The sequence below is a fragment of the Tinamus guttatus genome, unplaced genomic scaffold, assembly GCF_059628265.1.
Source record: "Tinamus guttatus ecotype Peru unplaced genomic scaffold, ASM5962826v1 Tinamus_guttatus_pri_ptg000209l, whole genome shotgun sequence".
Classification (NCBI taxonomy): domain Eukaryota; kingdom Metazoa; phylum Chordata; class Aves; order Tinamiformes; family Tinamidae; genus Tinamus; species Tinamus guttatus.
Window position 1 is genome coordinate 1,434,830 of NW_028288743.1, and position 106,257 is coordinate 1,541,086.

The 106,257-nt window shown below is 38.3% G+C and overlaps 2 protein-coding genes across 2 annotated transcripts; both read right to left on the reverse strand.

The window, feature by feature from the left end:
• Window positions 1-12,135: 12,135 nt before the first annotated feature.
• Window positions 12,136-42,172, reverse strand: LOC104580264 (macrophage mannose receptor 1). Its single transcript, XM_088524340.1, has 30 exons — window positions 42,112-42,172; window positions 40,015-40,413; window positions 38,454-38,627; window positions 37,416-37,580; window positions 36,963-37,079; window positions 35,993-36,136; window positions 34,399-34,581; window positions 34,041-34,195; window positions 33,101-33,214; window positions 32,350-32,465; window positions 31,422-31,570; window positions 30,794-30,993; window positions 30,605-30,726; window positions 30,030-30,117; window positions 29,167-29,311; window positions 28,667-28,702; window positions 28,405-28,574; window positions 27,525-27,592; window positions 25,680-25,780; window positions 24,639-24,781; window positions 23,101-23,215; window positions 21,716-21,864; window positions 20,115-20,217; window positions 19,045-19,277; window positions 17,377-17,542; window positions 16,639-16,791; window positions 15,824-15,940; window positions 14,278-14,445; window positions 12,975-13,016; window positions 12,136-12,554 (listed from the first exon to the last, which is right to left on the reverse strand). The coding sequence occupies exons 1-30, from the start codon at window positions 42,170-42,172 to the stop codon at window positions 12,310-12,312; spliced, it is 4,341 nt and encodes a 1,446-aa protein (XP_088380466.1). The 3' UTR covers window positions 12,136-12,309.
• A 5,852-nt stretch (window positions 42,173-48,024) lies between these two features.
• On the reverse strand, window positions 48,025-105,222 carry LOC104580256 (macrophage mannose receptor 1). Its single transcript, XM_010227726.2, has 30 exons — window positions 105,162-105,222; window positions 102,036-102,437; window positions 100,493-100,666; window positions 95,858-96,022; window positions 93,752-93,865; window positions 91,639-91,785; window positions 87,647-87,829; window positions 84,291-84,448; window positions 78,823-78,936; window positions 76,851-76,966; window positions 75,562-75,710; window positions 74,594-74,793; window positions 74,019-74,143; window positions 71,269-71,356; window positions 68,223-68,367; window positions 67,235-67,276; window positions 66,953-67,116; window positions 65,895-65,962; window positions 64,444-64,544; window positions 63,813-63,955; window positions 63,296-63,410; window positions 61,046-61,215; window positions 59,143-59,245; window positions 58,035-58,264; window positions 56,812-56,977; window positions 55,664-55,816; window positions 52,955-53,071; window positions 50,884-51,051; window positions 48,710-48,766; window positions 48,025-48,363 (listed from the first exon to the last, which is right to left on the reverse strand). The coding sequence occupies exons 1-30, from the start codon at window positions 105,220-105,222 to the stop codon at window positions 48,113-48,115; spliced, it is 4,389 nt and encodes a 1,462-aa protein (XP_010226028.2). The 3' UTR covers window positions 48,025-48,112.
• Between the last annotated feature and the right edge of the window lie 1,035 nt (window positions 105,223-106,257).

Here is a 106,257-nt window from a genome sequence, read left to right on the forward strand (position 1 = left end):
GTCTACAAAAATAATCTGAATAGTTCTGATGGGATGAGTAATTTGCTCCATATGTTCTGGCCTGTATCATGTTAGGAGAACACAATGAAATTAGTAATAAAAATCAACCATATTGTTTTGGTATCTAGAATGTGTTAAAAGTACAAAAAAGACATGACATCTATAAATATACTAAAACAAAAAGGAAAACACATCCCAAAGAAAGTATAGCTTCATAATTTAATGGGAAATGATTAATGAGAATGAATAAGGTAAAGAAGACATAAACATACTAGGTTTTTATTACTTTAATCTTCACTAAAAATATGAATTGTGACAGAAGGTTAACAATGTTAATTACGCTGAGAAAGAACAGAAACTGGAACAAGGAAAGAATAGATACTGTAATTAAATCAGCTTTGCCTTATGTGCTTATATTCATCATGGAGGACTGAAAAAAAAAATCATGTATTAGCTCTAAATCATTTACAATAATCTCCAAAAATGATGCAAGGTGTATGAAGTCTTAGAATACTAGAGAAGGGAGGTACGTGTATCTAAATCAGATTTAACAACAAATTAAGTATATATTAAGAGAGAAAATGAATATTGGCCTAACATTGATAAGAAGATTATGAGAAATATGCTTGATGTGGTAGGTTTGTAAATTGTCTTCTTAGCTAATGGGCTTATTTTGTTAGCAGTCACCAGGGAGCTATCAGATTTAGCATACATTTTATGCTTGCACAGCAAGAATAAGCTTAAACAACAAAGAAACTCTTTACTGCACAGTTCAAGAATATGTTTTACTAAAGTAAGAATTTTTACAGTTTTTTATCCTTCTTATAACTCTTAGGTTTGGCATTTAAACAGCAAAAATTAATGAATTCATCTAGGGGAGAGTGGAGGAAACATGTTTCACAGCAAAAAGTTCCTTTATCTCACAGAATTACCTAATTTATATATTGCCTTTGAAGCAGTGTAAGGTGGCATAACCCATAATATGCCTTGAGTAACATATTTTATTGACTGAGCGCACATTTGCAGCACATTCAGCAGTGACAGGAGCCTCACCTCTTTAAGCATCCAGCAGTGCCAGTGAAGCTTGATTTCAGAAATAATACGGACAGTAAGGACACCAGAGGCTGGAACATCGTTGTCCGTTGCCTAACCCTGCTCCAAGTTAATATATCAAAGTGTAGCATTGTAAATTCATTATTCCAATTATAAAAAACATATGTGGTCTTCTGTGCCCGAGGCCCCACCGTTATCTTCGCTGTGCAAACTAAACCACTCTTTACTATTTACACCTCTTAGGAATCTAACTTATTCATATAACAATCAGCTTTCAATAGAGGGAGAAGATTTTTCAAGTACCAATAATATCAAACTATTTATTTTTCTCCTTTAAAGGGATACCATAATTCTGGAAACATGCAGAAGCAGATGCTGGTGGAATCTATTCCAAAAGAGGGCAGTCTGGAGCAGGACATGATAACAAAACTGCAAAGGTTAAAAATGGCGCTAAGTGGAAGTTCATCAATTATTTACATATCCAGAGGGACAGGACAAGAAATATGGGAAGATAAACAATGGAATCATTTTAGCAATGGAGAGCTGGGTTAGATAACAGGAAAAAAAAAAAAAAACCTTCATAGCAGAATTAAGTATTTGGACAGATTATTTAGTGAGAGAGTTTTTTAAAAAAGCAAAATAGGAAAGCAGTTGTGAGAAATCAATAATTTTTCTCTCTTGATCAGTGGACAGTCTTCAGTTTCCAGCTCACTTTCCTATCACTGCTTACAGATGTTCTGTCCCCTAGAGAGCACACATCATCACAGCTACTCTCTTTGCCACAATTTATAACAAATACTTTGACTTAAAAGTATTTGACTGCACCTTGCTTTGAGTCTTTCTGCAATATTCCCACCTTCCCATTCCTGTCCCCTACTCAGTATGGCTTGCTTTAACTGAAGGAGCATAAGCTCAATTGAAAATGCAAGTCAATTCAGAGAAAAATAAAACTCAACCACCCATTGTGACACGTGAGAGAAAAAGTGAGACTCCTCTCAAGGAGAGGAGACATTCTAGGCTGGGTTCACTGGCAGCCCAAGTCAGCCTACCCGGTGCCTCCAATGGCCTCTGCACCTAGCTGTGCCATCCTGTCCATCCTCTAGGATCCTCAAATTGGCCTGCTTCCATACTAAGCTGTTTCCATGCACTAAACCATCAGAAATGGTCCTTTCTTTATCTTAACGTGTCACCTTGGCTCATAACAAGATGGGGAAGTCAGGGCTGAAAATCTCTGGTAGGATCTATAGGTTGACCCCACAACATCAGTCACATGCTCACAAGGAGAGGTGAGACTTAGTCAAGCTTTTCTTGGAGAGACAAAGCAACCAATTGCTTGAAAACTTCCCATATTTTCTGCCATTGTATTGTGTTAAAATGAAAGTAACATGCTAGACTTAGGGAGTAAACTGTGTCTCTAAGGTGATCACCATCCTGACCAAAGTCCGAGAGAGCAGGAGGAGCTCAGGAGGTCCTAGTGCCATCCCCATAGATGCTGCATCCCGGAACATGCTGCATCTGAGAAGGCTGCGCATGCCATGATTGCAGCCATCATTGGTTCAGGTGACCTGCAAGCATTTGAACCTCGTTATTCTGGCTGGTGTGCAAGATATATGTGATACATGCTCCCAGACTGCTGGGTTAGATACTCTCATCAGCCTTTTTTACTACTCCATAACTGTTCTCATTACCAGAACCTCAGAATCATTCAGAATCATTGCAATTAATCTGCCTACACCTTTGAACTAGTGTTTAAGTATATGGTTTCTGTAAGGGGAAAAAAAGAAAAAAACAGCTTTTCTTCCTGGATATCAGCGTATATTTGTAAAAATAACTGGAAAAAAGTCCTATTCTTTATAGTATCTCTATGATAAGTCATTGTTTTCTTCCTTTGCTTTATCAGTATTTCCTTCCTTATAAAACATATACAACTCTTTCTGGAAAGAAGTGCTTCAGAATATTTACCATGGAGTAATACTTCAATATTCGATACGTTTCTAATCCTTTTCCTTAGGCTAACAATCTTCAATATCTAAGTGCAGCATCTGAATTGAATATTTAAGAGAGACTTACTGAAATGGGAATGTTGGCAGAGAAGATACATTTAAGGTTTTCCTTTTTCCATTCCCCATGGATTAGTGGGCTTCAGAATGTTGTTTTAAACATGGGTAACAAGGATATGTGACACTTCTGAAAAAGCCTTAATGTTAGCTCCACACAACTGGAATGATGCTATGCAGACCAGCAGGCTGAGCAACACCAGGTTGTGATGATGATGAGAAGGATGAAGCCAGCTGGGTCATGTCCTGACCTTTCTGTCAGTCTTCTATGGGGATGAGAGATTTGTAGCTACTGAATTTTCTTTACACTGACCTACGTGGATGATGGTGAAGTTCTGCCCCTACTCGCACAGCTGCCAATTACAATTGCATTAAACTTATTTTTTGAAAAAGGAAGGAAATTTCATAATCAACAGCACAGAGGAAGATGGAGATTGCAATCATTCACAAGGGCAGTTATCAAAGAATCTTTTAACTACAGCACTGTAATAAAGATCTGTGCAGCTGAGTTTTTCTGAGTAGTTGCACACAAGAATTCCTACAGAGCAAAAGAACCTCTTTGAGTTGCCCTAAGGATTGCTTTTAATCTCAGATAGTGTCCATATTTCTTTCTTATGAAGGTCATCTAAGTGTATTGCAGCCCTTGTGGGCACAGTCTGAGCATTGCAGTTTCACTCTAATGCAGTTTAATCTTCTTTTATTTCTTTTATGGGAGTGGGCTTTGTAACTCTATCAGAGAAGGAGTTGGTTTCCCTACAATTCAGTCACCAGTTCAATATTTCTTCTTCTCAGGTCCACCTACCCCTGAAGCTTCTGCCTTTCTTTGCCTGGGCATTCCCTGGGCATGCAGCTTGGGTCATCCCCATTTGTGCAAAATTGCCTGTTTTGCAGGGATAGGCATCTAAATTTTGCCTAAAGTAATTAACATTTAGGCAGACAAGCATCAGAGCTCCACTAAAGACCCTTAAATGAGCTACTGAGGTGATGGTTACTGTTGGAGTTTATGACCTGCTTGTGGGACAAGCTTTGCTGTTTATCTGGTACAGTGCTGGTTTAATGCAAACCACATGTGCTGCAAGGAGTTGGAGCCAGGTGCCAGGTCTGCTTTATGCCACTCGCAGGCAAGGAGCACTCAAACCAGCTGCCCTCTTCTTCTCTTTCTGTCTCACATACACCCTGTTGCACAGACGTGAAAAGCAGAGAGTGTCCTACCCAAGACAAGCCGGGCACAGCATTTAGGAAACTCTTGAAAAAAGGTGTAGATTCAACTCCTTTTATCCCTGCTTGGTCCTTACAAATACCTCAATCGTTGCAAACAAGACAGGCAGAAAATCTGCAAGCACTGCTGGCATTACCCTTAGAAAATGCCTTAGAAAATCAGCAGACCAGATCCTAGACCTCGGAAGACATCTAATGTTTTGCATAGTGCTTTCTAAAGAAGGAGGCACTTAGCAAAAAGGGATGGAGATGTTCTCGAGAGCTTCAGCAGATCTTAAAATGGCAGGAAAAGGAGAAGCATCCAGGTATATCATCAGCTCTCTGAGTCTATCCTAGACACTCACCCTTCTTCACAATCTGTATGAGGAATGCTACAACACACTGCTTATGTTAAAACTTTCCCTAGTATCTAAAACTTCGAGAAAGAGTGCTTAATCTGGACATTTAAGATAGAGAGACTGGATTTCACCTGCTGATGTTAGTAGCTTGGGCAATTAATTATTGTAGGAAAAAAAAAAAAACACTAGATAACTTTGCCCTAGTAAGCAAAACATAGCAATTTCTTCACTAAAACACAGATTGAGAAAGAGGAAGCCTAAGAACTTGCAAAGCTGAGTCTTGCCATTCCTATCTCTGTGACTAAAGAACGTTAGGAGGAAGAGGAAGTGAAAAATAAAGTGAAAAATAGAGTGAAAAATAATTAAGAATGTAGGAACGAACTGTACATAGAAACATCCGTTTGACTGCTAACCGTGAAATGAGCTGATGGTCTCCAGCCAGATTTCAACAGGCAAAACCAGATGCTCTGTGGTGAGTAAGAAAACTCAATGCACAAATTTTCAACATATTCATATACAGGGAAAGCCAAACGGCAGTGTTTCTATTCCACGTTCTACCCTGTTGCAACATATCAGGTCCTCTTCCCTCGAAGCAAATCACACATCCCATTTACACACTTATGCAGAAGTAGGGTATTCTAGGGTCTAACCGATGGCTATAAAAATAGTTTCCACTCCTTGGACAGAAAGCCTTGTTTTACAATACATAGCATTTAAAACTGCTTGAATTAAGAAATGAGAGAAAAAAAAAAAAAAAACACTCTGTGAAAACCTGGTAAGCCTTGGTCAAAACTTCCGACTCAAGTCACAGCCAGTCTTCAGCTACAAGGCTGGATCCTCCGCAGCAGATGTCATAATTTCTTCAGTTAATGCCTACGAGTTTGGCTCATGCCTACATTTGTAGTAATCTTTTTTTTTTTTTTTTTTTTTTTGATAGCAACACAGTCTATCAAACTTAAGTCTGTTCAGAAAACCTTGACTCCAGAATACATTCTCTTTGTTATTTTACATGGGGCAGTGTCACTGCATTCATAAACATAATTCTTCATATCAAAGTGTATGCATGCATTGGTTAAAGTACGTTTTTCCATTTCAGCAATCTTTTATCAGCTTCTTCACTAAGAGCCATATAAACAACTGAAGATGAGCAAATATTTACAAGATGAGTTCCTACACCACAAACACTGATTACTAAATTTCTGCACAACATTCTAAAATGCAATAGTGTGGATTAAAGATCAAAACTGAATATGTTATTTGGGTTACATGACAATCCCATACAGTATCTTCATCTGTTATACACACTTTTTTATATTAAAAAAAAAAGAAACAACTTAAGTTTATTAGTCCTAATACTTTAATACTTAGGAAGCTTGCTGGAGCACTTTGAGAGACTTAAAATATTCCATGAACTGATAAAAAGACAACGGTTCAATCTGGAACAAATACACTGAGTGCAATGTACGACCTAGCTGTTATTAAGTCTCTATGCATTTTTTTTCTTATTGCACAAAGCAGTCACTTCACTTTTGCTGTACACTGAATGTCAGTGGAACATTCACTGTATAGTTGCTAGAGTACTGTAAAATTCAAACCCAAGTTAATGGTGAAGTAATTTCTATATACAGATAAATATATCATCTCTGGCATAGGAAATGCTTGAGCTGCAAGTGATAGGAGGAACATCTAAGGAGCTGCTGCTTGACATTGGGCACCTTCTTTTGGACAGTATCAGAGACAGGATGCTGGGCTAGATGGATCTTTATCTCACCAAGTACAGCTGCTCTTAAACTGTGGTGCAACCTAAATTTACTGGCTTAATTCAAGTAGACAACTCTGTCCATACTTTTGTAAAGACCAGTTAGGCCTCTACGCTGCCAGCGTGGGGAGGAATGGCTCACAGATGACAGGCCCAACATGTGCTTTCCACCAGCCATCGCTATGTTCCTTGCCAATTCAGGACACTGTGCAGAAGAAATTCTGCACATTTTCAAAGGTCTGAATATAATTTAGGCATCTACTTTGGAGAATGAGATGCTTCTGTGCATTCTTTCAAGCGAATTTAAAATGAAACAAATGACATAACTGGTTTTGGCAATAACAGGATTCTACACCTATGCTTCAACTGTATAAAAATGTGCTGCATTAAGGTTAATTTCACTGTATGTTGTTTTCTAAAAAACAAAAATCTCCCAACTTCTCCAATTACTTATTAAATAAGTGCTTTAAAGAACGTTGGAAGGTACCAAGGAACTGTAAAAGCATGCAACAAGCAATGGAAAGTATTCAATTAACGGAGAAAATTCACAGAATATGCTCGACTCTTGTGATTCTTTAGCTGAATACAAATAACTTTCATACAACGGCCCTGGATTTCCTCCCTTTTTATCTCATTCCTAGTTTCCTCATTCTTTTACATTTCATTCTTTATTTTGTGTCACTGAGTTTTTATATCACTAAATTTCTCATCTTAATAAAGTAATTATAATGTAGCCATGTTTTAGTGGCAAAATGATTTCCCCGTCATTTTCAATACAACTCAAGATGAATAATTTCACTGTTACGTGCTCTAGATGTAGCTGCTTTGACAAATAGTCAGGAAATGAGATGGTTTCTTTTATTCCAGATACTTGTTATCTTTGCAATGTGTGAAGGTTGCACGTTCTTGTTTTCCCATTTCCTGCTAAAAAGATCATTGCAAGCAAACACATTTTAGTCTGAACAGTCCCTAAACTTTTATTGTTTTCAGATGCTTTACTAGGCCAGAGTACACAGCAAATAGTGCTTTTAATAGAATTTGTTTTTAGATAGCAACCTAAGAACCACCACTACCACCAGCCCCAAAAAGTACTAACACCAAGAGATAATGCTGCTGTTCCCAGCATCTGGTAATAAAGAGCAATTTTCATACAGTATAAGGTACAAGAGCTGCACCCCAGGTGCATCCCAGGGGATGAGAGACTCTAATTAATCCTTATTATTATTATTACACCCTCCTCTTCATAGCTGATTCCCTGTCATTTCCTCCGCTGATTCATTTCCTCCCTCTTTTATATTTCCCATTTTTCTTACTTTTTCCTTACTTAGCAGACCCCAAGCTGGCCAAATCCAGCAATTGGAATTATCTTCCCATTTTCCTCAAGCTGAGAACATCCCACAAGACCAAAAGTGTTTTCATTTTCTGACAGGCCATTTTCTCAGAACAAAAACAAAGACACATTTGTGCTACGCAGAAAACTTGAATCTGTTGAGAAAAGCTAGATTAAAAGCCACGGTTAAAAGCAAATCTCTTCACTTTCCATGCCTGTAGTTTCTCGTATTGCTTCAGTGGCTTCTTGGATTACAAAACCCCCCGTACATACAGTTTCAGAATATTTCCCTGTTAGAAACCTCCTCCTTCCCATCACCCTGGAGGCTTCTCCAGGAGTTCATTTCCTGTTCTTTTTTAGGAATACCGCAAGTCTTCCCTTAAATTGCAGATTCCTTCCCATTCTCTTTGCTCCTCCTCAACGCTTCACCCCAAACCTGTGCAGTCTCATTGCTCTTAATGAAGAAGCCATCTCCTCTAGAAGGTGCTCTCTAGAAGACGCTGTCCAGTGCAGGACATTTGGAGTCACGGCAAGGTGAAGAGCTAGACTGGCTCCTTCCCAGAGGCCACAGCCCCAGCAAAGGCCAGAGAGGTCCCACATAAATCAGGAATGAGCATGCAGATGTTCTGTGCTCTCGGCCACCTCCCCTTTCACACACACTTTCCTGAGGTTGAATATGCTGCTGGGCTTCTGGGGCTCCAGTGTCCTTTACCTGGTTTGTTGTCCTGTCTCTGCCAGGTGGCACTTCTGATCTATGCAACACACAACAGGAGCAATCGCATGCCATTTAAAAGATATCTAAGGAAGGCCAGTGAATTGCACCCTTGCATGTGTATTCCTAACTTTTGCCTGTTAAGGAGAATTATGTCAACTAGTTCTAAATGTAGCTGAGGCAAATTTCATCTATCCATGTAAATCAACAGTCTGGACAAGAATGAAATATTGACAATAATGCTTGTACTGTGTGTGTTCCCCTGAGATGAGAGATACTTTTGTTGCCAGAAGAATGGCAAAACATATTCTTAAAATGCTTTAGCTATCATTATTTATCAGAGGGTATATAAAAGGTTGGGCTCTGCATAATGTCACAGAAAGGAGAAAGCTGGCTATGTTAAATAAGGACACAGCTGAGAAGAGAAAAAATGAACCAGAACTTCTCTTGCCCAGTGACATCAGGACAACTTTATGCTTACAGAGCAGTTCAAACTTTTCCTATTGACACCAGAAAATCTGGCTTCTGTTCCTGACATTCTGGCTTCATGTCAGAAAATCTGACATGCTGGAAAGCTGCCACAGTGAATTCTTCCACAGTAGAACTTCCCTAAGGCAAGTTACTGCTTTATATTCGGTAAGAAAGTTCAAGTTAAAAACTTACTGTTCTTTCTGCCATGTGACAATTGTAGCTTACAGGTATAAAGCAGTGAAAATTTGAGAAAAGTCTGGGCATTCTCAAATACTGCCCTAATATAGAGAAAGAAAATGTAAGGATCTGAGAAAGTAGGTCTCCACATCCTATATATACAGAGAGGAATTTTACAAAGGCTGTTATGTTGCACCTAAAGTCCAAATCCAGAATCTATATGAAAACTGGACAGAAAATTGTGCTGTCATCCCTACTGTATTGCAGCCTAAGTGCAAAATTGCCTCCCTGCTGCTAAAAGCTTGTTTTTGACACTGAAGTTCCCCTTTATCTGTTTCTTGCTATGTGCTCTAACATTTCAGTGTGGCAAATCATGGCAGTCCAGCATTTGTATCATACCTTAAGTATAGTCAGTGCCCTTAAAGTAGGCAGTCCTGTACTGCCTTGTCTGAGGAGCGCTCTTGGAGCAGGTCTATTAGTTACGGTCCAGTATGAAGTACAACAACAGCCACCCTTTCCCTTTAGAAAGGCAGCTTCAAGGCACGCTGTGGTGCCATTCAGTGGTGAGGACACTTGCCTTGCTGCAGACTCCCATGGCTTAGAAGCAAGCTGCATTTTCTTATCTTACTACAGTGAGCATTTTGATTGAACCAAAGAAAATACACATCATACCCCTGGATCAAAAGGCTGTGAGTAAAAAAAGGCAGAGTTAACACTAAAAATAATTTTTACCAGGTGCAGAAAAGTTCTGGAATACCTAGGGCTTAATTCAATAAGGATTAAGTACAACACATTACACTTGTGAGGGCAACATCCCCTGCAGAAGTGAAAAGTAGAGGCAGATGCCTAGGCACATAATTCTTCAGGAAGAAATGTTTAATCAAAAGCATAACATCAAACAAAAACTTTACAAAGAAAAGTATCTAGGCAGGATGCACAAACCAAGTTTGTTGCAAATTCTCTTTTCACGTACAGGATATCAAGGTGGGAAGGAAATGTAAATCACAAGTATTGCTAATAACAATTTTTCTTTTTTTTTTAATCCCACTAAGCTGTTTTTACTGATAGAATCAAGCTCTTTTAACTAATAGCAGATAACTACTCACAACACATATTCTCGTTTTTCACTCACACAGTTTGCTCTTACACATTCATCCATAGTTACCTGGTTGGAGCAATGTTTGGGAGTGAATCCTAACTATACACTCAGGTACAGAGGGTTGGACTGATGCTCCAGTGGCTCCAAGGAGGCTCCTAGTCTGGAAGGTCCCTCAGAGGGTTATAGTCTTCATTGGATATAATCCATCACTGTTTGGATGTGATCTGTATTTTACAACCCACTATACATGTTTGTGTGCATTAGTATCTTTATACAACCCCAGCAAAATTCTGGCGTCCCGAGTTTATTAGCTCTCACAGCTAATAAACAGCTACAAGAATACCAGTCTACAAAACTTAAGAGTCATTACAGGCTTTCACAAATTAACATCTCATTTTATATGCTTCCTCTTTTTGATGTATTGTTTTCTGGTAACAATTTCTCCAGCCTAACCTCTAGAACCTATTGAACCAGTCCAGAGAAACTCAGGCAAAAGACGCTTTTACAAAATCACACTTGTGGATTAATCTACAAATTCATCTTTTTGTGTGTTCACTGTTATTAGGATTTTGGGGCCATAAATTAATGGCCTAAAATGGTATGGAATGCTTCAGTGATATCGGAGATTTCAAGAATAAGTTTTATGTAGTTTTATCAGCTATGAATTAAGTATAATTCATTCTGCTTGATCCTAACTTTGGCAAAATCCTCTGAGGTCCCTATTCTATTATCTAAATGGTAAAAGATTTTTATTCACAATACATTCAAACTTTATATTATACCCAATCTTTCACTGCTTATTTTCCCTATTTAGCAGAAGAAAAGTAATTAACATTTCCCTTCCTATCAGCCATATGCAGAGGAGGGAAATGTGTTAATTCAGATGCAACAGAAACTTTACAGAAGATCTAAAATAAAATTAAATAATATTTCAAGGTGAAAAACTGAATATTGTGGGGTTTTTTTATATATATTACAGTTCTATGTTGTAGAATTAAAAAAAAAAAAAAACTATGAGAACATATGCTCCCTGGATTTTGGAGCTTTCTGACCTGAATTTATACAACAGTAATCCAAATTAGTCAGTGATAATGTGTCAATTAAGAGATCATGGAGCCAAGGATAGTTTGTTCATCTGCAAGAACAGCCTCCTAAAAGCATAAGAAAGGTGCAACGTGCAAGAAAATAAGTATGCAAGGCAGTAGGCCAACCTGGCCACTCAGGGAACTTCTGAGTGAGCTCAAAGTTAAACAGAAGCGAGGGCTGCATTGGTGAGGGCATAGATAGCAGGTCAAGGTTATTATTGCCCTCTACATAGCACTCTTGAGGCCACATTCAGAATATTCGGTCCCATTTTGTCCAGGTAACGAGAGATTGACAAACTGGAGTGAGTTTAGCCATAGGCCACTCCAAGAGGAGTAGGAGCTCCAGTGTACAGGTACAGAATATAGGAGGAAAGGCTGAGAAAAACGGGAGAATTACTTGCTAATGGGACATTTTACTGTTATCTTCAGCTAGATAAAGAAGAATTACAGAGAAGACAGAGCCAATGGGATATAAAAAGAAAAAAAAACACCAAAAATATGGCTAAGCACTGGGAATGGTTGCTCATAGAGGTTGACTGGCTGAGGCCTTGATCAGACTGCTCCTGCTTTAAGCTGGGGCTGGGCCAGACGAGCTCCAGAGCATCCATCCAACCGGTGCAACTCTGACAGTTTGTCCAAGAGTTCAGAGCGTAACATTTTCAGGATTCATATACACAGGGATGTGCTTTTTGAGGCAAACTTATGAGTTTCTTCTCACAGTTAACTGTACTGGGCACATTCTCCTTATGGTGATGCAGGTGCCATGTGGAGGTGGGAATTGTCTAAATGTTTCTTACGCAGAACAGCTCCAGGTTTAAGAATACACTCAGCAGTCCTTCCAAGTACTACTTTTTCTGAGCAGATTCAGAGCTTGCAAGTCCTGCTAGCAGATAGGACAAGAAGCACCCTGTGCAAAACAGACTAGAATTTCCATAGGAGAAAACCACTTTGCCCTAAGAATTCTTGTATTCCGGTGCTTTCATTTCTTTCAAAATAAGTCATTTTGCTCATTAAACCACTGCCTGTTCATTTTCTTCAATGTTGGCCACGAGACAGTTTGACTCATTAGTTCCAGGATCAGCTGTACCACAGTATATGGCATTGTCAAAACCGGCAGGGATTGTTTGCTGCACATGTCTTTTTTTATAGAAAATATAGACTATAAGGCCAGTTCCTGTTAGAATAAGAAAAATCAGTATAAAAACCATCCCACCAAATCCATGCACAGATGCTGGAGTAGTTTCACCTTTCGATGCTGTGAAAATTAAAAAGGAAAAAAGTTACCACAAATGACCAAAGAGTGCAACTCTATACATTAAAATTTTAAAATTAAAATACATTAGAATTTAAAAAAGTTTTTTAGCAAACTAACTGGTTTGACTCCAAAATACTGAACAATGATAACTAAAATTAAGATTAGTGTGATGGATGATGCAAAATTGGGCTTGGTCTCTTAAATGTTTCTTTTAAAAGGACTATTATATTCACTGCAGTTCATTCAGAAAGCAACAGAAATATCTTAAATTAGCAGAACAACCAGTTTGAGTGAGGAGTTCTTCATTCAAAGAAATTTAAAATAAGAGCTTGAGTTAAATTTAACTGAAACTTATCTGAAGAAATTTTTAATAATAAATAATCAATATGTATATAATGTGCTTATAAAAAGCAAACCTACCTCTATGGATTGATGAATGATGAGTAGGTTCAACAGTAGTAACTTTAAAATAAAAAATACATATATTATATAGGGAAAAACATATGAAAATAATACTTTTCCTTATAGTTTAAGCTAGATCACTCAAATATTCTTGCTAAAATATTTCTTTAAAAATATTTTGACTCATTATTTGAGCAATCTCTTTTTGGCAGGGTAAGAAAGACAGACATGGAAAGTTTTCATACTTCCATGGTATCTGGACTTCACATTGAGAAATTCAAATCTTTATAGTTGTAAAAGTGAAAAGCACTTTTGTACTTGAAAGCACTTAAGTGGTATTTTTAGGCAACTTTCTTTTTCTCCCTCCATTTCTAAGGAAGTTTAATCTAGTTAGCTGCTCACAGGACTGGCCGGACAGCCATACAGAGCACTTGGATGACTCATTTGCCAATCTTACAACATCTGGAGATCCAGTAGCAGGAGTTTTAACTGTTTCCACATTCCAACTCATACAGTTGTGCGGTGGATCTGTTTGCCCAGGGCAGATGTTAAAAATCTCAAGGTGTGGGCTGATCTGAGGACTCCATGTGGGCAAAGTGACTCACTGTAGCTATGAGTGTGCAGAGTTACCTACTTCCCATCTTACACAGCACTGCTGTGCACACAAGGTGCACTTTACCCTAGTGTGTAACACATTTGGATATCTCATGGATCAACACCCCAAAAATACAAGGCCACACACATTAAAAATCAAACATACTATGCTGTTTGATAGCCCTTGCCAGTCTCCCTGTGGTTTTGTCACCAAGATAAACAAATTTGGCCCATCCTCATATTCTGCTTTCTGCTTGGCCATCCCACACACTTGAGGCACATGACACTCCTCCTGATCCCACCAGTAGCACCTGCATTCCTTTCCTGAATCTGAGTAACTTTCCACTGCTCCCTTTAGGTTCAGCTATGAGGAGTATGCCTTTCCGTCTTCTCAGCACTGGTTCGGTTATCTACTCATCATCTACTGCCGCTAGCAGCCTAACCGTAATGGCTCTTAGGTTTCCCTTGTATCCTCATCATGTGATATGTTCTCCCCTGCCCCAGGGATACAGGCCAGTGCCAAGAAATACATGTTTTTGTGCTGAGAAGAGCAAACAGTGACCCTCAGCTCTTCTCCAACATTATTTCTCATTGTCCTTAGGAAGAGATACTCTTTGACTTTCATGCAAGTAAGGAACATGTGCATAAGCCTTAATACACTGCATAAGCACTGGTTGTATTACTCATTATTTCTGAAGTATCCAAGCGCACAAAATGCTGAACTTACTCTTGGGGATTTTGCAAACAAAATTCTGATCAGCAGAGCAGTAATAGCTCCTCCAGGCTCCACTTGTGACATCCATGTCAACACAACGTTCACTAAAATGTGATGTAGGTTCTCCTTTCTCCCAGTTGACAAATTCTACTGTGCTTCTGTCAGTCCATGTCCACTCCCCTAAAACCAAAATTATTAACTACTGGGTGGATGAAGTGCAAAATTATTTCTTGTCTACAAAGCACTACTACATCTGGGCATGGAACTTATTATTTGATTAGATTAGCACATTAGCATAACATTTCTCTTTAACTGTCAGAGATGTTCAGATAGGAGTCAAATACAAGTTCTCATAAGCAGTAAACAGACATAACTCTATTACCCTACACAGTTACGGCTGTCAATGCAGCATGAAGAAAATGACCTGATAGCTTGAGTACTTTTAATCAAAGACAGCATCCAGCCCTCACCAGTGCCTGCACACCTTGGGAACGAGCAGAGTGCCAGTGCAAGGCATGCACTACGCCTATTCTGTTCAAGGATCCAGACCACTCAGGGAATTTTCTTTTTATATGGGTCTAAGATTTGTGAATAGCTCTTTTATTAGAACTAAATCAATTAATTATCAATTGACTTGGTCAGACCTCTTAAATAATAAGCACCTGCTCTTTTCATAAACAGGCCCATAAAGTGGGAATAACTACAGTTTCATTTCCTTTATGGTGTACTTTAATGGCAACATCTCATGATATAATTTGTACTTGATACAAGTGTGCTCTGAAAGGTGTGTTCTGCACCTGCATGTTCTTGTTGCCTGTGTTTGCACTGACACACATGTGGCAATGCAGTGGCTCAACCAAGGGACCAAATCCTTTATTTTGAACAGTTAATTTTTCAGCTAGAGCAGCTCTAACTGGCCTATCATGCAGCAAGATGCCTGGCACTGCTGGCAGCAAGAGTCAAGGAAAATGGGCAGCCAGGGCCAGGACCACAGCAGCCCATTTGAGACTTGCTCTGTAGCTGGACTTTCAAAGATTGCCAGGAAAAACATCCTTTAGAATTATTATGATACAGAAAACAATTATATTTGTTTCACCAGTATTTTTCACTGGAAGTTTTGAACCACAACTACTAGTTAAAAGCTGACATAATTTGGATGAAATATTCCACCAATAAATGAAAATCATAGAAAATTTATGGCAAAAAAAAGAAAAAAATAGATTAAAAATTTTGCTAGGCTCTTCATATAAGTTGTTATTTTTCTATGTTGCTTTGAATTGAATTTCCGCTTAAGGCTGCCTGAGTTTTCTTAAGAAGGCTAATACCAGCTAAATATCAAACAACTGGCATAAGAATGTGGCAGAAAACAATTAATCGGCAATTTTAGTTAAAAGGTGAAGCTGTTTTGTTCTACTCTCTTTAAAGATAAAAAAAATGTAGTCCTCTTGATGGCTTACGTTTTTACGTATTTTCACAGAAAAATCTATTATTTAACAGTTGATTTCCCTCTGTTTACTCCTGAGTATTTTCAGCTCAATATGCAATGTGAAATAATTACCATCAATATTTTTGAACATTCCTATCCAAAACTTTCTCACGCCACTTGCAATTGCAGACAAGTAAAATAAGAGGAAGTTCATTTCTTCTGCATCTTCTATGGAAACCAGAGAAGCACCTAAAATATAAATTAATTATCATATGTAAACATATTTCAGAAAGATTTTCCTTCAATCTTTTCCTAACTATAAATTATTTACCTCATTTGAGAACTATGCCATGCTTTGTGATGATCAACTTTATCATATTATTAAAAAGTTTGAAAATAAATGTAAATTAGTTGTAGATTATAGTTAATATACACACACACATCCATATATTATCTCTTTGTTAAAAAAAAAAACTTATTTCAGTACCAAATTCACAGGATTTGATTGATCAGAAGATTCAGCATGTATTTATATATTTCTGTTTTGTATGACCTGACTTCAACCTGATAAAGACTGCACCAAATTGAGACAAAGAATACAGACCCTCTATAAACAGGGCTAAGAATTTCTGCTGAGGAAGGAAAGACAAAAAGCAGAAGGGCCATCAGCGTGACGGGATAAAGTGACCAGGAAAAGCAAGGCAATGGTGGAATGAGTGGAATGAGTGGAGAGAGCAGGAGCTTGAGAGAGGCAAGCAGGGGCTTTCAGGCCACCTAAAGTGTTAATGGGAAATCCATGAAGAATGAATCCCTTGGCCTGCCTATCTCCAACTTTCTTAAGTTTTTACTAGAAATGATGGGAAGACAGAAAGATAACAGAGATTTAGATTGCAACTGTCTCTTTTTTTTTTTTTTTGAACAATCTCTTAATAAAAACTGTCACTCACCCATCTGAATACATTCCATGGAAGCACTAGACCAGCTTTCTTCAGAAGTGGTGTGAACATAGTAGCAATGACCACGGAAAGGAAGCCAAGCCCTACCACGCTTTGGTTCAGGACATCTCCCAGGAAGCTGTGGTGGTTCACTAGGGACTATCTCTGTTAGGAAGGAACACAGATTTCAGTGGTGTCTTAAAAGAAGCACGTGCCAATAGTAGCCCCTACCAATACGACAGTAGAAAGAACATCCTATAGACAAAGGTAATGCTGAAACATTAAATTAATGATGGAAAACTAATGATAAGCAACCTGGTTGAGTTTGAATCTCCAATCTACTAAAGGAGATTTACAGCAGCTTAACTGCAACTGTCTTCAGCCAGGTTATTTTGACTTTAAAACTGTGAAATAGAATGAGGCAGTATACATGTAAGATCTTAATAACAGCACCACACAGTGATGTATTCCTAAGATGTTAGTCATCCATTGTTGAAATACGCTTGTGATCCACTGCATGTAACATGAAATGTTGCAGTTAACTTTATGACATGCCTGTGAAACGAAATGTAATCTACCAAACTTTGGAAATCAGTCAGGCAAGACAGAGTGGATATGGCAATTCTTCCTGAACAAAAGCAGTGGTTTATCACAAGACAATCTTTATATGTGTGGAATAGCAACACTGAAATAAAGTCATGAATAAAAATTCCAACCTCTCTAATGACACTTATTCCATTCACAACCTACCATCAGACTGTTTACAGAAGGAGAAAAATGTTTCATTGCAAGATGCTGTCTTCCAGAAACCATCCAAGTCTAAATAGACGCAGGCTGCGTTCTTATTTGGTTCCCCACTTGCCCAGTTATGATACCTGCTTCTTCTTCTATCTGACCAAATGTAATGGCCATGACTCTAAAAACAAATGATAAATAAAGTTTATTTCATATACAAGAACTGAATTAAGAGAAGGAAATGAGAGAATCACAGCTTCCTGTACAACATTCACTAGTCCTCTGTCACGAATACCCTTTCTATCTTTACACAGCAGATGAGGGTGTAGTTCTATGGATGTTCAGTCAGTACACAACCAGTTTATTAAATTCACATAATCAATCTTTTCAGTAAATGGGGAGAAGGCCTTATGGTAAAAATATGGACCTGGAATTGAAGATTTTATGATACACATGCATAAAGGGGTCAAACAAAGATGGCAGAGAAACAAATGCTGGTATTCCTTTTTGCAGGTCTCCTCTATGCATTTAGAAAGCAAAAAAAAAAAAAAAAAAGCAGAAGTTCCACTAGATAGAAATATTGACATAGCTCTCATTAGGGCTAGAGCCTTTAGCCAACAGCACTTGGGATAGGTTTCTAACCCTTGTAAGGTCCGATCTCTTACATAAGACAGAAAGGCTGAGCATACATAATTTTTCAGTGTATTTCACCGTGATTTGCAGAGGATTACCAACAGCAAACACAGACGCAGCTAGCTCCTCTCACTCTGTCCTGTGCAACTTGACTCCATGTTCTTCCAACCTTTGAATGTAGGCTCCCATTTAGTTCTTTGTACCAGTGTAACCATCCTTTTTCCTTTGAAATCCTTTACCAGGTTTCTTCCTAGCTTCCTATCTAATCCAGGTTTCCTTGTACCTCCTCTCACTAAAGCTCCTGTTCCTATCTCCTCAGCATCTGTGCCCTCTCTCATGCCCACTTCCCACCAAGCTCCAGTGCTAGCTCTGCTTTTTCTTTCCTCTCACATGGATTTGCACATACATCCAACCGCATCATCATTTTTCATGTCCTTTTCATATGCCTTTTATATATGCTTCTCCATGTGCCCATTTAAGACACTCTTCACTGTGAGGCTGTCTATAAATTTTAGCTCTGAAACCAGTCTAAGTTATTCCTATTTCCAGATCCTGCCTCTATGCTGCACCTTGCCACTTTCTCGGTTGTCCCAGTTCAAGTCCTTGTAAAAAGGAAATAGAAACAATATGAATAAAAATAACCTCAAGAAGAAGCAGCTATTTCTGTAGCCTGGTTTTCACTGCGTACTCAGAAATAACTGTACAAGCACATGAGTGTGCGGCAAACCATGGTGTAGGAACTGAAAACTTCTTAGCCACTTTTACCACTGAAGCCACTTATTTACTGCAGCTACATCGTTTGAAATAGGGGCTGTGGGCGTTCTTATACTATGGCTGTATGTTTAGAAGTTTAAAACCTCTTAAGTCAAGGGAAATTAGGTACCTCAGCAAGACTTTGATGCCTGCAGCTCATTCACAGATCTGATTCATAGTGCTCGCACAAACAGTGCCCTTAGTACTGGATCCTGTTAATCTCTGACCAACAAATCAGGAAGATCTATTCTGATCTAGAGTACAGGAATGACTAGCACAAGTATTTGATGATCTTACTGCGTTGCTGTTAAGACCAATCCACACAGGCTCCCCATGGCGTAACATTTGTAACCACAGGTAAGAATCAACATAAGGATCCAAAATGCTGGCAAGTTCTGCATATTGGTCTCTGCAGTACTTTCGTGCTGCTGCCCAGCTCATTTTGTAGTTGATGATCTCGTAGCGGTCATCACCATAATTATTAAAGCCAAAGACTGGAACTGTGGGTTGGGAATTGTGCAATTTAGGGTCTGCAACAAAGAAGAAAAGACAAATGCTTTGTACTGTATAGACATTGTCACTGAAAGAGGATCTACAGTGCCAGTCAAGTAACTGAGAGTCTGCAACAAATTAAGTCAGAGCTATTGCTGCACTAGTGAAAGCCATGGTTCCATATTCTGTAGCAACATTTTCTGATCTTTGACAGAATGGTCTTTGATAACATTTTACTATAAATATCTATAGTACCTCCAGAAACATGCGTATAGGAGAGAGACATTCCAAAGAATAATGTAACCGTGTAGGGTATTAAAGGGAACAGTCTCCCACTCTTCTTCCATGATATATTAGCACTGGTTGAACTATTAACAAAATATGGGGTAAGATAAGTAACAGAGGGTAAAACTGGCATGCTGTGAACAAGGTGAGGGATATACAACTACGGCTGAAGAAATTGTCTGAGTAAGACTGTCCTGGAAATCAAACAGGGCAGTTTTCCAAAGCAGAAGTTGCAACACTTTTAAGCATAACAGTAAAATTTCTGTTTTGAAGAATTTGTCTGACTAAAAACAAAATGCTTTACTGATATATCTGTTTACTTCCTAACCATCAAAATAGTACAATACATGGTGATCTATTTTGTTTTTTAATTTACTGGTCTGGTGCTTAAAATAGGAATGGTTAAGAGCTTTTTTTCCAGAAAGTAAAGCACATGTTCATCTTATTAAAATGTTCCCTAGTGCATATGATACTATCAAATTAATTTCACTAAAAATAGGGGTGAATATGAGAAAGTCACTTTTAATACCAGTGTGACATAACCACAATAAATCATCAGCTGTACTAGCACTAGGCGAAAAAGAACTCACCAGTATCTTTCTGGCATATATAGCTTTTACTTGTTTGACATTCTTCATCTTTCCATTTCCCTGCCTGTTCCATAGGGTTCTTAATCACAAAGACACAGTCATCCTAGAAGAAAAATTAGATTAACAAAATAGAATAATAAGCAATGTTCCTTTTCCTGCCTGATAGACAGACTCACCTATCACACACAGACACACATAAATGAGTAATTATGAGAATTATCATACAAGCAACAATCACAGGCAGTACTATGACTATAACCATTTACAACCCAACCGTAGAAGAGCTTGTACTGCACAGACGGAGCTGCAAAGTACAGCACAGAACAAGCATCTGGCACCACGTGCCTGCAAGGCTGTATAGATGTGTGTGCTAGGTCTGGCCCACAGCACATTGCAGCTCACGTTCTGCTTTTTTGGAGGTCATGCGGAACCATTGCTCAGCCCTGAAGACTGCCCACACACCTGAACTCCTCTTCCTGTCCTAGTCTAGTACCAGGAACCGAAGTGGCCGCCACAGTTAAGCTGCACAGAGGTAGGGACCAGAAATGACATGTCCTCTCACCTCACCCCTTTCATAACCATTTCCACATTTCTTTGGGTCCTTTACCCTCATGCTTTGCCTTCCCCAGCATAAGAAGCTGCTGCTGAGCTGGTTATGGCTGGTGCCAGCAGTTCTGCCTCCCTTATATCAATATAACCCAGTTACATCTCCAAACTACCCAGGTCTTGACTGTAAGTGAAGGAGATTCTGCATGAGCTCCTCATATTAGAAATGGGGCACAGGCTCCTACAGAAAGCATGTTTGAGGAGGGGAATCCTGGGAGATTCCCAAAACCGGGTCTAACTTAGAGGGCAGTTGAGTTTGGACCTTACAAAATTATTTCCTGTTTCAGAAGGATGAAAGGCATTTTCTAAACAGGAACAACATTTAAAAACAACTTAATTTATTATTCAGTTTCAAGCTGTGAATATATGGCCCTTCAACACAATTCTCAAGCATTGGTTAACAGCACATCTGTTTACCTATGTTCTACATTAGCCATTTAAAAACTATAGAATAACATACAATATTGTTTGACAGTTAAATATAACCTGGCATAATGGTGATAAAAATTACAAAGCATGCAGAACATATATTTCAAAAGGAAGATTTGATGGTATAGAGGGAAAAGATAAAAATAAGAAAGGAGAATCCAGATTCTCCTTCTTCTTATGCTACATAGCAATTATATTAACTTAATAAGCTCAGAGACAAGAAATAAAAATAGACACAGTTTTAGGAATATTTTAATCAATTCTAGATAACATCCACTGTGTCCCAAAATCATACTGTTACTGTTATTTCAGTGTATTGATTAGTCACAGTAAAGTGAAGGAAATTGCTCAGTAGACGAGCTTTGCACAACCATCGGTCACACTGGATTCAGCTGACAAAATACAGGATTTGTAAAAGAAAAAAATGCTTCTTGAAGATCTACAACATGGTTATTGCACTTTCAAAAGCAATAAGATCAATAAAAAAATCATAAAGGAAACCTTATATAAATTACAGTTGTAGCTACATGCATTTTAATTCATCTACCCAAGCTATGATGTTTTACCTTACTAAAATAACTTCGGGAGCCTTTTGCCCAGTTTGTGTAGTAAACTGGGCTTCCGTCAGTCCATAAGTACGTGTGCTCCCGGTTTATGTCATTCAGTCCAATCCAAGCATCAGTTGCAGCATCTTTTAAAAGGGACATGAGGAAAGCTAAAGGGAAAAAGAAAAAATAGACAAAGATGAAAACAGAATACATCAATCCCCAAACACCACAGATTCTAAGGTAGCTGGAACAAGGACTATACATTTTATTTTGATCTGGTTTTTTGTTTGTTTTGTTTTGTTTTTAATAAGGTGTTAATCTTACAAATAAAAAGAATACATATTCCTCAGATGTTAAAATAAAAAGATAAATAAAAATTTAAACGTGGGCAAATTTTAAACCTAGATTTTTAACATAAAATGGTTCTCTAGATCTTTTTATGGAATTTATGTGCATATCTTCTAAATATCATCTAAGGAAGCCCATTAAATGGTTTTGATGATGTTGTATACACAAATTATTCAGTACACTGTGTATACTGTGACTTGGCACACAGAAAATGAGTTACTCAAACTGTGTATTCCATTTTCTTCTTTAGTAACGTCCTTGCTAACCAGAATTAATAACTTGATTTCTAAAGAGTCATAACAAAAATAAGACTATGTAAGAACTACGTGCATATGCTGAGATCTCAGCTTGCTGGAAGGCCAAATACTGTTCTTTGCTCCTTCCTAGACTAATTTTCCAGCAAAAGAGTCTCTTTCCTCTGCTGCGGGAAAAAAAGCAGAAAGCTTAAGCTCTGATAAAACAAGTCAGACGATGGTCCACAGAGCTCTCAGGAGTCCTCAGCATTACACTTCCTAAGAAAGCATGAGGCCTCGCTAAAAAAATGTAACACGATGCATAGTAAGACCAGCAGGCTCAGGTCTATCAGGGCAAGGTAAAAAGGGGAAAGTTGGGACTCCAGCATTAGGACCATCTGCTGCCTGAGGTGATGTCTTCCACTGATACCCACAGCACTTGAATCAGCAACTAGCTGTAATTCATTATGCTTACTGCATTATTCTACAATAATTCATTCCCTTTGTGTGTTATTTTATTTGTGCATTCAAACTTCAAATACAGTATAGGGGTATTTATCACAGGATAAGCTCCTACTACAAAATCTTAATATCTGAACAATAACAATTTATGTCAGTCCTAATATTAGCCCCAAACTACGATTTTACAAGTTAACCAGGACACTAGTATCTTTGTAAATATTTTTTTCAAACTTAAAATTTGCTCATTCAGCATAACTTGATTTTACCATTAGATATACTACAGAAGGGTTTTTTTTTTTAACCTGTTTCACAGGAATGACATGAAGCCTCATCTAGTAGGAAAACATATGTACGTTATACCTTGTGTTTCCTTTTTTGATATAGTAGCCAGGTTTCCTTTGAAATTTATACAATTGTTCCGGGCAGCGTGCCATGTCAGCGTATCATTTTCATTAAGGCCAAATAGTCTGAAACACTGAAGAACAGAAGTGTATCAAAACTGTAATTAGAGAGCTTTTCTGGTGATAACTATTCTGTTTGTAACAATCGAGATAAACTAGAAATTTTAATCAAAAAGGGAGATGTGTTGCTCTAACAATCTTTCTGGTTTCAAAATGTATTTATGGGAGAAAAAATATAGCCTAGGAAACTAGTATAAACCCACACTTTTCACATACACTTAAAAGTCGGAACATGTCAGTCTAACGACTTCAGTGGAAATTAATCTAACGTGGTGGTTCCTCAGCATTTCTGCGTGAGAGGTGTCCAAGACCCCAGGAAAAAAAGAAAAAAAAATAGATGCAACAAGGATAAGACATGTTATTGCAGCTAAACCTACTGGCTTCCAGTTGCCCTGCTTGTGATACCACGACTACTTTCCATAGAATAATCACAGAACGAGAATGATTCTCACACTAGCAAGCAAACAATGAATTTACCATTGAAGCAACATACAACCAGGAATGTGCTGATTTAAATATAAAACAAAAAAGTTAGTTGAACAACCTGGAGAAAATAAGGTTAATGAAGGAAAGGTCTCTCCATGACAGTGAGAACTGGGGACTAAATAAACAGAGAAGAGTCAAGGAAGAGAGAGACATTTTAGCTTTAGAGAGAGCCGTACAAGGGAATAAACTCTGAGTATGTGCCTCTTTTCCCCATGATTGAGAAAGAAGAGAAGAAAGAGAAGATAGCAGCCAGGCACCTACAACAGAAGAGCTCTGACAAACTGAAATCATATAAACTTAGCCAAAAGAAAGCAATATGGAGCTAGATGAAGTACATAAGGATGATCATTATTGCTAGCTGTAATGCACATTTTTCTTTTACAACTTTATTGATTAAAAACATGTTTTTTTAAATATATATACTGAAATTACTTTTGAGAAGACTAAGAGTGATCTTATAAAGTGTAGCAATGCTTATAACTGGATTACTTTAAAACTTTAGCAAGGGTGATATAAAGCAACTAATAAGTATGCTCATTGAAGGTGCCTCAGTAATTTAAGAGACAGCAGCAACCATGGGATGAAGAAGTGTCCAAGGGACCTGTGACAGCCAGATAAATGAGCATAGTAGCAGAAAATATCCTACAGCTATGGAGTTGTGCTCCCACACAAGGAAAGCTACTTGACCATTTTGGGCAACAACAAAAATAGAATAAATATAAAATGAAGCTTGTCTCATGTATGGCTCAAAACCTTTCCTATAACATCTTTGGTCCCAATAGAGGTTAATATTTCAATTTCAGAGTGGTTTATATTTAGATTCTTTAATATATCCAGTCAGAACATATTTCATGATAATCCAAATCCCTGGTACAACTGTGAAAAACTGAACCAGTGTGTTTTTTATTCTATCGTTTTTAAAATCTAATATACTGCCCTTTAATACTGCACCTTGTTATTAAACTGGACCCAGTTTTCTGGACAGCCACCCTCTGGTGGTGGTGAAGTGGGAACAACGGGTGGCCGAACAGTGGCATTGAGCCTTTCACAGATGAACTTCTCAACACTGCCACAGTTGAGATCATTCCATGCACCTGAAGGGAAATTAGGATAAAAAGGAAAACAAAAATCAAACAGATTAGGATGTTCTTTTGTATTAAAAAAGTAATATAGGAAGTAGAAATGATTGCAGTATTTGTATTTGAGAGGAAAAAAAGGCATTCACCTCCTTATTGTAGGTATATTCTAGGTAGGTATCTGTAGCAGAGATAATCACACCTGACGTTCAGTGGAGATCTTGTCATTATAGTTCAATGAAATTACAGATATAATTCTTCTTGACTTAAAGTAGATATCTAAAACAGGACATAGCATCTACTCTGCAAAGATGTCTATGTCCTTCCATTAAGAGAGCATGGAAGATTATCTCAGCTATAGATGTTTAAGCTACAAATGATTAAAAGGAGGACAGGCAAATTGCATCGAAGGAGAGTAAGTGCTTGGTGAGAATCAGCATAATGATCCTTCCCACCTATCCATAGTAAAAAATATTTGCGCTATTTTTATTTTTTTTTCATTAAATTACTGTATAGGATTGCATAGTAATAATCACAACCATGTCCAAACCCTGTATTGTTAGGAATGGAACAGATGTTTTAGAGACATAGTGATAAAATGGACAAAGGTTAAAGCAGAAAATAATATTGACTCTATCTGCAGATGGTTTGATGCTTAACTTATTTATTCATGCTGAAAATTTTTGAAATTTTTTTAGGAATCAAACTGCAGATGTAGTCCATCAGGTTAATTACACAGAGTTGATTTTTTTTAAAAGGTCATAAATGAAAGAACACAGCATGATTTATCACCTAAGTTTTTTAAATCCTCTATTACTCATCACTTTGCTCGGTATTACAACCTATCCAGAAGTGAACATACAGCCTCCCAAGCCCATATCATACCATGTAGATAGCATGTTGTTACAGCACCTACCTGTTCGGGTATACATGACCACACAGTTTTCATCATCATTTGCAAAATTGGGTTCATTTGGTGCCCAAGCAACATAGTTCACAGGGCTTCCATCCATCCATCTGAAAGAAATCATGTTGTGAAATAAAAGCTGTCAGTAAACAAGTTAATATTTCTTTTTAAAGGACACATTAGAAATTTTGGTTTAAATACAATTTTAAATATCCTTGCTAAAAAAGACATTTTGTTCTCTAATAAAAGAAAAGCAAGACCACCCATTTGCAATTAATAAAAAATATCATTATGACAACTGCTTCGTTTGTTGACCTGGACCAGATCTACACTAACCACTTCAGTGCTCCAAACTTTCTTGGTCCCTAAACATTGATAACTTTTTTCTTTAAAAACAAAACAAAACAAACAAAAACAGCTTGCACAATACTGTATCCTGGAGCACAGCAACAGAAACAGGGGCTTAGCTTAGTAATTTTCTAGAGCTACAAACAATAGTATAAGACCTTTTAAGGTAGGCAAGGTCCTTGAACCACATGCTGGGGATCTCTAGGAGACATTTTGTTTAAACAAAGATTGGATTGTGTAACTGATGCTTTCGGTTCTGCAACAATTACTTCTTATACTTCCTACTTGAATGACAAAAAAAAATAGCCAAGAATAAAGCAGAAAAAAAAGTGTGGGGGGGCATGGTCTCAGTGTACTGGAGTGGAGGATAACCAGGTAGGGGCTTTCAGACCATTTCAGCTCAATGAGGTTTTGAGTTTTGGAGAGTAAGCAACTGTATGTTCTTCTGTATGTATTTCTACAAATAAAATACAAATAAGGAATACAATAGATAGTGCCTAACTGTTTCTACTTGCAAATCTTCTTATGGAACAAAATAGGAAAAAACGCTCTGTATAAGACTGGGAATAATACAAATAGTGGCCATCATCCAGCAGAGAGAAAGGAGAAATTAAGGAGGGAGCAGAGAAAACCAGACAACAAAATTGTTTTTCTGAGCATTGAATGTGGTGTAGGAAGCAGTAGTTCCAGGAGAGGCAGCTCTCCCTTCTCTGTGGCTTGCAGCCAGGACAGACAGAAGAGGACAGGAGAAAGAGAGACAGAGAAGCTGAGATGCATCTGACCAAGCAGGAAATCTCAGGAGGCAGCACTAAAGAGAGAAAAGCAACAGCATCCACAGCAGAAGCAAGGGAAGTGTATCTGTAACTCACCTCAGGCTCAATGAATATTTGGGATGTTCCTAGGGCACTTTTTACTTTTGAATATACTTATAAATGAGCAATGACTCCACATAGCCTGAAGCTGTCTTGTCCGGGATTCTGACATTGTATAATCTGGAAATTATCTTCCAGGGAAGGGCTATGAGTTCTCCCACGCTTATATTTAATTTCCAAAAAAACACTGAGATGCCCCAGTGCAGGTTTGGGAGGTTGTTCTTTTTTGCTTTGTTTTTTGATCATTTGAATACTCTATAATGTTTGCAAGTAAGCTGATGCTACCATCTGGAAAAACCCTAGAGATTTTTCCTCCTTTTCCTCCTATTTTTTTCCTTCATCTGCCACGGAAAAGTGGACAACACTGCAATGAGTGTGAGCAAGCATCTCAGCCACACCAGCGCAAGAGCAGGGCCCAGCACCAAAGAGAAGGGAAAACAGAGAGTGCAAGTGGGAGGAGTGTTACGCTAAGGATCACAGCTACAAAGCTTTATGCCAAGATACAGCAATCGACCAGTTTGGTCAGTTATTAAACTTCAGTGGTCTCTCATTGAAGCCATATAGAAAATTCACAGTTCATATATGATATCTGACAAACCTGTTTTGTTTGTTTGTTTGCTTGTTCTTTACTTACCTGAATGTTTTATCAAGGCTCACACTTAAGCCAATATAAAAGCTATTACCCAAGTCTTTATAGAAGCACTAAAATACAAAGAAAAAAAAAGTAAGTAAACAGTTTTCAAATAAAATAAGGAAGGTCTCAAAACCACTTTAGTTTCAGTTAGTTACACAATTACACAATTTGCATAGTATGTAATGTGCAGGGAGTTGCTGAGATTATGTGCCTGATCTGCACAAATGCAAAACTTTTACCTGATTCCTAGTATATAAGTAAAAAGAAAATTAGAATGGAGGGAAAGGTTATGCTCAGAAAATAAAAACATTTCTTAGGCAGGCTACAAAATAAAGCAACTAAGAGTTTTGGGAAACTGTAGTGAGAATTTCTGAAGACCTACTAGTAAATGTTGGGTTTTAGCACTTACTCATGTGCACAGTAAGAATTCATATTTGTTCTAAATACCAGTTTATGAACACAAAAACTTTTTCTGAAGAATTGTAATATCATCAGGCTATTCACTTCCTATTAGAAAATATTCTGACTTAAACATTTTACTGAAAATTTGAACAGCTTTTTATAAAGGTGGGGAAAAGCTTTTCTTGAATTTTATAAAAAGAATGAGGTGGAAAAAGTACAAAAATATACTGTAATTTGCATCTTAGTAGGAAAGGGGCTTTGAGCGTTGCACACAGGGTGTTCTTGCAACAAAGTTCAGAATTTTTCTACACATGGCAATTAATCAAAATAATAATTCTGGTAAAGTTTTTAAGTAGATAAGCCCATTAAGGGTAGCTTTGATTTTTTTTCAGTGATAGGGAACACTTTCTAAGATATCAGGAGACAGTTGATAAAGGTGCCTGCAAAGAATTATGCTTTTCTGACGTATTTTTCTTACATATTTCCAGAGAAAGTTTTTTTCACTTTCGCTCTCAATGACAGCAAGATCACCACCATTCTTCTTGCAAAAATCCCTTGCTTTTTCCATAGGCATTGCTTCTGTATTAAAGTAGTATTCCTTGTGATGATACAATATCCAATTATCTTCACTAACATCATATTCATAAACTGGAAGGTAAAACATTAAGCAGAGTATCTGTAATAGAAATCAGCATCATTATGTGATAATTTCTTGCTGGTATAGAAAGAAAAACACTTACCGAATTTGAAAGTAGGTTCTGGTTTCAATGTTGTTCCTGCAATATAAATCAATATCCAGCTATATTATGTGTCTCTCAGACATCTTCTCTCAATTAAATATACTTTTATAAATACACTTTTAACTCCCAAGAATAAAATGAACTATAGGAAGAATTCAGTAAGTTTATTTTTTATTACAGATTTTTTCAGAATATATTAAAACATGTTTTACACTCAGCAAAATGCCACATTATAACCAGTCACAAGTCAATCTATAGAAACAATGAATAATTTCAGACTACTTGATTTCACATTTTCATCATGCACCACAGATTCTAAACTTACATACATATCTCATGGACAAAATTCATATTTTTGATTGCTTTTATTTATATTGAAAATTATCAAGTGCTTCAGAGTGTTTGAAGCTGGTTTTCATACATGCAAATGGTATGACTTGACCTGAAAAGGATGTTCATATGTATCTCTAAAAGATTTTTAAGGAAGAATGTCATCTTACCTTTCTTTACTTGACAAACGTAGTCATTCATATGTTCACAAAATAAATCATTCCAATTCATACTAGTGTAGCCATTAAACACTCCACATTTTTCATTTCCATCATAATTGTTTGGTTCTCCACCTGCCCATTTTTCAAAATTTACCTACAGTGGAAACAAAACTGTGTTATTATTTTTCATTTAAATCAAAACTATCTGTTTAAGTCAGAACTGTCTGCTCTGTCAAAGGAGAAGACATTTCACTTGTTTTCAAGGTCAGTTTTGCATTTTGGTGCCAGACCTCCTAAGGAGAAAAACATAACCCTTGCACAGAGTAATGATTCTTCTATGTATTTGTAAGTCATGCTGCTATGAAGTTGTGTCCCTCCCTGTTATCAAGAGAGTTAAGTTGTCCTGTGAAGCTTTGAGGAGAAGTATCCAAGCACTATAGTCTGACCACTGGGTTGACTGCTTTAATGTTTCAACTTGAGACAATCCATATGCGCTGCTGTACTGACCTAGGCCTTGCAGACCTCAATGTACTTAAGAGGGTGGGGGAACAGAGTTTAGCTTGGTTATTCTAAGAGTTTATTCTTTCTAATTTCTAGAAAGAAATTATTTCTAAGAGTTACTGACATATGAGAACATAGATTAGTGTGAGCTAAGTTTGCTTAAGACAGACAAGTATTTAATCAACTTTGATGATATTGCATATACTCAAAATCTCATACTGTGATCTATAATTATGAATAAATGAAAAATAAAAACTAAATCCTAGAGTGAGATTGAGAATTAAAGTCATTTGTGGCTGGTACAGGACAGGTCATGCAACAAGATGTAAATGGAGAATTAGACAAACAGCTGAATCGGGAAATGTACTCACTGGTGAACCATCACTCCATATGAATCCTCTGTCAGAATCCAGGGCATTTAAACCCATCCAGTAAGATGAGTAATGATGTTTTCTGTCTCTGAATGATTACACACAAATATGGACAATCAGGTACAGTGGAAAATAGAGAAGAAGACCATATATCATTACATTGTCAGTATTTTGGCATTTCAGGTATCACTTAATTGAGTCATAGAAAATCAGAAAGCAGTGAAAAAGAGTTCATGGGGAGCATCACAAGGATCATGATACCACAAATATTGAACTGAATGAAATATATCTTAAGTCCTCGGTCCTGCCAGGTATTTTAGGGCTGAAACTGCTTTCAGAGACCTGCCAGTCTCATAGCCTTGAGCTAAACATATGTATAAGTAAGTGTGTCAGTAGGTCAGGCTTTCTTTAATAATAATCCTGTTATTTAGAAAGGAAAAGAACTTTTTACAACAGAAAGTAATCCTATAATCAAGAGCATCTCATCCACTGATCAACTACAGGTAAGCTAAAAATTAATGTTTATCTCTTTGAATTAAACTCCTATATCTAAACAATGTTTTGCTGATACTCACAATCTAGATATTAGATTCTGTTCTTCTTCACTGTGGATACTGGCCAGATCTCCACCAATGGCTCTGCAAAAATCTCTTGCACCAAACCATGTTTGCATTTTCTCCCTTCCCCCCTGGAAAAACTACAAAAAGTGGACAGTTAATGCCTGTGTCAGATATTACAGAAATTACAGAAAGTTAAATACCTACTTTGAAGCACGTGCTGCTGTGAGGAACTGAGTGCCACTCCTCTGGGCATGAGGGAAGAGGAGTTGTTGTTGGAGGAGGAGGAGGGGTCACTCCCTGAACCAGTTGCTTGCAGAGAAACATGTTTTTCAACTCGCAGTTCAAAATATTCCATAATCCAGCTGAAGTTCCTGTTGTCATGGCCACACAGCCTGACTCCCTTCCTTCATGAAACATAAAATTTACAAACCTAATTCATAAAGATCTGCATCTTCTCAAAGCATTTTCTATTTTAAAGTTACTTAACCCATCTCTGTATGGATACCAGTAGCTCATACTTATTTCATATCACATTCTTTTACTGCATTCCTCTAATACTACACTATGAATCAAATGACCAATATGACCAAAATGTCAAATGAGGAAATAACAAAGAGAAAATAATACCAACAGACACGCTCCATCCCAGGTGGCCAGTTGGGACCTAGGGATGGCCTGTTCCACCATCCCCTTTCATTTAGTACAGAGGGATGTACTTTCATTTCTACAGCTTTATGACAGACGAGTTTTAAAATGGCACCTTTGTGTTGAAAACCTAACTTCTGGGCTCCCCAGTCTAGCAATTCTTCAGTCCTATTTCCACAGTGTGTACCTGGCATTCCTGAGTTCCAGTTAGTGAATGTAACAGCTTCACCACTGGCCCATTGGAAGGTCCCTTGCTCTTCCACATCTGAGAGAGCAATCCAGAAATACTTTGCTGGATTAAATCCAATAATAGAAGTCAAAAATGCTTGTTCATATCTGTGAAGAATAAGTTCCAGAATTATCTTTAACTAAAATTTTATGCTAATTTGTTCATTTCTTCAATCAATTTGTAGTACCAAATTTGGAAAAGTTGAAGTGATTTCTTAATATGTGAAAATAAAAGCATAGATAGAAATAAGAGCAATTATCTTACCCTTAAAATTCTATTAATTGTGTAAATTTTGTTTATGTTATACATTTATGATCTAAATTATGTTTATAATTCAGAGGGATTCTGTACTCTACAATGAACAGCCAATGAACAAGCCAGAGAGTAATAAGATTAATGCATTTGTATTATTTACTTTATTAACATAAATGATTCAGCGTTTTGCTGCAGGGTTGTGGTAAGATCTAGATATTTTAATCTTGTTATTCTGGGAAAAATTCTACTTTTATTCCAAAAAGGGTAAGTTTTCAGATCTCTCTGTGTAAAAAAAAGAGCTAGAAAGCTCAACACCAGAAGAAATGAATAGTTCCACATTCATTTGTTTATTTTTAGTTCAATGCGTTTTAAAACAATCTGGCAATTCTGGGCTGCAGAGGAGGTTGACTCCATTATTTAATTTCTGGGGTCAGCAAAAGTGTAGACAAGTAATAGCATAGTGTTAAGTTAGCATTGATGACAAAGCCCCTGCTTCAGTCCTATCATGTATATTCTTGCAACAGGAGCAGGGGCACATTAGACATTATTAGTAACTGCAGACAGGGAAGTGGTGACTTTTGGTCCCACCATCCTAGTTGCACCTATGAGAGGAAGAATTATGTTTCCACACCTGTCTTGCACAGTAGCCAGATAACCTTTGTTTGCTTCACAGGTTTGCTTTGCTTCTGAAAATGTTGCTGGCATCTGTCCCATGGAATAACAGTAAAAACCATGCTTTGTCCAGCCCTGTCAAGGTAAACAGCAGAAATGCACGGGAGGTTTTGAAAAATGCACAATGCTATGCACTTCTAAAAGCTACTTTAATGCTACATCCCAAGTTAAAATTAATGTGAGAACAAAAAATGAAGAGAATAATCAAATTGCCATAACTCTATTTTTTTCTCCTTGATAAAGGACTCACAAGACCAAAAATTCCTTGTCTTCCTGAGTGATGGGCCTTGGTTATTATTTGGAGCCGGAATACATGTTCATGAGCACTTATACTTTGTGTAAAGCCTGGTTCGCTTTTGCCTGTGTAACTCTAGTGGCACTATTATTTTTCTCCTACTTGTTGCAACAGGCTGTATTACAAACAAACTGCAAAATAATTTGTGCAAATATTCCTGGCCTTTTGTAGTAGACAGACTGAACTGAGAAAGGTAATGGGCAACCAGCTTCCTGTTGGAATACAGCACAAAAAATAATGACATACTCTGCAGAGAGTAGTTTTTATGGGATCTGAACTGAGGTGACCAGCTATTAATGAAAAGAGTGTCAATACATAAGTATTAGCTCTTTTTTAGGACTGCAATTTAAATATCATGAGAGTTAAAGGAAGATGTGACAACGTGAATAAATCACTGCTTTTCTTTTACACTTACTTTCTGGCAGCCTGGGTAAGTAACCTCAGCTTCCTCTGTTTCTTCTGCCAAAGGCTTCCTTTTACAGATGTAACCAAGCTTCCTTTCACACACACTGTCAGCCCAGAAGCCATCCTGAGCATGGCAAGGAGAGAGCACAAAGAGAAGTCTGAAAAAATTCCAGATAACAAGCTGAACATTTACCAACCCCTGAGAGAACCAGGCCTCTGCATTTGGCTGAGGTCATTTCAGCTCTCTTCCTTGCCTTGCTACTTTCTCCAGTGCCCCTGAATAGGGAATGCAATACAGTGGGGTGAACATTTCCTGAGAGATCTTGGAATTAGTGTAGCATGCAGTAAGAGTTCAGGGGCTGTTGAGAAGAGTAAAGAAATGCTCTGCTGCTTTCTTTCTCACTACGTTAGTGTTATAATATTCCCATACCCCAATGACACTAGAAAGGAAACTTTGGATAAATTAAACATAAAATATGAAGCATATAAGCCTTTCTCCATAGTATTCCAATATGTCATTTTAAGATGAGCACAAAATAAGGTAGATTTTTTTGTACTTTATTTTTTGTGCCTCCAGCAACATCAGCTTCCAGATTGACTGTGCTAAACATATGTTAGGTGGTTTAGGGGAAATATATGAACATCCTTGCACTAAGAATCATATTATGCAACTAGAATCAGCCATGTTGTATACGAGTTACTTCAATCAGTTTCAGATGGGGGATTTGTTACAATTACTGCAGAGCAGACTGAGTCTGCATTGCTTCTTGTGCTCTTCTTGTATCTAGTCTCCAGGCTCACTCCACACTAAGATATTCTGAATCAAACCAAATTCTTAGAAAAATAAAAATAGAGGCTAGAATCTTTCCTTCATTTTGTTTCACTGACTTTTTCCTTTTGAGGGGCCTGATGGACAATAGAAAGCACAGAAGAATCTGAGAAATTTCTACCTCTCCCTTCATAACGATGCAGTCTGCCTCATCACGTGTGTGAGTTGGCTGCCCTTGATGCCACTTGGTGTAGGTCACTGGTGACCCATCACTCCACTCAAAATACATTTGAACCCTGAAATCGTTTAGACCAATCCACAGTTCATCGTCAGCCTCTGGGAACACAAGCATAATTATGGTTATGTGGTTATGTCTTAAAAGGGAACAGTCACATCTCACATCCATGGGAGATTGAGTGAGCAAGAAAGCTCATTCCAATCACATTTTTAAAAATATACTTAAGTTACAATTAAGTTACAATTAAATCTATCACATTGGCATTGTATCAAGTGAAAGAACGACCATCAGGAATACTCACTGTACCCAAGCTGAGACAGTGTAAAACTGTACTCCTCAATATTATGAATACTCGTCAGCTCTCCACCTTCTTTTCTACAGGAAGACTGTGCTGCTTTCCATATTTTTGGTGTTCTGTAAATTATATAGCAATGACCTGCATAGGCCACCCATTCTCTGGGACATTTAATAGTCTTTATGTCACCTAAAAAGAGTCATATCGAAAAATTAATGAGCAATCCTGCTCAGTGCTTTCTTATAATCAAAAAGAAAATGACTGGTATCGACAAATACTTGAAATATTGGAGCACATACTAGCAGAGAAGAAAAATAACGTGTATTATGAAGAATATTTTCCTGTTAGCAAATATTGACACATTTATTTTTTTCACTACTCCCTACCCAAGAACTCTTTTGCTGAAGGAAATAAATACAAAGTAATTTGGCATGCAACCTAGCAGGGCCCTACTCTGTGCTCAATCGTTTTCAGAAAGAGGGACAGCCATGTTTTCCAGAATGGGGCCTCTATTTCTACCAGGAACTTTATCTCTGAATTTTGAAGATTTTCTATGTTTTTCTATGGAAATAGCAATTGTTGATAACCATCTGGTACTCCTGCACAGCCCAGAGCATAAATCCAGAGAGCCTCAACACATTCATTTTGTATCAGAAGTATAAAAATACCAGCTGTATGGAAATGCAGGACACCCCCTTCCTTAGCTATCGCTTGGTATGGATGTAGTACAGTCAGCCATATAACACTTTGCTGAATGCTCATATGGTCTACACCTGCAATAGCAAACTGAAGAGTGCAGGAGGTGTGCCTGGGCATTGGCATGCAATCGTCTAAGTTGTTCAGTCATTATCATGCTCCCTAGACGTAGTTCTGACCTTTGTAAACTTGCATACCAATAGAAAATGTCTAGCCATGGTTTGGAGGTTAATATGAGCCAGAAAACACTCCAAGTAATCTGTTCTGGATATAGCCACACTGAGGGTAAGAGTACAAGGATTCTTGCTAAGGTGTGTCATTCATCCTTGGAGTCAGGGAACGACCTTATTTATTAGTATAGATGCAGCTGATGGAGACAGTGTGGAGTTGACAGCATGCTGGGAATTCCCATGTTAACTAACTGCAAAACATTTTCTTAATGAAGACAAGAGCTGGGTATGCCTCAGGTCCAAGGGGAACACAAATGGGAAAAGGTGCCCATACTCTGGAACTGTCATTCCAGAAAAGAGCAGACAGGGCCAGGGAGGGTATGTGGAGTATGAACTCTGCATCGCAGCTGTTTGCGCAAGTCTAGAATGTTTTGCAGATCACAGAATATTCATCAGTATTTAATGATCTAGATCATGTGACTAAACAAATAATTCTCCCTTCTTCAGTGCCCTGGAATCTTCAAAATGACCCTTTGTTGAACAATAGGCGTCATCTTTAAAATTAACAAGATAATTAAAGTCTTCTGAGTGTTGACTATGCTCAGCAAGAGTAACACTTCTGACAACATGCAAGACAGAAGGCTACATGCAGTGTCATTTCAAATATGCAATAATGGCATCTGCCCATTATTTCTCACTCAGTGTCCAACCAGTCTTACTTTTGACCAACTTACTTGAGGCCATGGTGGAGGAATCTAAAGAGGAGTTTCTCTTTTGGCAGATATATCCCAGCTTCTGATTACACTCGTGGTTTTCCCATTTGCCATTTCTACCTTGGAAAGTCCCACATATATTTCCAGATTCTGTAGAGGGATTTCCTTTAGGAAAAAAAGCACAAAATAATCTTTAATATCATTATTTTTAATGTCACAACAGGGAATTATGCACAAGTCTCCTGCGCCCACCAAGCCATTATCACGTTATTCTTCAGAATGAGAATCCCTAAGAGTGGTGATAAGGGAAAATCCTGTATCATTTCCCCTTCTACTCCCATGTACTTCTTGAGGACAAATTCAGTGCATTTTGACTACCGCAACATACAGAAAAACCCTCATAAAAGATGAATTAAGGCACACAACTCATATGTGCTGGTAGAACTGCAAGCAACTAAACCTCCTTTACTGAGACATTGAAACTGAGATGTGTATGTAATTCCGTGGGAATGCTTGTACTTTGCATTTTCCCAGTAGTCACAATAGCTAGATGGTAATTTAGATGCTGAGAAAATAGCCGAGACTTATCAAGATGTCAAAATTCATCGGGTAAATGTCTTAGATAAATAATAACTGAGGAGAAAAATTGAAAATGTATTTTGTGTGATGTTTCTCTTTAGAACATATCACATTGTTTTAGAGTTTTTTCTTTGAATTGAACAATATGCCTGATGAGAAAACTGGATGGAAAAATCAAACACTAAAGAAGGTGCAGATGCATATATTTAAATGTTTTCTTGAATTATTTGCTGTTTATAGGAAATCCAGAATTAATGATAATCCATCTCTGGGGCAATCTGTATTACTGTAATATCCCAGTTTTCTCTGCTGTCCTAGGACCTAGGACTACTCCATGAAACTGAAGAAGATAATAGAAATTTGAACAACAGAAGCCCACATACTGATCATGATTTCAGAAAAGTACACTTACCTGGAGCCCAGTTCAGATATCTGAAAGGATTACCCCCCGTCCATTGCCAGCCACTGTCAAGAGCACCAAAAAGACCAGTCCAGAGCTTAGCATTAACACCCAGGTCACTAGTAAGTCCTAAGTGTTCAAAAGAAATGCACAGACAAGTTATTAAATGCATCTGTTTCTGCTGTCACTGAAATTACTCAAGAAAACCTGAAGTGAAATTTCAAAATGTGGAAAAGTTCCAAGTCTTATAATACATATCTATTTTATATGGATTTGTTTTTTTCTGCTATTTTAACACGTTTTGTGAGAAAGTGTCAAGCTTTTTAAGGATGCCACTAAGACCTATTCTCACAAAATATTTAACCTTTTAAATATTTATCAGTAGCCATGTGAAATATTCTTTAGTTGGACTTATATTTTAGCGACATGCATAATTTTTGTTTTGTTTTGTTCCGTTTACTTTACCTAATAAAAACATTTCTTCGTGAAGGTCTGTGACACTTAGTAATTCTGCATTCTGCTGCTGGCAGCTTTTCCTTGCTTGGTGCCATGTCAAAAGTGACTGTGAGTTTATCTGATAGTAGGTTTCTGTCAAAGGGTTTTTTTTCCAAACATCATTGTGGGTGGTGTCTGTAAAATATGGTGACAGCAGTTTGACAAGGTAACTATACTTGCATGGAAACGTGGAAAACAAAATCCTCAATGCAGATTAAAATTATGTATCTGTATGATTTTCTAAGCTTTCACATACATTTTGACATGTTTGTACTCTCTTTGTTCAATATTATTAATAATCTAAGGAACTATTTTTCCTTACAAACCTGGTTATTCCACATTCACTCTGTTCCAGGTCTTTTAATTTACATAACTAACTCATCTACTTCTTCCACACTTCAGTTCCCTTTAACCCACTCACTGACATACTCTATCCGTACATACACAATTCCCTATTTCCCATATAGAAATTTTCAGTCTATACACTTGCTACCTTACCTCAGGCTACCTTACCTCGGGCTCTCCTCCTATATTCTCCACCCTCTCTCTCAAGGCTGTGTCCTGTGTCCTGCCGTTCATGCCATCTCTCCCATTTTCTGCTCCATGCTATGATACATTGCTGTCTCCTGGCTCTCTCTTATCCTGTGCACTTCTTTCTGCACTTCTTTTGCCCTACTTTTCTGCCTCCTTACTCTTAAGGGTTTTCTCTTCTTTCTATAAGTTCCCATATTATCTTATGCGATGGTGATGGTGACGGCTTTTCCTGTGCTCCCATATCTACAGGTCTCTGCCCGAAGTACTGCAGGAGTACTTCTCATTTCAGTTGCAAAGAGGAGTGAAAGCCAACAGCTTTTACCTCATTTCTGCATTACATAGGTCACTAGTGAACTAGACTAACCTGAATATAGCTTGTTTTCCAATACTACTTCCACATCCTGAACAGATTTTGACAACAGGGATGAAACTTTTAGTTAATGCTTTTCCTTATTTTTTTAATGAATGAATTACCTTTTAATGGACAATTTCCAAAAAGTTTGTCTCTATCAAAATCTGAAGTTGTTGCACACCAGAGAGACCCTGCATCATTACTCAGAGGTATGCACTGAGCATGCCATTCACCGTTGGCCTTGAATGGGAATACACACGGTGCACCAAAGGCATTTCCTCCTAGAGTAAACATATCTAAGGACAGAAATGAAGAGCAACAGCAGTCAGTTGATATCAAATGTTGATCACAGTGTCTGCATATAGATAGCACTTCCTAGAGGTCCCTAGCTCTCTAGCTACATAGTGCTGTTTAGCTGAGTTATGCAAGAGCTTATATAGAGAAAACATATAATTACCTAATTACTATGAAGTCTTCCAAGGCTGTTGCACCAGATATGACTAGGACAAGATATTCAGAATAAAGGTCCAGAATTAAACAATCTTCATTTGGCCGTCTGTCCAATTTGTTTTGCTATAATGCTGTCTGAAGCAGTGTTCCAGATGTGTTCGTGTCTCAGATTCTCCCACTGAATACAAAAATCTATCTTTGGATGATATTTGGGATTTTTTTTTTCTTGGGTGTTTGAGGAAGCTTGGAATGTATTTGCTAATCTTTATGAGCAGTTACATTTTAAATTCAGAAGTGGCTCTGCTAGGAAGTGACTCTCCCATCCCTAGGCAGTGTAATTTGTTATCTAAAGCAAATTATGACAAACTTAATTCTAGCTAGAACTGTTGTAGGGCAGGCCTACGTTTCATCCCTTGTTATATAACTTCCCACCCTGCCAGAGCCACTGCAGAAAGAAGATTAAATGCTTAAGCCTAGATGCCAAGTCTGCATAACCTAAGAAGGACAGTAATGCAAGAAAAGAGAGATCTGACTCTCTAGTGCTCCTCTATCAGCATGCTAGAACTTACTACTGCACTCTAAACCATTAAAGCACTATTTTCAATTATTATCAGAGAGCAGTTAAGCACATATTTACATTTATGTTTTTTAGGTGTAACTTCAGCCTTGATCTGCGTAGATGTGAATATCCATCTCATTTCTAATACTAAATTGATTCTTGAAATAATTTCAACTTTTAAGTTAATCACAAAAACTATATATATATATATATATTTTTTAACAGATAATCCAGGCTTAACCAAAATTTGTGCCTGGAAAACAGAGGAAGAAGAAACACTGTTTCCTTTTAGAAACAATGCATTGCCAAAGCAAGTCAGTCAACAATAAAAATTAAATATATCAGAATTCCCCTCTCCTTCCACAAATGGATCAGATGACAGATTTTGCAGGAGTTAGTTATACATCTCCTGGTGTTACCAATAGAATTCCTATCACCCAATCAGATTATAACACAGACTTCTGCCTTTTTACACTTCTATTTGACAAAACTACTCTACACGAAGCACAATTTTATTAAGTCATATTTGCTTTGAATTTCTACTCTCCTCTTTTTGGTCAGCTCAGAGGTCACTGTGAAAAACGGGCTGCTGGATGGCAAGCAGTTAATAGAATGCTTTAAAAATAGAGGCGCTAAATTACTTGGAAAGGTAGAGATTAAATTTCACAACTCACCTTCATAGTGCTGAGAACACACATTGTCTGTGGTTCCATAGATTTTCCACTTACTCCCATTGCTTGATCCCTTCTCCAGTCTGATTTTCTTTCCCTTTCCTTTGCTATAGTTGAAAAATAAATCATTGCCTTGGGTTGCAAGCGTGTCATTTCTGCATTCCCACCACTGAAGTTCATCTGTCGTGTTACAGACTTGCAAAGTGATGATAGCGTCATCGTCCCTGGAGAGCACCCCCAGGCACAGCTTCAGCCCCACGCTCAGCAGCTGGGTGGCAGAGACCCACTTGAACTTCTGGAACTCATTGTGCTCCTCACATGTGGTAGTTATGATTGACACAGTGTTTTGAACTTGGGCACAGAGCTTGCTATCTTCATCATATATTGAAAATATTCGACTCTCTACAAAATAAAACGAAAATTCAAATATTTGAGGAGAGATCAAATAGGAGATAGGTTGGTTACTATTACTAGATATCTGACAGTTTGCTACATCAAAAAGTGAATAGTTAGTCCATAAAGAAAGAAATCAAGGAATATTTATCATTATTATTATAAATATTCATTAAAATGTTATTGAGGTGTATACGCACAAACTAAAAATATAGCTAATTCAAAGGAAAATGTTCTTCAGACATCTCCTTAAAACATACTATTCTCAAAATGTCATTCAGAAATGATCTATGCTAAACTTCATGAGTTCCTCAAATTTCCACTATCACACAGTACGTTAAACAGCCTTTAACTTTGTATGCAAAAGTCCTTTGGCTTTTGAGCTATTAAAAAAATATTTTACAAGCTCAAAATGTAATCACTGTTATACTTGACCAAAAGCACATTGTGTTTTTCAGCTCTTCGGATAAATTCATCATTTTTCATTTTTAATTAAGTAGTTTGGAAGTTTTTGGAAACCTTGAACAAACTGTTAGCAGAGTTCAACTTGTGATTTGCTTAGGAGGGAAACCACAACTTCCAGGACCATCAGTTCAGTTTTGAGCAGTTAAGCTCACTAAGAATCCTAAGTGCCATTTATAGCAACACTTTTAAATAGAAATGAGCACAACAGATTTAAGAATGTTTCTTATGACCAACTTCAAAAAAGGAGGACTACATTACCAACTTCAGCCTGTTCTAAACCTTGACCGTTTCTGTAGATGGCCTTGCATTTCTTAGTTCCCCCTCTAAATGACAGTAATATCTTACAGCTTGCTTTCACATCCCATTAAATTGCATGGCTGCCAAAGTTTCTTGCCAGGAGCAAGCAATACAGTTAAAAGTGGCTTCATAACCCATTGGATTATAGAGGGTGTTAGGAGCGTTAGAACATCCTTGGTGTTATCATTTATGAAAGGCTGTAGAGTCACCATACAAGCTGATAGCATCCCCTGAGCACAGCTCTCCCGTTGTAACAGTGCTTCACAAGGTTGACAGACGATCAGTTAGAGCAAGCCTGGTCTTGCCCAGAAATTAATAAGTGTAGAAGAAATTCTTCTGCAATGGATTAGATCAGCACTGTCGGTGAGCTCCTAGTGCTGGACTGCCACCTGTTACCTAGCTAGGAGTTTCCTGAGGGAAAGAGTTGCAGACACGGTAGCATTTCTTTCCTCTCAGCAGTAGGAGCATCTGAAATCTAGTAGAGAGCAACTTCTAATGTCCTTCATCTTCAGCCTTCAGCTTGGAAAATGATTATAACATGCAACTATCAGTATGCCATAGTCTGTATGTGCTGTCTAAGAAATTCAATGCAGCACATGAGCCAGTGCTTCTGTGCATGATAAGAGGACATCTTGTACATCTGAGTTATTTTGACTTCCAGTGGTGTAGTTTTAGACCACCTTTTGTTCACATTCAGCTAGTTTGTTTTCAAGAATCAACATTATATCTGTTTGCACACTTCTTGCACTCATATCCTCCTGTGGAAAAGTAGCTTTGAGGATTAAAGACATGCCAGACCTATACGGGTATGACCAGTTTAAGAGCTGAATGAAACTGTTTCAATTTACATGCCACTAACAGATCAAGACTCCCACCAAAAAGAACAGGAAGGCACAAGAAAGAGCACTTGCACATCTCCATACTCACAGGGGGACAAAGACTTACCAGACATCTGAAGACATGTAGTAAGAGGAAAGAGAAAAATCAGAAGCAGGTAGACAGCCATTATCAAATATTTTGTTCTCTTCTCTCTTTCACATCAAATTGATGCAGAAGACTAATTTGTGCTGTGCAGGAAAAACATTCTGTACTGAATCACTTTAGCAAATCCTTGTTGGTTTTTAAGGCTTGAAAGATACAAGGAAGTTCTGGGTTGTAAATAAGGAACTGTATCTTGTCACATGAGCAATTTTGAAATAATATTTAAATGAATAAGCTTTGCTTCCTAAGCTGATTCCTCCACTGTATTTTTTATCTTGCTTGGAAATACTAGGTCCTTGGATCACATTTCAGTGTGTGTTTCTGGAAAAGTACCTGATGATTCGGGATCATTACCTTCATGAAGAAGCTGACATTAATGTTTCTCTACTGGAAATAAAGGAAAGAGTGAAAAGAAATGGAGTCTTGCATGCCAATAAATAAGAAAAAGGGCAGAGTTCAATGCAGTACTGTGAAATACTGGCTGAGACAAAAAAAAAACAAATCAAGTAGCTCTGACCTTGGAATTAGAAAGACTTAAAATGCCTCACCTCTGCCATTCCACAGAGAAGATAAAAGCTGTAGAAAAAGGACACGTCTTCTTAAGGAGGCACCTGTCCCTTTTTTGGATCAATTCATGGCTATATGCAAGAGCTAAGTATTCAAACTGAAAGCAGCAATTGACAAAACCCTGCAAAGAAGTTACACAGTTCTGTGACAAACTCTAATGGGAAAACAGAGGGATTTTCAATTATTGCTATGGTGTAAAACAAGACTGATAAGCATTGGTGCCTACATTTATAATCTCTGTTCTATGCAAGCTGGCATGCCTTAAAGTGCACAATTTTTAGCCATCCTGAGAAAGTTCTGATGCTTATTTTGACAAAACTCTTACCTTTATCATATGCACAAAAATCAGAAAGATGGAGAGGGTGGGGGTGATAAGAGGCACTCCTATGGTAGGTTTTTCTATTCTTGAGTATTGTCCAATGAAAGGCCTTTGAAAAATCTCAGTTTCTACAGACTACGGAGAGGTAGGTTTGGGCTAATTTTCCCAATATGATGTTTGCTGTGAGCATTCTTTAAGGTTCTTTAGGAGCTAGAGAAGCCAAAAAAGACTTTCCCTCCAAAGTGCTGTTGTTGTAGGCAACAGGAACTCTGGACACCCACATAAACATCAGGGATCCCACCTCTACTACTTCTCTGACTCAAATGCAGATGGATAACACACTGGGTATGAAAAGGTACACAGGAACTACAGTAGAATTACAGCAGTAGAAGGGAAAAAAAAAATTAAGCCAAGCAGGTGGAGCTGCACCAAAAACTAGAAAAGGGGAAAGAGAAGGAGGCTAGGAAGAACTCTGAGAGATGAGGAAAATGGGAGAAAAGCTAGAGCTGTCTTGACAAGGAAAAAAATGGACAATTACGAGCGTATTGTCATGCACATGCAAAGATGACTGCATCCAGTCTGGTATTCACGAACATGGGAATGTTTGACTGTGCAACTTCCAATTTTCACTAACACAATTCTAGTAAAAATTGTGTAAAGTTAGCCATCTTTTTGTGGGGATAGTCCTTCAGATGTGAGGATGGACAAAATACTTTTATTTATTAACTAGTCAGGAGAAACATTATGTCTGATGCTTCTGCTAGGCAGACAGGGTACACAATGTCCCAGCATCTTGAAGCTACAGGGAAGGAACAAATACAATTAAAACAGGCAAAAATAAACTAGTCCTGTTCTGAAGAAAGCCTGCTGTTTGGTGAAGGATTGCTAGCAATGACCTGCTGAGAGAGACTGAAAAGACCAAACCATTCTATGGGCAACTCCACCTTAGTGTTTGTATGTTTGTTTGAACAGATCCTATCACACAGCAAAAAATGGGAAAGGAAACCTAACGGCTTCAGGGATGTCCTCTAATGTCTTCCACACAGCAAGGCACAGGCTACAAGTCCAGAAGTGGTGGGGAAGAAAGGCTGCAGGGTCTAATGCTGATTCAGCGTTGTTCCCTTGCCAATCTCTGCTTCTCGGGCAGGAAATTATGCTCGCAGCGTTCCGATTCACCACCTTTTCCCTGAAGTCTGCACTCTTCTGGAGAAAAGGGGAAATGAAAATTCAGCTCAATTTTATCAAGAAACCAAGCAATGCTTCTTGATTAACACATAAATTTTCACATGCTGTAGCCCATCGTCATCGTGGCATTCTTCAGTTGCTCACAGAAACAAATGGGTGGTTCCAATCCAGGTTGTAGTAGATGCTTCCTTACAGAAGTTAAACAGTGCATTTTTACAAAGCACTGATATTAAGTCCAGAAAGGAATATTATTGACCCTGATATAACTTGACACAAAATTTCAACCCAGAATCCCCATATATACTACAACCACAAACTTGCCAAGTGAACATGAAAATCTTTTCAGAAGACTGGAAAACTGCATAAGAATAGTCCTGGCTAAGTAAACAAAGTGAGCAAACTATCTTTTTATTCCTCCAAAGAGGCTCCAAACATATTGAAACAGGCAGGCTGCACTTTCATATTGTGTTTTCATACTACGCCATCATTTTTTTTTTCTTCTTTTCTGCCAAGATGAAATACAAGAAATCCTGGCAAAATCAGTGGATTATGGATATGTATTGGAGTGGTCAGCCCAGGCCCTCCATTTCATCTTATTCATCAAGAATTATTTTTGTTTTTACAGCAAGAAAATTTCAAAAAAGCAAGATCGAAATTTGTTTGTGAATGTTTATTTATACAACAAACAGGCTTAAATTTTCCGTAAGTGGTGACGTCTCCTGAGGAAACAGAACAGGAGACCATGAGAGCAACGTGATCATTCTATCATAACTGACTGATCCGAGCAGGAATAATAGCTGGTAGGAAAAAACAGCTGAAAGAATTGGTGATCAAAATACATTAAGTAACAAATTACATGGCATGCATATAAATTAGTGTCAATATTCAGTCAAACGCAGCAACAAGGATAATTTGCTCATCCCAACCTTAGAAACATTTTTTTAATGTAGCAATTACTTCTCAGGAACTTTATAGATTAACAGCCGGAAAACTGGACATAATACCAGATCACCAAGTGATGCTAGGTAAAACCATTCCATTTCCCTTCCCTTAGAACTCTGCCCAGGGAAGATGGTAATAACATTAGGCTATATAAAGAAAAGAGTAGTTTTGGAAAAACTTTATCACCCATTTTTTAAGACATGCTAAGTTTTCTTACAAGTTTGACCAAAGGAATAACGTCAGAAACTTGGGACTCTTGTGTTCAAGTGCCTAATGAATGAGTGTCCTTCACTGCAAGATACTAGATAAAATAAAATGAAATAAAATAAGAAATAAAGAAGAAATCCCTTATGTTCATTTTCCTCATATATAATTCAACATTAATTAGATATTGGCTATGGTGTGCTAGTTTCTCTACCTTCCATTTGACAACTGTCAATTAGAGTCCATTCTACTGCTTAAGGATTAGAATCTTAAGCTTACTAAACAGAAATTTACTGATTTCTTCTGCCGTAAATGCCACTGGTTCCATGTTTATTTTTTTAATGAGAAACTTGCTTCAATTCCATTGCACTGCAATTGCAATGGAATTGCAATTAAGCTGCATGATTTGCTATACTGAGCATAGTAAATCATGCAGGTTTAATTTCCTCTCCTGAGACTTCTTCATAACTTTATTTACACTCTTCCTAAAAATATTAGACAAAGGATTGAAATTCATCCTTAGACTAAGAACAGAGCTTCAGAATTGGAACCTTCTCTGTTTTTCCTGTATCCATTTGGCTAGAAGAGCAGAAGAGGCACAATATTTCACAGAGGCAGCTGCACCTTCTAAAAGCCATTGATGATACGGAATTTGTAGTTCTCTTCAACTCACAGACAATGCTGGATTTTATACAGTGCAAAACGAATAAATGAGTTCAGCACCATTTAAGGTGTGAGCTGGGCTCTCCTGCTGACCCGCATTAGCTGAGGTGGTGTACTGCTGAGTTTGCCAAAGCACCAAATCTCCCCCTGCATTCTTTATTTTCTTTCCAATAATACTGTGTGTATAAACATGTGTTGAAGTCTGGAAGTGTGCAGAGCCATAAAGCTCTGCAGGGCCTCCAGGCAGAAGTGAATTTCTTTTGGGCAGAAACTGCACCTAACTGCTTATTTGTGGTCTGCACACCCGGCAGCGATGGCAGCGAGGCTGGGATTCCACTCAGGGTCTCTGGACACCGCTCTGATCCCTTTCACCTTCTGGTCAGCACCACTTCCCATAGAACACTTTCTCCATGCATTTTAAAACAGTGATGGCATCATCTTTAACATCATTTTCAGACTCAGTCAGGAGTTTTTTGATCTGTGCTTCCTGTCGCTCTCATTTTTCAGGCCTTCTTCACTTCATGAATCTTGACATTGTGTGGAAAAGATTTTTTTTCTAAGAACTCTGCAGCCTCTTCGTAATAGAAGATGGAAGTAGCAGCAAAAGGTATCAGCATATGCATTTTCTTCTGCTTGTGAATCTGAGTCTACATAAAAATTAAATGATTCCTATACTTCAATGGATATAAGCCATGTGAGGAGGAGCAGGAACACAGTCAAGGACTGGGAAAAAGGGATTAAAGACAGAAGAGGAAAGGGTATTCAGAAAAAAAATTTCTCTTACATAATAGAATGAATAACTCGGACTGTTTTTTAGTAGTTTTGCATTTGTGTAGTCTTTTCTACGTGAAAATGTTTTAAGTCATTAAAGTTAAAAGGATTATACAACCATATTCCATCTTGAACTGTGGTGAAGCAATAGACTGACAATATTTTCTTGTATCTGTCCATGCATTACCTGCTTAGTGAGAGAAAATACCAGCTAAGTGGTTTAGCAACAAACTAGTTACTGTTTATTTCACAGAACAAAATCTGGAACTACAAAGCAAACCTCACTCACCTTTATGTGAGAAATTGAACATTTTGCAAGATTTACAAAAACAAGGATTATAAAGTCTGCATTTGGAAATTTAAGATTTCCAGAAATTGTAACCAACCTAGCCATTTTAGAAAGCAAAATCAACATTAACTGATGCAACTGATGAAGACTTCTTTTCAACTTTCAGGACACATCCCACAAGCTCTGTTACGTATGGAGAGGGTACAGGTGAGCAGTTACATGGGATCACTCAGAGTCATCCAGCGCTCCCGTAAACTTCCAGGGTGTGTGGGTAATATTCCTCCCCCTCCTCAGTCACTGTTGTCCTGACACAGAAGGTTTTGTCTTGCCCTTCTCTGTAGCACTTCCCCCAGACAAGCCCACCTGTGATCAACAAGAATACCAGCAGGGGGGAAAACAACTACACTTTTCCATTCCAGAGTCTTCAAATTTTACCTAATTAATTCTGGAATAGAAATGCAACAAGAACTGAATACTTACTTTTCCATGTGTGTGAAAATATGGGAACTGAAATTAAACAGTAAAAGGATTTATTTTTTCCCCATGGTTCAAAGAGTCTTGTCATCTAGCAACCACAACATGCCTATAGCTAAAAATGACGAGTTGAAAGCTGGTAGAATTACACGTTTGCCAAATAGCTGCAGATTCTTTGCATTATCATGGTTTGAAATAAATCTGGGGCAGAAACATCAAATCTGGAAGCATTTCTCCTTGTAAGATCTATCTTACATTATATTTCCTATTTGGTATACCTTTGTATTGTTTCATTTCATAATTAGTCAGTATTATCTCTTTTCTTATCTCCTCTTCAGATTGTAAGATCTGAAATCTTACATCGTATAGAATGATTATGAAATGAAGTAACTGTGTAATACAATACAAATGCTGAAAAGTGGCTACTACTGTACTTGCACATGAGAAAATAGCTTTGGCTTAATTGTAGTTGCATAATTTTATTAAAACAAGGCACAGTTTATTACATTACATTTTACATTACATATTACACCAAATGTTGTTTTCTTACATTAGAGTGTTGCATGTTCATTCTGTTCTATGTTGGCCACAAGATCCTTTGTGTCACTAATTCCAGGAACCGCATCACTATTAAAATACAAATTGTTCTCAAAGCTGTCATTTGTTGACAAGCGATTCTTTCTTCTTTTATAGAAAAGGTAGCCTGCAAGGCTGGTTCCTACTAGGATGAGAATCACAACAATAACTACAACTCCTGTTTTACTGTGGTTTAGAGCTGAAGCCTTCTCGTCCTTTGTCATTGCTGAAAACAAAGAAACCAAGACAATGATACATACAGGAGGTAATTTCTTTAGAAAGTACTGTTTTTTAAGTAAACATGTTCCATTTGCTTCAAATAATGAGTGACAAAGGTAGTAACATAAAATTAATTGGTTTTAAAAGTTCACATCACAAAACTTCCTAAAACATCTGTATTTGAATTCTGAATGAAGTGCATTATATTCTCCTAGAAAACAATATGCTTGTAGGAATTAGATGTGGTATTCAGGTATATGAAAGATTTTAAATACATAATACCCAATATGATGAATTGTTTTTATGATCTTACATGGAATTATTTTCATCTATTTGAAAGAAAATATTCTTACCCTTTGTAGGCAATTCAGCTGCTGGTGGCGTTTCAGCTGCTGGCAGCGTTTCAGCTGCTGGCGTTCAAACACATTGCAAAAGAATTATGTTATTATTATATTCTTGTTATCTATATATTACAATAATAATACTTTGGGTCACAAGAAAAAATATATTCACCACTATAAACCACTAAATACTGAAAATACATTTTAGTCCATGCAAAGCTATATACACCTATCAAATGGCAAAGCACAATGGTTCTTAAACTAGTAGATATATACATATGCTAGCAAGCACAGAAAAACAAGAGAAAGAATCATTGATGAGCTCCATGGTGATAGACCCCGCTGCAGTGTAAAGCCAAAAGAAAGTCTTCAGAGCATCTGGCAGGACAGAGATCATCAAACATAATCCTGACTATAAATACAAGTTCTTGTAACACCTGGTGTTCTATAGAATCTATATAATCACAATCTAATCTAATAGAATGTAGTGTAAATACATTTGATTTACTAAGAGGTCTTAATAGTCCTCCCTACAGAGACAATCAAATCCAGTCTTGAGTGCTGTAGTGGAGATCCTTCCAAACTAAAACTTTTGCAGGTCATTTAAAATGTAAAATCTGGGCCATGAAATCAGGCTTGCCGGGGCTATGATTTAAGATGAAAATCCACATTTTGCTGTGTGGATGAAAATTGGTCAATTCTAAATTCTGAATGAATGAATCATCTTTCATTTTGATGAAGAAAATGAAATATTTTTGCCACCTCCCCCAACTTACACTGCCTGACTCCATTAATGACCCAATTATCCTTGCTTCTGTCACTCGTGGTAGTTTTACATTTAAGAGACAAATATTATTCTATTTCTAGCTCTTCATATTAAAATGAAACACACTTATTTGGATGTTTCCAAAAGCTTTTATCAAGATAAGTATACCTTAATACTGTTGACAATAAAAAGCAGCTTGTTTGCATTACATTAATACATAAGTTCCTGAGAAATAGAGAAACCGAGAAACTGAGCTTTCAGGGTTTATAAAACTTCTGAAGTGCCTGCTAGAGAAATTCCACGTTCGCTAATAATGCTACTTTATATCCAAAAGCATCCTGTAAAAACAATCTCACTAATGTAAAAAAGCAATAGAAGTAAATAATTTATATTATGCAAATTCTGAAAACAGTCTTCTGAGTGCATTGCTTAATTTGATGGGAAAATTTTAGAACACAGAGACATTTTTCTTGTTTGTTATAAAATGTGTTGATTGCTAGGACTTGGTATAGCACTGATCATATACTCACATACAGTTATTTTTTGCTAAAAGATGACTAAATTCTAAGCACACCTATATGTTAGACAAGTGCCATATTTACATAAACTGTTCCTGAAAACTGAGAGTGAGAGGCCTTGACCATGGTATTCCTAGTCAGTGTTTGTAGCACAATCAGCAATCACCTATTGAATTGTTGAACAATTCTTTTGAGTACCTTCATTTATGAAAAATAAAACAGGTTATTTATGTAATAGACCTGCTAAGAATTCCAAATCACTAAGATAAAACTTCTATGAACGAAGACTTCACTCTTGTGTTGAGTTTTGCAGCCTCTTCAGAAAGGAACTTAACAGTGCAACTAAAGAGGATGGCCATTGATTGCAACACTTACACATATCTATGACTATTTTCCATAGAAAATGGAAAATAAATGCCATTTTCATTTGTCAATTATAACATAAAAGCACAGAGAAGCAGACTCTGAATTTTGTTAGTTTTATCTGACAGTTCTGCAATATTTTCTGTAAAATGTACAGTCATCATTACAAGAATCTGAGTGAGTCAGAACAATTTTGCACTGGGAGCAGATTTCCTGAAAGGATAGCAGAATTTCTCCCAGTTGCACTCTTCCTGAGGAAGTAGGCACAATTCAGCTATTATGTACACTAGGTGCAGTCAGGGATATGTTCAAAACAGTTCTGAGGGACATCCATTCCTCCAGCACTGTTCTGAACTACTACTTTCTGACAGAGTAATTCTCCCTTTTTGTTAGCATATGAACATGCATTACTTCCCATTTATAAAACCACAAAATACCCATCTCAAATGCACTGCGTACATTCACTATCTGTTAATAGTAAGCATATAAGAAGCACTCTCCATACATGAAATAAATTGCTAAATGCAGCACTTACTTACTTTTGGGTTTTTTACAAACATAGCCTTTATAGGAACTGCAATAAATATTATTCCAGTACCCAGAGTTTGCATACATCTCAACACAGTGCTCATTTTCTTGAGGTGAAGGTTCTCCTGCATTCCAGTTGACAAAATTCACTGCAGTGTTGTCTAGCCACAACCATTCTCCTAATTGGAAAAAATATTTAATATGGTAAAACAAGACAGTTTTCATTTCCCTGTTGGCAGTTACACTGCATTTATGGCCTTCCCAAGAAATTTGCTTGAGGCTACTTTTGAGGTTATTAGGCTACCTGGACTTTTGGTCTGACATTATAGCTCACCCTAAGGTTTTATGCCAATGATATAACATCGTTTTTTGGAAAACGGCAGGTCAATCTGACTTGTTAAATTACTAAGGAGAGAGAGTTTAAAGAAGTATCATCCATAAAACTTTTTCCATTAGTGTGATATCAAATCTTTAGTAATAAAAATGATTGATGTCAACAGATAATTTATGTTCAACGGAATGCTCATGAAGTAATTTATAATGGGGAGAGGTTGATATTACTCTTTTAAAATCCCCCTTAAGTCTTTCTAATTCCATTTATTTTTCAGATTCTGCTCCTTCCTACTGATCTTACATAGTTGATGTTTAATATCTGAAGCTCTGCTTCAAAAATCTTGTGATCACTGTTGTTTAGCTATGCAGTGATATTCTGTCGTTTTCTTCCTGTTCCTTTTTCTCCTCTCCATTCTTTTAATAGTGTTATTTGTTTGGAATAAATGTACCCCTTGTAAAGTTTTACTTAGACAAGAAAATTCTTCGAATCAGCATGAAAGTTGTCTTGTTTTCCTACAAGGTGCCTCATATTTTAACTTGTTTATTTTTTAATACCTGTTACCATTTGTGTCAGTGCACAACATTTTGATACCATTTTTCAAAAGTTATGCTGACATCATGATAATCATTACCTAGCAATACAATGGCATCTACTCGTTAAGTCAGCTTCATGATTTAAGTTGATGATAACATTAAGTCATGATAGCTGCTGATCACTATAAAAAGTATTGTTCTTCCCCTGCTCCAGAACTAATTTTAGAAACCATTTCATGTGCCAATTAACCACATGAGTAAACCTCAGCTTTTCTTGATATGTATTATGTTTATAAATCATTAATCTATTTGATTCTTTTTTCCTATACTGAACAGCTTTCCTTTTCTTTCTTTTTCTTTTCATAAGATTCAAGTAAAATAATCAAATATTTGTGTTCTCCTCAACAGGATTTGCCTTAGCAGCAGTTGAGGAGGCAGTGATAGGATAAAATCTCCAAAAACTCCAGGAAATTGATCTATGTCTCCTGAACAGTTCTGCAGCCCTTCCTATGACCTTGTAGACTGGAGTTTTTAGTCTAAGCAGCACAAACCCAAAGTAGTCATTATGTCTATTAAGACAGAAATAACTATTTAAGTGAATGTTGATTTTATTAATGAATAAACAATAATCAAAGTGAGGTGTAATTAAACACACCTATTGCCTGTTCTCTCTTTCTTTTCCTTTCTCATAATGAGGCAGAAAACAGAAAAAGCCATGATGCATTATACCAATTCCATGAACTCCATTTTCCAAATCAGTTTGTTCAGAGGGACAGTTAAAGATAGGTCATTCAGGATGACAAGTCCAAAGATTAGATGTAATTTTAATCACATTAATTTCCAGTGTAAGAATTAGAGCATCACAGTGAAAAGTATATAAACACAGTGGCCTTTCCAGATCTGCGAAGAACCATTTGATTCTGCCTCTTCCCAACTACCAATCCGATTCAGTCTATATTCTGCTATATATGCCCCCTGTGCCTTACTGCATCCTGAATCCCTTTTCTTGTTTCAAGATGAACTTGCTGAGCTTGCTCTTTCTTTTATGTATTGCCAGTTATTGCTTGATTACTGCTAAATTACAGCTTCCGTCATAATGAGACTGAATTATCTTCCCTAATTTCACTTTTAGGTGTTACCAAGCACCACATAAAAAACATCCCTCTCAAATTCTTCCCCCAAAAAATGATGATTTACAAAAGGTAGAGAATTTACCATCTACATTTCTGTACATTCCTGTCCAAAAAGTTGATACTTTCCTTTCAAGTGGTTCCATGGTGTATGCCAGGAAGTTGGCTTCAGCTGAGTCTTCAACTGACACCAAAGAGGCCCCTGAAAAATATATGGAAAAGCAAATGTCTTAGAGACGCAAGTTTCACAATAAACACACAAAACAAAAACTCTGCATAATTTCTTATGAAGTGCTCTTGCATTGTCGTTGATATATTTCTCAGCATTTCCATCACAGTGCATGAGCATTTTGTTTCCTTGTCCTCTAGAAAATTGCAACACAACTGAACGATGACTCAAGGCAAAATACAAGTGAATATGTGATCTGGTATAAAATTCTACTTAATGTGTTATTAATAAAAAAACAAACAAAAACAACTACAAGTTTTTGATAAAGGGTGCTAAGTATCCGTACAATAATGATTAATTTTTTTCCTGAGTCTTTTTAAACTTGCCCATGGCATTGTCTTTGCTGACTTTCTGGGGTACAGCCACTTTAACCGGGTTTACTTTTAAACGTTTTCTTTGCAGTCAACAGCATGAACCACAGTACCTAAATCCTTGCTTTGAACCACCTTCTAAAAGAATCTGTTTCTCCCCTGGTAACAGAGGAATTGCAGCTCCACTCAGAGAAAAATGGAAAAAAAAGATTTTAGTGAAGCCAGAGTTTTTACTGTGAGGTGACAATATTCTCACTGTTCTTCCCTGCCTTCTGTGTATATCATCTTGGTCATCTGTTGCCCAGTGCACACGTCATCCACCTGCAACTTTCGCGCATGCTGCTGTAATGATTCATTCCAGCAAGGTCAAGAAGTTGTGGCACAGGGCCTGTAATGTTCCAGCGGAGCAAATAAGACTTGTATGGAGTGTTATTAAACATTTGATAAAGTGCATCTTCTGTTCTCTTTCAGTGGGAGGTTGGAATCCAGTCAACACATATGCAGTAATAGCTATGTGTAGCATTTCACTGTTTTTCATTAGGCTGTTGGAAGGTGTTTTGCCTCAGGTAGGGAAGACAGAAAAAAAAAAAATGTTAATGCTAAATTCTAGGACGGTTCAGAACTCCACTATGTGTGAGATATAGTCAGAAAATGCCTAACTACAGAGTGCAAGTAGGGACAGCAGAATCAACAGAGCATGGAATGTTCCTCTTTTTTTGCAGTACTCTTTGTTTTCCGAATTGTTCCTCTTTTGCTGAATGGTGTCAGATGTTTGGTTTGCATCAAAGATAAAGAGCAACAGTGAAGGGGAAGTTAGTGCTGTGAAGTTTGTGTATAATTCCCTGCAATTTTATTGCACATAATGCCAATCTTTTAACACACAGGCTGAAACAAATGGTCAGCCTCTTTATTCAGGAATCTTAGACTAACATGCACAAAAAAGCATTTCTGATGTAACTGCAGATTCCTACACAAAGATGTAGGGCAGCTGGGGAGTAAGCGGAGCCACTTGCTATCATGGGCAACATCATTACTCAATTCTTCTATTTATTTGCCGCTCTTTTCTTGAGGCTGTTCCAGAAACTGAGCCCTCTGAAGACATACAAAGTGTTAATTTCTTGCATAAGCTTGTTAAAAATCATAAACATAACATTTAAAGCAGAGAACAAATTTTCCTGATATTTGCGCAGTTGCCAAGATCTTTTTGAGTGCACAGAAATAAGAACAAACATTGCAGCTTCCAAAGTCAAAGCATATATCATGCCAACAAAAAACTCAGAAGTCCATGGGATTGGGTCACACTGTGACAACTCTCACAGCCTTAAACACAGAGCAAGAGAGTTGTATTTCTGAACCATTTCTGTATTTAAAAATAATCAGGAATCTCTATCCAAATGTTATGCAGATCTTAACGTGTAGAATACAGAATTAAAGAATATATAACAAAACCTGAATGTTCCCTCAGATATAAGATAAAAGCTCTCCAAAAGCTGCCAATGTACCAGCTAGTGGGAACCCAAGGATGAACCTGAATGCAGGCAGAATGGGTGGGATTCATTTTGCCCAGCTCTAGGCAACAATACATAACATGGGTTCTATAGTCAGTGGAGATACATGAGCTATTCACCTGACCAAATATCAGGGTATTTCTAATGAAAATGAATCACCAGTCATGTCCACTGACAGCATGAACGATGTCTCTGTGCTCTCTAGCGGGAACTTAAATACCTATGTTGCATGTGGCCACCAAAACTGTAGATACAAAGTTTGGCAAGATGAACCTTACTTTATATGTCCAGAAAAATAAGCTGCAAGAATGAAAACAGCCCTCATTACTAATATATTATCCATCCTAGACAGCTATAACTTCTTCATTTCGATGACATAAAATTGGAATAACCCAGAAGCAAATCAGATCAGATGATAATGGAATACCATTAAAACTACTGTGCATGAGGTTGGCTACTTCCTATCAGAGTGGAAACACAAATATTCCACTTCTGTCATCTCCATTCCAGATCAAATAGCTCTCCGAATGCCTGGTCACACACCAATGAAAGAGTTAGTGTTTGCCATTGGAGCTATTTTCTCTCCCTCTCCTCTGAAATTAAGACAGCATTTGGATGCAACTGTCCTATGGAACACCCCCTGGACCACCCTTGGAATCATGAAAATACATAGCACATGTTTAATTTTTCACAGATAGAAAAAAGCAAGTCAGGAAATGTGATTTTTGGTTAAGGAGGATACTCACCTAGTCGGAGACATTCTAAAGATGCTTGGGCCCAGTTTCTTGTAGATGAAGATTCAATGTAGTAGCAATGACCTCGAAAAGGGATCCAAGACTTGTGATCTTCTGATTCAGGGCACTTTCCTGGAAGCTGTGGGGGCTCAGTGGGTGCTTGAACTGGTTTTAGAAAACAGAAAGGGCACAGTTTAAATACACAATTCCTTACACTTTCTTTTAGCATGAACAGGTTGCTTTCACTGAACATTGGAAAACTCGCTTGAAATAAGTCTTAAACAAAATTTAATCTTGATAATCTGCACAGTTTATCATAACACAATAATGGAAAAAAAGTCGGAAACCAGTGAAAAAAAATACTGCAGCAGAGCCTCACGCTCAAGAAATCTAATTCAGTAAAGAACCTAAGCCTTGTTTTCTTTAAATACACTACTAACTTCAAAGTTACTCTTCTCACAAGTGCATATTCACAGCTGAGTGCTGTAATGAGTGCTGTAATGAGTGCTTTTACTGAATTAGAGCCTTAACTTGCCCATATGGGTTGTAACTTAATATCATTGAATGTACAAAGGAATATCTGACAATACTGACAGGAGTTTTAGACAAAAACAGGAGAATATATGGCCTGAAGGGGTATTTTTAGACATTCATATACTATCTGTATTTTACTGGATAGTTAAAATAAGAAAACCTTGAAAGTCGTTCTCAGGAAACACTCTTTGTAACCCCTTATGGCATGGTCACTCAACTTTTCTCCTTTCAGCACCATACCTAGAGTGACCATTACCTAATCATTCATTACCTTTGATTTTTGCAGCGTTTTAAATTGCCTGCTTAATCAAGATCACAATAAAATAACATTTACTCACTGTTACAGTAGGAATCTGAATAATGTAAGTCTGAGCTTGACAAAATGTATATAACACAGTTATTGCAAAGTGATAGGTATTCATAGTCACAAGAGCATTGTTAATATGTGAGCTCTCATTTTAAAGTACGTATTAAAATGCAGTAAAGCATTTTAAATCCAAATAAATTTATCTATTTAGTTATTGAGATAAAAAGCAGCACTTAAGTATATAGCAGCACATCACTCAGTACAATGAATTATAAAAGGAAAATCAATATAATTGCAACAGTTAGATTCAAGTTCTTACCATCAGGTTTTTTGCAAACAGAGAAGTAACTTTCGTTACAGAATCCTGTTTTCCAGGCTCCACCAACATCCAGATAGACACAACCTATTTTCTGCTTTGGTTCCCCCTCAGCCCACTTAGTGTACTTCATTCTCCAGTTATCAATCCACTCGTAGCGCCCGTTGGTCTAAGCACAGAACAAACAGGAATGATTAAATCCTGAACATTAACCATTGTTTTGTGAGTCAAATGTCCATCTCTCTAGCAGCATATGCCAGAAGTTTTCGTTAAGAAATCAATAAAAAATGCAAATGGACCACATTAAATTTATGTTGTGACCAGCAGTTGTTCACTGAAAAATACACCAACAAATACTTTTCAGTGAAAGTAAATGCAAAGTAGCATTGAATACATTTTGGACTTGACAAAACTGCTAAACTCGTAAATAAAAAAAATCATTAAACAGAGTGTGTTAGGAGTGAATATCCAATGCTTAATTTTTGTACTATCTAATTTTCTTCAAGCTTCAAGAAGTACAGCTTTTTTTTTTTTTTTTTTTAAACTTAAAGTGAATTTAAGACCGGATATCATCCCACCAAAGTTTATGAACAAAATGGATTTGGTTAGGTTTGGTTAGGTTAGTTAGGTTTGAGGATTTTTTTTTTCTTTTTTTGGAAGATATACTTTACATTCATTCATTTGTATTTCTTTTGTGTGCTTAGCCCTATTAAGAGAATGGAGGGTAAGTACCTGCATCAAGAATAAAGACTGGTATATTTTAATATATGGCAAGTATCTAAATATCAGAGAGCGGAGAGAAGGGAAACAAATGAAGTAAACAAACTAATTGCTTGGCTAACTATCCTCAGAACATTCCAGCAGTCATTCCAACAGCACTCTATTCTATTTCTGAAAATCAGGAATCATTACACCCCCTGTTTAGAATAAATGAATTGTACATCTTTAGACATAAGTATTTTTTCCCGAAGCAAACACTGCCTACATAAAGAGACATTTCAAAATGCCAGCCTAAAATGTCGTTTGGAAGTTCACAGACTAAGAAAACAAAGAATAAGGGGTAAAACATACAATTTAATCAGAGTAATGGAAAAGTATACACCCCTACCTGTAACAACTGACAGTATATATGAACACTTAGAACCAAGATGTAAAGTAATTAGCCAAAAATAAGAAGATAAGACTTTGTCCATAAGTAAAATTTTCACCTGGTTTGATGTTCTTACCTCATTACTGTTAAGACCAATCCACATTGGTACCCCATGCTTTAATATATTTAGCCACAGGAACGAATGACTGTAGGGGTCCAAGATGCTGGAAAGGTCAAATTGTTCACGTCTGCAGTTTTTGCGTGCATCCTCCCATTTCATTTTGGTATGTACGAAAAAATAACTACTGTTACCATAACGGATAATGCTGGGTGGGAGTGTACTTGTAGAAGGGAGAACCTGAGAGTCTATAAAATAAAGTAATAAGAAAAGTTGTTTTATCTTGTTTGTTACATCAGTCCCTTTTGAATAACTATATCACACAACCTATCCATTTTCTCCAACTCATATTCCCTGACTTTTGACCAGAATAGGTTAGATATGTTATTCAAGACAGCATCAGAAGCAGAAATCAATTACAGAGCTGGTGAAAGGAAAAGAGCTGCTTAAAGAGCCTTTAACAAGGCAAAAAAGCACATTCTGCACAGTCCTCCAGGCTATTATTACTGAAAATGAAGATGGATTAGAGTAAGTCTCAATTTTTTTAATGTAACACTTTTCCACTAAAACAAATGTTTGGCATAGGCCATGTTGTTTTCAAGTATTTTTATGGTCAAATTTATTTCTCAAACACAGAGAAAAGGCCTCTTTAGTAGACCGGCCTTAAAAGTCAGTTTGATACTTAATTGCAGGTTTTCACTGATTTAAAATTTTGCTTTGTAGGTGAGTTAGCTCAAGTTCAGTGCACATGAGCTACATTAGGCTCCCAATAGCCTATTTGGGAATATTTTTGAACACTAATGTGTTCAGAAAATGATTAGAAAAAAAAAAAAAGACTAGATAAAATGACATAGCCAAGTCAATACCAGGGCATGACTAAAGGCACAAACACAATTTTCTGTTCAAGAAGTTAGTAACATGGCAGTTATGGGGAAAAGTCAGATATGGATAATCTCTCTAGCTGGACTTTCAGTTTGACACATATGACCCTTGGGTTTCTGCCTGAAAAATAATTTGTGGATATATCTTTATTGGAAATGAAATGAGTCTGAAATCCAGAACTTAACAGACAGGCAAAAACCTTAAAATATTAGGTTTGATTGTGTTTTAATTACAAGACAAATACCTGCGTTAATTTGGCATATATAACCTCTGTTGTTATCACAACTCTCATCAGCCCACTGCCCTGCTTCTCTAATAGGATTGTTTCTCATGACAACACAATCAGCCTAGGAAGAAAAAGTCATAAGATCAGGTACACATAACAAGAAAAAAATAAATAAGAAACTCTATCTATCACCCTTTTACAACTTCAGGCACAAGTAATAGTGGAGTTTCACCCTATTATCCTCATAAGATTTAGTAGCTCCAGTTTTACGATGTTGAGGTTCAAACTTCTCAATCTTTAATCAGAATAACAGAGAAATGCTGGAATCCCATTTCCAGGCATACGGAATGCAGAGAAGAAAACCTATGGGCACTTTAAAGAAAAGCAAAGGTACTATTGCAGAAAACACTGATTAACTTTGCCCTAGAAAAATAATCTCATGCTGCAGCGTGACAACCAATGGACAACACAAAAATGTGACATCTCACTCTCCTTTTCAAATTTATTTTTGAAAGCTTTAACATTATACACAGTAAAATTTGATCTGCTCCTTCCCAAAAGCAGCCACTGATCTGCAGGTGCTAACCTTATAATGAAGTTTCAATCTCTCTCAGATGGGCACATTGTATAGAACCTATGTGAGCACACATTAAACAAACATTGGCTAATGCAAAATGCTGTATGTCTACTTTTTTTTTTTTTTTTTTGCGCAACAAAACAGCCTGATTTATCCTATTCTGTTAACATTATTTTGGCTGTCCAGGATGACATGCACAGAGGATCATTTCATTTGGCAGTGAAATGCATTAAGATTTAAATCTTTCTGACTGAACAGTTGCACAACATTCTGCATTTACCCTAACAATTTTTGTTGAGGTTAAGTATACTTTAAATCTGAAATTTATAAATCAGAGGCATTTTAAATTTTCACAGAAGGCTTTATAGAAATCTTCCTACTTTTCATAAAGAGGGAAATACATACATATGTATATATAGGTTCCTCCCAAAAGTAACATTTTAAGCATGCTATTTCTGATTAACTTCAGATTTTTTCTCTCAGTAAAAGTCAAGAAGGTCAATTATGTTACTGTCAAAAAGAGGAAAAACACCATTGTACAGAAAAAAAAAGTGTTTTTCTTTCAGAGGAAATTGTATTCAGGGCAAACACAGTGAGTTCTATAATACGTTGTGGTTCCACAGTACAGCACCACCTAAGTATGTGCCATTAGAGATCGGTTTGTATGACAAATAGAGGAAGTGGTTTTTTGGTGATAGTCTCTTTTTTTTTTCCAGAAAAACTGAATGGCTGTTTTTTTTTTTTTTTTTAATAGAAGCAACATGTTTGTTCCCCAAATGTGACTTAAAACATATCCATGTTCTTGCATATAAAATATGGCTGTTTGAGGGTACTGCTTGTCTGCAGGTGCTTCTTGTAAGCTACTGGCCAACTGAGAAACTGTCTTAATTCAGGGACAACTGTGGACACAGGAATAGGAAGATGTGGTGATTCAGTGCCTGTCTGCAGCAAATGCTCTAACATAGGAGTCTCATAGGTGTCTTCTTTACCAGAGCTATGAGAGAAGGCAGGAGGAACACAGATGCAGTGCAGCCTTCATGTACACAGAGATCTGATGTATGAACCCAGTATTTTGTGAGCATGCTCCAGATACTGTAACTACGTGGTGGAACGACTTCCTGTGGCTGAAAGCTCTTAGCTCTACTTGGATTCATACTTGAAATGCATAAAAAGGTTTCTAATTAACAATTTTCTCAGTGCAATATGTCACCCCAGTCAAAGCTGTTGTTAAATTCTTAAGATCTGAAAGCAGTACATCCAGTAATACCATGTCTCAAGTTCTAGCAAATGCTTAAGTGCATTCTAAATGCAAACTGTAGGGAACATTGTGTGGTTTTTATTCACCTGGCCATCATATGGGTACATATTCATGTGTCCTGATGGGAAGCCATTGGCCCAGTTTGTAAAGTGAACTCCTTTTCCGTCTGTCCAAAGGAATCTCAGTTCATGATTTATATCATTTAATCCAATCCATGTATCAGTCATAAAATCCTTCATATGAAAGGTGAGAAAAGCTAGAGTAAAAAAAAAAAAAAGAGAGAGAGAGAAAAGAAAAATAGTTTTAGTGAAAGACAACTGAACCCAAGTGTCTGCCCTCACAGAGCCTGCTCATAAGCCTGGTCTCAGATGAATGATATATTTCTCTGAAGGACCAAACACTTCACTGTTGACAACATAAGGAGAGACACTGAAGTTATTTATGTCTCTGTAACTAAAGGCAAGATGAAAAGGAGGTGAGTTTTGAGTTTAATGAACACTGAACTAGATATATAACCTCCTTTGTTCAAAATACTTCAGCTAAACATCTAACTTGATACCTGAATGAATTCCAAAAGCATGAGAAGAATACAATCTCACAAAGCAATTTTTTGAATCCTAGCCTGACAAATTACTCATAAGTATCCAGCTGAGTCATTGGCATAAATTTTTGGTAATCTCACCAGACTGGTTACTTTACAGAAAACAGAGCACCAAACAGTTCTTGTACAGAATTATAAGAGTGTTTTCTCCTTCCCTGGAATACCAAGGAGTGGGCACTTGCCTACACTCCCCCAGCAGGGAGCAGAATGCAGAAGAGACATGTTTAAAATGATGCTCTGCAGAACTATTCATCGCAAGTAAATCAATTACCAGTTTTGCACAGTAAAGGAAGGTGTGTGTCTTAGCTCACGAGTAGATTAGGTCAGCTGGCAAACAACAACCCACAGTATACCAAGCACTGTGATAAAATGAACATATTATTACTGATACCATCTTCTACAGTAATAGCTGTGATTTTACCCTTCTTCTCTACAAGGGACAGCTGTTTTTTTCCATCTGCTCTATCACCTGCTCACTTTGCTTTGGTGGTAACTAGCAACAAAACCTGCAGAGTTTTTTGTCAAACGTTATCATTGTTCTTCCAGAAACTTCTACAAGAATTCAAGCCTTTCCTTAAATATCTACATTGCCAGTAATAACAATAGTTTTGTGCTATAGTCCTACACCCATTTCTCTCTCTCATATATATATATATATGTATATGTATATATATATATCTTACCTGAAATTCAAATTCAAACCCTGTGTATGAACCACCTGAAATCAGTGTTGTATAAATAATGTTGGACAAGAATTTAACTATGTTTGAAAAGTGAATGTTTGATTCTTCACCTCCTCACATGCAGAAAACATAGGTAGTGCAAAGTTCATGTTAGCAATCTGAATTTAAAGTAGCTAATTATTGGAGTGCAACACTAATTTGTTCCATTATGGTTGATTTTTGTCTATGCTCTTTGAGTTCACAAAACAGTACACGTTGTGCAGCATCTGTTTCTCAACAACATAGTATAAAACTGCATTTCTAAAAAAAAAAATGGTGTTATTAAGATCCACTAAAATCTTCCCCAAATTTTAATTTGAACATATGACATATTTATTCAAGCACAGGGTAATTTCTGTCTGCCTATCTACCCCACTCAGGGATCATTACAACAAGCTCAACTAGTGAAGGAAACCTCTACATGCTGAATTATAGGTAGGGGTATGAGCCATGAAACCTCTGTCCCAAGCTGCCCAGGCATAGAAAGTTCTGACCCCAAAGTTACTGCGCTTGACTGAGGTAATACAGAAAGCCACGCAGTGAGTTAATGCCACCTAGTGAAACTACATCATTTAAATATACCTTGCTGTGTCCAGCTGGCATCATTTGTAGGCAGAAAAAGCTCTACTCTGATTAACAAGAGAATACACATGTACATACAATTTACATACACACACACATATATATATATTTGTATATATAAATGTAGGTATATGTGCATGACACCTACACACATACATACACGTGTGTGTATATGTATGCATACATATACAAATGTGTATATATACATATATAAATATACACACATCCATATAAGTCTAACCCTACATTAGTTAGTTTGGCAGTTTCAGGTGCTGACTTCATTAGAAATTTCTAAATATTTTATGTTTGGGAACCAAAATCAGATGTGCAGTCATTATTAAAACGATATCCTTATTCATGCAAACATAAGTTGTTCTGTTAAGATTAAATATTGCTACAAAACTGAGTTGCTACAGAACCATACATAGTACCTTGCACTTGTTCATTAGGGATAGTAGCCAAGTTTCCTCCTAAATTCAGGCAAGCTGTTCGTGCAGCATGCCAAGTGACACGTTCATCTTCTGTAGATCCAAATATTTTGTAACACTGAAACAAGAAAAATTTCCCCAAATATCATCTTTATTCCAATATCTCTTACAGATCAGAAGGCATTGCTTTAAGTAAAGCAGAGTGGAGACAGCACAGTAAAACAGTGCATTTATCGGGGGGGGGGGGGGAATTCAGCTTGTAAGTTCTTTTGTGCTCATTCATTTTCCACGCAAAATTAAAGTCCTCAAGAAAATGTTTTCTTCAGCAAGACACATGCTACCTTTGATGTGAAATTTCTAAAAAATATGCAAAACCTGACTTTTTGTAGATAGTCAACTAACATTAGACAAACATTCAGTTAAAATGCATCAAGATCAATACCCCAATACTTCCCAAACTCCATCTAACCCTCCAGGAAATGCAACAAGCATGCCATACTCTATGTATTTGTTATGGTACCTTATTCTGAAAGGAAAGCCAAGCTGAATGACATCCTCTTGGAGGTGAAAATGTTGTTGGAGGAACAGTTGAGTTAACAGAACTGTTGTGTCTTTCGCATATGTAAGGATTCGGGTAACCGCAGTTTATATCATTCCAAAATCCTGAATGCAAGATAAATGGGCACCCATATGACACTATATCCAGTGCTGATTTCCATGTAGCCAACTTCTGTTGTTGTTACACAATGAACAAGTGAATATCAAATCCTCGGTATCTCTTAGCTTATGGATAATTTTATATTAGCAACTATGATAACTCTGGCACTTTATACCTAGTATAGAATACTAAAAGCAGTGTACTATTTAAATGAGGTATTAGAAATTTAATTTTTATAGTAGCATATTATACCAATTTTAATAACAAATACAGGAGAGTTGTATAGCAGTCACAAGGCCTCCACCAGACCTTCTGCATGCTACATTTAAGATAAACACCAAACTATGAAGTCTTATATATTATGTTATTCTTCTACAAGTCTGTAAAAGAATAAAAAAAAAGAAAAAGGTGGAGAGAGGTGCCTCTCAGAAAAAAATAGTTGTGACACAAACACACAAATAAGAAAATTTAGAAACAAACCTATGAAACTCACCTAAATTCTTATACATGACCACACAGTTCTCATCATTATTTGCAAAGTTGGGTTCATGTGGTGCCCATGCCAAATAATTCACTGGAGTCCCATCTATCCAGCTGAAGAGAAACAATCCAACAAAAGCCATGTTTAACATAAATAGAAGTGTTTTTGTATCACAAAATGTCATTTGGCAAGATGTTTAATATGTCCACTCTCAGGTTAAAGTGTAAGGGTTTTTGAACACATTCTAATTTAGAGGTATCAACAATACATGAGTGAAAAGAGAAAATACCTTTTTCTATTAAAAAGAAAAAAAAAAAGAAAAAAAAGATATTAATGGAATGAATGCTTCCAAAAATGAGATATATGCAATATTCTCTATTGCATATACAAAGAAAGTAGTAATTTACCTGACAGTGTGATTACTGCCAGAAAATATAAAATATCTCTGGCAATTACTTTTCCAAAACAGGGAAAACAAAGAATATGCATGGATATTGGTATGTAATAACAGGTAAGGTAATGTTAGCTCATTGCATTTAGCTTACTCTCTTTGCAAAGGCATAAGGTATGGGTTGAAGTTATGTCTACTCTGGATCTATGCACCATGCTGATGCTTTTGCAGCTGACAGGGTGATATTCAAAACAACCTATCAGGCCAATATGAAAGCCAGATGTCATTTCAGCATGAGAAAATTTAGATGCTCATAATTTCCCCCAGGTCATATATTCCTCGTGGCTATTACAGAGATAAGAGATTTTAGTCATAATACTGGCAAAACGCTCAGTTATTCCCCCATGCGCAGGGAAAATTGTGGCTGCACGACAAACCACCTAGAGGCAATCCCTCTGACAATATGCTTTACTATAGGGTAAAATCTGAACACTAAAAAAGCAGTCTATCTATGCAGACTAAAAATACAGAGAACAAATTCAGAGCCAAGAAAACTGACATTTATTAGGGGATACTCCTCTTGGACTGAAGTGACAGTGGGGCCTAGGTTCATGTTATGTAACTTCATGCACATATGCAAAACACTTCACCTAAAAGCATAGTGATCCTAGGGTACTTACAAAGAAGAATTACTAGGCCCCATGTACTGGGCCCCCATCCACGTACTTCAAGACCAAAACAGAAGTGAAATGAAGCCATGCCTAAATCAGCACCACCTACAAAAATTAATTTATGGGAATAAAATGGTGGCAGTTATCACTGCTCTACAAAAAGAAAAGAGGAGTTTTGTTGCTAACTTGCAGTTGCATTTTACCTTTAAATACAGTTGATTCCCAACAGATTGTAAGGGAAAATAAGATTATTTTTATGTGCCAAAAAGTTAGAGGAAAAACATTTTCATTTGCTTTGAGACACCACAATTTTACTCGGGAACTTCACTGTGCCTGTTCTGCCCTGAATTTGTTCTTGATTTTAAAGCGTAAGGTGAACGCGATGACCCTACGTGGCCTACCTTGTCCGTTGATCAACACTCAGTTGTAAACCAATGAAATATGAATCCTCTTGGCCATTTTTCAAGATCTACAATGCAAAAACTTAAACTTTACACATTTCCTCTTTTTAGAACAGAAGCGTACCCTGTAAATAGCAAGTAAGCTACTGCTGAGTCACATAGCATGTGAAACGTTATATTCTTTAGCTACTAGGCTAAATTTTAAAGCTAAGCCTCAGTCAGTCCTCAGTCAAGCTTCACCACTGGGCAAAAAGTGCACTTACTGCCTCGCAACTACTTAAGAGTCTTATTTGAAAGTCACTGCAACCAGCACCTCTTGCACAGCCTTTGCAGCTGATATCACCTGAGAAATGTCCTGCAAGGGTAAAGCCCTCCCACAATTTGCATATCAATTAATGCAAGACTTTCTCGTTATCTCACTGCCACTCTTCATTCAGCTCAGGAAAAGTTCAATGTAGTTCAAATCTGACATTAAACATGCTGGGAACTGGCCTTCAACAGAGTATAAATAGGGAACTAGCTCTGGTCACCTAGGAAACAGTCCTCTAAAAAGCTCTTTCTCGTGGCATAATCCCTGCCTCACATTCTTTTTACTCCATATTCTATGCTACAGAGAGAAAAGCTGTAAACTTGCAAAACTATGAACTTGGAAACTATCAGATCAAGAAAGGACTGCTAGGTAGACCACATCTCAGACCACACTAACAAGATCAAGAGGCAATGTTTGAGGGTTATAGGATGTAAACAAGTATCTGTTTTCATCCATATCTTAGGATATCTTGAGTTTATCTGTTGATGCATATTTACTGCAATTAGCCCAGTGTATCTTACAGAATCAGAACAGCTTAAGAGAATAATACTTATTACTAAAGTGAAGCCACAGATAAACTCAAATTACAGACTAGGTTTACTGCATTAGAAGTTGCATATAGGTGTAATGTGGTGTGACTGCCATGTTGTCATAACACTAACAGGGAGGACATGAGGATGAAAAATATTTGTGCTAGTTCTCATTTATTCTGGATGATTTATTCCATAGCATTAATGTTTTTTCTTACATATCGCCAGAGGAATTTTCTTTCACTTTCACTCTCAATGACAGCAAGGTCTCCAAAGTTCTTCTTGCAGAATTCCCGAGCGTCTTCCATAGGAACACTTTCTGTGCTGACATAATAATGTTTGTCTTCATATATAATCCATCCATCCTCTGTAGTCTTATACTCTGTAAGATAAACAATAAACTAAATATATTGTTCCTGAAGTACAAGATACTCTCATTAGCTGAATTTAAAAGTGATTTTAAACACACAAACACTAATAGTAATAGTAAATACACTTACTGGGCACAGGAGATTCTGTTGGTTCAGGTTTTACACTTGCTCCTTCATGGGAGAAAAAAAAAAAAAGGTTATCAAATAGAAATTTTTTCAGAGCAGTTTTCAATTTTAAATGCATATTCTTTTCTTTTTCCCCTACAGTCTGAAAACAAGCTGTTCTTCAAATGTGATGGAATTGAGCAGTTACATTTCGTATCTTTTGGGTTATCTTCTTCCATGTGGACTTAGCTATTACGCAGTGAGGTTCTTCCCATTTTTCTCTTTTTGAGAAGGACTGCTCTCATGGACCTTAAAAATTTCCCTAGATAAAATCTGTCTTTAACACACATCCTCCTGAAAAATTAACTCATTGTTTGTTTAAAGACAAACAAACAAACCTACATGCTAACTCACTCCCTAGCTTTGCTTTTGGCTACAGCATTATGGAGATTCTTTTTCATCAGTATCTCTGTAAAACACTCCCTAAAGATCTCTCCAGAAGTCTTTTACAGGGTTACCAATATGTTTTGTGGTAAAATAATAATCTCACGGATATAGGCATGTTAACAAAAATTCTTTAAGTGCCTGAAAAAAACTTTTATCAGTATAAAGCAGACCTACTAGTTTGTTGTCAATAAGCTGATAAAGCATCTTAATTTTGTTTCCTCTTAGCCCTATAATAAAATATTTAAAGATCATTTCCTAAAATATTCAAAATTAGTAAATATGTTGGTTGAAGAACACAATTTCCCTAAATTAGGAGTTCTGGCTTGATGTCTTCATAAAATAGAGAGACCTCAGGAAAATATGGCAAATAAAGGCAGGTAAATCCTTATACCATTTTGATATTTCACTATCTACAGAGCACCAATGTGATGAACAGCTTTGAAAACTGCTGTGTCCATAGCTAAGAAAAAAAAAAAGAAAAAAAAAAAAAAAGGTGTGATTCTGTTCTTTCTATACTATATTATATTCATATACTATATTTCTATACAGGGGTAAGCAATAGTACCTTTTTTTATCTGACAAATCCATCCGTACAGATAATCACAATGCCTGTCATTCCACAGCATGCTGGAATCGCCACTAATCTCTGCACAAAGTTCAACTCCTTGATAATTATTTGGTTCTCCAAAGCCCCAGTTTTCATACCTCACCTATGATAGAAAAAGTTTTGTGATGATGCTGTTGTGTAGAAAGACAGTAATGGAGAGAGGGAGGAGACAGCTCAACCACAGACCCACAGTCTGTTTCTAATATCAATTTAACAAAACAGAGGAAGCCAGAACTTCCCCCTGCAAATGCTGACATTTCAAATTTGTTTTCAGATTGTAATCCTATCACAGTTTATATTACAGTTATTTCCAGTCACAATTGGCAGAATAATGACATTTCTTAAAGGATATAAGTTCTGTAAAACTCTTCTGATGATGATAACAATGTATGATATGTATTAAGCTAAGGCACGTCTGGAAGGCAAGCTGGCAAGGGACGTTAAAAATAACAAAAAAAAATTCTTCAAATACATTAACAGCAAAAGGAAGATCAGGGAAAACGTGGGTCCGCTGGAGGACGGGATGGGCACCTTGGTTACAAACAACACAGAAAAAGCAGAGTTGCTCAATGCCTTCTTTGCTTCAGTGTTTACCAAGGGCAGCCCTTTAGAGCCCCAGGCCCTAGAGGCAAGAGAAGAAGCTGGTGGAGAGGAAGACTTGCCCTGGGTAGAGGAAGATTGGGTCAGAGAGCACCTAAGGAACCTCGATACCCACAAATCCATGGGCCCTGATGGGATGCACCCCAGAGTGCTGCGGGAGCTGGCAGATGCCATAGCTAAGCCGCTCTCCATCATCTTTGAAAGATCCTGGAGAACGGGGGAGGTGCCGGAAGACTGGAAGAAGGCCAATGTCACGCCAGTCTTCAAAAAAGGCAAGAAGGAGGACCCAGGCAACTACAGGCCAGTCAGCCTCACCTCCGTCCCCGGAAAAGTGATGGAACGGCTCATACTGGCCGTTGTCTCCAGGCACATGGAGGACAAGAAGGTGCTCAAGAGTAGTCAGCATGGATTCACCAAGGGGAAATCTTGCCTGACTAACCTGATAGCCTTCTATGATGAAATGACCAGCTGGGTAGATGAGGGGAGAGCGGTGGATGTCGTCTATCTCGACTTCACCAAGGCTTTTGACACCGTCCCTCACAACATCCTCCTGGGCAAGCTCCAGAAGTGTGGGATAGATGAGTGGACAGTGAGATGGATTAGGAACTGGCTGGATGGCAGGGCCCAGAGAGTGGTGATCAGCGGTGCAGAGTCTAGTTGGAGGCCTGTGGCTAGTGGGGTCCCCCAGGGGTCAGTCCTTGGTCCAGTCCTGTTCAATTTATTCATCAATGACCTGGATGAAGGCACAGAGTGCTCCCTCAGCAAGTTTGCTGATGATACCAAACTGGGAGGAGTAGCCGATACCCCAGAGGGCTGTGCTGCCATCCAGAGGGACCTGGACAGACTGGGCAACTGGGCGGTGAAAAACCTCATGCAATTCAACAAGGCCAAGTGCAAGGTCCTGCACCTGGGGAGGAATAACCCCAGACACCAGTACAGGCTGGGGACTGACCTTCTGGAGAGCAGCTCTGCAGAGAAAGACCTGGGTGTCATGGTGGACGACAAGTTGACCATGAGGCAGCAGTGTGCCCTCGTGGCCAAGAAGGCCAATGGGATCCTGGGCTGCATTAAGAAGAGCATCTCTAGCAGGTCGAGGGAGGTGATCCTGCCCCTCTACTCAGCCCTGGTGAGGCCGCATCTGGAGTACTGTGTCCAGTTCTGGGCTCCACAGTACAAGAGGGATGTGGAGCTGCTGGAGAGAGTCCAGCGCAGGGCTACAAGGATGATCAGGGGCCTGGAACATCTGCCCTATGAGGAGAGGCTGAGGGAGCTGGGCCTGTTCAGCCTGGAGAAGAGAAGGCTGAGAGGGGATCTAATCAGTGTATATAAATACCTCAAGGGAGGGAGTGCAGAGGACGGGGATGGTCTCTTTTCAGTGGTGGCCACTGATAGGACTAGAGGAAATGGCCGGAAACTGAAACATCAAAAATTCCATAGGAACTTAAGGAAAAATTTCTTAACAGTGAGGGTGACAGAGCACTGGAACAGGCTGCCCAGAGAGGTTGTGGAGTCTCCTTCTCTGGAGATCTTCAAAACCCGCTTGGATGCAGTCCTGTGCCACGTGCTCTAGGTGTCCCTGCGTATGCAGGGGGGTTGGACTAGATGATCTCTAGAGGTCCCTTCCAACTCTAAGCATTCTATGATTCTATGATTCTATGATTCATCTTAAATAAACATACTATATTAACAAAATATTATGATATCAGTGAGACAATAAAAATGTTAGCATTTTTCCTCACAAAAAATATTACTTCAATCTCATTTTTCCTGCACACATTGCAAATTCAGTTTAAATCCATTTTCCACATGGTAGACTGTTCCACCAAATAAATTTTGACCGAATTTATAGGAAATTACATCCACACAAATCCACACTGCCAAAACCACTTTTGTTTCTACAGTTTTATATCTTTGTCTGAGGTACAGTCAAACGGCCCTCGCATAGAACAACTGGAACGCAGGAAGGTAAGTCATTTCAGAAGAAGATCTAAGTAGCAAATAAAATAAAAACTAAAGACAGATTGTTCTCCTCTTAAAAAAAAAACTTATATTTTATAAGAAGAGCCAAGCAAAAAAAGGCATGAAAAAATCATTTTCCTCTTACTCAACATGAATTTGATGTTCTTGTTAACACATCCTTTATTATTAAAAACCTGTAGGTGTTTGCCAAAAATCAAGCCATAAGTTTGTTATTCATAAATTTAGCTGTAGAAGGCAGAAACAACAGATTATAGTTATGATTATACATATATATCTTAAAATATGTGTATATTATAAAAGAAATATGTGTATATATGTATATGTAATGTACCCGTAATACATATTTTATTTATATAAACATACACTACACACACTTGAGAAACACAGGAACTGCAAATAACAGGTGTAAAAATAACCCACTTACTGGAGATCCATCACTCCAAACAAAGCCATCATCAGGATTCAAGTAATATAAACCCATCCAGAAGTGCTGGTGGTAGTACCCATTGTTCCTAAGCAAAATAATAAATATTCCATTTACAAGCAGCTAAAGCATAAAAGCAAAACCAAGAAGGACTTGAAAGCATTTTTAATTACCTATCAATTCACAATAGTTGATAAGCTTCTGTAAAGATAATCCTTAAAGTTATTCGAAAAATTGCAAACACTGAGAAAATTTTGCAAGCTTATGAAGATGTAATCATTGCCAGCTGTCAATAGTATCCATTAACTAAGACAGATTGAAATACTGACCAACATTTTATAGAGAAAACATCCAGATCCATTCCTACTCCAGGAAATCCAATCAGGTGGCTCAATACTTTTGTTTAGTAGTCCAGTAGTTGTTGTTCCCCCACATTTCACCTTCCCATTCGCTCTCTGGAGGTGCTTATAGCTTAACCTGCTACCTGCTGCAGTTGAATTGCGTTTTAAAAAATGCACTTTAAACTGCTACTTGTCTGAGAACAGACAGGCTTTGTGGACTTATCTGAATGCTCTGATGTGTCGATACGTGGTAATTCAGCACACAGAGATTCTTCTTCATGATAAGGCATGTATCTAGGCCTCTAGTATGACGGCAGCATTTTGCAAGGCTGCCATGTTACACTCTAGCTTCCTAGTTAGACAGACATATAATTGTTCACTCTGTCCAATTTACTCAGTTCATGTTGCAGGTGTTGCCCTTTCAAGAGCATTTGATCCCATCCAGAAGTCTTTCGCTCACCTTTTACAGTTCAGGGACCTACTAATCTTATTTAGAATCCCTGCAAAGAGGAAATGCATCTGGAGGTGCTTCTGTTCTCTGATTAAATCATGAAAGTGAAGAACAAACAATATATTGACTAGATTTATACCAGATTATTACACTAATTGGACATTTACTTAAGTTGAGCTAAATGACATCTGTAGCAATTTTATATCCCCAAATCCACTGTAAAAGTTTTTTACACAAGATCACAAATGTAGCCTCAGCAAAGTTCTCTCGACAATCTCCCTGTAGCATTAGTTTCTGTCATTCATAGAATGACAGAATTATAGTGTTTGGAAAAGACCTTAAAGATCATCAAGCCCAACCATAAGCCCATCACCACCAAGCCTGCTAAGCCATGTCCCAAAGCACCTCATCTGCACATGTCTTGAACACTGCCACGGATGGTGACTCCACCATTCCCCTGGGCAGCCTGTTCCAGTGCTTCACCGCTCTTTCCGTGTCTAAGTTCTTACTAATATCTAGCCTGAAGCTCCCCTGGTGCAACATGAGGCCATTTCTTCCTGTCCTATCAATAATTATTTTGGTGAAGAGATCGACTCCCATCTCACTACAACCTCCTCTGTGGCTGTAGAAATCAATAGGTTTTCCCGAGTCTCCTCCAGATTAAATGACCCTAGTTCCCTCAGCTGCTCCTCATAAGGTCTGTGCGTCAGCCCCTTCACCAGCTTCATTGCCCTTCTTCTGACATGCTCCAGCACCTCCGTGTCTTTCTTGTAGTGAGGGGCCCAAAACTGAACACAGTATTCAAGGTGCAAGCTCACCAGCACTGAGCACAGGGGAACGATCACTTCCCTACACTAGGGCTACACTGTTCCTTATGCAAACCAGGAGGCTGTTGGCCTTCTTGGCCACCTGGGCACACTGCTGGCTCATGTTCAGCTGGCTGTCAACCAACACTCCCAGATCCTTTTCTGCCACACAGCCCTCCAGCCACTCTGCCCCCAGCCTGTAGTGCTGCATGGGGTTGTTGTGCAGGAGACAGCCCTCGGCCTTGTTGAACCTCATACTGTTGGTCTCAGCCTGTCCACATCCCTCTGCAGAGCCTTCCTACCCTCAAGTAGATCAATTCTTCCTCCTAGCTTGATGTCATCTGCAAATTTGGTGAGAGTGCACTCAATCCCCTCATCCAGATCATTGATAAAGATATTAAAGAGGACCAGCCCCAACACTGACCCCTGGAGAATACCGCTTGTGACCAGTCACCAGCTGAATTTAACTCCATTCACCAACAGTCTCTGGGCTCGACCATCCAGCCAGTTTTTCACCCAGAGAAGAGTCCTGCCAGCTTCTTCAGGAAAAGGCAGTGGGAGGCTGTGTCAAAGGCCTGACTAAGTAGGCCACATCCACAGCCTTTCTCTCACCATCTAGGCGAGCCACCTGGTCATAGAAAGGGATCAGGTTGGTCAAGCAGGACCTGCTTTTCATGAACCCATATTGGCTGGGCCTGATCCTCTGGTTGTCACGTACATGCTCTGTGATTGCCCTCAAGATGATCTGCTCCATAACCGTCCTGATACCAAAATCAGATTGACAGGCCTGTAGTTCTCTGGATCCTCCATCCAAACCTTCTTGTAGATAGGCATCACACTGCCAAGTCTCCAGTCATCTAGGACCTCCCTGGTCGACCAGGACTGCTGATAGATGATGGAGAGCAGCTTGGTGAGCACCTCTGTCACCTCCCTCAGAACCCTCATAGACTTGTGAATATCCAAGTGGAGAATATGCCAGCAATATCATTTCCTGCTATCACACCACCTCTGCTTTCTTGCTATGTGTTTGATATGGACACTGATAATGAACCAGATGATTGCCTTATTTACAAGTAAAAACATACAATTAAAATCAAACATTTCACAAAGATCAAAACACTAATTAAAATGAACAGATGACTAGATACTCACGCAATAGAACGCCAGATCACATACTGTTCTTCTTTACCATTAATGGAGGCCAGATCTCCTCCTATGGCTCGACAAAATTCTTGAGATTCAAGCCATGTTTTCTTTTGCTCTCCTCTTGAAAAAGGCTAATGAAAACATGTTTTACAAACAGATATAATAGACCATAAAGATCACAATATCAAGAAACACCAGCTATCAAAAAGCCACCATTCACAATTTGTTTATTTTATGGCAATTACAGAAACTTTGTACACAGAGATTGCAATTGTTCAGCTGTGTGAAACTGATTTCATATGAGTACTTTTGAGACAAGTTAGTAGACTGCAGTATCTGCTGCAAGACAAAACGGAGAATGGCACTTTTACTCTTAAAAGAATAGGGAGGGGAAATTAAAGAAGTGAAGATCAGAGTTTAGGGAAATAAAGACAGTATCAGAAACAACCATTTCAACAAGAGGGGACAAGACATAATCCACAAGGATTACAAAACAGTAAAAGACATTAGTATATATTTTTATTATATTTATGTGCATCAAACAAGCAGAAACTACCTTCAGAACTAAGCAGCATACTTACTTTGAAACAGAAACTAATACGACTGTTTGAGTCCCAGCCTTCTGGACATCTGGGAATAGGCGTTGTTGTAGGAATAGGTGGAGGAGTCACTCCTTCTGCCCACATTTTGCATAGAAATTTTGCCTTTTCTTCACATTTTATTACATCCCATAATCCACCTGCTATTCCAGTTCTCATGGCAACACAGCCTGGCTTTCTTCCTGTTTACAAACATGAATGTAAATGCAGCATTTCAGGGGTCACTCAGAATTTAGAGAACTCCATATTCTAACGTGATGGAAATTATATCTTTGTCTCAGAGATGAAACTCTTCCATCTGCCTCCCATGAAAGTGTGACATTTAGGATGCCCAATATCATTAATTCAGGAATCATTCAATCTATTTTGGCTTTAGTGAATGACTGTTGAGTCTTCTCCAGGACCTCATCTAGCACACATTAGCACAGTTTTTGTATGTTACATTCACTATAAACTGTAATATTCACCTCAGATCTGCTCCTAATCACTAGGCAGCTATGTCAGCACTCCCTGATGAAGGTGGCCCTGGGATCTTCTTTAATACTGGAGATATTTCATGCATACTTCAACGCACATACCTCAAAACATTCAGGGAGCAAACACACTCTGCCACCACTGCACAGGCAGGACTTGCAAGCAGGGTGCAGGGCACCTGTGGAGAGTGCTCTTCTAAAGCAGCTTCTAAAGCAGTACAGTCAGACCTCCCCAGAACAGAAGCAAATCAGAAACTTTTTGCAGTTTACACATTTTTGGCAAGCTAGTGTTAAAAACTCACTTCGGCACCAAGTAAGTTAATAACAGCACCTACAGCATGCTTGCAAGCAGCCAGAAACATCTGGTAACGATTAGTCATTATGCCACTAAGCTGGGACTACAGAATGAGTTAAAAATACATAAGTAATGAGCATGTGGGGCAGTGCACTCATTACACACTGTAGAGCCATAGCTACCAGGCATTTCGGAATTCCAATGTGTAAACGAGACAGATCCGCCATTGGTCCACTTGAAAGTTCCCTTTTCTTCTACATCTGAAAGTCCAATCCAAAAGTATTTTTCTGTTCTCAGCCCCACCAGGCTAGTCAGATAGGCTTGTTCATATCTGTTCAAAAGAATACAGCTGTTAAATAATACTGGAAAATAAATTTTTTTTAAAAAAAAAAAGGTTAAATGGTTTGTTACTTTCCCAGAATTACCTTTGTACCTTCTTGAAAGAGTAGCTTAGATAGATTTACTTGAAGAAAGCCAAAAAAAAACCCTATCAAATACTTATCTAGTAAACTTGAATTCAAGATCATTCTGTCTTCTCTTCTGATGTTCAATAAAGGAGATGACATAATGGCGGACTGACAGGAAATTGGAAAAGGATAAGAGAAGAAACCTGATATGACTTTAGCAGAATATCACTGTATTTTCTGACAGTTTCTAGTACCCTTGTATTTTAATGACTTTCTATTACAGACACATCCAAAACCAGAAAACGATTCTCCAGCACTACTGGAGAAATATAGAAAAGCAGAGGCCAGATTTGTGCTGACACTAAATTATCTGTAAATCTCTCAATGAACATATGGAAAAAGTTATGCTTGACAGTCAGACCCAGGCAGAGATGAAGCCTATGAAAGTTCACTATGGTTTTTAAGATGCTCTTCTTGCAAAATCAAAGCAAATAAAAGAAGTCACCCCTCAACAATGGAATAGTCTAAAGACCACAATGTTGTTAAGCCATTTTTATCAAGGCTGCAGTACTAGAACATTTCTACTTAGACATTACAGAAAAAGAATAGAAACAGAAGCACCGAGTGAACCATGGGCATGCCTTGCTTTTTAACCCTTATCTCTCATTTTCACACCATGCCACATTCAATAAAATGCACCACCTGCTCAGAAATTTACCATATATTGAACCATGGCTGAATTGTAATGGATTTTCAGGTACAAGGCTTAATCAATCAAATCACTTGATTTCTTACATAAAACATTTTCTTGCTTGGTGTAACAGTCTAGACCAATATTGTTTTCACAGCCATCACCTATTTTTACTACAAACTGAATTTGTACATTTGAAAATCTAAGTAAGAACTCCGAGCAGGTCAGAATCTACAGTCTTCTCAGACCTATCTTCTCATTGATTTCACTCAGAATCAATCAATTATTGATTTTGGATCAGCATCTTTATTTTGATATTTGGATGATGTTAGACCTTCATGTGGTCCCCTCAGGCAAGCAGACTTTTACATACCTGTCTTCGATAGTTGATAAAAAAGCCTGATGCCTTTCACAGGTTTGATTTGCTTGAGAAAATGATACAAATGTATTTCCAATTAAGTAACAATAGAAACCATGTCTTTTCCAGCCCTGTCAAAATAAACATTAAGCAATCACATATGTTGAAGTTTTTCTAAACTTCTTTATCAAAAAAGAAAAAAAAATCCCAACTGTAAGACAAAGAAGCAATTAAACTGAAAGAGCCAGAAGGGAAAATAATTTAACTGGGTAACATGTGAAACATAACAGCATTTTGTATAATACTGAGGTGATGACTGATTTTTCTGTGGGGACCTCCATTTCAAAACCATTACCAGGTTTTGAATCTGTCTTTTCTCTCTCTGCTTATCTAACAGTAAGTCCAAATAATTTCATTCCCTGGATGCGAAGGCAAAGCAAAATATGGTCTGGGAAGTTTGGACATGATTCTCTAGGAAAGTATTGTAGGTCTTCCAAAAGTCTTAAAAGTGCAGAAGATATAATTATTGTACATTCATTTATATATTAGCTATATATATTGAAAACATACAGTAATGAAAGAATACAGTCCATTAGATGTTCCTTTAATTCAGTAACGTTAGGTCCTTAGATTGCAGTGCTTATGACACTCTTATGCCCTTACTGTGGTTTGAAGTCAGGGATGGCCAAGGGATAATGGTGGTCTCTCAGAGTGACAGACCTTTGCTCTTCATAGCTTCCATGAGAAGAATTAAATTGTTCAAATCACTTATAAGAAGTAATGACAACTACCTCTTTCACTATATACAGAGATGGAGAAAGCAGTTAAGGTTGAATTGCTTGTCTGCTGAACTGAGAAAGCAGTTGTGACAGTGCAAAGGGATTACACTTACTATTGTAGGCAGTCAGAATGAATTTCCTGGCAAAACTGCCAAATAATGAAGCAAACACTGTGCCTAAGCTCTCTGAAAATCACCTCTCTATATATCAGACAAATCCATAATCAGACAACTTGATAAACTCAGACAAGCTTGTTACATATTAACTAACCTTAAGACTCTCTTCTAATGTTTTGTCAATAAAATATCGGGAATATGCTCACATATTCTGAGTTTCCTGTAACTAGCCACAATTCACATACATTACCTTCTGAGGGTCTTTAATTTCTCACCCATAAGAGACTTTGTTTTCCACCAGCATGCACTTAGTCCACAAAGTGCATTCCTTTAAAGATAAAGGAATCCTAGTGGTTATGGATGTTACCTTCTCCACCAACTGAACATTTGCAAGGCTCCCAGGTATTATTTTTCTAATCTGAGGAATAAATATCCAGGCAAACTTTCCCTGGAGTTGTATAAAGCAGATTCTGGAGGAATGGCAGTGATTTTATGGGGAGGGTGAGGAAGGGAAGGCAGTTAGATTCCCTGTGACCTAAAATAAAAAGTAGGATGTTTTCTAGAATGATTGAGCGTTATGTTACCAGAAGGTGAGCATCACAAAATAAGCAATAGATATTTGGCAGTTCAGAAGGAGTACAATCAGTTAATTTTGCTTAGGCATTCATAACATTCTTCAACACAGGGAGCACTGCCAGAGGCCACAGCACTGCCTGCAGAACATTATGAAGACTGGCAGTCTCACCACCATGACTAATCTTGAAGCAAATGGTAGACAGAGCAGAAGAGCAATTGCTGACACAGGCAAATTCCTTCAGACGGCTTCATTGCAAAGCAAGGAAAATTGGCCTATTGCAAGTTTGAGTTTTTGTTTACATTCTGGAAAAAGAAAGGGAGCCTCAAGAGTCAAATGATAGCCAGAACCTAGAGTTCATGACTCACATCTGCCATGGAAATGAGAAGGCCAAATTACGATAACACTGACCCATTTTTCTGTTTTTCTCTGTTCTTTCAACATCATCTAGATGACATTTTCTTCTCTTAATCATTCTTAGCAGCCTATTCAGCTCAAACAACTGATATATCACTTACTCTCTGGCAGCCCGTATCAATAGTTTCCTCTTCTGTAGGAGCTTCTGACATGGGTTTCCTTTTACAGATGTAGCCAGTTTTCTTTTCACAAGAATGGTCTGCCCAAAATCCATCCTGAACATAAGAACAGCACATCAGCCAAGTGCAACCTCTCTTCCAAAAACATGCTCTACATTTTTAAGTATTTAATAATTTTCTTCTGTTTTAAAAAGAAGCAAAACCTGCATATAATTTCATTACTTAAATTCAACCTCATTCCAACTTGATTTCTTGTACTGGGGCAATTTTTCACCACTGCTTTACACTTATCCTGATTATTTACCCAGATAAAAAGTGAACCCAGTAAGGTGACAGCAAAATCTTTACACAAACGCCCGATTTAAAAACCATGCAAGATGAAACAAAGAGTTAATCGGCCTCCATATAACTCCAGTAGAAACAGCAAACATAGAATCATAGAATCATAGAATGCTTAGGGTTGGAAGGGACCTCTAGAGATCATCTAGTCCAACCCCCCTGCATACGCAGGGACACCTAGAGCACGTGGCACAGGACTGCATCCAAGTGGGTTTTGAAGATCTCCAGAGAAGGAGACTCCACAACCTCTCTGGGCAGCCTGTTCCAGTGCTCTGTCACCCTCACTGTTAAGAAATTTTTCCTTAAGTTCCTATGGAATTTTTGGTGTTTCAGTTTCCGGCCATTTCCTCTAGTCCTATCAGTGGCCACCACTGAAAAGAGACCATCACCGTCCTCTGCACTCCTTCCCTTGAGGTACTTACAGACACTGATTAGATCCCCTCTCAGCCTTCTCTTCTCATAGCGGAGGACTACATCACAACAAAAGTAACTTCAAGTAAAACCACATCTCAGATCACCAAATTCAATGAAAAATAGATGGTCAACAATCATAACGCAATGAATAGGCACATTATAGATACAAGTGCTTTTTAATGGCGTGGTTGCATGTCTTACAATTCATTTCCAACTTCCCATTAGGGCCCTGGGGGTTCTAATAGGCCCTAATGGCCTTGAGCAACCCTACATGGGCCTCTGCCCCCATCCCTGCCTGTAGGCTCAGGGGGTCAATTTAAGCTCAGACTCCACCTCACAGAATTACTTGTCACCAACTCCCTCACAGCCATCTGGCTATGGACCACAGGGATCTGGACTCTGACTTTTGGACTATCTTCCTACAGCTTTGTCACTCAGCCCTGCTTTGTCACTGCAGACCTGCTTGGCAATCATTGGACTGTCTGACTCTGGTTATCTCAGCCAGGTCTGATCCTGACTCATCTACTTGGCTTGACCTCAGACCTGACTCATCACTATGGACTTGCCTGAGGATTCAAACCTTGGACTGCACCTGGCTTACCTGGGCCTGCCCTTGCTGAGGGCAGTGGGACAGGTCCTGGATGGTTACAGACAACTTTTGTAATAGTTTACACTGTCTAGGAACCAAAGAACCTTGTAGCTGGAAGACCTCAAATCATTCTCTATCTCAGTTCCTCAAAGTGAGGGAGGAAGCAATTTCTTTAGAATACTCCTGCTGCCTTCCAACTAACCTGTTGTTAACCACACAAATAAATCACCCTAAGTGGCCTGTTCTGCTTTTTTGCTACATAAACAATTTGGAAGAATTGATCCCATCCTCTGTAACAAGCTCAAAGACTTATGCTCTCTTCCAAACTACTCTTTTTCAATGATAATAATAAAAAAACTTAATTCCTTCAGCCAAGAACTACATCATGTTTTCTGTATTGCTTTTTAACACTACACAAGTGAAAGCCCTAGTGAAGTAGCAAAATGGAACAGCAAACTGCTATTTTTATTTATAGTCTCAGCCATAAATATATCTGCTGGAATTACAAAGGCATCTGCTACTCAAATAAAAGTCTCACTTAATACATATTCACTGTCAGAGGATTTCAAAATCCTCTGTACTGACAGACACAGAAAGAGTCTTGCTTGCAGAAACAGAGGTTGCAGTCCTCTGCTTCCCTCCTGAAGTCAATGTCTAGCAGCCCAAACAAGGTATGTTCAGCTGGTTCTTCATACAGTGAGTAAGCATGCCAGTCTGACATCAGAAATTCTGCGCCTGAGGAATGGAATCCAGTCACAGTGAATGCTGCCACTTTTATCATGATGCACAAAATACAACAAGAGAGTCCAAATCTTTATGCTTACAGTATTATTTTAATTCTCAGACAAATATTAGATACCTTTTGTACTCTTTTGTCATCTATGAAAAGATCGGACTATGCACACATGAGCAATCACACATCACTGACATGTCTGTAACTATTCTTGATACTTCATATCAAGACACTCCAGTGTTGCCATCTGAGCATATGCTTCAAGAGTTAAAATGCAAGGAGATGATGAGGGCATAAATGGACTGATTTCCATTTCTCCTTCCATCCACTAGCTTTCCATGTGTGGCCCAATGAAGAAAGGGGTAGAAGGAGATATTAGGCAGATCGACAGCAGTTCTTTCAGGGCTTAGCATTCAGAGTGGCATGAATTCACTATATATCATCCTATTATTGCCCTTGCACAAAAGCATGCTACTAAGGCAAGCTGCAAAATTTAGCTGCCCTGCCTTTTTCCTGGAATCTTACGGAATTAAGCAGATTTGTCTTTCTGCTAACCTTGCAGCAGAAACTGAGGTAGCTGCGCTTTGCCGGATGAATGCAATAGGTATTACTTAATGCAACAGGTAGTATTTAAACTATTAGAAGGGACTTTTTTAGGTTTGCAGCAAACTGGATCCAATAGCTGGTGGATCCCTGTTTCTGCACACAAATAAAGAGGTTTAGCTTGAATCCAAGTTTCCTAAAATTCTCTAACACTTGCTTTGGACAGCAAGTGCTTTCCAGATCCTGCCTCAGGCCAAAAGTGCTCCTTGTTTTTTTTTTTTTTTTTTTTTTCTTGGAGCTCTTCAAGGAAAAGAGGTCGAGTGCTTCTGATAGAAAAACAGGCATCCAATAACCTGCTGAATTTGCCAGTACACTTAAGTTGCTCTAAATGTTCCAAAATACTTTTAAAAATATAAATGAAAAAATATATATATATTAAAGGAAGAAACTATGAATAACAGAAAGCAAGCTTAGCAATCTTTTCAAATTTTCAAAATCCATATTACTAAATGCTTGTCATCCTCTAACTTCTTCTAACACTCCCTGCACCAATACCTCCATGCATAATGCCATAAAAGCCCAATTTCACACCAACAGATTAAGGTATCTAAAGGGTAAAGTGGATAAAATCTCAGCTAAGTTCCTTGTATCTCACATGAACCACATGAACCAAGGCCAAGTGAACCTGTAAACCTCCCCTTCCTGAACTTCACAAAATTCTCCGGGTTTTTTACCTTGGCAGTTGAAGCAAGTGCCATTTCCAACCTTATACATTCATACATTCGGCTTCCTGCCACTGCCTGAGTCTATAATTCTATAAGCAAGTTAGACAAAGCATCCCCTGCATCATTAGCTAACACTGGCATAGCCACTGCCCAGGAAGCACAGACAATAGAGCAAGAAATTCCTTATGCTCTTAAGAATCTGTTTGTTCAATTACTATGAACATCATAGACTGGTTGCTATGGAAGAAATATGCATTTACACAGTCCTTAAAGTATGACCATTAACAACAAGGGAGAAGAATTCAAAAAAGATTATAATCTTACCCATTGCTTCTGACCTGGGCAAAATTCTTCAGTAAAACACACATCAAATTCTAATCTTCCGGACACATCTGACTGCACATGAGTTCCTCTTCCGTGCTAAATTCTTAATGCAGCAATAAAACTGCAGATCTCAATTGCCCTGGCCAGAAAACACTCCTACACACATAGTTCTGTTTAATGTAGGGAGATTAATATGATGTAGTCTACACAGCTTTCTTCTTCTTGGTTTTATTTCCCAAGGATGTTGTTGTTCTCTTCCTTATTCCTTCCTGAACATGATCCTGTGGGCTCTTTTTCACCTTCCTCTAGGAATGCATCTTCTACCTCCCCAGTATTACCTAGAAATACCCCTAGATCTCCTACATAGCCAACTGGACTCCTACATAGTCCCACTGGATTCAGTCTCGCTTTCTGAACTGGAGAGCATGTGCACCAGAAAGATGCGGAGATGTGTGAACCAACTCCATGCACATCCACCTGCTGTTGATGATGGCACCTAGCTAAAGTTAGGAAACTTGCACCAACTTGGAAAAAGATCTCCCAATTTCACTACATTTACTAAAGTTTTCTGTTTTTAAGCTATTCTGGTACCTCTCACCATCACGTTCACCTTCCTTCTAATTTTCTACCATCTTTTCTTCCAACAAATACTATTAGGTAAGTATAAAGGCCTTTACAAAATTTGAGATCTTTGCCATTAAATGTGTGTATGCCATTAAATGTTGTACCTTCGATGAAGTATATAGAGGAGTTGGGGGGAAAATAGACATTTTTTTCAGTGCTGTCAATGGCAAACATAAAAAGGTGGTGCAAAATGCAAAACCAAGTTACATTCAAGCTTTCATTTGTTTCCCTTATAGATATGAAAGCCTGAATTTTTCTTATGGAAAAAGTACTCTGAAGTTTGATATTTTGAGACATACTGGAACTAGAAGAAAGAACTGAACTTTCACCTTTAATTTTGTGGCCTATGTGTGCCCTATGAAGCAAGCTCTGAACAGTCTTCAGGCATGTTGAGAAAAAAAGGTAATTCTCTTCAATTTACAAGCATGCTCATCAAAAGTCTTAATTTTGCAAAATAAGAAAATGGCTTTTTTCACTCCTGATTAAATAGGCAAACCTGAATGAGGTAGCGATCAATGGTTTGTTAATTAACACAAAGAGGAAAAATACCATTTTGCAACATCATACACTAGGACTGACTTTTCTAGATATCTCGGCTCTCAGATTATCTGTCATTGCCACATTCCAGAGGGAAGCTTTTCAAGGCAGGCTTGTAATTGCAGGTATATAGTAACTCAGTAAAGGCTTCCACCAAGGCCTTTAGTAACTATTTTCCTTACAGCTGTTAATGTGTAAATATTTTTCTTCAAGAAGCTATGAAGACATTTGATGAATCTGGGTTTTTGTTGCTGTTGTTTTGAATTGACTGAATATGGGACATACAACTAACTTAAATTAGACTGGCAATTTTTTTATGACGTTAGAGATAAATGTATGTTTGGACAAAAAAAAGAGTTTCTTCTGGAGGCCACATGCACAAACTGAAGTCCGGAAATGCAGACCTTGGGGAAAGATCAATGCTTACTTTTCAGGGAATCAACAAGAACAACTTTCTGTAAACCCTAAACAGGGAACTTTCATCAAAAAAAGTAAAATCTATAAACCACTATTCGAGGCTGCTTCAAACAGTAATGTCACCTGTAGGAAAAATAGGAAAAAAAGAAGCCCAAATGATAAACAAAATGATGTGAGAATTAAGCCAGTGGCAGGATGACTTCACCTTTCCCTTCATGATGACGCAGTCCTCTTGCCTGTTGTTTGCATGAGTGGGTTCTCCACGAAGCCACTTGGTGTAGGTCACAGGTGTGCCATCACTCCACTCAAAATACATCTGAACTTTGAGGTCATTCAGTCCTATCCACAGCTCATCGTCTGGCTCTAAAACACAGGATTAATATGATTGGTAAGCAGGCCTTTAATATGATATAAACCTTTATCTCCGTGGAACAGAAAAGAATTTATGTTCAGGAAGGTAAAAAGGCAGCCACAGAAAATTAGGCTTCCCTATTTCGTAAATAAAGCAGACTGTTCACAGGATCACAGAAGGGTTGAGTTTGGAAGAAGCCTCTGGAGATCATCTCTGCTCAAGCATGTCACCTAAAGCACATTTCCAAGGATTATGCCCAAATAGCTTTTGAATATCTACCTTCAAGGAAGGAGACTCCACAATCTCCCTGGGAAACCTCTTCTAGGGCTCTGTTACCCTCACAGTAAAGATGTTCTTTTCACCTGTTCGAACAGAACTTTCTGTGTTTCAGTTTGCACTCGCTGCCTCTTTTCTTATTGCTGGGCACCACTGAAAAGTTTGGCTCCATCCTCTCTACACCCTTCTTCCAGATACCTATACACATTGATAAGACATCCCCCATTCTTCCAGCTTCTCTTCTTCCAGGTGCAGCCTCACCAGAGCTGAGGAGAGGGGCAGGATCCCCTCCCTTGAACTGCTGGCAACCCTCCTCCTCTTGCAGGCCCGGATTGCACTGGCCTTCTTGGCCACGAGTGCACATTGCTGCCCCCCTCATGGTTAACTTGCTGTCAACCAGGACTCACAGGTCCTTCTCTGCAGAGCTGCTCTCCAGCAGGTCAGCCCCAAGTCTGTACTGGTGCGTGGGGATATTCCTCTCTAGGTGCAAGACCTTGTGCTTCCCTTTGTGGAAGTTCATGAGGTTCCTCTCTGTCCATCTCTCCAGTCTGCCCAGGTTCCTCTGAACAGCAGCACAGCCCTCCAGTGAATCAGCTGTGCCTCCCCATTTTGTATCTCCCACAAACTTGCTGAGCTGCACCTGGTCCCTTCATCCAGGTCACTGAGGAGGAGATTGAACAAGGCTGGAGTCAGTATTGACTCTAGGAGGACACACTATTTACAGGCCTCCAACTAGACTCCACCACTGAGCACAGCCCTGCAGGTTCTGCCTGTTAGCCAGTTTTTATTCACGTCACTGCCTGCTCATCTACCCCACACTTCCCGAGCTCTGTTCCTCATATACCCACATTAGTCATCAAGAAATGCCACCCACTCTAGTGGCTAGACACAAACGTTTAACCTCCTTCAAAAAGTCTGACTAACCTTCACAGCTCATCTGCACTGTCCTCACTGCCTCTTGTCCAGCACTCCTGGCTTGGACGCGCTGGACATGAGGCTCCATTTTCAAACACAGATCATTACCTCCTCTGCCAGGCTGCCCTTCATGTTCATAAGCTCCCTAACACACCACCTCAGGGCACAACTTGAAATTCTCTTTTGCTACCAAAATTCAAACCTGTTATAATTACACTGACCATCATGTTGATTAATGTATCATTCCCTGCTGAGTTCCTGTCATCCACATTGTTGATTTCTATTTACTTTAGTTATTTGGTGAAATCTTCGTGTTTTGTGCTTATCTGGCACCTAGAATAGCAAAGGCTTTACCACTGCAAAAGTTCCTATGTACCAGGGTAATAAAAAAACAAACACATCTAAATCATCTCAAAAAAATTATGTAATTCAGAAATGGTCAAGAATTAGTAGAGTCACTTTCAACATAGCATCATCTCTTCTGAAGAAGCAATTATGTCAGAGTTTTGCAACCCTCTCTAAAGCTAAATGATTAAATAGTAAGATTCTTTTTTGTTTTTTTGTAGCCGCCTTATAAATAAGCTGTTTCCTACTCTCCCAGACATGCACTTGGCCATGTTTGTGCCATATCACATGCCGCATCTCTGTGTAAACACAGAAATTTCCACAAAGCACTTCTTTATTCTTCTCCATGTTCCTCTCTAAAGTTCTCCTTTGTGGGTGATGCCAACAAAAACTGACCAAGTTTGGCTATTATGTCAATATTCATCTCATTGTACCTCCTTTTTGTTTGTTTTATCATGAGACTGTGAATTGTTTGGAGCCAAGATTGACTTATGTTCTGTTTGCACAGCACTGAGTGAAGCAACAGGTTTCTGGTGCAGAAAAGATTTTCTAGGCACTGCAATACAGGGTGCTCTCATCTCCCTGGGGAGCAGTGGTACCCTAGTGCCTTCAGAGGACTGCCTAAAAGGCTTCTTTGGGCATTTCAATTTTCTTCCTCTGAAAAGAAAACCTCCAGAATAGTCTATTGTGGAGAGGGCACCATAGGTAAGAAGTGCGGCTTCCTTCAGGACCATTTGCCTTTCAGGAACACTCATTGTTACAAAAACAGTCAGTCAAAGGAAGTTAAGAAAGCACTAAACTCTGAAATAATATACTTCCAAGGAGTAAGGCAAATTCATCTATTTTCTTTCAGAAACAAATGAAAGTCTAATTTATTTTAAATATGTGCAGTATCTAGAGGTCCCACTTTTGCTGACAGATCATCTCCATTGAAAGGAAAAAAGAATTACAGGTCTGTGCCTTAAATGCAGGGATATGGAGACAAGGACAAGTTTACAATGGTACCACAAAGTTGGCTAGGATGCAAAACTAAAGCATATCAAATATTTTATGATTGCCACTCTAAGAATGCTGTTACACTGCAGGCCAAGGAGCTTTGTGCACCTTTGTGCACCCACAAAACTGCCTCAAAATCAGCATGACCGCATCTCCCCTGATGACCTTCTGGATCTGCAGCCTAACTTGCTTTGCAATAACCCAAATGTGTGCTCAGAAGCTACGAAATGTATTTAAGTTGAGCATATCTGAATCCACCTTCCAGACACCTTTCTTTTTCAGAAGGAACACAGGTGACAGGACCTGACTTAAAAATGAGCACATGGCAGTGCTGGTAATAGAACTCAGATCTTCTCACACTGCCTTTGACCAATGAACATTGTTGTCTCTGAGTAAAGAAGCAGAGTATCTGAGCGAGGGTGGAGAGAAGTAGATTCTAAGAAATAGATGTCTGGGTTTGATGCAATTCACAGCATTGATCATAGCTATTCTCTCGCTTGGTTTGACTCTGCCAAATATTTCTGAAGCTTAAAACTTAACTTCCTCTGCACACCATGATCAAGACAACTTTTCTGAAAGACTCCTCCTCTTAGCAAAAAAAAAAAAAAAAAAGACATATTCAGGACTGTTAATTTTCTTAGTATAAATACTGATCTGTCATTATGAATAATACTCACGGTATCCAAGCTGAGAAATAACAAAACTGTACTCCTCAACATTATGGATGCTTGCCAGATCCCCATCCTCTTTTCTGCAAGAAGTTAAGGCATCTTTCCATATTTTGGGAGCCCTGTGAATTATGTAACAGTGACCAGCGTATGACATCCATTGATCAGGACATCTGATTGGCATGTTAGACTCTGAAAAGAGATGTCCATGAACAGTTTTATAATGATGTTCTTATCTAAAGATTGAAAATTACATAAGCAAAGATTTAACAAACAAATTAATTACACATGTTTTTCAGGAAGAATAGCACAGCTGAAAAATATGTACAAGCAAGATAAAATGCAAGCATGATTAAAATTAAAACTCTTAATTTTTTAGAGAATATTAGAGTTATAAAAGCAGTGCTCACAAGATGGGGAAAGACAGAATTAAAATTGACCATCAAAATACACTTTTGACCACTAGGAGTATGCATGCTATGATCCTTCTTAAAAAATAAGATCTACAGAGCTCTGCTCTGTCAGTTTCCTGCATTCACATCAGAATTTCTTTTCATTTTTTCAGGCTGCATGATTTTTTTTTCTCCACAAATCTTAAGCATTTTATGGATTTGCTACAATATTTACTACAATAACACAGAAAAGAGAACTGATTCTACAGCAGGAGAGAATCCAAATAAAAATACTGCTTTCAGGAATCCTTTTAAAAGGCACCATTGTGGAAATTATACTGCCAAAGTAAATGGTTTATACTTAAAAACTGCTTATAAAAGTTCAACAAACAAGACAGCACCAGAGTACTGCCAATAACCACACTGATGTTCAGCAAACAATTCAGTCTTGGGAGAGGTGCCATCCAAAAGCCTAACAAGCACAATACCAATGTTACAGAAACAAATTACAGCTCTTGCAGCACTCAGTTTACAGTGGGCAGGAGGGCTTGGCAAGCAGCATTATATAGAGCAGAACACAGACTGCAGGTTTGCAGAAATGTTGTTGGCAAAAATCTTACTACACGTGTTGAGGCAGGAGAAATGTGCTTGTATATGACAGTGAGTATAGCGCACAGAAATATTTAAGTAGGTATCCAAAGCCACGATCAGTCAGGCTCAGGTTGCAAACACATATCCTGTTTCAGCTGGAATATGCCAACAATTAGCAGCACGTAGTGTCACAACACAGATTTCTGGAACAGTTATAACCTCCCGTTTGCAGACCTGCCTCAAGAAAACGTTAGCACTAGCACCTTCTCAGAAAGTGTTAGGCACTGAATTTTGTCTCCCCAAGGAGAAGGGGCTCAGTGCTGAGTCACAGCACCTTAATCCTGCCACAGAAGGAAAAGAACAGGAAAACAGAGGGAGAACCCTGGAAAATAATAAGTTTTACTTAGTGCTGCTGGGATAACTGAGGAATAAAAGGGAGAAAGTAAGATGGTAAATGCTGCTGTAGAGATAGTCCTGTGCTTTAGACAGCTGTCTAATTCATCCTATGTCTCTACTGGCCTGGTCATATGGCATTTGAAATGTTTGCTACTGGAGTCAGAGGACAACTTTGGAAAAAAAAGATCATAGGCTTTTATGCACTTTCGATTCACTCTGTGCATCCCTCTGCCAACTGCTATCACTGTACACAACAAACACCATCAGTTCAGTCATGGCTACAAGGACTATCACAAAGCTCTTTATTCTCAGCGGATCTTTAGAGTCTGTTTCCCAGACTGCAGATCTACTGCTGTAAACACTAAAGCAGCTATGGCAGGCGGGGAGGCTCCTCTAGCTGCAAGTCCTGCAATGCCATGGAATTTGTTGCAAGCAGTGAAATAAGAGAAGCAATTGATGGCCTAGTTTTATTGGTACATCTTGCGGAATGACAGAGCGGGGTATTACCCAGAAAGAGGAAACCTTCCATTCTTCTTTCCTGCTACTCAGAGTAAACGAACTCTGCACTTCCCCTTCTCCTTTTAAATAAAATGCACACCATGACACAATGGCATATAACTGTTTCTTCATCCTAATAAAAAACAAGTGGTGGACCCTGAACTTCATCTAACTTAATGCAAAGCAGCTATTCAAATTTGGACAAATACGATACAATCAAGGAGTAGTTAGTGTCTAAAAAAATATTATCTCAGATGGCCAGCTAATGGATTTTCTGTGGAAAAATTTCTGTGTTTCTGTGGAACATATCGACATGCAGAAATTTTTTTTTTTTTTGGTAAAAACTTTTCCTCAAAAAGACAGCAAGCAATTTTGTAAACTCTTTTAAGTTTGTTTTCCTGAAGTCTGAAGGTCTCACGATAATTGACTGGGGTGCCTATGTGGTGAGAGAAACTAAAGTTTGCCTCAAGATTTAGGTGTTCAGAATTTCTTTCCCCTATATCCACTCTCTGTGGACTGAGAGAGCTCACATGGCAGCTGCAACAGTGACACTAACAGAATTTAGCTAATCAAGTGCCCTGGTTTTATGAAACTTTTGGAAATGTAACACTTTAAGAACTTATGAAATTGGGACAAAATCTGTTTCAGCAGTCACTTGATAGAGGTAGACAGAGAGACAGCAAGATCACACATACCCATTTTCTTAGAAAAAAATAAGTTAAAAAATAAAGTAATTTTGCCAGGGAAATTAACAGTCCACTGTTGATGCAGTTGGCTGCAGTAGGGGGCAAACGCTCTGAAGCCCTAACGGGCTCTCAGGAGCTGCATGTGCAGAATTGTGTGGCCCCCTGGTGGAAATAAACTTTTGCTGCAAGCAGCTACACAGCAGCCGAATTCATGAAAATCTGCACTTGCAACAAAAGTACAGATTCTGTAAAGATCTTTCTCTACTTTGTTTTGGACAGAAGCATGCCTATATTTTGCTGCAATGATTCTTCTGTTCCACAGCCCTCATACACTGCCTTGCTGGACTCGGCTGAAATTTCTGGTGTTAAAAATCTCCCAAAAAAAAGGCCTATGTGCTTAACATTAAGTGCACAAGTAAGTACATGCATGAATTTGGGCTTAATTTATTTCTTGACTCAGGAGCCCTAATCAGGAAGACATTATCTGCCATGAGTTTTCCTTTACATCAGTAAAAGTTGAGGGCACTTAACACCTTGCATGATTACATGCTTATTTCTTTTATGACTTCCTTCCAGGGGACATTTTGGAAAATAATTTATTATATGAATTGCTGCCAATCTCTGGTTAATCTGTCACCATGTTTACTCAGCAATTTCTGTACAATTGAAAACTTTTGTCTCACTTCTCTTCTTCCTCCCCATTATTGTTGTGCTAAGGGGGTGGGGACCAAAAGCCTGATGTAAAAGAAAAAAATGGCCATTCCCCAAATGAATTTAAATCTAAATAAAATAGGAGCCACTACTGAAGTCCTTCTTGAACCAGGGAACAAATAATTCATTTGACTGCAATTTTCATGTCCCAAACCATTTCTGAGACACTAGCACATTCTTGTGTGTTTCTCTCTTAGTGATAAGGCAAAATAAATTAGGCAGAAGTCTCTGTCCTAAACTGTGTGGACTGGATTGGTTGCACACTAACAAAATCAGGAAGGGCATTGATTAGAAAACATAGTTTACAAACCAAAACTTTTGAAAATGAATTGTCTAACATCTGGTTTGCCCATAATGCATACAATGCATATAAACAGACTGAAAATTCAATAGTGGTTTGGCAATTGAAGCTTTCTGCTTCTAAGACTCATGCAAAATAATGTCTCTGGATTTAGGATACGTCTGTACGTTCTGGAAAGAGACAAAGGTTTGAGAAACAGGGAATAACAGAAGGGAAGGATGATAAAACAAAGGAAGACGTAACAAGGTACAGAATAAAAAGGAAGTCCACACTGTTCACTTTTACACAGGATCTTAGTCAATCCAAAGTTGGTAGAGATGTGTCATTTGCTCAATTTTACCATCTAGTAAAACAAATACTTATGACAATTACAGATGTAAAACACTGCTCATTAATAATTTGTTGGGGTTTTATGACCCAACCTACCTGCAGGAATAATGAAAGATTCTAAAGTAGCATTTCCTCGTTTACAAATATAGCCAAGTTTCTGATCACATTCCCGATTTTCCCACTTGGCACCCTTGCCTGGATTTAATGCTCCACAGATTTTTCCAGGCTCTGGAGAGGGGTTTCCTTAAAACAACAACAACAAAAAAAAACACCAGTGACTAATTACAAGCACATCCATCACCGTTACCTTCCCAGGAACTCTCAGAGCCTAAGTTGTTCGGTGCTTTAATTATTAGCTACAGGAATATCTGCAGTAATACAGTAATATCTTCAACAACAATCAGTCCCTTAATCTGAACAGAGAACTTCATTTCCTTAGGAGGGAATTTTTCATAAATTGAAACCACAAGCTGAGATTTTTATCCACTTCACAGTTGTAAGTGAAATATGTAAGTTTCAAGTTGTATCCACTCTCTTGGCAGGAGTGAAGTCCTCATGACAGATATAACAGTACATTAGTTTGATATTTCTCCCGCCTTCCTAAGGAAGAACATTCAACCTCTAGAGTACAAACTTTATATGAAAGAATAGGTCATGAGCTGCCAAATTTTCTGCTTAGTATTAACAGTAAATACAGAAAAGTAATAAATAATTGTTTTACTAATGTGCATTTCACTAATGTGAACCTCATACCCACTTGCCTAAATAATATGACAATAGCAGGATACTAAGGTATTTTCACTTGAAGATTAGTATTAGTACTAACAGGAATATCCTGAAGAAAAGTTCAGCTGTTAGCAGTTAGCTTTCTCGAATGCCGAATCAGAACAGTTCGGGTCTAAATGTTGATAACCTAGCTCCCTGGCCGCACATTCTCTCTCCTGAGATATATTTACAGCTAGAGGGATGGAACAATGTGAAGCTCCCACCAGTTCTTCAAAAACACACAAAAATACATTGCCAACTCCTGAACATCCAGAGTAACGCAAATGAGGGAGAGAGAGCTTGAGCGGAGCAAAATCATGCAGGACATAGCACATCTAAGATGGGCCATATGGAGTTAAGAGTAGTACCTTTGAAAATGAAATTAAGAAACAGATTTAAATCAAACATAAGGAGTTAAAGAAAGATCAGCTTAGTTACTCCAAAACCCATATAATACTCTATAGCATAGAGAGCTGCATAATGCAATTTTAACAACCGTGAATAGCTCCGCTCGTTGCTTTGTCTCCGTCTCACATAATCAGAGCTCTCCACCTCTTTTTGTGACATGCAGATCCTCACCAGTGCACTTGTAAGACTGATCTATGAATAGCATCACAGCAACTTTCAGTTGAGCCCATCTGCTTGCCTTGTGTGCTCTCTCCTTTGGAGAGCTATTTATAAAATGGTTTGATTTACCCTTCAAGCTTTAAGCTGCACGAGAAGTTTGTCCACCAGAAATGCAGCTTTGGGTTTATCTACATAAGTCACTGTGTAGCATGTATGGTTCAGCGTGCACTTACACACCCTGGTTACTGCCTATTAAATACACATGATGCGCTTACTTAGTGAAGATGCAGAGGAGCATTCACGGCACCTAACTTCAGAGATATACATCTAAGCTAACAGCCCAGTCTCCAGAGGCTGCCTGAATAGACAGTGCGGGCAAGGGCTCCTCCTGGGGTTCTGCTCCAAATCACCTGAACACAGGCATTCCAAGAAGTCAACCAGAGAAGAACCTCACCACTACCTATAGAGATGGCACAGGAAACTATAGATTTTCAATAGGGGCACCAGAGTTCAGCACTGGAGCTACAGGTGTGGAGTAGTTTTTTTTTTCCTGCTTCAGAGCAGACTCGCCTAAAATGTCCAGTTTTATCCATTTTACTGCCATGGGTAGATTCATCAGAAAATGAAAATATAATTAACCAAAACAAACTAGAAAGGAAAGAAACTTTAAAAAGAAAATTACAGAACAGTGTAATCTCACAGCTGAATAGAATTATAGCATTAGATTTATTCTGTACATATGAAGAGTGTTTATACCCACAGCCAGAATCTTTCAACAACAAAACAAGTTCAATAAATGTAGGAGAACAGAGTACTAGAAAAGAAATGCATTCCATTAAGACCAGATTTTTGCCTTTTAAACAAAAACAATCCTTACCTGGCACCCAATTTAAGTATCTAAAAGGAGCACCACCAACCCATTGCCATCCACTGTTGAAATTCAAGCTGTTAAGACCAAACCAGAGAGCAGAAGTCATTCTGCCAGTCAAACCTAGATAACAAAGACAAAGAGAAATACTGGAAGTGCATAGTGAGGGCAAATTCTTTCTTAAAACTTGAGAGCTGAAGTCCAGCAGCCATTTGCTTCTCCTTTGACCAAGTACAAGTTCTAACAACTTTTAACTAGAGTTGAGTGGGAATGCTAAACCGGTACATGTGGTCTTACATGGCTCCCTTTAGGTTTTAGTTTTCAGAATTCTAGGTGTGAGGATTTTGCTAGAATCAAAAACAATAGAACATTTATACATGTTCTTTGTAACTGATTATCATAAATATAAAACAAATCTCTCATTTTCCAGAATTACAAAACATAAAATTGATAAAGTTGCATGACGGTCATAAAAACAAAATTTTCCCCAAGGCAAATGTGAATAATTTCCTACTGTCCACATATTTTCTTTTCCAATAAAACATATAAGTGGAGAGTTCAAAATTTACAAACTACTGCAACAAAAAAGTTAACATTTTATTAAAACTATATTAAAGTAAGATCATTCCAAATAGCTGTTTTTTTTTTTTTTACAATGCATCTTCTCCTTTCTTCACACTCATCTGATTTAACTTCTTTAGCCAACGCTAGGAAAAATTAGAAGTCAGCATCCCAAATCTAGTTCTAATTTATTGTTCCAGTTCTAAAAATCATTCAGAAACAGCATCATGCTCATGCATGGTCCTGCTGAATTCTCCAGCAGTATTTATAGGAGCTATTAATCAACTGTCTGTCTCTGCCTTACCTGTAAGGCTTGGAAGACTGGCTGGATGACTGCTATTTTTTTAAAATTAATATATTACTGCACTGCATGATATATATTTATTTCTGATCTTACTGATGATGTCTTGACATACAAATACATAATTTTGTATATATAATTTTGTAGCAAGGTAGTTTAGCACTGGAAAGGGCTGGAATGCCACACCACACAGAGCCTGATTTGGCACCAACACATTGATGTGTTCCAGTCTTAACCACAACTTCGTTTTCTGTGGAAGAACTGAGTGTGACAGGAGGTCTTGGTTCTGCCAGGATTTCTGTAGAATGAAAAGCTGCTTTTCACATATATATTTGGCAGCAATAAATACTAGATGTAACTAAACACACCTACTAATGACTCATTGCTAGATTTCAGTGCCAGACTGCTCCACTGTGCTTTCTTTTTAACAACAATTTCATCACACTTAGTAAAAGAACAACCCGTGTTTTGACCAAATTCTTAAACTGAAAACAAAAGTTTAGACAGAACAGACAGTACATAGCATTAAAGTTATATTTACCAAAAGACCAGTCATTCTCTGAATTTATAAATTACAGCATATACCTTATGGCATAGAAAAAAAAATCCAATTGATGTAACATAGTCAAAATATTTTCTATTCTACCTCCTAACAAAGACATTAGTGGACTACTTATGTCTGTAAAAAGGACATTGCTTCATTTCCAAATGTAAATACATCCAAGCCAGAATTCAGGACTGAATTTTCTGTGAAGAGAAATTTGAAATCGAATTTAACAAGAAAAAAATGAACAGCAGACTGAGAATAAAGCAAGCTGTTTTAAATCCTTCTGATTTATTAGTGTTTGTTTGTTTGTATTTCCTTTTGGTATTTTAGCACACACTGATGACAAAGGCAGCTTTAAAAACTATGTGAAAATGATTACTAGAATACACAAATATAAAGAAATGTAATCTTGATACCTGAGTCTTTGATTTGAAAACTACTGGACCTTTCCCAGCATTCTAACCTTCTTTCTTTATTGTTTGCATCACTTAATTGCTGTATTTTTAAGCTATTGTAAATTTCTAAGAATATTAATTCAGTGTAAAATAATCATTATCTTTCTTGAGTGTTTCCAGGTGAGCTGTTCAAGATAGCATTTTAATTCTACTAATTGAACTGAACGGAGTATCTAATTTCATGTGGGATATGCGTGTCATGGTTGCAGTAAAACACTTTTTAAAGCAGCTGATGGACAGTATTACTCTACCTGCCAGGTATGTTTGCTCATGCAACTCAGTGATGCTTAATAACTCTGCCTTCTGCTGTTGACAGCTTTTTCTTGCCTGGTGCCATTTCAGAGCAGTGTCGAAGTTTATCTGGTACTGGACATTTGTTAAAGGATCAGTTTTCCACAACGAATCAATACTATTAACTGTAGGAAGAAAAAGGAAACACTGTAACCAATTACTAAGACTGATGCAGAATAATATGTAGAATAATATATCGATAATATGTAGAATAAACCACACAGCAAAAATATACAAACCTAAACACTGGAATAGAGAACTGATTTGGAAGGAGTCCTGAGCTCCCTAATGTGTTAGTAAATCTTTGTCAGAGCTAAACAGCAGCAGCAGGGCTGGGCAAAACACAGGTAATGACACAGAGTCACACCGTTTTCTCCGGTAGAACAAAGCTGGTGTTCAGGATAGAAGATGAGTAGCTAAAGTCACACGAACAATAATAATAATAGGTGATTTGTCACTATGGAAGGAAAAAATAGGCTTAAAAACACGTGAGACTCAAGGTGTGCCTCAGGCTGACTACTGTTCCAAACTAAGAAGCACCCCTTCATTTTTCAAATTTTGGTACTATGCTGAGTGACTATTGACATTCTCACTGCAGTAGAGGTATTTTAACAGCTACTTTGCATTTCAATCTTCCAAATCCCAACGAGTGCTGAATGCAAAACTTAGATTTTCAGCATCCTTCTTGTACTCTCCCACTGTTCCCGCACTGTCTTAGGCCCTGTCTGACACAGCACGGCACCTTCTCCTGAATACCTCAACCAGGAATGGAAGGATGTGGCCCATATCAAACCGTGGAAGGGTCTTCCAGCAGGGCCCAGCATTAGGAGTGACCTCAGTAGATATCACATTGCTTGGTCTGCTACAAGAGAGGCCATCACAGCTTCTCCTGGCTCCCATCAGTTGTGTCTCCACAGCAAGCAACACAGACAGCGCTCTGCCAAGCATGGACCCTACGAGAGGCACTGAACAGCTCTTCAGAAAGAGATTAAAACTGCATGACAAAAGCAGAGTATACTGGACGTCACAGTACATGGCTGACCACAAGGAAAGAACTGAAATTCCTGCAGCAGATCTTCTCAAGTTGCAAGCTATGAAAAATTTGAGAGAAATAGGTCTTTTCCGACTTCAGAGAGCTCACAAAACTTTAGTATGCAAATAAGAGGAAAACAGTACAATAAACAAAACTCCAGACAAAAGATGGTACATGTTAAATGTCAGCAGGTCAGTAATCAGTTCCACTTTTTCCTGTATTAAATCTGATAGCCTACCGATAATATGAAGTGCTTCTTTTCAAGTTAGCCTTACACAACAAAAAATAAACATAGTCTATGGTTATATTGACATTTAACTCAAAATGGGAACTTTAATATCATCCGTAAACCAATTCCCACCCAAAATATTCATGACTACCTACTACTAAAATTTCTTTGGTACGTTGTGTTCTACAAGACCATAAATTCGTGCGCACAAGCACAATAAGCATAAGGTGAAGTTGAGATTGCAAAAATATTAAAATCTCAAATTTGCTAAATAAATTGGCTCTGACCTTTTTGGCTTCTTATTGTTCTGCATTGGTGGCATCTACTTGTCCTCGTTACTATTATCACTTCCCTCCTGCAAGTCACTTAACTTATGAGTGACTTTCAAAAGGGCTCATCTGTAGAGCTGTGGTCTTTCATAAAAATCAAAGTTCAGTTCTTAACCTTCAAAAATTTATTTCCAAAATGCTTGAGTTCTGTGAAGTCAACTACCTTGATAGAGCAGCATTTCTGAGTGGCTAGATGCTACCATTTAAAGCCACCGTCATTTGTATTCCCAGAGAAACCAGAAGAGGAATCACTTTTCTGGAACTGTATTTTAACATCTGAACTAAATTAATATTAAACCGCACTTGTAATAACTGGAAAGAGAATAAAAAGCTCAACTTCATCCCTCCACAGACAAATTCAGCATGCAATTTTTGTATATGCTGAGGTTAGTGAAAACTAGCTATTTCCAGTAGGAACTATTATCAAAGTCCCAAAAATATAGTAAGACATAAGATTTAATTCTTGTCCTCAAAAATTCTCAGTCTTTAAAATAAAATAGAAACAAACAAAAACCCAACACACTGAATTTCAGGCGCAGCCTATGATGGACAAGATCACATTTATAGAAGGGTTTAGGAAAGCCCTGCCCAATGCCAATATTTATTGCACTTATATTCAAAAAATTGGCAACAGAATTTTCATGTTGGAATAGAGCATTTCTGCTGAATGTGGAAATGCATCTAATCCCATAATAAAGACACTATAATCCACATGAGTTTTAATATAGTAGGTAAAGATGCACTGTCAATAGCAAAAAGCTCTAAAGTATGTTAAATTTTCTTCACATGCTTAGCCTCATCTAAATCTCTTTTCCTATAGTGCTCCTCCTTTTCTGTTTGCTAGATAAAATTGGGAGCCTCAAAGTCAGATTAGGAGTTCCAGAAGTAAGAATAATAACCATCCCATAAAACTTGGCTGACCAATTACAAACCAGGCATTTTGAGTCAGATGAAAAAACACAATTAAAAAATCCTTCAGAATATCCTGAAATTTGGACATGGGGGAAAGAGCTGCTATAAAAAATGAATGCGTTGTGCATGAATGCATGAAGGTAGACATCACCAGTGACTACTCAAATTCTTCCTCATGCCCTGCACCCAATTTCCTTTCCTTCCTAGTCAGCTGCAAGTTTTGTGCATTTTTTGTAAGACTCTCTAAACATTTCAGAGAAATTCTAGGTTGTCCAATTGATCAAAAAAGTGTCTTAATAGATTTTTGTCAACTTGAATATAGCTAAAGATGCTCCTCATGACTAGCTCTCCTGATGATCTTGTATTGAGCAACCCGTTTTCCTCCTCAAAACCTACTTTACATTGCAGTATACATACAATGCAAGAAGACACAGTACAACCTGTAAATCATGAGTGTTTCCTAGGCTATTAAAAACTGCTTTTAGTAATAAAAATCCTCTGTATTTTTCTTTCGGATTTAAGTATTTCTTTTTAAAGCACTAAAATAATGGCTCATACTCACAGTTATGTTACCCACCCTAGTCAAAGTTCTACACTTCCGTTGAGCAATAGTAACTGCCCATGCAGAGAGACTTAGCGCCCTTCAAGTAGGTTTGGCTCACGATGAAAAAAAGTGACTTTCAATCATGGTAATTTCTCTGCGTGACTGAGCTCCCGGAGGAAAGGCTATAATACTTTGCATAACGCATTTTCGTATCAGCACCTTTGCTTTCCCTGACAATTTAAAAAATGCTGCTGAAACTAATTTAATTGTCACTCTTAGATACAATGAACTCCTCTGTCATAGTCAGGACTAATTAAAACTTCTGCTATCCAGGCCTGTCTCTAACTAAAATATATGACACAAACTTGAATATTTTATAGTCGGTGCTGCAGAATCAGGAAGGAAACATGTAGGCAATCAGCATAAAGCAGCTTTTTCCAAAAACAATCACAGTCATCCGAATGGATTTCCTTGAATTATGCCAAAGAACTAAACACAATTTTAATGATGTCTCCTATTTGTTTTACTGAAAGCATGTTATACAGGTAGCATATATTTATGTTGGTCTTGCTCTATTCATGGGATTGATATTCTCAAAGTCACTTAATATCTTGAGAATAGTACTGTCATAGAAAAACAGAGCATATCTTTTTTTTTCCTGAAATAAGGAAAGCATCAATTCTTGTAAATCATACAAGGGTGCCAACATTTCATCATCAGAGCAGTTAAGATCAATCCACTCCATTTTCTTCACATCAAACAAGAAACATTTTTCTCTTGGGCTCTGACTGTGGTCAGCTGGTGCTTCACAGGAAAGCTACAATAACAAAGAGGGGAGGGAGAAGTGCCACCTATCTCAGCATGACAGGAAAAGCAGCGGCTTAAAGACAAAGTGCTTTGTAGGTGCTTTACCAGAGTTGAAAGAAACTTTATTCAAATATTTAGAAACCAAAATAATTCAAATCCATACAAACACATGACACAAATTTACTCAAAGTAATAATATCACTTCTGTAAAATTCTGCATTAAAATAACACTACAGCTAAAACTCTTAGATTCAAAGGCAAAATGTGAATGCTTCTTGTGTTTTTAATTACACAACTATGGAACCCCAAGCTTTGGAGCATATGACTATATTTGGGAAATACTGGAAAATAGTAAAAAAGTCCTAATTTGAGCTGCTTTGAGTTGCCGGGGCAACTCATTCCTACAAATTAGTCTTCCTTTGCAATTAAGTTATATTCTAGATTCCAGCTGTGCTGCATAAACTTCTGCACAGCCTTTTACATACAAAATGTAGTATCTTCACTTCTAATTAACTTTGTGGTTAAGTAATTGGCGTGATGACAGTTGCTGTAAGTTGGCGCAATGACATTTTTATGCTGAACCCTATATTCACATATCTAAGTAGTTCCTAAAAAGATAAAAGCTCTGCGGAGACAGGAAAACACAATTCAAATTGTACTTTGTACAGTAAAGCATATGATAAGGACAATAATATTTCCAGGTTTGAATAACAGAGCACAGTAGATTTGCAGAGAACTTACATTTCATGGGGCAAAATCCATATATCCTGTCAACGTCAAAGTCTGAAGTGGTCCCACACCAGAACCAGCCATCTGATCTGCCAACATCTGTGCAGTCAGCATACCATTTACCACCAAACTTAAAAGGAAAAACACAAGGTGCTCCATTGGCATTTCCTTTCACTGTGTAAGTATCTAGGGAGACATAATATTTTTAAAAATATGTAAGCAGGTGCCAGTTCAGCTTTCTGACCATATTATAGCAAGCAGAGCTTGCTAGCTTAGTCTACAAACTGCACTAGCAATGGGAGATACAGGCAACTTTACGCTCTAGCTCTAACCTGATACCCAACAATGAAACAAGTTTTGTGTCGCTTAAGCAAGATGTTAGTCAGAATTGACCGAATCAAGACAAGCATATTCCTGTGTTAAAATTTACATGTATAGCCACTGAGAACATAAAGTCCATAAAAGCAAGCAGTTGACTTTCTAATCCCAAACTACTGCTGATTCCATGTTAATACCAGACTCAATTAATTGCAGGCAGTTTTTGATGGGAAACAGCATGCAGTTATAAACTTGGTAGGTGTTTACCTCAAAGGTATTATACCATTATTCTACACCCAAATAAATTTTCCATTTGCATCTAAATGCAATTTTTGCTTCACCAGAAACTGGCCAGAGTGGCTAATTGAAGTAGCTGAAGAAGAATTGAAGTAGCTGTGCTGTGTGTGCACGTGTTATGTACGTACGTGGCTTGCTTAAGCCCTAGCAAATACATCCTTCCCTCCCTCTGTGCCTATTCCTGGTTATCAAAGGATGCTAAATGGGAAGCCAAACGTATTCACAGATACTTACTGTAACCATAAATGTATATATGCACACACATACCTACTCACACGCATATATGTTTGTGTGCATTACAGGTAACAATTTAAAATTCAACAATTTAAAGCATCCTATTTCTTTAACCCATCAGTGCCAATGCAGAGACTCGCTTCAAACACCTAGCATGGCATCTTCAGTGAATTGGAGCTGAAGGGATCAAAAGTTAATTAAATCCATAAATATTCATATTTGCTCCTCAAAGGAAAAAAAAAAAAAAAACATGATCAGACTGTGTTCACACCAACTCTTTCTGAACAGATGTAAATAATAAAAGCTTTCATCATGCATTCCATATGGTTATATGCATGTTCCATGCAACCACAGGTGTTTTTTCTCCTCCAGGTGAATCACTACCTTGTATGGCTAAGTAATTTTCGGAATCTGACTTTGACAACCAAAAAAAAAAAAAAAAAAAAATGGAGGCATGAGAAGTAGAGGGGAAGAGAGCAAAGGAGGCATGAGAAGTAGAGGGGAAGAGAGCGAGAGCGAGAGAGAGAGAATGATCCAGTGCCCTCCCCCTCCCCAAATCACACACTCAAGTATTGCCAATCTCACCAACAGTCTTACTCAGTGATCACTAACAAGACCAAAGAAATTCTTCCACACTACAAAATACTTTAATTAGATAAATATAGAAATGAGCTTGAAATACAGAAATTAATTTGCAGAACTTTACCTTCATAGCCTCGAGAACACAGATCATCTGTGGTGCCGTAGACTTTCCACCTACTCCACAAACCAGATCCCTTGTACAGCATAATATTCCTTTCCCGTCCGTTCCCATAGTTGAAATACAAATCTTCCCCTTGGATTGCAAAAAGGGTCTCGTTTCTGCATTCCCATCGCTGAAGTTCACTAGCCTTGTCACAGGGGTACAGGGTGATGGGAACCCAGTCCTTCTTCGACGGCACTCCCAAGCACAGTTTCAGTGCTACGCTCATCAGCTGGTGATCTGAGACCCACCTGAATTTTTGTGACTCGTTGTCTTGAACGCAAGGAGCAGTAGTGACCGAACTAGAGCTCTGAGCCAGCACACAGCGCTTGTGATCTTCATTATATATTAAAAAGATGCTGGTATCTGTAACATGAAAAACAAAAAGAAAATTAGAATCGATGGGTTTGAAGTAATCTTATGTACCATCTAAATCAAATACGAATGAAACACTTTAAATCTTATCAGCTGCCTAGCAATCATTTTGAGGCTGACACCCATTAAAGTCTGCACCCAGAGCGCAACTAGTTCAGATTTGAGGACATTCTAACTATTTTCATCACTGAAACAAACTGTGTTTAAAAGTGAAATTCAGTAAACATGTAGATCTGTTGTTTCCTAAAGTTTTAAATCGTGGGTTAAACTAAAGGGAAAAAAATACACTTCTGGTATTATGACAAGGCACACCCACAAGAATCACTGAAACAAGGGAGCACATGCAGATCCCAACACAAATCTCACCTAGGAGCACACCAGGCATCACAGGCTCCAGCTGCCAGTTTCCCCGTGGTGGGGAGTTCTGCTCACATGAGCTCTGCTAAAACTCTTAACATTTTAACTAATGGAAAGACTTTTTTTTTGACGCTTTATCCACAAGCTACTTGCAAGTCTAGTACAGCATATTCATTTCTCACTCAACTGCACTAATGCGTGATTTCTTTCTCCTTCCTTACATTTTTCCATTCTGAATGAAATACTGAGTGGGAATTGTATTATCATCACCAGATACTGGTCTTAATGACTAATGAGAATCTATGATGCTGTCCCTAGCTCCCGAAATTATTCCTCCCCATTCATAAATGGTGCTTCACATTTTCACGCATTTTCACATTTTAAGCTTTATGTCAAAATTTCAACCCCTAGAAACCTTTTTAGAATCATTTATCCAGGTCTGATAGAGAGTGTAACTTTTCTGAGTTGGTCTTGACCAAAGACTGAGGGATTTCTCTTTCTCTTTTTAATTTCCTTGAGATACATTTTCGAATAGTAACTTAGTCCATTCTGATACCACATCCCATAACTTAACCTGCTGTACAGGTACTTTGACTGGATTAGAGTCTAGGAAAGAGAAATGGTAATTTTTACAACTTTCCACATTCAAACTAACTAAAACATAATTTTATTGCAGGATTACCAAATTAAATTCTAAACTGTAGAAATATTTAAGGGGAAACCAGACTAACCACAGAATATTTTCCCCTCTTTGCTGAGGCTCCAAGGTGGAAGTGATCACACTTCTCTACAGAAGGATAACCTAGTAACAAATAACCTCTGCTGCAGTGAAAGAGCTGACCTAGACTTATCTCACCCATGGTTCAGTTTCCTTCTTCTGTCCTTCAGCTTCCAGTTTACTAGGAAGTAGTGTAAAACTGATGAGCACTGGAGATAGAAATTGTTGCCTTCTGCCAATCGGTTTTACTCACAGACAATACGAGGAAATGTATAATTATCACTGTTGGTGATAACTTTTTTTTATGATGCTTTTCTACCAACATTTAGTACAATGGTTCTGTAAACTGATATGCAAAGCTTGCAACTATCCTTTTCCTGAGACCTTTTTCAAAGAGAAAAGAGGAGAAACGTCAGGCATTTTCACAACGGTGGAAAACACTGCCTGATAATCCAAACTGCTGAAATTGTATTTTTGGCCAAAAACAACACTCTGTGCCTTATGCAACCTAAGGTGCTAAAAGAGAGGATGTAACATATGTTAAAAAGGTGCCCCAAAGTTGTCTAAACTAAACGGAAAAGCCTGGATTGTGATGTCTAAACATGAAATGCTGCAGAGCAGTGGCTGCTGAGAGAAGGCTGGAAAGCCGAATAGAAAGACATGGCCAACGGGGGAAAACAAACAAACAAGAAATCCCAACTAAAACACGCGTCTTTCCTGAGTGCCCCTTCGCAAGGTGTTCGCAGCGCGTAGGCACCACGCAGCTATTGGCAGAGGGCTCGGGCAGACCGGCAGCACCGCGGGTGAGCAGCGCTGGACACAACACCCGAGGCCCCCAGCACGCCCCGTTAGCGGCGTGTGGCCGCCAAACCTGGCACGGGGAGCAGGGCAGAACGGAGGCAGCAGGACCAGGAGTAACTGCGCTGTATCTACGGGATTTCCTCTCCCTCCCACCAAGCTGCAGGTGGTGCCACAAAGCTCCCCAGCAGCACGGTCCTGAGTCCTGCAATCTCGGTACTTCGCATTATGGCAATTTCTAGGGGAATAACTCTTTAATGAAGCTTACAAGAACTTCTGGGAGGAGGTTCTTCAAAGCGTGTAGGAACCAACCAGGAGCAAGAGTCGACTCACCTCGCTGTTACAACCCACTCCAGAAAACCGCTAGCACCTTTCCCGCAAACTGTCCCAGCTAAAGTCTAATCAGTCATTTCCTCGGGGGCTTTCATGGTTACCCAGGTGTAAATCAAGAAGTGACACGCGAAATTCCCACCACCGGCGACCCGGCAAACTGAGGCGCGGCGGGACCAGCCCCACCTGGAGGCGGGAGCAGCCGGGAGCCTGGGCGCCCACACGGGCGCTTCGCCGGTCCGCGAGAGCCGCGGAGGGAGAAGCGGCGGCCGAGGGAGCAAAACGGCACCCGCCTCCCCGCGGACCCTCCCTCGGCCGCCCGCGGCGCCGCGGCGCAGCCGGGCTCCCCTCAGGCGGTGGCGAAGGGGTTAAAATGGCCGCCCAAGTCTCCCCGCGGTTGAGGGCCACTTGCGCGGGCGCCTCGCCGAGCTGCGCCCAGCCCGGGGGCGAGGGCAGCGCTGGGGCCCTCGCTCCCCTCTCCCGGCAGGTCGCTCCCCGCTTGCAGCACTTACCCAGCCGCGGCGAAGCGCAAGGAGCAAGTGCGAGGAGAGCCAGGAGTAGACAGGGAGCCATGGCCGAGGCTCGGGGCTGAGGACAGGGGTCCGGGCGGGCAGCTCTGCCGGCTCGTGGAGGGCTGATGGATCGGGGAAGGCTCTGGGCTCCAAATGATAAGGAAATATCCTGTCACATGGGGTGTTTTGAAATAACAGGAATTCGCTGCTCAAACTTTGCTTTCCTAAGCTGATTTCTCAGTGAAAAGCCTCCTTCCCCACACATGCAGGTGATAGCTGTGAGGAGGGTTTGCATTCCCCCTGCAACAGTGGCATGTGGGTCACTTTCTGTTTTTTCCAAGAAAATTAGCCCTCCAGGGAGGACAGAGAATAGCAGCAATGTCAAACCTGTGCTGAAAGAGCAGGATGTTTACCTCCTTTCCTTTAGAGATGACCACAGATTGCAAATAAAATCTAAGCTTGTGTACATAGACCATCAGGTTGCTTGTGTGCGTAAACACTGCAGAACTAGGAGAGAGCCACTTTTGGAAATGGGGGTTGCGGGTGTTCCTCCTGCCCCTTCACACCTGCCCTGTGTGAAAACCTTGCCTTAACTGACATTTCCCTAGTGGGACAAGACAACTGCGGTGTAGCCAAAAAGCAGAGCATAGGGTGGGAAATGACAGCCTTGCTCTCCAGCACTATGGATGGTGCAGCATGGGATTTAGGGGATGAAAAGGGAAAGCCAGAGAGCATGCACAGACCTAAAAGCTTTAACTAGGCACTAATTTCAGGACACAGAGCATTATAGTATGTTTTGATGAAAACATGCAATGCATGAATTTACTTGTTTTTTGTTCGTCATCTGCTATGTGCAATTAGTTTTACATCTGTAAACACTGACTTTCACAACATTTTAAAACAAGTTTACTATTATTATTTGGCTTGTATACGCTCAGGTTCATGTTAGATTATTTAACAGTGAGAGTCTGAGCCTGATTTCTTGCCTCTGTGAGTAAATTCACTGAGAATCTTGCATGTTTGATAAAAAAAAAACTTTCTTTAAATATTTCTGCATTTTCTGAGCTCTGATAAATTAAATTCAACCTTTTTTTAG

Bases quoted from the DNA above. Each gene is read 5' to 3' on its own strand.
- LOC104580256 (XM_010227726.2), bottom strand. From the start codon at position 105,222: ATGGCTCCCTGTCTACTCCTGGCTCTCCTCGCACTTGCTCCTTGCGCT. The intron at 93,866-95,857 runs GTAGAGTAATAC...TTTGTTATCTAG, and splicing joins TGAGCAAACATACCTGGCAG to GTTTGACTGGCAGAATGACT. The intron at 67,277-68,222 runs GTACTATTGCTT...TCTCCCATGAAG, and splicing joins GATTTGTCAGATAAAAAAAG to GAGCAAGTGTAAAACCTGAA.
- LOC104580264 (XM_088524340.1), bottom strand. From the start codon at position 42,172: ATGGCTGTCTACCTGCTTCTGATTTTTCTCTTTCCTCTTACTACATGT. The intron at 37,080-37,415 runs GTAAAGTAAACG...TTGAACACTTAG, and splicing joins CGAAGAAATGTTTTTATTAG to GACTTACTAGTGACCTGGGT. The intron at 33,215-34,040 runs GTAGAAATTTCT...TGCCATGCTCAG, and splicing joins GCATCGTTATGAAGGGAGAG to GATGGCTTCTGGGCTGACAG.